This window comes from Zootoca vivipara, chromosome 3 (assembly GCF_965207765.1).
Source record: "Zootoca vivipara chromosome 3, rZooViv2.hap1.1, whole genome shotgun sequence".
Classification (NCBI taxonomy): domain Eukaryota; kingdom Metazoa; phylum Chordata; class Lepidosauria; order Squamata; family Lacertidae; genus Zootoca; species Zootoca vivipara.
The window spans coordinates 100,976,632-101,117,640 of record NC_142586.1 but is presented as its reverse complement, the minus strand read 5'-3'; the positions used below and the strand labels follow the sequence as shown (position 1 = coordinate 101,117,640).

At 46.0% G+C, this 141,009-nt stretch overlaps 4 protein-coding genes and 1 long non-coding RNA gene across 7 annotated transcripts; 2 read left to right on the top strand and 3 right to left on the bottom strand.

Annotated features, from left to right (window-relative positions):
* Window positions 1-32,573: 32,573 nt before the first annotated feature.
* Window positions 32,574-44,154, top strand: LOC118082678 (GTP cyclohydrolase 1). The gene is made up of 6 exons (XM_035110491.3): window positions 32,574-33,045; window positions 36,959-37,068; window positions 37,371-37,426; window positions 39,617-39,648; window positions 41,878-41,962; window positions 43,684-44,154. Exons 1-6 carry the CDS (start codon window positions 32,697-32,699, stop codon window positions 43,808-43,810), a joined length of 759 nt encoding a protein of 252 aa, XP_034966382.2. The 5' UTR covers window positions 32,574-32,696; the 3' UTR covers window positions 43,811-44,154.
* Window positions 44,155-47,169: 3,015 nt separating this feature from the next.
* CRIPT (CXXC repeat containing interactor of PDZ3 domain) lies at window positions 47,170-51,828 on the bottom strand. The gene is made up of 5 exons (XM_035111174.3): window positions 51,710-51,828; window positions 50,749-50,814; window positions 49,682-49,736; window positions 49,254-49,357; window positions 47,170-49,156 (listed from the first exon to the last, which is right to left on the bottom strand). Exons 1-5 carry the CDS (start codon window positions 51,723-51,725, stop codon window positions 49,092-49,094), a joined length of 306 nt encoding a protein of 101 aa, XP_034967065.1. The 5' UTR covers window positions 51,726-51,828; the 3' UTR covers window positions 47,170-49,091.
* Window positions 51,829-51,944: 116 nt separating this feature from the next.
* On the top strand, window positions 51,945-83,726 carry PIGF (phosphatidylinositol glycan anchor biosynthesis class F). 2 transcript variants are annotated; one of them, XM_035111176.3, is made up of 6 exons: window positions 51,945-52,074; window positions 53,480-53,737; window positions 55,791-55,882; window positions 57,142-57,258; window positions 69,967-70,075; window positions 83,355-83,726. In XM_035111176.3, exons 2-6 carry the CDS (start codon window positions 53,510-53,512, stop codon window positions 83,466-83,468), a joined length of 660 nt encoding a protein of 219 aa, XP_034967067.1. In that variant the 5' UTR covers window positions 51,945-52,074; window positions 53,480-53,509; the 3' UTR covers window positions 83,469-83,726. The 2 variants fall into 2 exon arrangements, with proteins under 2 accessions (XP_034967067.1, XP_034967066.1); XM_035111175.3 differs by having other exon boundaries at window positions 51,945-52,339.
* On the bottom strand, window positions 79,733-117,539 carry RHOQ (ras homolog family member Q). Of its 2 annotated transcripts, none has more exons than XM_035111177.3 (5): window positions 116,431-117,539; window positions 115,496-115,554; window positions 92,154-92,318; window positions 87,504-87,599; window positions 79,733-84,061 (listed from the first exon to the last, which is right to left on the bottom strand). In XM_035111177.3, exons 1-5 carry the CDS (start codon window positions 116,576-116,578, stop codon window positions 83,906-83,908), a joined length of 624 nt encoding a protein of 207 aa, XP_034967068.1. In that variant the 5' UTR covers window positions 116,579-117,539; the 3' UTR covers window positions 79,733-83,905. The 2 variants fall into 2 exon arrangements, with proteins under 2 accessions (XP_034967068.1, XP_034967069.1); XM_035111178.3 differs by having other exon boundaries at window positions 79,733-84,057.
* Window positions 117,540-119,451: 1,912 nt separating this feature from the next.
* Window positions 119,452-127,055, bottom strand: LOC148686380 (uncharacterized). Its single transcript, XR_015949158.1, has 2 exons — window positions 126,743-127,055; window positions 119,452-121,348 (listed from the first exon to the last, which is right to left on the bottom strand). It is a non-coding gene; the product is annotated as an uncharacterized LOC148686380 (long non-coding RNA).
* Between the last annotated feature and the right edge of the window lie 13,954 nt (window positions 127,056-141,009).

Here is a 141,009-nt window from a genome sequence, read left to right as displayed (position 1 = left end):
CCTCGTAAATGAATTGTTTAGGAAACCTGAATGCGAAATACTGCGCTCTTGTACTACCCGGAAAGTCTTGCAGAAATAGTTGGCATGTCCCATGATGCTTTGCGACGGGGAAAGTGAAATGAAACGATTCCGGCGATAGTTTTCTGCGTTCTTGCCAGCGGGAAGACCGCGTTTTGTGGGAACGGGGTCTTGCTTTATTAAGGGCACGACTACGTGGTAAACGAGCAGTTACCGTGGGAAACTGCCATAATGCAGTGTTTTCCAAACTTGGGTCTCCGGCAGTTTTCGGACTACAACTCCCATCATCCCTCGCTAGCAGGACTAGTGGTCACGGATGATGGGAATTGTAGTCCCCAAAAAATCTGGAGACCCAAGTTCGGGAAACCCTGCAGAAACGACCCTCATTTTTAGGAGACACCCGCAAAAATCTACTTGGATAGTTGGCAAATGGGATGGATGACATTTCTTTGTAGGATTTCCCCAATTTTTGGAAGCCAGAGCGTGAGCCATGCCTTGTTCTAACATGAAATAGAAGTTTATTAACATGTAGTAAGAAAGCGGTGGTATCAATCCGTGCTCCTGGAAACAATTTTTTTAACAAGGACACTAAGGAAGCTAAGCACTTTTAATGAGGGATCCCTGAAAGAATAAGCGCCCCCCCCCGGCTACGTAAGAAGTGCTTGCAATGGCCCGTCTAGTATCCCTCTCTCCTCCATGAATTAGACAAATCCTTAAAGCCATCCAAATTGGTGGCCATCGCGGGTTCTGCTGGCAAGAGGGCCGGTCCTCGAAGGCCCTTTCTGGCAGCGGACGAAGCGCAGCTTCGGTGGGTGAATAAACAAGTATTGTTGCAATATTAAAATATGCATTAGAAATACACCGGCTGTAGGTTACATAGTAATAATGACCTGCTAGGATTACGGGGAAGCGATCGACGTTTTAATTCGCACTTTTGCTCTAAAGCAAGCTCCTCTACATTCGGCGGGTCTAACATCCACCTATCTGCGGACCGGGCCCATTGCAGGGAGGTGTCTTTACTTCCCTCCCACAATCCCACCCACGCGTCTCCTCGGACCTGCGCAGAGGGTCGCAGAGGCTAATTTGCATCGCCCAGGATTCCTTGCGCCCCCGTGAAGGTGAAAAACAATAGCAATGTTTCTCTGGAGATTTCTTTCACGCTTGCGAACAGCTGGGTCGTATTCTGGTTCTGTAGCCATGTTCGCAAAAGGAAGGTTTTTGATGTATGAATGGGACGCTGTGTCCTGTTTGGATGGGCTTTTATCCTTAATTTTTGGAGGCCCAATGGCGGGCCACCAATGATTGTAGAGCAGAGCTTTCTAAATTCTGTGCTGTTACCAGTGTTCAAAAAGAATTCGTTTATTAAACTGAAGTACAGTAGTGTGAAATGATGCACATTTGAAACGAGTCATGTTTATGCTTAATAGATTCGGGTGTTGTTGCAGCCCTGATTACCTTCTTAAAAGTGCACAGCTCTTGAAAGTCTACGGGAATTTCATTCACCAAAAGTGCTGGTGGGGGCAGAGTTTACTCAGAAGTGCTTGCTTTTCGCTCAGGCGTTTCTCCTCTTGACTGCAGCTCTAAGGTCCTCCTCCCTCGCCAAGCCTCTTTTCCTCCTCCACTTCTGCTGTAGCTGCGGGGAGAGTCTCAGTGCTTATTTGCATAGCCCCATGATGCCGTGCACACGGGGAAGCAGGCTTCGAAGGTGCGAAAAATAGGAAAGACACCTATTTTTCTTCAAAAACGTTGTAAAGCATTTGTAAAAATTACGTAAAATAAAAATAAAAAATAAGTTGCATTACTGAAATAAATGCACTTTTCGACGATATTCTAATTTTCCGAGTTTCACCTGTATTTTGTTTTTGTTTTTTTATATTGTATTTTTATGTTGTGAACTGTATCTGAGTTCTGCAGATGAAGGGCACTATACAAATTTAATAAATAAAGTAAATAATTAGGTGGCTTGCTAAAGGCCGCCTCCCCCAAAAGGAATGCAGAAGTAAGTCTCACTCAGTTTTAATGGATTGGATAAAGGTAAAGGTAAAGGGACCCCTGACCATTAGGTCCAGTCGTGACCGACTCTGGGGTTGCGCGCTCATCTCGCATTATTGGCCGAGGGAGCCGGCGTATAGCTTCCAGGTCATGTGGCCAGCATGACAAAGCCGCTTCTGGCAAACCAGACCAGCACATGGAAACGCCGTTTACCTTCCCGCTGTAGCGGTTCCTATTTATCTACTTGCATTTTGACGTGCTTTCGAACTGCTAGCTTGGCAGGAGCTGGGACCAAGCAACGGGAGCTCACCCCGTCACAGGGGTTGGATACTCACTAACAAATGTGTTTGGATTGCAACCTTGCTCATTTCAAGATACAGTGGTACCTCGGTTTATGAACACAATTGGTTCCGGAAGTCTGTTCATAAACTGAAGCGTTCATAAACTGAAGCGAACTTTCCCATTGAAAGTAATTGGAAAGTGGATTAATCTGTTCCAGACGGTCCGCGGAGTACTTAAACTGAAGCGTTCATAAACTGAAGCAAACTTTCCCATTGAAAGTAATGGAAAGTGGATTAATCCGTTCCAGACGGGTCCGCAGAGTACTCAACCTGAAGCGTATTTAACCCAAAGCATGAGTGTAATTGGTTCCGGAAATCTGTTCATAAACTGAAGCGTTCATAAACTGAAGCGAACTTTCCCATTGAAAGTAATGGAAAGTGAATCAATCCGTTCCAGATGGGTCCGCGGCGTTCGTAAACCGAAAATTCGTAAACCGAGGTGTTCATAAACCGAGGTTCCACTGTACTAGCTCCCCTTGCCAGAGCCCTTCGGTTTTTTCTTTCTTCTTTTTTTGCTATGAAATACGAAGCAATAATAGCACACGGTTTTAAATTACATTGCTGCTTTCAAGTCATGCTGTCTGATAAGACCGGGCATTTCAAGCTAATAAAGGTATTGGTGTTGATGTACCAGACCTTTATCAGCTATCTGGCTTCCAGCCATGCGGAATTCTTATTAAGAAACTGATACACAATGTCAACATAAAACTCTTGAGGGGGCTATCGGCAGGTTTTATTTATTTATCTGTTTCTAAAACCTAATGCCTCGCCCTCAACAATAATATGATCAGGATGGCTTGCAAGTCACAACAGAGTTTAAAATCACAGGAGCAACAGCATTGGCAAGCCATAAAACAATAACATTGCAGTTAAGCAGCATAAAACACCAGCAGAAAATAGAATTAAACCAGATTTTTTAAAAAACACAAGAACAAAACAAAACAAAACCTGAAAGGATCAGAGATTTGCTCCACCTTGCAATGGAAGGATGTAAAAACTTAGAGCTGGGCAAACCGGGGTGCCACCACTGAGAAGGCGCTCTATCAGGGGGCTGGTCCATTAGGGCAAATGAGGCACTGCCCCACTGACCTCTGTCTTCATCTGATCTCCACCTTCTTACTTACAACAAGTCTGCCGGGGGTGGCTGTCGGCTTCCCCCTCCTCAGCCTCAGCTTTGCCCTTTTTAGAACTCAACATGGAAAAGGCCAGGGACAAAAATCTGAATTCTTTGGCTTCCCTGCCATTGGCTCTGGCGCCACCTGCTGTTGGGCTCCCTGCCTCCTGCCCTGTCAGTTCCAATAGACACCAGCCACCACTGCCTCTCTTCGATAACCTCCAGCCAGATTTGCAGAGCCCTGGTGTCAGTTTTCTCTGTTCAGAAAAAAAGCACTTTCGGTTCGGGCAATGGAGAGCCACTGTCTCCACCCCTGTCCCAAATTAAGGTGGCCTTAGGTCTTTCTTTCCAGTCCTCTGTTTGAAGTCATCCTCTGTTTCAGTCGTAGCCAGCCAGGTGCCCTGCAGAAATTGGGCTCCAACTCCCATCAGCCCTAGCCAATATGGTTATGGTGAGGGGTGATGGGGGTTGTAGTGATGGGACGGCGACAGGTTGCCTACCCATTTAAAGGGCCGTCCATTGGCGTCTGATTTAAAAATAAGAAACAGCAATAAGGGGGAGCAGGAGAGGCTTTGAAGTCGCCCTTCATTATACACCTTAAGGCACCAGGCAAACACGTTCCTTTTTGACCAGGCCTCTGGTTGATTTGATTGACACCTATGCCCTTTTAAAATGTTTTTTTTGGGGGGGGGCTATTGGGTTGTTGTTTTTATTTCTATTATGTCTTTTGTGGTTTTATATCTTGATTTTATTCTGTGAACCGCCCTGAGACCCCTCTGGTATAGGGCATACCTGCCAAGTTGCTGTCGGAGAAATAAGGGACCGGGCGTAAGTAGCAGACCGGAAGTAGCGCTGCCGCCATTTTGGAACTGGGCGGAGCATGCTCAGAAGTGACTTGATGCTGCTTTGCCCAGTTCCAAAATGGCCACCGCGCCAGAAGTCGCACTGCAGCCATCTTGGAACTGGGCGGAGCAGCATCAAAAGTCGCTTCTGAGCATGCTCCGCCCAGTTCCAAAATGGCCGCCGCGCCAGAATAAACCGGGGGGAAACAAAAAAATCAGTTTTTTCAGCTAGGAACAGCTGGAAAAATGGGGATTTCCCGGGGAATACGGGAGACTTGGCAGCTATGGTATAGGGTGGTATATAAATTCTAATAATAATAATAATAATAATAATAATAATGTTAAGCACATGGAGAGCATGTGAAATTTTGTGAAATTTAAACTGAGTTTAAAATGCATGCTGTGAGGGTAAAAGATCACCTGACCCCCCCATATGTGTCCACTCAATAGCTCTGATCTGCAGAACTGCTGCTGTGACGCATGATACTCGTTCCCCATTTGTAAGAAATCATTCAGCACTTGCACTTTTGGAACTCCCTGCCTATTGACACCAGGCAGGTGCCTTCACTGTACTCTTGTTGGCCCCTGCAAAAAAAAGTTTTTTTTCATTTAGGGAAGCCTATCGAACCCCTGGGATAGCTCGGTTGGTAGAGTATGAGACTCTTAATCTCAGGGTTGTGGGTTCCTACATTGGCAAAAAGATTCCTGCCTAGCCGGGGGTTGGACTAGATGAGCCTCGTGGTCCCTTCTAACTCTACAATTCTAGGATTCTGTGATCCAGATTTGTAGAATACGGATGAGTTTTTGTCTGGTTTTTAGCTTACTGTTGATTTTAATTCTTTTTGAAGGTTTTGAATAGTTGTTTTTAACTTATTCTTCTTCTTCTTTTTTTACAACAATCGTTTCCTTGTTCTATTGTTTTTGCAAACCTCCTCAAGCTTTTTACTTACAGTCAAGCTGTATATAAATATCAGTGGTTTTTTTATCTGGGGGAACGCAGGGGTACACATACCCCTAAACATTTTGTGAATCTAAGTTTGTCCTCATTGAGGGGCAGTATTTCAATCAGAGTAGGAAAATGAGAGTACTCCTAAACTTTTTTTTAGGGGGGGGGGGAAGCACTGATAAATGTTACGAAATGTAGTAAAACGATGAGAGATGCTTTGCTCTCTCCAATCTTCAGCTCAAGGTGGTGATACAGTCATATAAGTGGTTGTTTTCGGTGGGTTTCTTTTAAAAAAAATATTGTTATTGAGTTAATTGATAATCCTAAAATATGGCAGATGTCCTGAAGCACAACTCAGTTTGGAAATGTGGGCCTGAAGCTCTCCAACCCCCTTGTTCTCAGACAAGATCTAAAATTAGAGCTTGATCCTGAAATGAATACAGTCGCTCTTCAATCAGCAGGCTGCAAATTGAACAATAAATTCTTGCCTCCTGTATTTCATGCCGAGTTAGCCTGAGGAGAGAGGGTGATTTACATCTCGCCATGTCTAAGGTCACAGGCCGGAGCAAAAACAGAAGCTGTTTTGTTCAGCCACAGGGATAGCCAACATGGGGCTCTCTGGGTGGACTACAACTCCCATCGCCTCCAACCAGCGGTCCTGCTGCTGAGGCATAAAAGGTTCTTTATATGTGATGGCAATGTAAAATCATTAAAAAGGCCTGGGATAAGACATATAAAGATCTCAAAGCAATGTGGAAAATGATCGTATCTGAAGAAGTGTGCATGCACACGAAAGCTCATACCAAAATAAAAACTTAGTTGGTCTTTAAGGTGCTGCTGGAAGGATTTTTTAAATTTTGTTTTGGAAAATGATTGTTAAAAGTTATGACATTGAGATGTACAGGACTTGTTGGACTTATTGAACAAAAGACTTTGTTCCTGTACGTAAAAGTGGACGCCAGGCCAAGACCAGCCAGTCCCTACAGAAGGAAGACGCCTCCGTTAAAGAATACGAAGAAGATTGGCAAACTAAACTACAGTATTGAACTATACAGGATAAACTAGTTAACGCAGAACCCAAGACAGAAAGAGGACTTTGAATAATAAAAAAAAGGGGTAAAGGTTTAATGCTCATCCTTCAAGCTTTGTGCATAGAATATTACGGTAGTATAACTTTAAAAACTCACTTGTATTAAGATGAAAAAGGTCTAAAAATGGATTATTAAAATTATAAGGTTATAAGGACGTGTGTGAACGAGCATTAAACAATGAAATCAAGAGGGGGAGGTCAAGCAAAAGTTACGTTGATTATGATTATTTTATTTTTGTTTATATATATATATATATAGTATATATATATATTGTGTGTATGTATATATATATATATATATATATATATATATATATATATATTGTTGTTTATGTTTATTTTTTATGTTATCTTTTTGGAAAATTAATAAATTGTTATATTTTAAAAATGACCTGTGCAGCCTGTTTGCCAGTGATTTAAGCTTCCTGCCTCCAGCAGACTGAATGGGCAAGAAGGAGGAAAAGTAAAAACAGAACCAGTGCTGGATTTAGGGCTCCACTCTCTTGGGGCCCCCCCAAAAAATAAAGGAAAAAGAACCCTGTACATTTCAAAAATATAAGATAAAAAACAAATAAAATAAAGCCTCCATACCTTCAGTAACTGAGGCCCTCATCAAACCTCAATCCGGCCTTGAGGCAGTCCATGACAACTACCTACTTTCTGGTCTTTAAAGTAAAGATCCGCTAACACTATCAGCATGCTAGCTAAGGCTGCTGTGTAAAACCCACAACCTCTTCCGTCAGTTTGCATTTCTTAGTACAGAAAGTATTGATCTGATGTGTAGAGATCTTTCCTATTCTACTTAATCCAAGAGGGTTGTGGAAGCTTCTCTGTGTGAAAGAAACAGGCATAAGGTTTGTGATGTTTGGGTTATACCTTCAGAGAAGCTGAGTACAGCTGGCTTAAACTGGTTCTGCTATCTCTTCTATCATGGTCCTGCGGACTATAAAAGTAGAGGCCAGAAGGAGCCTGTCTCTTTCTATCTCTTTTCCTTCCGGTCTTGTGTTCTGTACATAGTATGCTTAGTGTTAAGGTTTAGACTTATTATAAGTTTAAGTTAAGTCTGCTGCAACTGGATTTCTTATGGACAGTGCCAATCCTGAATGTATTGGATCTGTGACCATTATGCTCATTTGCCTTCAGTAGCAGTAAAGCTCTACTGGATGAAATATAATTGCCTCTGGTCTATTTTTGGGGAATACTGCAACATGTTTAAGTTTTTACTCTGCTAACTATACATGCTCCTGCCAACCTAGCAGTTTGAAAGCACGTCAAAGTGCAAGTACAGTCGTACCTCAGGTTACGAACACCTCAGGTTACGAACAACTCGGGTTATGAACTGCGCAAACCCGGAAGTATTTTCGGCCGCATGCACGTTCTGCGCGTGCGCGGTTTGCGCATGCGCAAAGCGTGAAAATAGCACTTTGCACATGCGCAAAATGGCGGTTCGGGTTACGAACTTTTCAGGTTACGAACTGCGACCCGGAACGGATCGTGTTCGTAACCCGAGGTACTACTTTAGATAAATAGGTACCGCTATAGCGGGAAGGTAAACGGCATTTCCGTGTGCTGCTCTGGTTCGCCAGAAGCGGCTTTGTCATGCTGGCCACATGACCCAGAAGCTGTACGCTGGCTCCCTCGGCAATTAACGCGAGATGAGCGCCGCAACCCCAGAGTCGGTTACGACTGGACCTAATGGTCAGGGGTCCCTTTACCTTTTTAAGTATACATTGGAATCTACTCTGGATCAATATTGAGTAGAATATACACGACATCTTCCCCTGACTCAAACCCTGACAGCAAACAGGACATCATCAGGACAGGACATGGACGTAGAGCCAGAAGACCAGGGCATAATAAAAGCAATGCTCTAGAATGATTGACGCTATTATACCCTACTCTGCATGTATGCATATTTCCTGAACCAATGGGGGAGGGTGACTGATTCAGCAAGTCATATGCTCAACCTCGCTGGTGTTGCTATGGCAACCCAGTGCACCTGGCATCCTTATCTCAGAACATCCAGACGTGGTGGGTGTGCTCCTCAAGACGTGAGCCCAAGCACAGCGTGATTTAACCCATTGTTCACATTACGCCAGTAGTGGAAGCAGAGCATAGCCATCGTGCCTAGTGGTCACTGGTCACCTCCACGTATTTGTACAACCTTCATTTAAAGCCATCCAAGTTGGTGGTCACCACTGCATGTTGGTGGAGTGGAACACATCCCATAGCTCATTTACTCGCTGTGTTCTTTTGCCTGTCACGAATCTTCCAATGCTCCATTTCTCTGGATGGCCCCCGAGTTTTTGTTCTGAGGTCAAAAGTCCACATGCCTCCCTGCACTCATGTATTATGTTGCCACAGTCTGCCTTGCAACCTGCTAAAAGTTGTTGAAATGCAGGCTCTGTCAATGCAAGTGCTCCTGGTAATCCCCAGGGAATCAGAAGCAGGCTTCCCCCAGCTGGCCAGGACAGGTGTCCCAGAAGCTCAGAGCTACACAGGGAAACCTGAGCAGGGGCTCAGGCTGGAGGCTGACGGGGTCAGGGAGCATATTTTGGGGATGCTTTTGGTTAGGACCATGTTAAGTGCCAAAGCGAAGAGGGCTTCCGTACAGGCAGCAGAGCAGCTTGCGGTTCGACTTGATGGGGAAGGACAAGAGGCTGCCTTATACAGTATTGACCTCGTCCAGGTCAGTATTGTCTGCTCTGCAGTGGCTGAGAGTAGCTTTCCAGGGATTTAGACAGAAGACCCCACTCCTTGCATGAAGCTCACTTGGTGTCCCCGGGCCAGTCACTCACCCTCAGCCCAACCTACCTCACAGGGTTATTGTGGTAATAAAATGGGGGTGGGGTGGGGGAGAGCTATAGCAACATAGGAAAATGCCTTATACCGAGTCAGACCAGTGACATATGCCTGATGCTGGAGCAGGTGGCTGAATGTGGCTGGTTGGAGAGAGAGAGAGAGAGAGAGAGAGAGAGAGAAGGAACAGAAAATACCTCTTTGCTTCTTCCCTCCCAGGAGAGGAGAGGAAATGACATCACACAGAGCCTTCTCTACCAATTATAGTGGCACCTTGGTTCCCGAACGGCTTGGCTCCTGAACAAATCATCTCCCAGACGTAATAAACCCGGAAGTTAGTATTCTGGTTTGCAAATATTTTGGGGAAGCCCAAAGTCCGTTTCAGCTGTTGACATTGTTTCCAGGGCCAATCAGCTAATCAGAAGCCACGCCTTAGTTTGCGAACATTTTGGAAGTCGAATGGACTTCCAGAATGGATTGAGTTTGGGAACCAAGGTACCACTGTATGTTGCTGTGACCTGAGTCTGCCTATCGGCAATACAGCTCTAGGGTCTTAACCCCACCACATGCTAACTAGCAAGAATATGCTTTGAGGTGCCTCCTGCCTCCACTGTTGTCTGCCCAAGTGCTAATGGCAAGGTAGCTGTGTGCCTTACTATTCAGAGAGCAGACCTCTGTCTGGAGAGCTGTACAGTCCAAGTCTGCTTGAAAGACAAAAACAAACAAACAAAAAAACCCTAAAAAAGAAGAGCAGGAAGGGCCTTGAAGTTGCTCGCTGGATGATCAAGCATACAGGTCTTCAGGCCACAGTTTCCCCCAGATATGTGTTGCATTTCAGTTTTAGGAATAGTTTCTAAATTTGTACATATATTTAGGAATTAGCATAAGAAAGCTAGAGAGTTCCAGAAAAAGATCTACTTCTGCTTCATTGACTACGCAAAAGCATTTGACTGCGTTGACCACAGCAAACTATGGCAAGTTCTTAAAGAAATAGGAGTGCCTCATCTGTCTCCTGAGAAATCTCTATGTGGGACAAGAAGCTACAGTTAGAGCTGGATATGGAATAACTGATTGGTTCAAAATTGGGAAAGGAGTACGACATGGCCACTGGTCCCATCACCTCCTGGCAAGTAGAAGGGGAAGAAATTGAGGCAGTGAGAGATTTTACTTTCTTGGGTTCCATGATCACTGCAGATGGTGACAGCCGTCATGAAATTAAAAGACGCCTGCTTCTTGGGAGAAAAGCAATGACAAACTTAGACAGCATCTTAAAAAGCAGAGACATCACCTTGCCGACAAAGGTCCGTATAGTTTCCCAGTAGTGATGTATGGAAGTGAGAGCTGGACCATAAAGAAGGCTGGTCGCCGAAGAATTGATGCTTTTGAACTATGGTGCTGGAGGAGACTCTTGAGAGTCCCATGGACTGCAAGAAGATCAAACCTATCCATTCTGAAGGAAATCAGCCCTGAGTGCTCACTGGAAGGACAGATCGTGAAGCTGAGGCTCCAATACTTTGGCCACCTCATGAGAAGAGAAGACTCCCAGGAAAAGACCCTGATGCTGGGAAAGATTGAGGGCACAAGGAGAAGGGGACGACAGAGGGGGAGATGGTTGGACAGTGTTCTCGAAGCTACGAACATGAGTTTGACCAAACTGCGGGAGACAGTGGAAGACAGGAGTGCCTGGCGTGCTCTGGTCCATGGGTCACGAAGAGTCGGACACAACTAAACGACTAAACAACAAATGTGCAATTTCCATGCAAATCTCTGCCCTCTTTTCTGGTGATGCACAAGTAGCTATTGTAAGCACTAGAAAACGCAGTCTATTCTCGCTTAGTTGGCAATAAAGCTCATGATCTGTATCATGTTGCCAAGCATTCAGAGCACTTCAGATCAACCCCACGTGGCTGCACCCACCCAGACAGGCACATGAAAAGAATGCACACTCACTGGAAGAATTCCCTGCAAATTAGTTTGTTCGTTAGATTGCATGGTGGTTGATGGGGAACCACCTCATGGTGTTGTATATTGTTTTCCTCCTTCAGTCCCCACCTCAACCCTGTGAGGTAGGTTAGTCTGAGAGGCAGTGACTGACCACAGGTGAGCTTTATGTGAAATGGGGATTTGTACCCTGGTCTCCCAGGTCCTAGGTCTAACCACTAGGTAAAAGTAAAAAGGTAAAAGACCCCTGGATGCTTATGTCCAGTCAAAGGCGACTAGGGGGTTGCAGCTCTCATCTCGCTTTCAGGCCGAGGGAGCCAGTGTTTTTCCACAGGCAGCTTTCCGGGTCATGTGGCCAGCATGACTAAACTGCTTCTGGTGCAAAGGGACACTGTGACAAGTGCCAGAGCGCACAGAAATGCCGTTTACCTTTCCGTCGCAGTGGTACCTATTTATTTACTTGCACTGGTATGCTTTCAAACTGCTAGGTTGGCAGAAGCTGGGAGAGAGCAATGGGAGCTCACACCGTTGCGGGGATTCGAACGTTGACCTTCCGATCACCAAGCCCAAGAGGCTCAGTGGTTTAGACCACAGCACCACCCCGCTCCCACCCCACTGGCTCTCTATAACTCTGCACCAGGAGAGAAGGACGTCGGAACTAGCAGGATCTGAACTTGCCCCTTGGGAGACTAGGTCTAAACACAGGATCCAGGACCATTGGGGCATCCTGACAAGTGGTGGAACTGACAGGAGCTGGATTCAAACCCACAGCTCTGGACTGAGACTGCAATCTTGATGCAGTACCACTCAGTTATCCTTTTAATGCCAGCCGAGTTGCCTATGGGTCAACTTCATTTGCCTTTGCAGTGTTCCTCTCATTAAATCCCAGCAAGCTTTCCCAGCTAAGTGCTGTTCTGTTTTAGAAGTAGCAATTGGATTGTAAGAGTTTAGTCAGACAGCACCTCTGAGTGTTTTGGGTCATGGCACTCCTTTCTCAAGAAGTTTACTCAAATTAAATATGCTTGCTCATTTCCTCTTCCCTTTCCAAAGAAAACGTTGAGAAGTTTGCCTTCGTGTTCCTGCAAAGGAGCCAACTTGGTTTTGAGGGACTGCAACTCATTAGCAAAGTTGACTGCATTTCTTTGAAAAGGAATTCTAGGCAGTCTTCATTCTAGAAAACAATTGACCCCTTTGTTTCTGTCCTCTTGACTGGGCCTCAAAGGACCCAGGAGTGCAAGGAAGTTCAGAGCAACTCAGTTTTGTTGCCACCCAATTTACGCTGCTGCAGTTCTGTTGGATCCAAGATTCAAAGGGAGCCATGACGAGATGGCACTCCTTCTGCCTTTGACTGGATTTCAAAACAAGCAGCACGCTTAGGGCTTGACGTTGGCAAGGTACGTTCAAATGTTGCAGAACATCTTTCGGTATCTGGCCAAGGAATTCTATCAGGGATTCTGCCACGCGTAACCCTCCTGCAACGTGGTGGCAAGGCTTTTGCACAACACGGCTTTTGGCCTTGTCCATACCTCGGCTTACCGTGATTCCGAACCACTTGTGCCTGATTTAATTCCCCATCAACCATTGCAGCATTCTCTTCTGACTATTGTTGCCCAATACTTCCTCCTCCTTAAATCCAGAGAGTCCCTATGCTTTGGAAATCCAAATAGGAGAGTGTCAGGGGACGACCGGGGGTCAGCGGAGAGCCCAGAAGATCGGGACAAGGGCTCTCTGATGAAGCCGGAGCCCCAGAGCCTAGTGTCCTGCAGCTTCCTCTGGAAGGTGGTACAGGGGTTCAGGAGGAGGTGCAGACCCTTGGGGATGCTGAGAGGACTAGCTGTCCAGAGAGAGGGCTGCAGGGGGCGGACGGAGGCATGCTCAAAGGGGAGGTTCCAGAAGACACAGCACCAGTCCCTCAGCTGAGCAGCTCTAGGGGGGAGCTAGAGAATGGGGGGAAAGAGGAGGGAACAACGGAGGGTGCCCAGGGGGCTGTGTTGGCGAAAGTCACGACAGGAGGTGCTTCCGGATTCTGAATCAGAATAGTACAATCATGCCTTTTGATGCTCTGTCTTGTATATATGTATATAATAAAACCCTGTAAAAACCAAGCACAGAATTTGGAGCCGCTTACTCGTGAGGAAGCAACTAACACCATTACAGAGAGCCACATCAATTGCAAAGGGAATCTGGATTTAGGGAGGAGAAAGCATGCAACGAACATCGAGTTTGTGGCTAGCAGTCTTATCCTCCATTAATCTTTCCAATCTTCTTTTAAAGCTATTTAAGGGCTTACCCACACTTTGCTGCTTTCCCCTGGGGAAAACTGCTCTTTAGCACTCAATCAGAGCCAACGGTAATTTGGGTCCCATCCCCCCCAATGATTGCCATCTGTCCCGATCTATTGCAGGTTTTCCTTTGGAAAGGAGTGGAGCTAGGGGACAACCACTCGGACCCATGCTTGGAAAGTGAGGGTCAAGCAGAAACCCGCTCAGATCCATGCTTTCTAGGTGTGGCACCAGCAGAGAGGGGGAAGAGTGCTAAGTCAGTGGGCATACTTGCCTCCTGCGGGAGCGAGCTCCATAATTTGACTATGCACTGCATGAAGAAGCACTTTCTTTTATCCCTCCTGAATCTTCCAACATTCGGCTTTGTTTTATTTCCATGAGTTCTAATGTTACGAGAGAAGGAGGAAAAAACCCCGAACGTCTAGTCTACAAAAACATATAAACCCCTGGCAGCAGAAAGCATAGTTTGCAACCAGCTCATTCTCCCACCTCCATTTAAGGCAATACAGTACCATACAAACAGCAACATAATCCCCCTCTCAAGTTGTTAAGGGGCTTTATATACTAACACCGAAACTTTAGATGTGTCCCGGCAGCATATTAGCAGCCAGGGCAAATCCATCAACAAAGGTGTTACTTGTAGCAGCCTAGTTGCTGCATTCTCCTCTAGCCGCAGGGTCTACACAGAGCACATTCCGTTGTCTGACAAAGTTCTTTCTTTTCTCTGCCCTGGTATTTCACACACCCCTGGTGCCCCTGTTTTCCAGGGGCAGTCTCAGAATTATAGAAGCCATCCCAGTTTCTGATTTGATTCCGGAGTGCCCATTTTCCTTTATCCTTCCCCTCCTCCTCGTCTCGCAAAAGAACCTAAAGTGGTGCATGGGTGTGTGTAGGTGCAAAGAGTCCTGTTTATACTGAAAATAAAAGGGAAGGAAATGGTGAAGCCGGCACAGGAAGCCCTTCCTATAATTTTGAAGGAAAATGTCACCAACTCACTTTCAATTCCTTAATTGCAATGCTTCAGCAGCCAGCCATTTTTTAGAAAACACATGACGTGTAAATGGAGTCTTACGCTGTCTACTGAGAAGCAAGTCCCACTGTATTCAATGGAGCTTACTCCCGAGTAACTAAGTAAAGACTGTGGAGCCTTACACTGCAATCCTAAGCACTTCTACTCAGAACTAAGTCCCACTAAGTTCAATAGGATTTCCTCTCTGGTATGTTCCTGATCATTCTCACAGTTTCCATTTCCCTGGCAAGGTTCAATTCTGTTTATCTGTGGAAGGTGTTGTACACAACCCCTTCCCTCACACATTTTTTTTCTTTGTAACAAACCAGTGAGGTAGGTTAGGCTGAGAGGGTTGCAATTGGCTCAAGGTGACAGATGTATATGTATATATGACTTCTATTGGATTCTAATGGTTTCAAACTACAAGAAAGAAGATTCCACCTAAACATTAGGAAGAACTTCCTGACAGTAAGAGCTGTTGGCAGTGGAATTTGCTGCCAAGGAGTGTGGTGGAGTCTCCTTCTTTGGAGGTCTTTAAGCAGAGGCTTGACAGGCATATGTCAAGAATGCTTTGATGGTGTTTCCTGCTCGGCAGGGGGTTGGCCTGGATGGCCCTTGTGGTCTCTCCCAACTCTATAATTCTGTGATTCTATTCTATGATTCTATTGTGTGCAGCGAGATCAAACGCGGGAGAATCTTTCTGATGCAGAATAGAATTCCCCTATTTGCATCGGGGAAAATGTTGGAGGGTGTGGAATTTCATCCGGTCTGCTTCAAAAGTGTCCCTGTGGGATTTAACCTCTAGAAAGGCTGCGTCATTGTGTGAGTGTGTCAGATACGGCTTAATACCAAATTCTGTCATCCACCATCTCCGTGCAGGATCCAGCATCTTTTCAACGGCACACCGTTTTCATATGAGCAGCTGTGAGGAGATGAGCCATCAGAGAGTTCTACGCACTATAATTTTATTTCGCCCACAAAATGAAGATAATGCCAACCCAAGCTTTGCCTCAGTCCCCAAACGATGCAACATCAGAAACACTTGCAAAAATGCTTTGCAAAAATGCCTACATTTTTGGCCCCTCCAGTCCCACCAAGTGAGAGTTCCTGACATCTGACTCCTCAAGCATTCATTCAAGAATAATAATAATAATAATAATAATAATAATAAATCTCTTCTATTTGCCTAAGGAAACAGGCATTGTTTACTGGCACAAGCATCAGCAAACAGTCTTCTTTCAGGGTCACAAAGAGGTAACATCAAGAGATTCTATAACCAGCTCATTTTGAGATCTGGGCGAGCACTTTGTAGCCCTGCAACGCTCAAATAGTTCTCCAAAGGCAATTAAATCAGTCCTTTGGAAGAGCTCCCTGTTTTCAAGTGCTGGCCTATAATAAGTGTACATAGTTAATCAGCTTGCATAGTGCGAACTTGTAAATATTCCGGGGAGATCCAAGCTGTGAATAAAAATAACCCGTTGGGATTTAAGCGAGACGACAAACAATGATCTGTTTATTTAGGGGCCAGAGTTTTGGTCTTGAGTCACCCGCTAGGCGTATCATGCTTACAAAAAACACATGGTCGATTTTAATACAAAGAGAGAGAGACTTTAGCAGAAACAACAGCTGCCCCCTGCCTGCCCCCCAACAGCCCAAAAGGCCTGTTCCAGTGATGCTTGAATTTAGGTTTCGTACATTTGGCAGGACCGAGTAGTAAAAGTTTTTCCTGGCCTGCACTGCACCCCTTGAGGCTGCAAGATCGAAAATGGATTCCTTGCACATACAAGACCGTTGTGACAAGGAGAATGGTTGAGTCCAGCCCTTTTGTGTGTATGTGTGCATTTTATTGTGGGAAAGTTTTGATTTCTTTCCTCTCCCCTCCCTGTTCCTTTCCCCTTATATGCCGTATTTATTTAAAAAATATATTGTAAGCCTGTCTCATTTTAATTCATTGCATGTAAGCCACTCTGGATGAGGAGCCGAGTACAATTGCTTCAAATAAACAGACACATCACTTTGAACTGCATCTGTAACCAGGGTTCGAAATTAATTTCCGGAAGCAAATTGCTTTTTCTGTGCTGCCTGAGCAGGAGCAATTGCCAGTAAGAAAAATAGGCTGGAATAGGCCAGTACATATGTGGACTGTCCCAGGATCAAGTAACTTCTTAAAGATCTCAAAGCTCTCAACCTAACTCAAGGTAGCCATCTGAACTTGGCAGATGTTTCATTGAAGAATCAATCAGAGTCAGTCCATCGTTTGAAAAATAAGACTTTAGAGCAACTAGATGTTCCGTTTTGGCTGACTGCAACCTTGGTTTAAAGAGCCATTTGCTGGCTAGCTTATCTATCTGAGTTTCTAACACTGTCTGTGATGCTCGCAGTTAGCTTCTCGGTCAGCAGATGACACTCTCCAGCCGTGGAAGGGAGGAAGCAGGGAAGTGGAAGGTGAGCCCATTTTGCTATTATTATTCTCATGTGAAAGAGGCAGGAGAAGGAGCTGCAAGGCAGGCAGTTTCTGGGCAAGGTGCTCAAGTGTGGCAGGAACCTAGGTCCTTCTAGATCAGTGATGGGCAACCTTTTGAGCTTGGTGTGTCAAAATTCACCAAAAAACCGAGCATAACTCGGGTGGTGTGTCACTTTGAGAAAAAAACCCATAATTTCACGATATTTATAGTTTAAATAACAAAAATGTATAAGTGTAATATATAACTGTATTTAATAAACCAAAAACTAATGATTTAACCTAACCAAACCAAAAACCCCTTATTTATCACAAAGTGCCCAGAGTTGTTGAGCTTTTTGCGGGGAGCTGCTGACCAAAGTATTGAAGCTTTTTGGGGGGGGGTTGCAAATGTTGCTTTGCTTTTTGGGGGGTGCCCCAAAGCTGCTGCGCTTTTTTGGGGGGGGGAGAGAACAGAAATAAATGACGAATAATACCTTCGCTGGAACTAACACGCAGCACCGAAATAGTCTGCCAAAGTGCCAAAAAAACCCAGCACAGAACGGGTTAAAAAATGAACGCTGTTACACCCAATCACCGTCTGCCAAAGCGCCAGAAAAACAGCACAGAAAGGGTTAAAAAAACCAATCTCTGGCTACCAGCAACAACAACAAAAAGGGATCCGGGTTTTAACAGTGGAGACAAGCTGTAGCGTGAGGAGGAGTGGGAGAACAAATGGGTGGGGAAAAAACAACAGCATGAATGGGCCGATGGGGCGCGTGCCAGCAGTGAGGGCTCTGTGTGTCACGTCTGACACGCGTGTCATAGGTTCGCCATCACTGTTCTAGATGTTGTTGGGCTCCAAAACCTGTCGGCCCAGACAGGATGGGTAAGGAGAGTGGTAGTCCAGGCAACACTTAGGAGAATCGCAGGCTCCCTCCCTCTGCTGGAAAACAATTTGTCCCCATTTTGTTTTTCCTTCTAAGGAAAGCCCACATATTTTCCACTGGCAGGTTTGCTCACATTGAGACAACTGTGTGGCAAAAGAGGGAGAGGGCCTAATCCTGTTCCTAATCTTAAAGAAGTCAGAGTATAGTCATACCTTGGATCCTGAATGCCGTGGAACTCAGACGTTTTGGCTCCCGAACACCACAAACCTGGAAGTGATTGTTCCGGTTTGCGAACGTTCTTTTGGAACCCGAATGTCTGACGGGGCTTCTGCGGTTTCTGATAGGCTGCAGGAGATTCCCACAGCCAATCAGAAGCTGCAATTTGGTTTTCGAACATTTTGGAAGTTTGATTTCCAAGGTATGACTGTATTACGGGAAAGCAAGCTTTTATTTCACCAGCACGTATAATGGGGGAAAGGAATGCCATGTTTCAGGCGATAGCCGTAATGCAACTTAAAATGCCAGCTTATGAAAGGATTCGTACCTTAGGAACAAGCGACTAATACACCTAAATAGTAATGATGAATAAGAATAATGACCCAAGTACAAATCCACATCTTTATTAATATTCGGGTGGCAGTCAACTAAGTTTTATGCAGAGTAAACCCATTGAAATAAATGGGCTGGACTTAGGCCTCATCTGCATTGTGCATTTAAAACACTGTTATGCCACTTTAAACAGTTGTGGTTCACCCCAAAGAATCCTGGAAACCATGGTTTGTTAAGGGTGCTGAGATTTATCCCCCTCACAAAGCTTGAATTCCCAGAGTGGTTGAACAATCAATCCCTCTTCCCAGGAACTTTGGGAACTGTAGTTCTAGGGGGGGGGGGTAGGGGCCTCTCAATACTTCTCAGCACCCTTAACAAACTTCTTGAATAAAAATTCAGCAGCCATGAATACAAGAAAGAAAATGATTCAAGGAACTGCCAAGTCAAACCAATGACCCATTGCCTATTATTCAAATCCTGCTCTCAGTCTCATTTGGCTGCAGTTTTTCTTCCTCAGATAGTCTGAAAATAACCTCCACTCTTTGACAAAGTTCTCATCTTTTTGCTCTCTTATTTTCGCTGTCAACTTTGCCATGTCGGCATAGTCCAGGCATAGGCAAACCCGGCCCTCCAGATGTTTTGGGACTACAACTCCCATGATCCCTAGCTAGCAGGACTCCAGTGGTCAGGGATGATGGGAATTGTAGTCCCAAAACGTCTGGAGGGCCGACTTTCCCTATGCCTGGCATAGCCCGCTAACTTTAAAATCCATTCTTCCTGGATCTTGGGTTCCTGATATTCACTCGGTGGTTCTGCCTGGGAGGAGTGGCTAACTACCTGCCCAGGGGCCCAACCCAGCTCAACAGGCATTCCTTACCCCAGGCGCTGAGGGCTGAGCCGCTGCCTCCCAAAGAATCTGGAAGCCATTCCTGGGTGGTAAGGATTCAGCCAGCTGTTGTTCCTGGTTGCTGTCCAAGGTCCTGCACTCTCCTAAAGCGACAAATAGTTCTGTACCTGCTGCTTGCTGTATCTGTTTCCTGTTACAAATTGCCTTCAGGCATGTTCCCCAGATCCCAACCAGCGCCAGGAGTGCCAACTTGGCCCCGTGACCGGGGGTGCCTGGGGCTGTGGGTGCCATGCAGCATGCATGGCCTTGGCACCAAATGTTGTGGGTGCCCGGACCCTTCATGGGGAATTTTGTGGGTGCTTGGGCATCCAGGACCCCAGGGAGTTGGCACCTATATCCAGCACCCTGGCAGGAACAAGACTCCTAGGACTTCATATAGGTGTCAGGATGCTGTCAGCAGCTCCCGGCTGGTTGCCCAGGAATTATAGAGACAAGGGAAAGTTTCTTACAGTCCTTTTTTATTTCAATCTTTACAGAGAGAGGTTATAGAACCAAGACTCTTGGGTAATGGTGTTGTCCCAAGTGGAACTCTACACCCCATCTCTCCCACTTCCTCATTCATCATTCTCATCATCTCCTCTATGGGTGCTACTACATGCCCTCTATCCTTGAGCTCTTTGCTCTCCTACTTTTAAGGCTTGCCGGGTTCTGGGAGATGGAGGGTCTGGAATGCCTTCTAATGACATGTCAGCCAGGTGTTGCTCTGGCTCTCCCATGATTCCCCAACTTTCCCTTTCATCTGCCTCTGAGCTGTGACCTCCCGCAAACCCCTGTTGTAAATCTATACTGTCTTCCTCTTCCCTGGAAGGGTCAGGATGGGGAGGTGGTCTCCACCATTCCTCCTCTGACAATAGGCCAAGCATATATTGCAGAGCTTTACTTCTTCTGCCACTTGTGGTTCTGACATCTCATTTATTAACAAACGGATGAGTTCGGTTCTCATTCAAACACCTGGGAATTGATGGCGATGCAAGCCCTCTGTCCCACCTGCTAATCAGACCAGCTTTTGCCAACCTAAAAACCCTCTGCCAGCCTAGGCAGCCTTCCCAATCTGGTGTCTTCCACCTGTTGTGGGTTACAAGGCTCATCACCCCTGCTAGCTAGGGTTAATCCAAAACAAATGGGGAGGGCAGATCCAACCCTATGCTATTGGATTGCAGCCTAATAATAATAATAATAATAATAATAATAATAATAATAATAATAATAATTTATACCCCAAGACCAGGCTCAGGGCAGTTAACACTGAATATACCGTAAATACAGTAAAAACATTAAAAACAAAACAAACAAAACAGAAAAACAAAACAAATCAGTTGATTAAAATATAAGTTAGAATACAGTTTAAAATACATCTTAAAATGCAGCCTCATTTTAGTGGTAGCCTATAGATCAAAGCCATTATTATTATTATTATTATTATTATTAATTATTAATTATTAATTATTTATACTCCGCCCATCTGGCTCGGTTTCCCCAGCCACTCTGGGCGGCTTCCAACAGAAAAATAAAATACAATAATCTACTAAACATTAAAAAGCCTCCCTAAACAGGGCTGCCTTCAGATGTCCTCTAAAAATCTGGTAGTTGTTTTTCTCTTTGACATCTGATGGGAGAGCGTTCCACAGGGCGGGCGCCACTACTGAGAAGGCCCTCTGCCTAGTTCCCTGCAACTTGGCTTCTCGCAATGAGGGAATCACCAGAAGACCCTCAGCGCTGGACCTCAGTGTCCGGGTAGAACGATGGGGGTGGAGACGCTCCTTCAGGTATGCTGGACCGAGGCCATAAGGGGAGAAAACGTCAAATATTCACCGGGGCTAACTATCCATGCTGGTCCAATTTAAAACAGCATTCCAGTTTTCTGGCTTTTCCGTTTGTTACATTCCACTTCAATACCTTCTGGATGGAAACGGTACAGTTCACTGTAGTAATTTGCGTCCCATGTGACTTGCATTAAACGTGGCAGAGAAGTTCGGCCGAGAACATTTGACTCCATATGAGCAAGCTTTTCGTTGCTACCAAAGAGGCTCTTGCAACCATGCCACATAAATCACTCTGGATCCTAAGAGACTTTCCATCTGAGTATTTCCAAAGGGTTTAAAAATGAAAGAAGCGGAACTCTGTATGATAATCGGGGAATGTGTAGCCATCAGCTTATCAGAACAAGGAAAGTCTCGGGAGATTAAATGAATGGGCTTTGCTGGAGGGTTGAGAGAAAGAGTGTCATGGGAAGACCGCATGATTCCTGCCCCTTCCATGCTTTCACAAGTATAAAATGTTGTTATGCTTCTTGGCGAACATACAGTGAGGGGGGGGGAAGTATTTGATCCCCTGCTAAATTTGCCCGTTTGCCCTCTGGTGAAGAAATGACCAGTCCATAATTTTAATGGTAGGTTTATTGTAGCTGTGAGAGGCAGAATAACATCAGGAAAACACCCCAGAAACTCAGAAGACAAAAGTCAGAGGTTGATGTGCATTCTAATGAGTGAAATGAGTATTTGATCCCCTATCAACCAGCCAGATGTCAGGCTACCTGGTATCTTCACTGTATGAAACGAGCTGAGATTAGAAGCACCTGCTGTAAAGGAGAGGGTCTTACCTGTAATCCCAGCTCCTTACAGTACCTGTACAAAAGACACCTGTCAACAGAAGCAATCAATTCAACAGATTCCAAAGTACAGTTAGCCACCATGACCAAGACCAAAGAGTTGTCCAAGGTTGTCAGGGACAAGATTGTAGACCTGCTGGACTGGGCTACAAGGCTATTGCCAAGCAGCTTGGTGAGAAGGTGACAACAGTTGGTGCAATAATTCGCAAATGGAAGAAAGACAAAATAACTGTTGACCTCCCTCGGTCTCTCGGTCTGGGGCTCCATGCAAGATCTCATCTCATGGGGTTGCAATGATCAGGAGAACGGTGATGAAGCAGCCCAGAACAATCACGGGGAGAACTCGTCGATGATCTCCGGGCAGTTGGGACCACAGTCACCATGAAAACAGTTGGTAACACACTACGCCGTGAAGGACTGAGATCTTGCAGAGCCCGCAAGGTCCCCTTGCTCAAGACAGCACATATACAGGCCCATCTTCAGTTTGCCAATGCACATATGAATGACCCAGAGGAGAACTGGGTGAAAGTGTTGTGGTCATATGAGACCAAAATCAACTCAACTCGCCGTGTTTGGAGGAGGAGGAATGCTGCCTACGACCCCAAGAACACCATCCCCAGTCAAACATGGAGGGGGACATATTTTGCTTTGGGGGTGTTTTCAGCTAAGTGGACAGGACACCTACGACCCCAAGAACACCATCCCCAGTCAAACATGGAGGGGGACATATTTTGCTTTGGGGGTGTTTTCAGCTAAGGGGACAGGACACCTTCACTGCATCGAAGGGACGATGGACGGGACCATGTATCGTCAAATCTTGGGTGAGCACCTCCTTCCCTCAGCCAGGGCATTGAAAATGGGCCGAGGATGGGTATTCCAGCATGACAATGACCCAAAACACACGGCCAAGGCAACAAAGGAGTGGCTCAAGAAGAAGCACGTTAAGGTCCTGGAGTGGCCTAGCCAGTTTCCAGACCTTAATCCCATCGAAAATCTGTGGAGGGAGATGAAGGTTCGAGTAGCTAGCTACAAATCAGTCTCGCTCGAAATCTTACTGACTTGGGAGAGGATCTGCAAAGAGGAGTGGGACAGAATATCTCCTGAGATGTGTGCAAACCTGGTGGCCATGTACAAGAAACGTCTGCCCTCTGTAATTGCCAACAAGGGTTTTGCCACCAAGTACTAAGTCATCTTTTGCAAAGGGATCACTCATTATAATGCACATCAATCTCTGACTTTTGTCTTCTGGGTTTCTGGGGTTTCCCCCCCCCCCTGTTGCTATTCTGTCTCTCACAGCTACAATAAACCTACCATTAAAATTATGAACTGCTCATTTCTTTGTCAGGGGGCAAACGGGCAAATTGAGCAGGGGATCAAATACTTAATTCCCTCACTGTAAGTGCTATAAGAAAAGGGATTTCGAAAGGACTGAAAAGAGCCACATTAAATGGAACGACGCTTCTTGGATGCAACAGCATGTATCAGTGTATTTGCAACGGGGTTCCTGGAAATAGCTGTCACAAGATGCTCCCCTCTTCATCTTGGCATGTGGGACACCCGAACCTTTAACTGCTGTTGCTCAGTGAATTTGGCGTTAACAGATAAAATGTGTTGGCTATCCAAGAGCTGTGCACATTCCCCGCACCGCAGTTTTGCTGAGAGGGGACAGATACAACATTTTAGTAATGGTGGAGGTGATCTGATAATGCTGCCGCCGCCACCACCCTTTAAGCCAGGGTGTAGGATGTTTTTTTCAGCCTGATGCCATGGGCCGGCTGGATGCAGAGAAGTGGTAGGAGGCACCTGCTGGGGAACCCCCAAGGGGAGAAGGCTCAGAACCAGGAGATTGGTGGTGGGACGACAATGAGTGGTCAGAGGGAGAAGACTGGGGAGGAGGAGGAGATGTCAGAACCTGAAGAGGCAACAGGGTTTAGTGAGCAGGAAGAGAGGTTCAGACTCAGAGGCAAGAGAGGAGCGGAGCTAAGAGGCAGAGATGAGTAAGGATGCCACGGTAGCCACACCCCAGGACTTCCCCTGCATATCAAGACAGACTCTAGAGATCATCAGGGGGTTTGGGCTGGGTGTTCATCAGTATGCGGATGACACCCATCTCTCTTTTAAATCAGAACCAGTGAAGGCAGTGAATGTCCTGTGTGAGTGTCTGGAGGCGGTTGGAGGATGGATGGTGGCTAACAGATTGAGGTTGAATCCTGACAAGACAGAAGTACTGTTTTGGGGGGACAGGGGGCGGGCGGGTGTGGGGGACTCCGTGGTCCTGAATGGGATAACTGTAGCCTTGAAGGACCAGGTGCGCAGCCTGGGAGTCATTTTGGACTCACAGCTGTCCATGGAGGCACAGGTTAATTCTGTGTCCAGGGCGGCTGTCTACCAGCTCCATCTGGTACGCAGGCTGAGACCCTACCTGCCCGCAGACTGTCTCATCAGAGTGGTGCATGCTCTAGTTATCTCCCGCTTGGACTACTGCAATGCGCTCTATGTGGGGCTACCTTTGAAGGTGACCCGGAAACTGCAATTAATCCAGAATGCGGCAGCTAGACTGGTGACTGGGAGTGGCTGCCGAGACCACATAACACCGGTCCTAAGAGACCTACATTGGCTCTCAGTACGTTTCCGAGCACAATTCAAAGTGTTGGTGCTGACCTTTAAAGCCCTAAACGGCCTCGGTCCTATATACCCTTAAAGGAGCGTCTCCACCCCCATCGTTTAGCCCAGACACTGAGATCCAGCGCCGAGGGCCTTCTGGTGGTTCCCTCACTGCAAGAAGCAAAGCTACAGGGAACCAGGCAGAGGGCCTTCTTGGTAGTGGCTGTGGGATGGAACACTGGGGCAGACAAGTCACAACAGTTCCTAGAGTGTCCACTAACAGGAACTCACCTGGAGGGACACCTGACTACAGGTCAGTTCCTGTTCCTCCAGATATGCTGAAGAGATTAGGTGGGACAAAAGCCCTAGCCTGCAATCACTCGCTCTCTTAGCTACTTCCTCCTTCGATGAGGACACATCTCCAGAGAATCTCTAGTTAGCATGGTTCTCACTCTAGGCCTGCAGCCAAGAGTGAGACCAAATGGAGTCTTACTTTACTAAGTAGTCTCTAGATATATATATACTTGTAACTTTTCTAAGCAAGCCTGCCTTTCTGAGATTATGCTGTAACTCAGGATGAAACTGTAAGTAAACTCTATCTTATTTTATAAACACTGTGTTGTGTATTTCTTTTAAGAGGGACAAAGGGGACCTTTGCCAGGAAGTGTAATATTGAACTATAAAGTGTAATATTGTTATAGAGATTCTAGCGAATCTAACGCACATGCTTTGCTGCGCACAAAAGGGGAATGTCACTCTGCTGATATTGGAAGCTTGCTAACACAAGCTTGGATAGGATCTATCTAATAATATATCCTAATCCACATCCCTAACATTCCCATAGTGGCGCCCGCCCTGTGGAACACCCTTCCATTGGAGGTGAAGGAGATAAACAACTACCTGACATTTAGAAAACACCTAAAGGCAGCCCTGTTTAGGGAAGTTTTTAATCTGTGACATTTCAATGTATTTTAGTATTTGTTGGAAGCTGCCCAGAGTGGCGGGGAAAACCCAGCCAGATGGGCACGGTATAAATAATAATAAATAATAATAATGGCAGATGGAGTGGACGAGACCTATGGTGGGTCCAACGGTCAAGAAGACATTTTCTGCACATGCTATAGAGGGAAGTGAGGGGAAGATGGGGCTCGTCAACCTGGGAAGGTAGCCCATCTAGAGGAAGGAAAACTCTGATCCTAAACCTCCTAAATTCTGTCTTGCAGGATATCTTCAGGAGATATCTTCAGAAGAAGAAAAGGCTAAGGGGTAAACCCTACACAAATCTGGAGAGGAGTCCTATGACGGTTGGATGGTGCCTTGTACGCCTCCTTCTGGAAACTCCTGCAGCCAAACTGGCGCCAAATGTATTACTCTACTCTCCTTTGGACCACATCGGCAATGTATTGTTCTCTGGGCAGCCCAGAGCCTTCATACACACTGCCCAGGCTTGCACCCCAGAAAGGTCGTTTGGTTTGACTTCACCCCCTGAGGTGCGCTCCATTGTCTCTTGAGACAGATGGATGCCAACAACAGTTATTGTGTAAGAAGTATGTACAGTATACATAAATCTGATAATAACTTTTCTCCATCTATGTTCCTGGTTTATTCCGTGGATTCATTCTAGTTTTGCTGGAAGGCCCTCTCCAACTTTCCACCCATCAACATGCATTAAGGTTGATTCCAACTTAGTTTGGGCAGCTTGAGAATAGACCTCACGAGTGTGACATGGTCTGTTGGGTCTCTGAATGAAATCATTCATAAAACCATGACCATTTCATGCTTCTTTTCACCCCCATTTGCAATAAATGAGAGTGGCTTCAATGAGAAGGTTGCTTAAAGGCAACACGTTATTTGCCATTCTGTAACCAAGCCTTAAGTTCTCGTGAAAGTCTCTCTCATAGCTGCCAAGTTATCCCTTTTTAAAAGGGATTTTCCCTTATGCTGAATAGGCTTCCTCGCGAGAAAAGGGAAAACTTGGCAGCTATGGTCTCTCTCTATCTCTCTTTTTTTGGTAGAGGGTGTATGGTAGAGGAAATCTCAATTTCATAGCCTTTTCTCCATCAGTAGGAGTCTTTATGGGTAAAAATATCAGTAGGCTTGTGGTATGTCTTCTTGGTATTCTGTGGAAAGTTTTAGGACATGCCTACAGCAGGCCTACAGAACAAGAAATATAGCAAAGGCTACAAAAGTCTACAAAGTAGGGGCCAATGTTTAACTTATTCTGAATGACCAACTGAAACTCACTGGATTTGCTTGTTTGCCTCATTCCTGTTACCAGTATAGTTGAAGGGCACAGCTGAATCTGGGCACCAGAGCATGAATCTCCAAACTCTGGGTGTTTCCATACTAGGGAGTTTAATGTGGAATTGCCACTCTTCGTTCACTCACTTTTTAGAGAGCACCCACACAATGCCATCATCCAATCATTGTCAACCTGTATTTTAAGAAATTAGGTTTAAAAAAACAAAATAAAACACAAATAGTTGTGGAAATGTGGAGAACTGATTTGAAAGATGGTGAAAACAAGACGCAGATATAAACTGAAATCTGCTTAAAGACCTCCAAAGTCAGGAAGTTCTTCCTAATGTTTAGGTGGAATCTTCTTTCTTGTAGTTTGAGTCCATTGCTCCCTGTCCACTTCTCTGGAGCAGCAGAAAACAACCTTTCTCCCTCCTCTATATGACATCCTTTTATATATTTGAACATGGCTATCATATCACCCCTTAACCTTCTCTTCTCCAGGCTAAACATACCCAGCTCCCTAAGGCGTTCCTCATAAGACATCGTTTCCAGGCCTTTGGCAACCAAAATGGTCAAAGGCTTGGAAACGATGCTTTATGAGGAACGCCTTAGGGAGCTGGGTATGTTTAGCCTGGAGAAGAGAAGGTTAAGGGGTGATATGATATGAAGAACTTCCTGACAGTAAGAGCTGTTCGTCAGTGGAATTTGCTACCAAGGAGTGTGGTGGAGTCTCCTTCTTTGGAGGTCTTTAAGCCAGTGGTTCCCAACAGGTGGTCCACGGACCCCCAGGGGTCTGCGAGCTATGCCAGAGGGGTCCGCAAGATGCTATTAGAATAAAAAATATATTTAATATATTACGTATGATAACAGATTTTTTGTTTTGGCCGCTTCCTGCATGAGCAGAGTCTAGCGCAAAACTAGAATTAGATAGAGGCAGTAGTTCTGCTGTATGCTGTTAGGTGGCGCTTTACAAACACTACTGTTTTGCAAAGAGGCAGCGCACGCATTCTACTAACGCTCACCTCCCCAAGATGCTTTGCGCGCGTCGGCTTCATTTGTGCGCTACTGCGCAGGTACCCTGTCTTCTCCATTCCCCTCCCTCCTCCCTGGTGCGCGCTGCCTCTTTGCAAAACAGTAGTGTTTGTAAATAAAGCGTTGTTTTTCGCGGAAGCTACAGTTCGCGTAGTTAAAAATGGACCGTTGGTTAAAAATATAAAATGTAAAAAGACTCTTAATTTGGCTCTCACTTTTTAATTTTAGGATTAGGAATTAATGGGGGTCCTTGTCACAATAGCGGCTCAATGAGGGGTCCTCGAGAAAATTTTGTTGGGAACCCCTGCTTTAAGCAGAAGCTTGACAGGCATATGTCAAGAATGCTTTGATGGTGTTTCCTGCTCGGCAGGGGGTTGGACTGGATGGCTCTTGTGGTCTCTTCCAACTCTATGATTCTATGATTCTATGACAGATTTCCCCATCCCCAGTTTTCACTAAAACTATCCCAGAGGGATAGGGCCAGATGCACCTGTTGGGAGGGAGTTCCGCACATGAGGAGCCACCACCAAAAAGTCCGTTTCCTGGACACCCACATCATGTACCTCGTGCAGAGGAGGGACTAGCAATCGATGCCCTCAACTGAGCAGCCACATCTTGAGCAGCACTCTCATTATATACATGAACTATTGCTAGCTAAAACTAAGCAAGAATGCTTTTGATTTGGAGGCTGAAATGGCTCCCTTTCTGAAGTACCAAAGAGCTTTTTGTGCAATCCACTCACACAGACTATCACAGGGCAGGTGCTACATTATGAGGTATCATTGAAGAGCAGCAAAATGTCAATATAATAATAATAATAATAATAATAATAATAATAATAATAATAATAGTTTTATTACCACCACATATTGTGTGCCTCAGATACACACAAAGTGAAGCACATTTCAGTCTTACTGATTAAAAGAGAAATTCAAGAAAGTTGTGACCACTGTGCCTGAAGTCAATGGAAAGTGCTTATCTTTGGCATGCTATGCCAATAATCTGTTGCCAGGGCAGCAACTGAGTGACACACAATCTAATTTACGCACAGAAAGATGGGTTTAAGATGTGCTTTTCTGAGGCGTACATGTTACTAATTTTAAATATACACACAGTGTGCTGAAAAGCAAACTCAATTATGGTTCAGTTTCAGGCCACATCAGTCTGGGGAGATATGACAAGCCTCATCTTTTGATCAGCCTGCATCGTGCAATTTTGCAGAAGGCTCATGGATGTGGTCTAAGCAGGCCCGTGCTCACATGTTTAGTCAAAGGTAACACAAAGCAGTGTTTACCTCTTGAGAGTCCCATGGACTGCAAGAAGATCAAACCTATCCATTCTGAAGGAAATCAGCCCTGAGTGCTCACTGGAAGGACAGATCCTGAAGCTGAGGCTCCAATACTTTGGCCACCTCATGAGAAGAGAAGAATCCTTGGAAAAGACCCTGATGTTGGGAAAGATTGAAGGCACTAGGAGAAGGGGACGTCAGAGGACGAGATGGTTGGACAGTGTTCTCGAAGCCACCAACATGAGTCTGACCAAACTGCGGGAGGCAGTGGAAGACAGGAGTGCCTGGCGTGCTCGGTCCATGGGGTCACGAAGAGTCAGACACGACTAAACAACAACAACACAAAACAGAGCACCTCCACTGCATTTCAGGCCAAAAGGCATTCAACCTCCTGTGTCCCTTTGTTTGTGGATCATTGATGACACTTCATAGGATCATAGGAAGGTGTTGCGTTGGCAGAGTAGCTAAATCACAGCTAGGAAGCCAAATCTTCTGCAAAACTAACTCTTTTCTTGAAATTAAATCACTATTCAAACATTTGTTCAAAAGCTTTTACTTGAAGAACATATAGCTAAAGATGAAGCAAGTATTTACATTCACATGCTTGTCCAAGCATGGGCTTCTTTATTATTATTAATAATAATAATTGAAGATTATAGCTTCTTCCTTTGAACTGGAACTTAATTTGAATGTTCCCTTTTTAGGGAGTGGAGTGTCCTGCCATTTTAATGGATGTTCCGGTCAAGGATGCTTTTATGGGATTCCAGATTCCAGGATGTGCCACTGCAATTCGGAAAGCATGAAACACAGGGTGAATTCAGCATAGCTCAACACCAGGTTATTAAATCCTCTGGAGCACTTTTCATATAGTCTCAGACCACAAGAGTGTCAGCTGCTGCAATAGCTTTTTAAACGTATTGTTGTGAGTTTGCCTGTGTTTGCGGGGTAGGTCTGTAAGACACTTGGGTCCCTTCTAATTCCTAGGATCCTGGAAAATCCAATGGAGGATTCTCTTGGTGAGCTAGCTAGGCAACTCTTTGGTGAGTTAAAGGTCCTAAGTACCATAGCTGCCAAGTTTTCCCTTTTCTCGCGAGGAAGCCTATTCAGCATAAGGGAAAATCCCTTTAAAAAAGGGATAACTTGGCAGCTATGCTAAGTACTGTGGTTAGCATAACAAAAGAAGTTGCAAATGGGGGAGCCCCTCCCTCAACTAGCTGGTAGTTGTTGTTGTTTAGTCATGTCCGACTCTTCATGACCCCATGGACCATAGCACGCCAGGCACTCTTGTCTTCCACTGCCTCCCGCAGTTTGGTCAGACTCATGTTGGTAGCTTCGAGAACACTGTCCAACCATCTCGTCCTCTGTCGACCCCTTCTCCTTGTGCCCTCAATCTTTCCCAACACCAGGGTCTTTTCCAGGGAGTCTTCTCTTCCAGTATACCTGAAGGAGCGTCTCCACCCCCATCATTCTGCCCGGACACTGAGGTCCAGCGCCAAGGGCCTTCTGGCGGCTCCCTCGTTGCGAGAAGCCAAGTTACAGGGAACCAGGCAAAGGGCCTTCTCGATAGTGGCACCTGCTCTGTGGAATGCCCTCCCACCAGATGTCAAGGAGAAAAACAACTACCAGATTTTTAGAAGACATCTGAAGGCAGCCCTGTTTAGGGAACCTTTTAATGTTTAATAGATTATTATATTTTAATATTCTATTGGAAGCCGCCCAGAGTGGATGGGGAAACCCAGCCAGATGGGTGGGGTATAAATAATAAGTTGTTGTTGTTGTTGTTGTTGTTGTTGTTGTTGTTGTTGTTGTTGTTAGGTGGCCAAAGTATTGGAGCCTCAGCTTCAGGATCTGTCCTTCCAGTGAGCACTGAGGGCTGATTTCCTTCAGAATGGATTGGTTTGATCTTCTTGCAGTCCATGGGACTCTCTCCTCCAGCTGGTAGTTAGAAGGACAATAATTGAGGGCAGTGGTGTGTGAGAGCTGGAAGCAGGCTTCAGGCAGAAGCCAGAAAACAAGAGCCCTCCTCTGCACATAGAATCATAGAGTTGGAAGAGACAACAAGGGCCATCTAGTCCAACCCCCTGCCAAGCAGGAAACACCATCAAAGCATTCCTGGCATATGGCTGTCAAGCCTCTGCTTAAAGACCTCCAAAGAAGGAGACTCCACCACACTCCTTGGCAGCAAATTCCCCTGTCGAACAGCTCTTACTGTCAGGAAGCTCTTACTGTCTTACATGTTCCAGTGCTGCTTCAGGGCCATCTTAAGCGCCCCTGGCGCCGTGGAACGACGGATACCTCCGGTGCCCCCCCCACCCCATTTCCCAGCGCGGTGGGCGGGCGGGCGGGCGGGCGCAGCACAGCTGCCACAGGCGCTGCTGCGCGGCGCCGCGGCGGACGGGCAGGCACAGCGTGGTTGTGGAACCGGCGGACCGGGCAGGCGCAGCGGGGGTCTACCTAGAGCCGGCCCTGTCCAGCTTGTCAATATCCTTCTTAAATTGTGGTACCCAGAACTGGACACGGGGTTCCAGGTGTGTTCCAACCAAGGCAGAATAGAGCAGGAATGAGGAAGCGTGCATTCTCTGGCTGCTCTTTGGAATACAACTCCCAACATCCAATTACTAGGGGCTGATATCAACTTTGCTCCCCCAATAAAAGGTTTGAGTGTGTGTCCCCGCACTCCCGGCAGAGTTGATGGGCATTTCCATTCAAATAGTGTGTGTGCACCGCGTCTTGTGATCAATTATGTGGGGCTTACCTCCCCACCCACACATTTTATTCAAGTTGGCAACCCTGGCTGAGATTCCTGCATTGCAGGCGTTGGACTAGACGGCCCTTGGGGGGGGGGGACTTCCAGTTCTATGATTAGTGAGCTTTGGTCACGCTGGCTAGCACTGATGGGAGTTGGAGTCTAATAGAACTGGAGACCCGTAGGTTCGCAGTCTCTGCTTATGGGGCGAGGGAGTAGCTTAGTGATTGGGGAAGGTCCGTAGCTGAGCATCTGGAAAAGGCAGGACTGGGGGAAACGGAGGAAGGAATACTGTCATGGTGGCGGGGAGGGAAGCGGACCCGATTCCTGCATTGTAGGGGGCGAGGGTTGGACTAGATGAGCCTCGGTGCCCTTTCCAACTCTACCATTGTACGATCATATGCAAAGGCGGCGAGTTTGCTGTTGCTGTTGCGCGCATTAGCCGCGTGCAGCGTGCATAACACTCGTATCCCGAGCTTGTTTCCTGCGATTACAAGCGAGGAAGAGGAGGGACGGCAGGTGACAAAGGGCGCCTCAGTGCAGCTTGCCCAGCTGACAGTCCCAAGACGTCGCCTTCTGACAGAGAAGAGGAGGGCTGCCGTGGCAAAACGGCGCGATAAATACCAGATGGCCGGCGCGCAAGCAGCCCTGCACCAGGCGCAACCCTGAAGCCGCGGGCGAGCCGTCCATTCCACTTCTTTGTGCAAGGCGCGCCGCAGCTCAGCTCCGCAGCAAAGCAGCCCTCCTCTGGATCCCGCTGCCCTTCCATCTCTGCAAAAGGTGGGGACCCAAAGTCCCCTGCAGAAACCTCCGCTCCCAGCGTCGTCGGGGACCCTTAGAGCTCCCATTGGGCATGCACCAGTGCGCTGCCCTTGCAAACTCCGCCGCCGCCGCTTTGCCAGGCATTTTGGCGCAGCATTAGAAAATCTCCGTCGTAAATTCCCCCTCGAAGTCTCGACTGTGCCGTCGGTTGCGCCCCTGCGCTCCTCCTCCGAAGCGCGTCGCACTTGCTGCTCCATGGAGCGCCCGCGGCTGGAAGCTCAGTGCTACCGAAACGGGGACTGCCACCCCGGACGCCTCCTCGGGGGCTCGAGCGAGCTGGCGGCTGGAGGCGGCGGCAGCAACCCCTGCGAGATCCGGAGGCCGGCGGCAAAGCACCCGCGCCCGCCGTCGGACAAAGGCAGCCGGGCCCGGGAAGGCGAGGAGCGGGAAGAGAGGGATGGGCTGCCTGCCCTGGAGGTTGCGTACGCCACCATCCTGGAGAACCTGGGCGAGGACCCGGCCCGGGAAGGGCTGCTGCTCACGCCCCGTCGGGCCGCCAAGGCCATGCAGTTCCTCACCAAGGGCTACCGCGAAACCGTCGGAGGTGAGATGCCCACCCGCCTTTCTTTCTTTTCTCGTTTTGAAAAAAGCCGCCAATGGTCTGGTTGCACCTTAAAGGCTTCCTATAGTTATTAAGTCGTAAGGCTAAGCCTTCGTGGGCTAGATCAGCTGCGTAAAATAAGTACCTCTCCTCGTTTCATCTTTTGAAGACCTGCTAAAATCACTTCTGTTTCATAGGGGACTATTCAGAATACACCTTCCCACAATTTCTGATTTTAAAAATGCAGGCAATTAAAAATTCACCTTCCCATAATGTCTTTATTTTAAAGCTTTTTATGTTTTTACTGTATGGCTTTTGTTATTTTTTTATTTTGTTTACAATAAAATAATATTATTTTATTGTAAAAAAAATTGCACATTTTTATATTTTGTTTACAATAAAATAATATCATTTTATTGTAAAAAAATTGCACATTTTTATTATATAGCTTTGTTGTAAACCACTCTGGTGGTTGTTTTTTTAAAAAATTAATTGCGATATAAAAGACATTTTAATGAATGAAAAAATATTAATGTTAGATTTCTTACCCACCTTTTACCGTGAGGTGTTGGGGAAAATTACAGTCATTAAAAAAACAACAACACACACACAACAACAGTATTAAGATCAGTTAAAACAATTTAAAATCCAGGGAATAGGATGGGCCCTAAAAATATGCTGCTGGTATATTCATAAAATCATAGAATTGTAGCGTTGGAAGGGACCACGAGTGTCATCTAGTCCAACCCCCTGCAATGCAGGAATCTTTTGCTCAAAGTGTGGCTCGAACTCAAGACCCTGAAATTAAGAGTCTCACGCTCCGCCAACTGAGCTAAAGGCATTTTCTTTTCTATTGGCACTGAACAATCTGGTCATCACTTTATTAAGTATATCCAGTATTGTTCCTCCTCTTGGAAGACTGTGTCTGTGTGATCTCTTTCGCATGCCTTTCTTTCTATTAAAAAGTGGGTTTTCGCAATTAGTCAGCAGCAATTCTCATCCTGCCTCACCGTTGATTGTGCTTGGAGCTGTAGTGATATATATCTATATCTATATCCACATCTATATCTAATCTATCTATCGATCTTAGATTTTATACGTATATGAGAATAGGTAACCGTAAATTGTATAATAATTGTATAAATTGTATAAATTGTATAACCGTAAATTGTATAATAATAGGCCTGACCTGGAAATATTGAAATATCAGCAAGGCTGCAATGCTATACTGAACTGCTTGGGATGGATTTTACATATATACTGCTTGTCCTCAGCAAACTTGTGCCCAAATTGACTTAAAGCAAACATTCAGAGACATCGGAATAGAGAACACTTGGAAATACAAATATACAAAATACGGAACGTGTCAGTGAATTCACAAATAACAAAAATCCGCAATAAAAAAATTATAAACATGCACATTTTCTCCGCTGTAGCTGACACACTTTATATCTCTTTTTTCTTTACTGCCAACCCTTGAGGGACATAGCAAATACACATACTTTTGCCGTTTTCATTTCAGGGCCACATTAATCTCTGGCTATAACAATCAGCTCCTTGGTTCTTGCTGCCTGGAAGCAAGTTGATTAGCAATCCTCTTAGAGACTTCCGGTCTGCCGCGCCGGCTAAAGAAGACGCAGGGACTGCGAGCTCCGCAGTCCCCGGCATCGCGGAGGGGAGGGGGGAATTCCTCTTAAACCTTGTTCCAGGGTTACTGGATTATTCCTATAATGTAGCCATTCAGCACTATCTGGGAATTGAGGGTGTGTGTGTGTGTGTGTGTGTGTGTGTATGAATGAATAAGGTTTATAATCAGTAAGCGTTGGAAGTTTACTTGCATTTGTTTTACAGCCATGTGCAACTTTGAACACACAGACACGATTCTCATTTCAAGGGATAAGACTTGTTGTAGAATGTGGCTGAGGAACCTGAAGCGGGAGCCCTGATCCTACATGAGCATTGCTCACGCCCCATACTAGTAGTTCAGTGGGATTTGGGGTACTACTTTGACTAAAATAGCTCCCATCCCCAAAGCAGGACCCCAGAATCTGAAGTCAACATGCCAACTCCCAACTAAAAATGTGACACTGGCACTTAGCAGGTTACTTTAGGGACCATCTTTACCCATCCAAACCTGCCTGGGCACTAAAGGAGGCCTTCATTCTCACTGGAAATGTGATTGGCAGGTACTAGGAACAGGGCCTTTTCAGTGGTGGTGCCGCTGGACTAATGGAAGCCATTTCCTGGAGAAATCATCTTCTCCCACTTATTGACAGGTTTTCTTTGGGTGTCTTAAACTGTTTAATGCTCTTTCTAGTGCCGCTGATAGCTTTTAAATGCATTTTTAGATTCATTTGTACTGTTTTTAATATGTTGGTTTTCATTGTTTTGATGTTTGGGCCGCATTTGTGGAAATGTGGGATGAAAAGAAATCAAAAGAAGTGTTGACATATTTTTCTAGGGCCGCCTATCTAGTTTGACCTAAACATTCTTGGTCTGTTACTTGTGGGGTATTTAAAATGCAGTCAAACAAACAATTCATGTTCTGCTGCTAGATAGGCAGATAATAGGAGCTGAAGCTCACAGAATTTGCCCGTACGTTTGCTAGAAAGAACTCTGTGAGAGACACTCCCACTGTGCCCTGACAGAGGAAGAGCATAGATAGGTTTCCTCAACCTTGGCCCTCCAGATGTTTTTGGTCTACAACTCCCATGATCCCTAGCTAGCAGGAACAGTGGTCAGGGATGATGGGAATTGTAGTCTCAAAATATCTGGAGGGCTGAGGTTGAGGAAGCCTGATCTATGCCCTTCCTCTGTCGGACTGTGTGATTATTGTTTTAAGGGGGGGAAATGGGGAAAATACCAGAAGAATCCAGTCTGCCTTAAAGCATGCTGGATTCCTTAAACAAAAAGGCTAAAACTGGCCTATCTAAGTGTTAGGAAAACATTCTTTAAGAAACAGATAAAAGTTCCTGGAAACTTTAAAGAGTGTTCCAGAATTTATCTTTAGTGTGTAGGAGTGGCACTCTAGGCTTGATTGGTGTCAGCTGGAGGTGCAAATAAAGGGAGGAAGTTGCAGGCTGCAATTTCCGTACAAGGAAAACACACACACACACACACACACGCACCTCCCGGAGGGGCGGGACACACGTTCCAGGGCCGTGGCGCGCTTCTCGGAGAGCCGCGGCACGCCTCCCGGGGGCATGGCGCGCCTCCGGGAGGGGTGGAGCATGGCGTGCCTCCCGGAGGGGCAAAGCACGCGTTCCAGGGGCGTGGTGCGCATTTTGGGGGCAGGGCGGGCGCCCGCGATGGCGCCCCTTGGACCCCACCGCTTGGGCCGGCCCGCCCCTACCGCCCCTACCTTCCTACGCCCCTGCACACACTGTCAGCACACGCTGACAACAAGGTTGGAAGTAAGACAATGTGTGCTGCTGATAACTGTGAGTTTTGCTGTGTCAGGATTGTTAATTACTGGACTGAGATTATACTGTGCTGGAGAGATAAAGAAAGAATGTAAATAGCTTGTATATAATAGTAACAGAAATGCTTGTGCAACCAGTCAAGCAATAAAGAAGCTCTTGTCTGTGAATTTGAGCATGACTCCTGTTCTTGTCCTCCGCCTCAGTAAGAAGTGGTTTTACCGAGGTGCCACCACACAAGCAGAAAAGCGCAGCGGAAGTGTGTGGGCGGTAACCTCTAATACTAAGCTCCCCCTTTTAAGCTGGCAAATGGTTGGCACCCTGCTGAACTCACAAACATGAGGAAAGAAGGATAATATCTAATAAATATATCCTCTCCTAGCATCTATCCACATCCCAACATTACTAATTATTCTTTATTCACGGCCGGAACTGGTAGATGGAACAAAGTGCACTTGCCTGCTGTTCCGTGAAAAGCTTCTGTTTTGTCTTTTCAGACATACTCAACGATGCAGTTTTCGATGAGGACCACGACGAGATGGTGATCGTGAAGGACATTGATATGTTTTCCCTCTGTGAACATCACTTGGTACCTTTCTTTGGCAAGGTACTGGTTACCCGACATGCTTTGAATAGAATATATTAGAATAGAATAATTTATTGGCCAAGTACCAAACATACTTGGAATTTTGCTTTGACTACATTTGTGGTCTCAACCAGTGTTGGCCCCCTGCTGGAGTGGCTGGGGAAACCCAGCCAGATGGGCGGGGTATAAATAATAAAAACCTTTGCCACTCTGCTGCGAATCAGAGACTGACCAACTTGTCCTGATCTGCACATTCCTGTCTTGGAAGATTCCAGTTGTGAATCCAGTATTAATCATTCTTCCCTCTCCGTTTGAATCTGCAGGTGCACATTGGATATTTACCGAGGAAGAAAGTGGTTGGCTTAAGCAAACTTGCAAGGTTCTTATTATTCAGCGTGCTTGTCCATTTTACGGAATTCACCGGTGCAATGCTGCTGTTGTAAGATGGCTTTGAAAGGGAATTAAGAGAAATTTGTGAAGGAGAGGTTGTGCCTGTGGCTCTTAGCCAGCATGGCCATACAGAACCTCCAGGTTCAGTAGCAGTGTGTCACTGAATAACACTTGCTGGAGAGCGATAATAAGAAATCATTGTCTTCAGACCATGCCTGCCCACTGTGGGGAAATGGGGTGTTGTACCCGATGGACCAATCTGCTATCTCTGTGGTGCAATGGGCCAGTGCGTCCAGCTGTTAACTGGCTGGTTGGTGGTTCGAGCCCACCCAGGGATGGCTGTGGGCAGGATCATAGCTGCCAAGTCTCCCGTTTTCCCCGGGAAACCCCCGTTTTTACTTACCTTTTCCCGGTGGCCCCCCGTATCACTTCGTCTCCCGTTTTTCTCCGTTATTTTCTCCTGCCGGCGGCCATTTTTTTTCTTTCTGATTTGCCCTTCTATGGGCACAAAATATGGCCCCCGGGGGCTTCAAAAGTCGCATCTACGCATGACTGGAAGTGCATAGATGTGACTTCCTGTGTCGGCGGCGGCCATTTTGGTGCCCATAGGTGGGTGGGGCGACACCGGAAGTTGTGTTGACGCACTTCCGGTCATGCGCAGAAGCTACTTTTGAAGCCGGCGGTGGCCATTTTTGGTGCCCATAGAAGGGCAAAGCGACACCGGAAGTTACGTCGACGCAACTTCCGGTGTCACACAGCTGCTGGTCCCGGATTCTGCAGTCCGGGACTTGGAAGGTAAGGGCAGGATTCCTGCAATGCAGGGGGTTGGACTACATGACCCTTGGGATACCTTCCAGCTCTGTGACCTTTTGTCTGATCCATCATGGCTCTTAGGTTTTGAAGCATGCTTCAGTGGGCATTTACGTGCATTTTGTGTGTGCGCACAAAATTAGAAGTTACATGCGATCTGGTATGTTAACACTGATAAGTGAAACGAAATTTAAAAAAAATTTCCTTTCAGTAGCACCTTAGAGACCAACTTAAGTTTGTCATTGGTATGAGCTTTCATGTGCATGCACATTTCTTCAGATACACTGAAACAGAAGTCACCAGGCCCTTATCTATAGTGAGAGGGTGGGGAGGGGTATTACTTAGAAGGGTGGCGGGAATGGGTGATTGACTGATAGGTGTGAAAACCCGTTGATGACTGTTAGCGACTGCAGTTGGTCTTACAGGAAAAAGCAAAGGGTGAGATGGCTAAAGATAGCTTTATCATGTATAATGAGATAAGAATCCAATGTCTTTATTCAGACCAGGTCTCTCCATGGTTTTAAGTTAGGTGATAAGTTGCAGTTCAGCAACTTCTCTTTCCAGTCTATTTCTGAAATTCTTTTGTAATAAGACAGCTACTTTGAGATCTTGTATAGAATGTCCTGGGAGATTGAAGTGTTCTCCTACTGGTTTCTCTGTCTTGTGATTCCTGATGTCAGATTTATGTCCATTTATCCTTTGGCGTAGGGTTATCACTGATAAGTGAGATAATTGGTTTATTGGCCATGTGTGTCTCCTAAACTGCTGAGCTCAGGACCAGACTTCCCAGAGGTATCTGAGAGCTGAACTTGACTTGATCAAGCAGAGCTTTCCTTAAGTTCCTATATTATTGTTCTGCATAATTCTGAGAACCCCAAATGTCAGTCTCCAGTTGGGAGAAGCTGTTGGTGGAAGGGTGCTGATGTGTTCTGACCCTTCCCCACTCCCAAGAAAAGGACAAGTCTTTATTTGAAAGCATGAGTACAGTCGTACCTTGGAAGTCGAATGGAATCCATTCCAGAAGTCCGTTCAACTCGTCCAAAACGTTTGAAAACTAAATTGCGGCTTCTGATTGGCTGCAGGAAGCTCCTGCAGCCAATCAGAAGCCCCCTTGGATGATCAGGTTCCAAAAGAACATTTGCAAACCGGAACAATCGCTTCCAGGTTTGCGGTGTTCCGGAGCCAAAATGTCCAAGTTCTAGGGCGTTCGTGATTCAAGGCAAGGTACTACTGTACTCCAAAGGTAAAACCTTGACCTCTGTAGCCTGAGAGTGAGTCTCTCTTCTTCCCGTTTTGCATTCCATTTGCTTGTCTGTTTTTTGACACCATGCCATTTATTTTCTCTCACCATTATCTTTTCTCCCTCCAGAATCGTTGAAATATTCAGCCGAAGGCTTCAAGGTTTGTATCCTTTCTGTAATATGGTGCAACTCTGCCTTCTTGCTAACGCCCCTATGTTCCTCCAATGCCACCCCTAGGATTCACTCTAGGGCAAGAGTGGCTAACCTGTGGCCATCTTGACCAGGGGTTCCCAAACTTGGGTCTTCAGCTGCTTTGGACTACACTTCCCATCATCCCTGACCACTGGTCCTGCTAGCCAGGGACAATGGGAGTTGCAGTCCAATAACAGCAGAAGACCCAAGTTTGGGAAACCCTGATCTAGACCTTCCTGAACTACAACTCCCAGACTGTTGGCCATACTAGCTGGGGCTTCTGGGAGTTGGTGTCTGACACCACCTGGAGGGGCAGAAGCTAGGCACCCCTCTTAGGGGCATGAATTCCCCCGAGTGTGCTGTGAGAAACAAAATTGCTTTAAGAATCCTGCGGGCCTCTGGATATTGTGGAATTCCAAATCCCATCAGCCTTATTATCCAGTATAACCAGTGGTAAGGGAGTTGTAACCCTACAACATCTGGAGGGCCACAGGTTCCCCATCCCCAATAACTGCCAGCAGGGCTGCTTTGCTCTCTGTTCCTCCAAGTGCCCCCCTCCATATCCGCTTCATACGGAGAGCTGGAGGGGAAAGGCAGTGGGAGGTCAGCACGGTGCACTGGTAGGAGCAGCAGAATGGGAAGATGGCAGCCCTGCAAGTCAAATCTTCCAAGACAGGAATGTACCGATCAGGACAAGTTGGTCAGTCTCTGATTCGCAGCAGAGCGGGCAAAGGTTTTTTATCTTCAAACTAGCTGGCCCGGCCACGCGTTGCTGTGGCTCATCCCTGTGCTTTCCCCCCACCCTGTCCTGACCCATGACCTATTCTGTCGCCTTCTCCCCCCAACACCCAGCCATGCGAGTCCCCACCTCCATTCAGCCTAGTTTGTAAAGGCAAGCTGAGGTGCTGTGGAGAAGAGGGAAGGTTTTCTAGCTGCAGTACCAGTGTAGCTGCCACTAGAGGGTGCTGTTTTGCAACCTCTTCTGACTTCTTTTCCCCAGCATGCACTTTTGGGTGAGTTGTGTGTTCTGAAACACGGGGTTTGGGTTTTTTTTTTTTTACCTTGCGCAGGTGTGACATCTGTCTACGGCAACGGTATATGCTTCCTCTCACAATAGTATGGGACGTTGTGTGCAAATTTGAACGCTATCGGTCAAGCGGCTTCAGAGAAAAGTGGAAACACACCCACATGCCCTTTTTACATTTTTATAGATATAGATGGGGGGGAGAGATAGCTAGAAAAGGTCTGTCACTGGGAACTCATGTTGAGTGCTGAAAGCAAATTCCGGGGCTGAGCAGCTACTCCTTAATTCTCCTTAATTGTTCTCCTTAATTCTAAGTCAGAGGGGAGCACTCAGGGGTGGAGGAAGGGGGTGGGGTGGGGGTGGTCTTCCCTGGGTGTCATCACTGGGGGGGGGGTGACATTCGGCGCGGTGTCTGCTTGCGACTCCCAAGCTGTGCCGCCTTGCTGATGGCCTTCCCCCTTTCCTCCTTCATTTTGACAGCTCAGGGGAGGCTTGGGAGTTGCGGGCAGGTGGCGCGCCATTGCCTCCCTCTCCCGGGAAGCTTCCTGGGGGGGTGGGAGCATCCCCAAGCTGTCAAAAGGAAGAGGAAAGGGAGGAAGTCTACTGGGAAAGCGGCGTGGCTCCCCCCTCGCCCAGGAAGCAGCCCGTTATGGGCAGTTCGCTCCACCTCCCTGGGCGGCTCACCCCCTGGGACACTCGCCATGGCCGCCGCTCCCCTGGGATGCTCACCCCGCCCCCATGGTCCTGCCCCGGGGTGCACAGCATGTGCACCGCTCCGGGTGGCGGAGCGGCTAGCTCCGCCTCTGGGAGCGCTAGTGAGTTTTGTCCTTTTCGCTCAATATTTCACACACACACACACATATACACACACAGACCCCGAATGTGAGGAGGGAGACAGTCTTTCCCCCCCCTTTGCCTGTGAAAGCCCCCTTCCCCCCACTTTAGCTGGAAATTCTCTTTTGAGAACCATTGGCTCGGACCAAATTGATTCAGAAGTCAGTAAGTTAATTTATTCCAAAGTTAGCAATTTATTAAGGAAAAGAATGTATCCAAAAGTTAACCAAAGCATATATCCGTAAAATAACAGTGAGCATGTACAGTATTTGAAGTTGCCAACCGATTAAAGAGCATAGCCTTTTCTTTCTTTCTCACAAAGCACCATTATTTTTCTAGTCCAGGAGCGACTTACCAAGCAGATTGCCCTGGCAATTACTGAAGCCCTGAAGCCTGTTGGAGTGGCTGTGGTCATTGAAGCATCGTAAGTTCAGTGTGCCCTGTCCAACTTGGAACTGTCGCATCACATACACCCTCATTGCATTTTCCCCATTTCCCTCTTTTGCTGGGGGCGGGTGAGTTTGCATATCATCACTATTAAAAAACCACACTATAAACAATTTAAGAAACCCAGCACGATCCTATACAGGTCAACTCAGGAAGTGCCATTGATCTCAGTACGGCTCACTCAAAGGTGAGCAATAGGATTACAATCTTGCTTAGTTTCACATTACTGTATACAAAACAGGTTGAATGACCACATATCATGGATGCTTTTCTTTCTTTTTCTTTTTCAATTTTTCTTTTTTTTCTTTTCTAATTTTACATTTGAAATCAAACATCTATTAAACCATACATTCATTTACTTTTCTCCCTTCCCTTCCAAGGTACATTTAATATAGCCATCATTCCTGTGTATTTTAAGTTGTTGTTGTTGTTGTTGTTGTTTAGTCGTTTAGTCGTGTCCGACTCTTTGTGACCCCATGGACCATAGCACGCCAGGCACTCCTGTCTTCCACTGCCTCCCGCAGTTTGGTCAAACTCATGTTGGTGGCTTTGAGAACACTGTCCAACCATCTCGTCCTCTGTCGTCCCCTTCTCCTAGTGCCCTCCATCTTTCCCAACATCAGGGTCTTTTCCAGGGAGTCTTCTCTTCTCATGAGGTGGCCAAAGTATTGGAGCCTCAGCTTCAGGATCTGTCCTTCCAGTGAGCACTCAGGGCTGATTTCCTTAAGGAACCCTCCAGATGTTTTGGACTACAACTCCCATCTTCCCTGACCACTGGTCCTGTTAGCTAGGGATCATGGGAGTTGTAGGCCAAAACATCTGGAGGGCCGCAGTTTGGGGGTGCCTGGACTAGATGAATCTTGGGATCCCTTCCAACTCTATGATTCTACACCAGAGAGGGGGCAAGGATCACCCAACCTGTTCATCTCCCCACTCCTGCATCCCCGCCTGAACTGCTATTGGTGAAGGGACCACTTGAGCATGTGCAGCAGCTGTCCCAATGGCACACACCTCAGCATAACTGCAAAGGGGAAGTGGTTTTTATTTTCAAATCGGGCGGAAGCTGCTTTGGGGGGAGGAAACACATCAAGCAGCTGTGTTTCTCGAGAAACTACAGGATAGGTAGGGATTGTGGCTGACGTCAGGTCTTAGCTGCCAAGTATCCCGTTTTTCGCGGGAAACTCACGGATTTTTGAATTCATTTCCCGCTGTTCTCCCGAATGGAGGAAAATCCTGGAAATCCCCAGGATTTCCTACCTGCAAGGGAGCCTCTAAAGCAAGTGTAAACAGTGTAAAATCTAAAGTGTGAAACAGTGTAAAATGTGTACATAGCCTTAACTGGACTGATTTCTGAGTAGATATTTATGGGATTGCATTGTAAAGTAGCTTGGGAGCCACTGTACGTCTGTGGGCAACATTTAAAAATTCATACACACCCCTGGATTGGTATAGCACCATGTGATTTTGCAGCTTATGTAACTCAGCATTTATTTATTTATTTTTACAAAAATATGTAGCAAGCTCTGAATTATTCTTTGCAATCTGACTGTTATTTTATTATGCGGTTCTTGACCTTCTGAGGTTGTCAGCTGCCTTGGACATCGTTCACCATGGAAAATAAACAACAATGGCATGCGTGTTAGCGATTCCTGCTGCCAATTTGATACTAAAAATGCCTCTTTGAATGTCCCCCGGCAGGCACATGTGCATGATCATGAGGGGAGTTCAGAAGATGAGCAGCAAAACCGTCACCAGCGCCATGCTTGGAGTCCTGCGGGAAGATCCCAAAACCAGGGAGGAATTTCTCGCCTTGATCAAGACTTAAACGACAGCAGCTTGCGGCTCTCTGTGGGTTTGGATCCCACACTCGAAACCGGTTGCCAAGACGTAATTGCCTTCTGTGAGCCAGAATCTGTGCCATAAAAGAAGAAGAATAAGAAGAAAAGGTGAAAGCAAAAAAAAAAAAAGAGAGAGAGAAGAAAATAAATAACTGCATCACAGCTTTGTTCTCGCTTCTGGGTAACACCTTAGAGTGTTGTTAAACATTAGCTAGGCAGCACAAGCACCGAGCTCCCATTTCGCAGCAAAGAAATCGGGTACCCCTGATATGGCAGCACCTTGTGCCAAGGGCCTCTTTGCACCTTGCATCTTCTGCCCCTTTGAGAACAAAGCAAGAGATCCATCCTCTCTCGTGAGTTTTCATGCATCACAAGAGCCGCTCATCTAAGCACATAAAATGTGAATGCAAGACATGCTTATTTGCAAAGGTGTGTTGTGTAGGTGCACTTAGGATTGGCTGCAGATCCCTTTGTCAGCTGTACGCTCAGTGGAAGGTCCAGGTGGAGCCTGTTATTCTAGTGCAGGTTAGGGGAGCCTCAGGGCTAAATGTGGGCCCCTAGGTCTCATATTTCTGGTTCTAGAAAGCCTGCCAGGCCCCTTCCCCCAGGCCCCACTCCTTACTGGTCCGGCTTTGGGTCTTCCTTAGGTACTTTTGCCTTTGTGGCATGAGAGCCTCTCTCTCTCTCTCTCTCTCTCTCTCTCTCTCTCTCTCTCTCTCTCTCTCTCTCTCTCTCTCTCTCTCACACACACACACACACACACACACACACACACATTAAAAAAGCACAAGTACCAGTCCAAAAAAATAAATAAAATTGTTGGGACGCGGGTGGCGCTGTGGGTTAAACCACAGAGCCTAGGGCTTGCCAATTAGAAGGTTGGCGGTTCGAATCCCAGCGACGGGGTGAGCTCCCGTTGTTTGGTCCCAGCTCCTGCCAACCTAGCAGTTCGAAAGCACGTCAAAGTGCAAGTAGATAAATAAATAGATACAGCGGGAGGGTAAACGGCGTTTCCATGTGCTGCTCTGGTTTGCCAGAAGCGGCTTTGTCATGCTGGCCACATGACCTGGAAGCTTGTATGCCGGCTCCCTTGGCCAATAATGCGAGATGAGCGCCGCAACCCCTGAGTCGGACACGACTGGACCTAAGGGTCAGGGGTCCCTTTACATTTACAAGTCAAAATACACCTGCCTTACAAACTTTTACAGTATTGGTTTAATATTGACTGACTCATTTTGGCTTACTCTCAGGCAGGCATAGGCAAACTCGGCCCTCCAGATGTTTTGGGACTACAACTCCCATCATCCCTGACCACCGGTCCTGTTAGCTAGGGATGATGGGAGTTGTAGTCCCAAAACATCTGGAGAGCCGAGTTTGCCTATGCCTGCTCTAAGGGTTTCTGGGAATGATAGTTTGGTTAGGGTGCTGAGAATTATGTTAAAAGATAATGTGTCATTCCCCCCTGGGATTATCCGGGGAACATAAATTGCTGGTTAACTAGTTCAAGGTGGCAAACCTTTGCATGCTTGCTTCGGAGCCAGGGTTGTATCCTGCTAAGTCGTTGCATGGCTGGAATGATTTTTAGAAGCACAACAGATCCACCCTCCCTCTCTTCCCCTTGCAGCAGCCAAATCTGGCCTGGGGTTTCTGGGGGGGGGGGGACATTCTATTGCACTTGTGAAAGCCAAAGTTGTTCCTCTTGCACAATGACTTGGCTGAGTGTATTAGATTGCACTGCACGGGGGGGAAGAGGGGCAGCTGGCCCCTCCCCAATTAAGTAAAACAATAGAAATACTTAACTAATTGACCAATTACGTTGGTTCTGTTCCCCTCTAACAAGAGTCCTGCCCCCTGCCCACAGAAATACTGGCTATGCCCATGTTTGCACATGTGCAATGCAGATATGTCTGCAAAAGGCTATCCAGTGGGTGATACCATGTCAATTACTGTTGCCAATTTTCTAACTGGGATTTGTGCCTTGGCACACAAAAAAGGGGGATGAGGAATCTTGACTCTCACTAGACACAGCAGGATATTGGTTCTCTGGGCCACACTTTCAGAATAAAAATTTGCTTGTGACACACTAAATTATTTATATTGAATACATTGGAAAACAAAAAGAAACAGCTGCTAGCAGTGCTTGATTTATAACATAGAACACATTTTTTTTTAAAAAAAATGGTTCTATATTCTACTACGCTGAAATGTTTAAATGTTTGATTGTCCTTGAGACTTCCTACCAGGCTTGCCATTCTCTGCAGCCACACCGTTTGAGAACCGCTGTGGCAGGACTTCCTTCTGAGTAAAACATAAGGCATTGCACTGTTCTTGAAAGCTTGTTTTAAGTGGGGATTCTTTCCATCAGTTCTATTTAGCTAGATTTTTTGCTAAGTGTTTCCTGGCCCATTATGACCGTATTTGGGGGCTGTGGCTCTTTATATTATAAAAAGTATTGTCAACACAATCAAATCATCTTCAAAGTACTGTACAACAAAACTTGAGATGTGCCCTGTGATCTAGAGACTTGAGACAACACAGAAAGTGCTGGCATTTCCTGAAGAATATTCCTTTGTTATGTCATACATACTGTGTACTGTATACACACAGGAGTTTGCTTAAATCAGGCGTTCAAGAGGAAAACTGGGTTGCACTGATCTGTATGTTGCCCGTGGCTCTTTGTATAGGAACACATTGGGAACCTGCCCATTCACACGCCAGCAGCAGAAACTTTGAACTCTCTCGCAGTGTTAGGCTATCTCCTTTTCCTCTTAACTAACGGTTTGATTTTTATACTTAGTAAGAGAAAATAGCTGCGTAAAAGTGGTGCTAAAATGTACACTAACTGAAAAAGTTGTGTTACTACTAGATTTATTAAATGCTTTATAATGCAGTTATAGTTCGGCATTCCAACTCTGTTATTGTACTGAAAAGATTGAAGTTTTATTGTACCAAAAATATTAAAAATAGCCATATTACATGCTTCATATTTAGGCCTGCATATTGTACTGTATTTCCTTGTATTTTAGGATCTGCATTACCCTTAATGCCATGCAACAAAAGAATGAATGAATCTTAATAGTCGTGTTTTGTCCAAGTAATGTATGCTTTGGAGTCAGCTCTGGGCACAAATTAACCTAATCAGTGAAAAAATCCTTGAATCACCTTTGTAAGGAAGGGCAAAGTAACCGTGCGAAGAGCAAAGGAAAGGATGGCAAGCATCTCTGCACAATTTGGACAGAAAACCTACTAGCATTGCATGGGTACAAGCAGAGAGCCTGTGGCAGCCATTCTGTTTGGACCACTGGATGGAGCTACGGACTCACACAATTCACGAACTGCTTTACAATCACATTTAGCTTTCTTGGCCAGCATTTATTATTTTTTACAAACACATCATTTAAACTCCGGAACACTTCAATCCAGTGTTTAGGAATGTTGCCTTGCAGTTAATAAATTTTTAAAAATGTACAAACTGCTTCATCAATAAAATAACATAATGGAATAACCAGTGAAATCAGTAGACAGCAAGAACCAAAATTCAACCACCAAAAGCATAAGAAAATAAAGATAAATAAAGTCTTCAAAAGTAATAGGGAAGGGGGGGACATAGGAATCTCTGGTCATAAACCCCCACCACATAGTCTTGCCCAGATCAGCAGGGACAGGGATGATTTTATTGAGGGGCCCCAATGACTTTCTGAGACCACTAGCATGAATCCTGCTACAAAAAGTGCACTGACTATCATGCCCACCAGGCCTGCCAATTTCTCCTGCTAGGTGTTACAAGCCAGGAAGGGCAAAATTTGAGATAGCAAGTTGTTCAGATTGCACTTAGGCACCTTGTCCATGAAATAACTGATATTCATCCAAGTAACAGTTTTGATTCCAGGTTCCCTAATCAACATGGCATTCAGGTCAAAGTGCTTATTTTAAAAACATTTTACAAATAAGTTGCTGTTCCAGCTCCACAGAATAACTTTCACATGAGCTCTGAACCATGTTTGCATGGATCTGCTCCAAGTCTTCTGCCATCTGAGTTCTGTTGTTCCAGCCATTTCATCTCAAGCAGAAATTAAACCAGGAATTGAAATTCCAAGGATTATAAAAGCAGAAAGATAAAATAAATATATATGCAGGAGGTGTTAAGAACCTTGGAAAATAAAATATACTTGCCTGGCACAGAAAGTAGGCGCTAGGCAAGCTTTCCTGGTGACCGTATACCAGAGTTGGACTACTGAAAAGGCCCTCTCTTCAGCCACCACCTCTCTAACCTCAGAAGGTGGATGGCTCCCAGAGAATAGCCTCTGAAGCGAACTCCAAAGTATGGGCAGACAAGAGGGCAAGTGGTATGCCCTACTGCCACATCTAGCCAGACCAAGGTGTGTTTCCTCCTTCAGAATCAAATCATGGATCATTATTGCTTCTATTCTCTACAGCATGGCAACACCAATATGCAAGGGGTGTACTATTGAACAGATCAAAGAATAACACACTAAGAAACAAAAATAGCATACAAGAACACCCTAATTATACCACCTTCAACCAAGATTATATAGTAGCCACCTCTTTTTTTTAAGCACAACAATATGGAATCACTTTATATACCATTTTCCACCCATGCACGAGTAATGCCCCAACGCCAATTTTGAATCATGAAGTTAAAGGCTAATTTATGCTGGGTTTCTTCATTCGACTTCAAGCTTCACCCCAACAAAACCAGATTAAAGGAAATATACCAGGTTCTAAGAATGTTGGAGTCACCTAGCTGAATGAAGCCCACCAACCATGTATTTTAACCTATCAGCTTCTTGAGAACATTTTGTTTTTTCAGTTATAGGCAGGCAACAAAACTGGGAAGCTTACAGAGCTCCTGGTGGTTGGCTTGGTGGGTTCCATGTTGTGCAGCGTTTTATACATTTGCAAGCAAACCTACATTAAAAAAAATCATTTTATGCCAGTTTTATTTCATCAGTCCCTCTGCTGATAGACTTTCAATCTACAAATTCTTGTTATAGCAGTGGGGTGAAGAAAAAAGTTGATCTGCTGGCTTTTTAGAGTTTTTCCTCAAAACACATCAGTTTTCTTATTATAAATTTATACAGGTATGAATTGGACCATTTATCCAGGTTTACAATCAGCGCTAACAAAGTGCAACTAAAGGTCCATGCAAATTCTGACGGTGTCTGTCATCTTTTACATTTCCCCCCCCCCAACGTTGATAACTGTTTTGAAAGTAAAGCTGGTCAAGAAAAAGTTCGTAGTATATAATTAAACGGATGTTTGCTTGTAGTTTTTTGTATCCAACACTTTCTTTCCACACATTGCGCAGATGCCTATTAACGAGAAGAACAGCGAGAATGAAACATTTTCTTATAGTCCAAAAGTACAAAAACAACTGAACAAGAGAAGAATTGATGCCAAATGTCTCACCCTTTTTGTATGCACATCCCTGGCAGTAGTGGGAGCCTGGCTGATGAACTGAACTTTTGCAAATTCGGCATATTGCAAATTTGTTTTTACCATAAGGATCAAACCTAGGAAGAAGAAAAAAGTAACTGAATTGCCTATTCAGAGAAAGTTTTCCTACATACTTTCATACAGTTGGGAGCAGATAAGGATGGGGGAAGGAAGACAAGAGAGAAGACAGAATTGGCTGATAACAAAATCTTCAAAAGCAGCTTCCTCTTTATTCTGGCCTTTGGACACCTGAGATGTGTCTTTTCTGGGCCCACTCTATTTCTGTGACCCTAATTTGTTTTAACTGTTTTCATTCTGAATTTTAATTTCTGCAAGCTGCCCTAGGAACTGCATGTGAAGAGTGGGTAATGATGATGATGATAATTTAATACTTCAGTTACCTTGCCTTCTTTGATGTCAATGCCTTGTTTTCATTTAGTTTTCTCCCACCACTTTCTAAAAAGAACAAATAAGTTTATTGCTTTAAATACATAATTTGCAAAACTATTATAAATTAAAACCCGTGCTCACACAACCCTTATTTTCCAAGAATACAAAAAAGGGGGGTACAAGTGTGCAAGGTGCCCAGTTTTTCTATATTATGTACAATGTTCACAGAAATATGCTGCATTTATACAGATGATTCAAACAGAACATTTCACAAATTTTGTTCTGATTAGTACTTCAGTGTTCTTTGAATAACTGAACTAATTACATCAATTAAAGTTTCACAGATAGATTTTTTTAAAACTCCCAGGTCACTGGTACCAAACCCAGGATTCCTGTTGAGGTTTTCCAGGCAAACAAGGAGTTTTCCTACCCTTCTTTTGAGCCTGGAGATGGGATCTCTGCCACTGGAGTTGATAAATTAAAATGAGTGAATGGTTAATACCCAATGAATGAGAAAATTGATGGAAGTTCTAAAAAGAACTTTAAAGCATCATCCAAATTCTGTGCTACTGTAAAAAACTTTCAAGTCATAAGTAGGTCCCACTTGGCCACTTTTCTCCATTTCCTACTGCCTATACTGTGTAACTGCATTTCTCACCATCCCCTTCTCTCTCTTTCCTAAGCCTCACCACAAAACCAGTTGTCTCTCCCAAGCCCTACTGCTTATCTCAGTTGTAAGCACACTCTTGCACTGCTCTTGGCAGCCGTATGTGCCATCTCTCCTGGCCTAAAGAGCCAAAACAAGCAGTATATATTGAAAAGGAGTCTGCAGTGCTCACAGAGGTGTGGGGTGTGTGAGTGCACGAGGGTTAGGGTTGCCTCAAAATAACGGCTCTGTAGCAAGTTGCATATCTGGACTATAACATAAATGAGACAAACACTTGCATATAAGCATCTGAAATAAGATTGCAAAAAAGAATGCACCTTGAAGGCAATCTACCCACATTTCCAGGTTTGCCTACTAATAAATGTTGGAAAAAAATATCTACTGCAGTGATAAGACAGTATTTAGAAATACCTGTGGTGTTTCTTGCACCATCTTTCCATGTATCAGGCGTAATTACAGTACCAAGTTTTCTCTCACCTATGGAAAACAGAAATGCAAAGGCTGTGATATTCCAATCTATGTTTTGGAAGTCTTTTGAGAACACACCACATATTTCATTAGGCCCACCTTCAAATCAGTTCAACTATTTGAACATGGGTAATACAGTGTACAGTACTTCATTCTACTGTATTAATCCACCACTATTACAATTCCCTTTGAAAAGTAGACATCCATAGCTGATAAAACTCATGCAGGCCTACCAGGCTGAGTGGTCATCAACAACGAACATACAAAGGACCCTGCCAGATCCAACCAAAGGCATGCTTTTACTGAATAGAAGTTGGAGGTATATCTCACTATTTAGCCCCAAAATGTTTTGCTTCAGTGTGTGAATTGGCCCATCAACAGCCAATCCACTTGTGGTTCTGAAGCAGAGGGCCAAGCACAGACCCTTGCAGAGGGCCAAGCACAGACCCTTGCAGAGACATTATGGAGCCCTCCTACACGGAGAGGTAGGAGGCTGCTTGGAACAAGTTAAGTCTGGAAAAGTGATGCATACAGAGATGCAACAGTCACTCCCCTTCCCAGGGGCTACTTGAAGATGTATGTAATCTGAAGGTAGAAGGGGAGCTCCCAGGTCAGGGAACCCATGCTGTCAGGAGCCAGAGAGAAACCCCAATGCTCTATACCAGGCATCCCCAAACTTCGGCCCTCCAGATGTTTTGGACTACAATTCCCATCATCCCCAACCACTGGTCTTGTTAGCTAGGGATCATGGGAGTTTTAGGCCAAAACATCTGGAGGGCCGCAGTTTGGGGATGCCTGCTCTATACTATGTGACATTTCTGATTAAACGTCGCCCCCGTGACGTCACAGTCTCCGTTAACCGCCGCCCAACCGTTCCTTTAGCCCCCTCCCCGAACAAACTCACACTTCTCGCACACCATGGCGAACCACCCGCGACGAAGCCTGCGGAACAGAAGCGCCGTCCCCGTCAGCTGCCACCAAAACAAACCGAGTCGGGTCCTTTCAACTTCCGGCGGCCGCCTCAGCGTCGGCACTTCCTCTTCCGGGTTCAAGCGCCGCTCTCCCATTTCCTCCCTCCCGCTCGCACGCCTATTGGCTGAGATGGCTGAAAAGGGGGGCGGGCCGCTTGTTGTGACGCCACAGAGAACACGACGTGAGGCGCTTGGCGCTGCAGGTTGCGTCTTAAGAAGAGGATGGAGCCAGTTTCCTGGTGACGGAGGGCCGTCTTTGCGAAGCCCCGCCCATTGGCTCCTGGGGACGGACGGACAGGTAAGGTGGAGGCAGGTGACGACCCCCCACCCCAGCTCCTCTCCTCCGAAACCCAGTTCCCTGTCTCCGGGATTGTGGACGGCGACGAGCCCCCTTAGCCTCATCTACGCAGTCAGAGTTCCCTCCCTAGAGAACAGACGTGGGCGAGCTCAAGGCATGCAGGACCGGCTTTGCTTGCCTATCTGCTAGAATCGCAAGGGCTGCCAATGGGAAACACGGGATTTGGGAGCCGTGTCATGGGATGAAGCTGCATGCACAAGTACAGGTATGTCATGCACCCTGAGCCGCCACAGGTGCAGGATTCCGATTCTAAAAACCAGCCAGAGATGCAAAGCCAGCCAAGTAGGAGAGTCGTGTTTTGTTTTCTACGGACAACTTTTCTACGGCCATCAAAATTCAATTGTACGACTTGCCGATCTAACTGCAAATCACCCAGGGATCCGCCAGTAGGTTGCCATTAAGGTCGGCCCAGGCTTGCCCAAGAACACACCCAGTTATTTCCCTTTGGTTGTATGTGCAGGGAAGGGTGGAGTGAAGGAAGGAACTGCCAGGAAGGCTTGCTTGCGTCTCCTTGTTTGTTCCTCTGCCTTGTTGGAAAAACCTTGATAAGTGTCCAAAAGGAACCCCTGTTAGTGCAGGTGAGTCCTTGTAAGGGAAGTATTATGATTATGATTTATTGAATTTATATATTGCCCTAAACTCAGAGTTCTCTGGGCAGTTCACAGAACAAATTCAAAATATAAAGTCACAAAATTTATAATCAAAATAACAACAACCCCACTCCCCATTAGCACACTCAAAACACTCAATGCAAAGCCAGGGCATAATGATGCTTAACCCGTGCATACACATAGTGACTTGCATCCTCCTAAGAGCAAGCTCTGTGACTCTGCATCACAGACAAGTGGTTGTCTGCTCCGATCCTGCCCAACGCAAAGGCGCGTTGGAATTATTCCACCCCAAAGCATAGGGTGGTCAGAGATGGATTGAGTCACTGTTCTGACAGCTACTCTTTAGCAGGTGGATGTTTAGGGTCTGAGAAGCAGTAGTGACCAATCATTTCGAACCATTGTGATCTTTTTCATGTGAATCAGCTTAACTGGGACCACAGAGCCAATTTTCCTTTGTGGAGCCCGTAGCCCTCTGTGATTATTATTCTTCCTCATCCTGCATGTAGTTTCTCTTATTCTACCTAGCCCTTCCTTCACCTTGTATGGTTCTCATCTACTGTCGCTGCTACTGTCGCTATCTCCAGGACTCTTGTGTGAACCTAAATCTGAGCTAAAGGTGCCTTTAGGGGCAACCTTGATGAGATGCAAGATTTTCAGTGCCGTGTTTTATTGCAAAAAGAGAATTTCCGTTTGTTTGTACAAGAATAAAACTACCTTAATTTGCTTCTCAACAGGTGGAAATTGAAGACAGGACTAAAGGCACCATGAAAGAAACTGAAATAAAAAGACTCCTGTCTGCCAATGTTATATGTATATTCTCCATTATTGTAGCAACTGTCATTCCTTCTCTGTTTTTGGAAAACTTCTCAATCTTGGGAACACACCTGACCTGGTTATCCATCTGTTCAGCAAGTGTTGGCACTGTAAATATAGTCTTGTATTTCATTCTTAAACCAAATCCATCTAATAGAAGAACTTCACTTGCCCATAAGGTAAGTTTTAATCGTGGTAAAACGTAGTGTTTGGGGTGTCAGATAATAGTAACATTTGTACCTTTCACATCTTTTAAATATGCATCTCATACATTTTTTGTTGCAGTCCTTCAGACAGTCCTTAAGGTATGCCAGATGGGAGAATAGAGCTTTATTCCAGCTACCTGATAAGTTCATGGCTGAGATCAGATTTTGAACTGAGTACTTCTGGGGAATCTTTTTGGCTTTGCAGGCCTAAACACATGGGCCAAATTTGACAGATGGACAGACATCAGGTGATTGGGCACTTTGAAGTCCCAAAGTTAGGACTCTGACAAGGTTAGACAACACAAGGCTCTTTCCTTCGTGGTCCTTATCTCAGGTCTAGGACTGCAGTGATAATATTTGAGATTCTTTACTTTATAATGTCCCATGTTGAGTTCTTTGACTTTTCACTTATCAAAAAGGTTATAGATCAGGGGTTCCCAAACTACGGCCTGCAGGCCAGATGTGGCCCAAATGGCCTCCCAATCCGGCCCGCGACGCCCCCCGCCGCCCGCTGCCGCCGCCCGCTCTTACAGCACGCAGCGCGGCGGCGGCGCTTCCAGATCGAAAAAAACGCCGAAAATCGTTTGTGCGCATGCGTATGGGCCTCTCCCGACCCAGAAGAGGTCATTTCCGGTGCACTTCCGGGTCGGGGGGAGGCCCATACGCATGCGCACAAATGATTTTCGGCGATTTTTACGACCTGGAAGCGCGCCACCGCGCCAGTAAGTGTGTGTGCGCACGGGCGCGCACTCCCTCCGGCCCGCCGTGCGATCGGCATGGCGGGCACCGGCCCAAAGCCGGGTAAGTCTGGGGACCCCTGTTATAGATCTAAGGCAGACATAGGCAAACTCAGCCCTCCAGATGTTTTATGACTACAACTCCCATCATCCCTAGCTAACAGGACCAGTGGTCAGGGATGATGGGAATTGTAGTCCCAAAACAGCTGGAGGGCCGAGTTTGCCTATGTCTGATCTTAAGGCTAGGACCAATCTCAATCATTTTCATTCTCTCCTGTGTGGTTTTTGCTGATGTGTTTTCCATTTGACTTCACTGGCACATGCCTGTTTGCAAAACGAACAAAAGTAGTTGCTGTGCATCTTCATAGAATTCATAGAATCATACAGTTGGAACAGATCCCAAAGGGTCATCTAGTTCATAGAATCATAGAGTTGGAAGAGACCACAAGGGCCATCCAGTCCAACAATGCAGGAATCTTAACTAAAGCATCCATGGCAGATGGTTATCCAACCTCTGCTTAAAAAACCTCCAAGGAAGGAGAGTCCACAACCTCCCGAGGGAATCTGTAACACTGTTGAACAGCTTTTGCTGTTAGAAAGTTCTTCTTGGTGTTGAGTCGGCATCTCGTTTCATGTAGCTTGAATCCATTGGTTTGTGTCCTACCTTCCAGAGCAGGAGAACACAAGCTTGCCCCATCTTTCATGTGGCAGCCCTTTAGATATCTGAAGGTGACTCTCATGTCTCCTCTCAGTCTCCTCTTTTCCAGGTGAAACATGCCCAACTCTCTCAACTGTTCCTCATGAGGCTTGGTTTCCAGACCCTTGATAATCTTGGTCGCTCTCCTCTGAACATGTTTCAGCTTGTCGGTATCATTCTTAAATTGTGGTGCCCAGAAAGGGTTCTAATCTAACTAAGTTCTATTCAGGCAAGACCCACTGAAATTAATGGGCATGACTAACAGGACCTGTTGGGAGTTATTGAACCTAAGTTAGTCACACCCATTAATTTCAGTGGATCTAACCTAAGCAGAACTTGGCTGACTGCAGCCCGATGTCAATAACACTACAAGGCTTTTTTTTCTAACTATTTTAATCAGGCTTAAACACATGCAGCTGAAACAGCTGGATATTTTTTTACCTCTGCTTCTCCCTCCTCTTTTGTTGTGCCCTGTGTCAAATTTTAGATTGTAAGCTTCTTGAGGCAGGGACCTGTCCTCCCCTGCTTGTATAAAGTGCCATGTGTGCCATTGGCACTATATAAATAAAGTTTTTCTTTCTTACTCTCAAAGGTGGCAAGGTTTCTAAGATGCTGTGTATACTTCTTCATGTCTTGCATCCTATTTCATGGAATAATTGTTCTTTATGGAGCACCGCTGATAGAGTAAGTTGCTTTATATAAAGCACACACATCATAAATTACAACGCCAAATGTCCTGTACTGAGTCATTTGGACCCAGGTCTTCCCAAGTTTGCATGCTTTGTAGTAGACCCAGGCGTTTGCTTGGACTTTTGGAGTATTGTGTACAGGTCTGGTCACCTCTCCTTAAAAAGGATATTGTAGAGTTGGAAAGGTTCAGAAAAAGGCCAACAAAATGATTGAGGGGATGGAGCAGCTCCCCTAGGTGGAAAGGCTGCAGCATTTGGGACTTCTTAGTTTTGGAAATAGGCGAGTAAAAGGCGACGTTATATAGGTGTTCAAAATTATGCCTGGAGAGAGTGGATAAGAGGAAAGGTTCCCCGCCCCCCCTTTTTTTCATAACACTAAATCTTGTGGACACCCAGTGAAACGGAATGTTGGAAAATTCAGGACAGACGAGCAGAGGTACTTCAGACAGCACATAATTAAAGTATGGAATTTGGCCACCAGCTTGGAAGGCTTTAAAAAAGGATTAGACAAATGCATGGAGGACGAGGCCACCAGTGGCAACTAACCATAATGGCTATGTTCCATCTCCATTGGCAGAAGCAATATGCTTCTGAATACAGTGGTACCTCTACATACGAATAACTCTATTTACGAATGTTTCTACTTACGAATGGAGCTCCGTCCGCCAGCTTGGATGCGGTTTAGATAGGATTTTTTCTACTTACAAATTTTTAGATAGGATTGCTTCGACTTACAAATTTTTTCTCCCAATGCATTCCTATGGGATTCGACTTACAATTTTTTTCTACTTACGAATGTGCGTTCGGAACACATTAAATTAGTAAGTAGAGGTACCACTGTACCAGTTTCTGGAAACTGAAGGAGAGCAGAATACTCTTGTGCTGTGAGCCTCTCATTGACCACTTTGGGAACAGGATGCTGGACTAGGTGGATCCTTGGCCTGATCCAGCACGACTGTTCTTATGAGTGGGCGATGATGCCTCTTGCTTGTATGGATTAATGTGTGTGTGTGTTTGTGTATAAGTCTCCTGTGTAAAGGTAAGAGAAACATTTGTTACTCTATGTCTGCTTTTGGCTCTGGACCCACTCACTACTCACATATGGTCCCTGGAAGGTGGCCCATGATGGAATGTGATCCTCTGTCTATTATAGAACTTAGGGAAATTGAAATCCACATTGAAGTATCCTTTCTGTTGAGAGACCTTGGAAGAGAGCTTCACTGACCCATATGCTGTTGCCTCCCTTTTTTCCAGGTCAGTACTGGAGACCTTCCTATTTGCAGTTCTTCTGTCCACATTTACTACATTGCACTGCTTGTGTTTGCTGGGGCCAAACATTCACATGTGGCTCAGAGTGTTCAGTAAAAACGGGTAAGTTGCATGCAGTATCCTAATTTTACTACTTCCCTCCAATAGAGTTTATTAAAGCTTAAAAGAAGATATACAAAGATTAATATTAAATACAACATACCTTTTGTAACACATAAAGATTAAAAAAGCCAACCTAAGTAAAGAGAAAGGGGGGAAATAGGGCTTCTGATTCTTTGACTGTCAGCCATATAAAAAAGTATTCAAAACATTCACTCCAAGGTAACCCCCAACTTTTCTACTTTCTATAAAACAGTGTTTTCTTCAATCCTCAAACCCAGATATCGCAAGTTCACTTTCTTTTTCATGCAAAAATTCCATAATGGGTTTCCAGTTATTAATAAATATCAACAATGATTTTTCTCTAATTAAACATGCCAACTTCTCCATGTCAGCCAAGTCCATTAATTTCAGCAACCATTCCCCCATAGTAGGTAATGATAAATCTTTCCATCTTTGTACATATAAACATCTCACCACTGTAGTCATTTAATGAAATAATCTTCCATAATCCTTTTCTAATTGTATAACCATTGGTCCTGAAAGGAAAACTTCTGGCTTCAGTTGAAATCTTTTTAAAATATTCTGTATGATTTGTATACAATATTTCTTAGCTTTTTTTTATGTGTCCACCAAGTATGTTAAAATCTCTCTTCATATTCTTCACATTTCCAGCAAACATTTGGAATGCCTTTATATGTTCTGAAAATTTTTGCAGGACTTAAATACAGTACCAATGAGCAGTTTCCTAATTTTGCATTACCACGAGTGTACTTCTCTTATTTTTAGGAAACTCTACTAAATCCAATTAACTACTAAGATTAAAACAAGCTGAGTGTAGCTAACATCTCTTAAACACCCAATCATTATCCTCAAAGCAATTTCGTATGATTATAACCTTCTGAAGAAAGGACCACATGTGAACGGGTGGAAAAGGCACAGGAGATTATTCACCAAGGGTGGTCAGTTTAGTAAAAACAGTGTCTAAATTTATTAAAACGTCCATTGTTGGGTTTTTTTGTTTGGAAAACTGGAGAAATGTACATGTTAGTTTGAAAACTCATTGTGAGCAGGGATGGGGGCTGTCACAGTGGCCTGGGTGGGCTACTTCAGAGAAATGACTCCACACAGCTCTGCATTTTATTGTTTTATTGGTGCTGTGTATTTACAGTGCTAAAAGCAGTGCTATTTACAGAGATTAACACATCTTATCGGTCTTCTTCAGAACCTCCGAATGGAGGTTGGCGCGTTCTTCTCCAGCATAAAAGCTTGGGGAGACCCAGCCTCTTCCCCCGACGTTTCTTGCGCAATTCCGGAGTCGGTGGGATTGGCCTTCCCCCCTTGCTCCCCCCTTCCTGTCCCACCTTGGGCAGTGGCTCCGCTACCTTGCCTGAGCCTTGGACACCACTTCCTGCTTCTCCACTTGAGTCGGAACTCTCCCTGCTTTCCCCAGCGCTGGGAGATGGGCTGGATCTCAAGATGGGAGGGACCTCCCGATATCCCCTGTCCCTCACAGGGAGCTTGAAACATTTAAATAGAAATTCAAGGATTGGAATCAAACCAAAAAGTGTGATCAAGCTTGCTTTTTTCACAGTTTGCCTTGTTTCCTTTACATTCTTCAGTGTGTGTATTGACGTGGATAAAAGGAGTACTTGCGTCCCTGAAGGCTGAAATACGAAAGGGCTGTAATTCTTGCTAAAATTATTGCATCGTTTTGGAAAGCTAGACTTACTATTGAGCTGAATCAGGCAGAACGTCGCAGTCAGTGATCAGTGATATTTCTGATAGGAACCTGCCATATACCAAGTCAGACCAGTGATTCATCTAGCTCAGTACTGCCTTCACTGGCTGGCAGCAGCTCTCTGGGGTTTCAGACAAAAGTTTCTCCCAGCCCTGCCTTGAGATCCCAGGGATTGAACCTGGGACCATCTGCATACAAATTAGATGCTCTACCACTGAGCTACAGGCTTTCGTCCTTAGATGTGATCCACCGAGTCTGCTTCATTTTGTACCTGTGCTTATTCTATTGTTAATAGGGAGACGCACACATAGACATACCCTGTATAACTTTAGCATGGGATTTCAGTCTCTCTCTCTTATTTTTAAAGTGGCAAACAGCAACAAGAAAGCAGTTCTCACCCCTACCCCTAATGGCTTGACACTTTTGGTGAATGATTAGCTTTATTTTCTGGATGCTGTGTGCTCTTTAAGGTGTGTGGGGGGAAGTAAATTGATGCAGTCTGAAAAGTCTGTTGGGTCTGGTTATTGCCTGAATGGGCGGCTGCCTGGGAACCACATCTGTGCCACCTTGGGGTTCAAGATGGAAGTAATGCAGGCTACAAATGCAAGGAAATAACAGGTTATTATTTTGCTGAAGGATTCCATCTATTACATTTGAATAGGGTTTCAATATTGGCATGGAAAAGAGACTGGAAGAAATGTTTTTAGGAAAGATTGCAGACTGCTTTGGTCGCATGACTGATCAGGTGGAAAGAGGGGCTGAACACGAGCGTGCCGGGTTTTGCTGTTGATGTTCTTGTTGTTTTAAATTACACCCTGCTTAAATCCGCCCCATCAGACTTTCCAGTAGCTTAGGACAAAAAACACAATAAAAACCTGTCCTCAGACAATTTGAAATCCTATCTTGCAAACCTCTTTTATCTCTCCTCCCTGAGTTCTGAAGGCCTTTGCAAAACGGGGAAGTTTTCATGCTAAGGTGGAGGTATGTGTGTGTGTGGGGGGGATGCCTCCAGTGGGCCGGATCCTTATGTCCCCACACTGTGCGTGAGTCACATTTGACAGGTGAGCGGAGCCACCCACTTGCCAATTGCCTGATACCACAATGACATCAGGTGGCCGGCTTTGCAGGCAAAGGCACAACCCACAGGATGCTGACAATCAACTCACTGTTAGGCCTTACCAAGCCCTGGGGTGTAGCACTCTGCAAAATCTGATGAGAGGATGGAAGCCCAGGAGATTCCTTGGAATCTTGTTTTTATTATTTATGTTTGATATATGATTGTAAAAATTTTATCTGAAAAACCAAATAAATAATTTTTTTGAAAAAAGAAAAAGAAGGAAAGAAAATTTGCCCTAAGCAAATTTACATGGCATAATTTTCCAGAAAATGTTCCACTTCAGAATTTTTCAGGAAACTCCCATCACTGGCTGCTTAACCCACCCCCACCCCCTTGAAGTGCTTGCTTTGGATTGGAGGAAGGAATCATCTTTGTCTGCTCATACAGCTGCTGTGATAAAATCTGGAGGTTCCCTCCCTCCTTGCCCTGCCTGGCAGCTGCATTAGAGTGGTGGAAAAGTGTTGAGATATTCCCCTTGTCTCCCACCTCACACGTGGTTTGGTCCTGTCAAAATCACTGTTAATAAGTGCTTTTGTTAACAAGTCATCTGTCATCTCAAGAAACACTAGCAGAAGGCTCTTCTGTGACAGAAGGAGTGCAACAAATACTTTCTGATTTCTCATTCCCCCCCCCCCCCCAACCCCAGCGTTGCTATGGCTCAGCTCTAACATTAGGCACCGCTTATGGAAAAAGAGTAGGGAGAACCGAAGATAATGGCAAATGGTGTCATTGTGTACTGTCGGTTTGGATTGAGTATATATGTTCAGTGACATATTATTCCACTTGAATCATCTCTACAGAATACATTTGCTAAAGTCCTCCTATAGAGGCAACAAATAGTTGTCCTTTTTATTTCACGCATCTTCAAGTAGTGACAATTAACATGTCTCCTGCTAAACAGGCGCTTGCTTTGTTCTGTTGGGGTCAGTGTCTACAGTAGTTTTAGAAGGCAGATGCAGAAATTGTGCTGTTGACCACAGTCTGGGTGTGTGTGTGTGTGTTGATGTTCTCGCACATGAAAAATTGTGGCTTGCTTCCAAGTATCGAGAGCAAAACACTGACATTCATGGACTTAAGATAGCCGTGTCTATTAAATTCAATGGGTCTGTAATCCAAGTATGATTTTAGTTGGATACAAGCACACGGTTTTTATCTGATTTAGCGTGGCTGGCGCTGTGGGTTAAACCACAGAGCCTAGAGCTTGCCGATCAGAAGGTCACTGTTCGAATCCCCACGACGGGGTGAGTACCTGCTCCTGCCAACCTAGCAGTTCAAAAGCACGTCAAAGTGCAAGTACAGTAGATAAATAGGTACCGCTCCAGCGGGAAGGTAAACGGCGTTTCCGTGCGCTGCTCTGGTTTGCCAGAAGCGACTTAGTCATGCTGGCCACATGACCTGGAAGCTGTACGCCGGCTCCCTTGGCCAATAGAGCAAGATGAGCGCCGCAATCCCAGAGTCGGTCACGACTGGACCTAATGGTCAGGGGTCCCTTTACCTTTACCGGTGATAAGCTTGGGCAGCATGGAGTGAGGAAAGGGTGGTGGTGGTGGAAGTAGATGGGCTGATTAGTCAATGACCCAAGTTTCTGTATCTGAGTACCTTTTGTCTCCTTACACTGATTTTTTTATATGTAGAATTCAGGTGCTACTGGGATAAGTCTTAAGGAAAGATAACACAAATGGTTGATGGAGAGAAACTGAGGTTTTTCTCATAGGAAGCTGCCTTATGCCATATGCCAAGTCATCTTTGGCCAGTCTAGCTTACTCTGCATACTCTGACTGGCAGTGGTTCTCCAGGGTTTCAGCAAGGAGTCTTTCCTAGCACTATCTAGAGATGCCAAAGATTGACCCTGCGATCTTCTGCTGTGCTCCGCAGCTGAGTTCTAACTCTTCAAATTCTTACTCTTTTGTGGGATGAGAAAGCAGAGGGGAAAACAACGGTGGTTGGGTATGTACTGGGTACCTGTGTTGTGGACTCAGACCCTACTGTTGTCTTAGGTGAGTTCCTTCCTTCCATCTGGTCCAGCTTTCTGCTTCCAACGTTAGCTATTCAAGCACTGACCAAAGGCGATCTCACTTCCCCTGTGGTTTGCCCAAGAGCACCTCCTGTTGAGAGGTACACTGCCTCTAAATCTGGAGCTTTCACTTCGCTATCATGGGGAACGTCCAGTCGGAAGGGACCCCTGAGGGTCCTCCCGTCCAACCCCCTGCAGTGCAGGATTGGCAGCCAAGAATGGGCAGAGCAGGTAGGAAGAGCTGCCTGCTATCGGGTTGGAGCTGAGAGAAGGTATTATGACAGGGATCCCCAAAGAAGATGTTGGATTACTGACTCCATCATTTGCCATGCTGGCTGATGGATGTTGCAGTCCAGTAGTGTCTGCAGGGCACCACATTGGCACAAGTATTATGGGGGGGGGGGTTTAGTAGTGTGGAAGGGACATTTTGCACACATACTCCATGTCATCGAAGTCGCCAGCTGTCCCAGGGAACTCAAACGTTTAAAAATAAACCCCCACCCTTTTTTTTTGCTGGGGGTGCATGGAGTGTGCGCAGAGAATGCTAAGAGTTTTCATTGTTTGGTGCAGTCATTCTAAGTGTATGTGCACACACACAAAGAGAATTATATATAAATAAGCCACATCCTGTGCTTTAAATAATTGCTCCTCACGGCTCCTGTCTCCTGTAGTTCTGTCTGCGAGGAGCAAGACGCCTTCAGCTCGCCACTCCTGGACTTTGCTTTGTGCTCTGACATCTCTGTATTGTAACCGGTGTCACTAAGCTAATGGCCAGCTGTCACAAGCCCAGAGCAGGGAAGAAATGCTGTGAATAGATTGTCAGGGCTAATGGAGGCAGGAGAGGAAACCTCTTTGGAAAACTGCTCAAGCATTGTTGGTGAAAATAGCAGCCTGCACGAAAAGCCCTTGCTTGTCTTACAGACAATTGGCAATTTTGTTACTGCTGCTATTTAAATCCTTCTTTGCCTTTCTCACCTCTTACCTACCTCCAACCCTAGCTGCTCGCTTTTTTTTGTTTTATAATTTTTGTTTTTTATTTTTATTTTTTAAAAGGAATACAGCAAAGAAAAAGCGCCGCTGCTCCAACCCCATTTAAAGAAATCCCCCCTTTCCCCACGGTGACCCAGGCGGCATGACTCAAAGCAATAAACGCTTACCTAGCAGGCAGTCTTATGGCAGGATCCACTAGGATGAGCGGTTTAGGAGGCAGTGGATCTCTGGCTCCACCTGCTGATTCCCAACTCATCCGGTGTTAAGTCCCCAACCCCGTCTTGGTCAAAGATAAGGCTGCAAAACTTGCTCATCCCGACTCAGCTGTGACTCAGCCGGCTTAGCTGAAGCTAGCTGAACCAAAGTTGACCATTGTTGATCATCAAATTCCCAACCCTTCGTCTCCCTCCCGTGCCTTTTAAAATCCCAGTAAGTCTCCCCTGTCCCAATTCAGCAATATTGTGTGAGAGGCTGTGCTAGGTGCTTGCCTTGCGTTTCCAAAGGGGCATTTAGTTGCATCGTTGATGCCAGGAGTGCTTGTGCAAACTAGACTGGGATCCTAAATCTGTAATATCTCTTGCTTCTCTTTGAGATGTATTTCTTTTTACATTTCTTCCTTTCTCTTTTTTTGTCCTTAGGGTCTTTTGTAGTATTCCTTTGCCTCCTTGTAAATTATGGTCTAGTTTGCAGTGAAGTGGTAAATCTGTGTCTGGGCTCTATCCCTCCAGACTGCAGGGGAGGACTTGCATGACTGGCTGCTCCTTGAGCCAGAGAGAGAGAGAGAGAGAGAGAGAGAGAGAGAGAGGAGTAGAGTGCTTGCCCTTGCTTCTCCTTGGCTTGGGGAATGGGCACAGCTCAGTAGCCGTGTCTGCTTTGCATGTAGATGGTCTTGGGTTCAATCCCTGGCATCTCCAGATAAGACTGGGAATGTCTGCACTCTGAAACCTTGGAGAGTTGTTCCCTCTCAGCCCAGACAGTACAGATCAGGGGTCTGACTCTGTATATGACAGCTTCCTAGGGCCAGCTCTTCTTCAACACGACTTTTTGGTTCCTGAAATTCATTCTGATTGTGCAGATAAAATATAACAGATAGAATTCTACAGGATGTGTTGCTGGTGTGTGAAAAAAGCTCAGATCCAACGATCTCCAGGTGGTGGGACGTCAGGCGCCACCCTGGCTCTTGGGCATCTTCACTTGGTCGCAAGCGACCGACAGACAGGTGCAAAATGCGCCTGGCAAATTTTGAATGCTGTTCCCAGGGAACTGGTGAGTTGCAGCTCTGTGAGGGGAATAGTTGTCTCCAAACAACCCTCGGCACCCTTAACAAGCTGCAACTTCCATAATTCTTTGGGAACAAAGCCACAGCTGTCTAAAGTGGCATCTTAGTGCTTTAAATGTATGGCGTAAATGTGGCCTTAGATGTGGTAGTTAGAATTTGGATGCATTACTGATTTCTACGGAGTCACATTTTGTGGTGTCTTTGCCGTTAAATCCTAAATGCCGTTAAATTCTCCCTCTTTGCTGCAGCCGACTTTCCCTAGTGTGCCAGGTGATTCACAATGACTTCAGGATTTCTTTCCTGAGTGGCAATTGCTAATTCAGAGGCTAAAACTTGGGGTGGGGAAATCTGTATATTTATTTTGTGTGTCTCCCCCCCCCCCCCGCACTCCTACATTACCACCTGGAGTATCATCTGCTGTTTCTTTGCCCACACTCTGTGTTATGAAAGCTTTTTGCAGCTCCTCACAATCTGTTGCGGTTTTTTTAACCGTTGTGATTTGTTTCTGTGTCATCTGCACATTTAGCTGCCTTGACACTTTTTTGCAGCTCGGATCCTCAGACTGGTGTTGCTAGTTCTCTCCATTATAGAAACTGACCATATGTAACACACACACACACAGAGAGAGAGAGAGAGAGAGAGAGAGAGAGAGAGAGAGAGAGAGAGAGAGAGGAGAGAGACAGAATGAACGAGAACGTGCTTTGGCCAGTTGTCTAGTCATGAAAAAAAGTGCATAAACCTAAGCAAGCAATAAGTATTTCGGGACCTGAGCTATAAATGCTGCAAGGCTTTTGCAGTGTACGTCTGACGTATAAAAAAATAACAATGGGGCATTTTGCTTAGGTTGCTTCTCTTTCTCTCTTCCTTGGCCAAAGTTGGTTGTTAGCTACCATGTCTAAGCAAAGCCTCTAATGGGATAAATTCAGCTGCAGACTAAGCAGGAGATATTCTCTTGCCGTCTGCGCAGAAGTGTTTGTTTATGCTGGAACTGATTTTGCAGGCGCCGCTGTACTCAAGGAATTTGAAATGTTATTCCAGCCTGGTGATTTGGGCTTATATTGTGTCTGCCGCGAATGCTTTTGAGCTAGGAGGAAAGTTGGATGTTCCCTCTTTCTGTGCATACAGCCTTGGTAATAATGTTGCAACCAGATGGCAAAGTGTCTGTAAACACTGAGCGCTGAAGGCTCCCATTCTGTGACAGCTAAGAGTCATTGTGGTTACTTTTATTTACTACTTTAAAATTGGTACAAGCTGGATTAAAGAGCCTCCTAAGGATATCTATCCCCCTGTGTTTTCAGACATAGGAACCTAGGAAGTTGCCTTATACCTAGTCAGACTATTGATCCATCTATCTCAATATCGTCTTCACTGGCTGTCAGAAGGTCTCCAGGGTTTTGGACATTTTCATCCCCAACCCGGAGATGCTCAGGATTGAGCCAGGCGACTTGTGCGTGCAGAGCTGATGCTCTGCTTCTGAGCTATGGCCCTCTCCCAAATTGGTATCTGCAGTCCACGGTTTATGGTGTTCCTAAGAGATGTGTCCAAAACATTGGCTGTCTAAAGTGGAGCTCATTCCCTATGTTACATTTCTGTATGCATACACATGTGCACTCATCTGTGAGTTATGTGCTTAAAAATAAAATGTCATTTCCTTCCCCTTTCTTGCAAAATGCCCATAGTTGGAAACAGCTATATTATTATTATTATTTTTAAAAAAACATGATTGAAAACAATATTATACCAAAATGGACAGGAGCAGTAAATAAAACCTCTGGAGCTGCAGTCAAGTGTCGGTCAGCAATCAAAGAAAAACTTAGTTGGTCTCTAAGGTGCTACTTTTTTTTGGTAAAGAAAAACAAATTAACTCTTTATTCCAGGAACCAAAACAGTGCAGGCCTAGTGATCCCATCAACTCTTCCCAGTAGGTCTTGCTCCAACAAGGCAGTTGCGAGGACTGAAGTTCCCCATCTTCCCACTACTTCCTAAGACTCCTCCTCTCCAGGGTCTTTCCCAAGCAATCGCAAACTGCGCCTGCACACAACTGCCCTCTGCTCTGCCCTCTTCATTTCTCTGCGTGTTCTAGGAGACCAGGAAAGAAGGGAACTGGTCGCAGCAGCAGGGGGAGACTTCATGGCTTTTTCAGCAACCGGTCTCTCTGTCTTCTGGCCCTCCTCCTCTTCTGCCTCAGAGTCTGAACTGCCCTCTGCCACCGTCTCTTCCTGCTCACCAAACCCTGTTCCCTTTTCTGCTTCCGACACCTCCTCCTCCCAGTCCGCTCCTCCTCTCCCTCTGGCCACTCACGGTCATCCCACCACCAGTCTCCTGGCTCCGAGGCATCTTTCCCTGGGGGTTCCCTTGGGGGGGGGGGTTCCCCCGGCTGGTGCCTCCCACCATTCCTCTGCATCCAAGCAAATCCATGACAGGAAGTGAGGGAGCTGGGGGGGGGGAATGATGAAGAACTGCAGAAACCATAGGCCAGCCAGAACCCAAAAGTTTTTAACCAGCAGGGAGGGGTCCAAACGGGGGCACGCAGTTCGATGGCTTGAGGGCCGCGACAGAGAAAGCTGTTTCATGGGTTCCCACCGTCCACACTTCAATGTGCAACGTGCAAAAGAGCCAACTGATTGAAGATAATCGTCAGGATGTTTCCGGGGGTGTGTGTGTGTGCTGGTCCATTTTTGCAAATGATCTGGCTTCAGGGTGCAAGGATAGAAGAGTGCGTTGCATTTCCATATGTTAGGCAGGGATGGAGAAACCTGTGGCTGTTGTTGGACTCTTAACTCCCATTGGCTCTGCTGGCTGAGCCTGATGGGAGGTGGAGTCCGCCAACATGTGGATGGTCACAGGTTCCTGCTGTCAAGCAAAGAGGCTGTCAGTTTAGAATGGGATGCCATTGCACGAGACACTATGCACCTTTCTCAGTTGTCTAGATAGCTGACAACTTGCAAACTTTCTCTCATCCCCCCCTCCCAATCCTGTGGTTACGTAAGCAGCTATTTTCTCAGTGGAGGTGGAAAGAAACCAAACCAATTTTAAGTAAAATCCAATTCCCGATGTAAGTAAACGTAAATCTCATCAGACATCAGTGTGGATAGACATCTGGGTCTAGCTCCAGGAAGTGGCAGTCCCTTGTGGTTCTTGCGCATAAGTCTCTATCAGGACTTGGGCTTCAACAATGCAAGGATCTTGATTTACATCTAATTAAATGTCAACCATTTGAATTAGATTTCCAGAATTCCTAAGCCAGGAGCCTTTGATACCCCGCTGAACTTAATTAAAAAGCTTGCACAGTGGGAGGAATGGCAGCATGTGAACAGTGAATCGCGAGGGTTCGGAAAAGCCCCTGGTGCCACACGGAGTCCCAGAAGGGTACCAATGCTGGTGAAATTTTATTATTACTTTGCTGAAAGGGGTGAGGCTTTGCCCCCTTTGCTTTGATCTGCAGTTTGCTTAGCCCACATCCCACGATGCAGAGTTGCCCCTGGGCTGTTTCAGCTGTGGGGCTTTCTGGACTCTAACCACCTGATGAGCTTTCTGTACTGGTTTGCAGGTGAGGCAGAGGCAAATGTGCTCAGCCAATATTTATGTATTTTAAAAACCTATATCCCGCTTTTCACCACCTGGGTCTCAAAGCGTACAACAGACCCTTCAAGCGTCCCTGTTTTCCAGGGACAGTTGCAGATTTACAGAAGCCGTCCCGGTTTCTGATTTGATTCCAGAATATCCCAGTTTTCCTTAGGACTTCCCTATTTTCATCAGGGAAATGTTGGAGGGTATGGAATTATGTGACCCCCTGAGCCAAGGAGATCAGTAACTATGCAACCTTTAGAAAACATCCGAAGGCAGCCCTTCCTATAGGAAGTTTTAAAAATGTTTTATTATGTTTTTATATGTGTTGGAAGCTGTTCAGAGCGACTGGGGCAACCCAGTCTGATGGGTGGCGTATAAATAATAAAATTACTTTTTATTATGGAATTGGACGTCCCTGTTTTCATCGGAGGAATGTTGGAGGGTATGCTTAACATTAGGCATATACAGTACAGTAGAGCCATACCTTGGAAGTCGAATGGAATCCGTACCAGAAGTACATTCGAGTTCTAAAACATTCGGAAACCAAAATGCAGCTTCTGATTGGCTGCAGGCAGCTCCTGCAGCCAATCGGAAGCCATGGAAGCCCCATCGGACGTTCAGCTTCCAAAATAATGTTTGAAAACTGGAATACTCAATTCCGGTTTTTGATCGTTCGGGAGCTGGAACGTTCGACTCCCAAGGCGTTCGGGAGCCGAGGTACAATTGCATACAAACTATTTTAAGCAGAAATTAAACATCAGATATTTAAACAAAGAACTTCAGTGGTAATATTAAAGCCACTGATCTCTGTAGGTATTAGCAATGTTGCAGTTACAACCCTCAGTAGCTATATAAATTAACATTAACCAAGTAAAATTGTAGGCAAAGCATATGTTCCAAATGCCTGTCAAAATGGCAGTGTTTTCATAAGCTGCTTTTAACGCAGTGAAGATGCAGCCTGATGGGCCTTGAGAAAGAGAGTGAAATCCAGTGTTGAGAGCACTGCTGAGAAGATAATCACTAAATGATTCCCCCCCTTGGGCAAAGGATCCTTTAAGAAGTTCTACTGTTGTTACTTTTATAATCAGGAAGACACAGTATTCTTAAGTTATGTAGGTTCCAGATGATCTCTGGCTTTAAAAGGAATTCACTTTAAACCCCATGGCTTGACATATGAGAGGGACCACTGGTAGTGTGTAAATCGATTGCATCTGTTATTATTATTTTTTAGTACGTACACCTGCAGTTTTGCAGCTTGACCCTGTGCATTGCACTTAGCTGGTGGCACCTGCTTCCTAGTAAACATGTACTAGGATAGCACGCTCTGATAGCTCAGCTGGTACAGCATAAGACTCTTTATCTCTGGGTCATATGTTCGCGCCCCACGTTGGGCAAACAGATTCCTGCATAGCGGGGGGTTGGACTACATCAGGGGTAGGCAACCTAAGGCCTGGGAGCCAGATCCGGCCCAACCGCCTTCTCAATCCGCCCTGCGGACAGTCCGGGAATCAGCATGTTTCTACATGAGTAGAATGTGTCCTTTTATTTAAAATGTATCTCTGGGGTGTTTGTGGGGCATAGGCATTCGTTCACTCCCCCCCCCCAAATATAGTCCACATGGTCTGAGGGATGGTGGACAGCTGAAAAAGGCTGCTGACCACTGGACTAGATGACCCATGGGACCCCTTCCATCTCTACAATTCTGCGATCCTATGTTTGGAATTGCAGCCTTGGTTAGACAGGTCCAGTGCTGCGAATCATAGGATTGAAGAGTTGGAAGGGACCCCATGGGTCATCTAGCCCAACCCCTTGCAATGCAGGAATCTCAACATGACGACGTTGGTTTGGGTCCTACCCTCCGGAGCAGAAGAAACCAGCAACAGGCCTTTAGATGTTTGAAGATGGCTCTCATATCTTCTCTCAGTTTCCTCTTCCCCAGGCTAATGCATGCATTCCCCCCCCCCAAAGTTACTGAGCTTTTTTTTTCATTTCTCCCCCAGGGCAATGTCCATCTGGGATAGCAGTCTACAGATTACCGCGATGTGCAGTGTGGTGGGGGCGTGGCTTGGAGCATTTCCTATTCCACTGGATTGGGATCGGCCGTGGCAGGTTGGTTTCTTCATCTTATATATGTGAATGAACGTTGGCCGATCAGACCAAGGTTCCTCTTAAGTCTTCTGTGCCGTTTCCAAGAGCGGCCGTACCCCTTTGAGAAACTTGGAAGCAGGGCATGAAGGTGGCAGCCTCCCCTGTTGCTATTCCTCAGGCCCCTGGTGTATTCTGTCCCTGAACCTGGAGATTTACCTATTTTGGAAAAATGGCCATTGATAGACTTATCCCCCAGGTTGCTTTGTTAATGGTCCAGGAATGTCATTGTTGGAGTTCAGTCCACGTCGCCTCTCAGCGCTGCTCCCTTGATGTCTCCGGGGGGGGGGGGGGAAGAGACACGTGCTTTTTCTGCCAGCTGAGAACGTGGCCTGCACTGCTGCAGCTTCCTCCCATTAAAAGCACTTAACAAGATGCATCTGGAGCGGGCTATTGGCGCCAAATTGATCTTCTGCATATGTGTGTGGTGTGGCCAAGCCCTGTGCCCGAAAAAAATACTTTGCAGTTTTTGAAAAAGCAGAGCCCTGGCAAGCTTTGCTGCTGGTGAGGAAAATGTGATGCTTGCAGGAAAGCTGTAAATGCAGCTGGCTGAGTGGCTACTGGCAATTGATGCCATTTCCAGAGTTGCATAACCCCTGCAGGTCAGTTCAAGAGCTTTCTGACTTTAAAACCAATCTAAAGCAGTTTAGATTTAGGGGGAATAGTCTGCGAAAATGGATGAACCTGTTCTCCCAACTCCAACCACAGGGAAGTAATTTCTCCTAGCCATATTGCAACTTAGATCTCTTAGTGGCATTAACACAGACTTTAAAATAAACCTGAGCTGATTCTAATTTCTCCCTTTCTATGAATACACAAATACAGTGTGCAAACAAAAATGTGCAGACACACCCACCCACCCACCCTTCCAAGTGTAAAGGGCACACACAAGTATCTTTAGAAAATTCCACAGTAGCTAGTAGAGAAGGATTGGGTTACTGCTTTCAAGTCTTTTAAAGAGGCCCAGGTCTAATTCTACACCCCAACACTCTTCACCCTTACTAGGATGGGGCCGTGTGCATCTAAATACAAAGCAAATTGGGAATCAGCTGATGGGCAGGAAGCAGGACCTGGAATGGACACTAAGCCTGGTCTGCAAGCAGAAGGGGTGGCAATCGGGTGGCACAGTCTGCACAGCGTTGGGGCTGAACTATGAGAAGCTTTTCCACTGCTGATGGACAGCTTCAAAGAGAAGTAGATGGGAGACTCCCTTAGGGATCTCGGAAATAGTCTCCAGAGAGCTAGTCCTGTTAGTCCATTGGAGCAAGGACAATTGCGATGGCTGCGTTCATCCTCCTCCCTACGTCTCCAAATACCAGCTGCTGACAGTCGCAAGTGGAGAAAGTGTTCTTGCACCCTGGTCCTGCTCGCAGGCTTCCCGCAAGCATGTGGTTCATCACTGAACTCAATTGGCCTTTGGTCTGATCCAGAAGGGCTCTTAGGAGTCTTGCGGCACTTGAAAGGCTTAGCAGTTTGGTGGCATAATCCTTTGGGCAGAATTGTAGAGTTGGAAGGGACCCCAAGGGCCATCTAGTCCAACCCCTTGCAATGCAGGGATCTCAACTAAAGCATCCATGGCAGATGGCTACCCAACCTCTGATTAAAAGCCTCCAAGGAAGAAGTCCACAACCTCCCGAGGGAGACGGTTCCACTGTCACAAACAGCTCTTACTGTCAGAAAGTTTTTCCTGGTGTTTAGTCGGAATCTCCCTTTCTCGTAACTTGAAGTCGTTGGTTTAAGACCACTGTGTGTACCTGACAAAGTGGGGTTTATTCCATGAAAGATTATGTCTCAATAAATAGGTTAGTCTTTGAGGTCCTGCAAAACTCTTTGCTGTTTTAGGAAATTGCATGGCACTTACATTTTCCTATAAGACCAGTTCTCTCTACCCCACCCCACCCAAGCTTTTGGAAGGGGCTGCGCTGGCTCCCAACATGTTTAATCGCCCCATATTCATCACTACCAAAACCAATTCTGGTTTCTTCCCCATGTGCAGTTGTGAAGTGGGCTCTGTCCACAAAATCATATTCCATAATAGCATTTCTTAGTCTTGAAGGCGCCACATCACTCTCTGCTGGTTTTGCTTCAGCAGACCCAACACGGCTCCCCCTTTGAGAGTTATTGCTTTGTTTTCTTTATTATCCTCTTTTACAGGGGAAATAGAAAGAATGTCTTCTTCTTTTTTACGATGCAAAAGCAGCTTGTAAATGGGCATTCATCTTGATATTGTGCTAGACCAGGGCGATGCAATAGATGGGGAGCCACTGGAGCGGAAATATTTTATTAGGAAAAGACATACTTGTATCAATGATGGACTTTCAGAACTCAAAAGAAAGCGGAAGTTTGCCTTCTTGGGAGATCTGAGGCTTCCCAAAAATATGTTGCCTGTGAATCAAGAGAGAAGAGTGAGGACATTTGGAGATGCCCCTAAATGGCTTGATTTGAGATGTAAGCAGTGCGAAACACAACAAGTGTTGTCATTCTGTGCCCAAATAACATAGGTCTGGAGGGCTTCCTTGTGAACTTGTGGCACTTCATGTTCCGGTTACAGGAAAAGGTTTAGGTTTGAATGGATTCATGCATTGTTTCCCTCTGCAACACGCCCCCAGGGGTTTTGCTCAATACAATGGCAAAGAGGGCACCAGGCGGTCCTCTCTGGGGAGACCATTCCAAGAGATGGGACGTTAGAAATTAACTGTGGTAGCTCACTGCTGTTCTCTGTTCTTCTTCCTTGCAAAATGTCATTTGCTTTCTGCTACGGTAATGTGGCCCTTGGCCCTTGGCCACCCATCCCAGTCAAAAGGATCTCACAAAGATGCTTGTCCAGCTTCATTTTTGAAATGCTTCCTTCCCAACAGTTGATGTCAGACTCCTCCTAACGACAAAGGGACACAGCAAAGGGATGGTATCTGCAATATATAAAATACTACTCCAAAATCCCACAAATCCCCTAGACACAATCAAAAGACAATGGGAAGACGACATAGGCTATGAGATTAACCCCACTCAATGGACCAGAATGCGGTCTAAACCCCTCTTTAAATCCATATCAGCAAAAAGGAAAGCACTCACTCTGAAAATCATCTACAGGTGGTACCTAACACCAAGAAAACTAGCGCTAATACGCCCAGGAACTTCACCAAAATGCTGGAGAGGGTGCACCTCAACAGGCACATATTTCCACATGTGGTGGGAGTGCCCCAAAATCCAACTATTCTGGACAACAACCATAAGAGAAATATGTAAAATAACCCAGCAAACATTAGAAATAACCCCAGAATTGGCCTTGCTAAACATCTTCCAAGACAATAATGCCCACCTGCATCACAAAGAACTCATAACCCACCTACTCTCAGCAACCAGAAACACCATAACCAGACACTGGAGAGACCTGTGAGAAGTAAGCACGGACCAATGGTACCAAACAGTATGGGAAACAGCCTTACTAGAAACATTAACCAATAAGTTGAAACTGACACGGGGACAAATAGAAGAAGACGGCTTCACCCCGGTATGGTTCCCCTTTGTCACATACACAGCCCAGCAAGACAATGACAAAAATCCACCAACAGCATACAAATCAATATGGCTAACCTGATCCAAAACACCCACCCACCCCCACTCACACACGAAACAAAGACCACCACAGCCAACCCACAAATGAACAACCATATCCTAGGCCAACCCCAACATCTCTCACCACCAAAGGAACACAAGCGAACAGCAGAGAACCTACACAAGCGACGCTGACAAAATCCCCCACACATACTAAGCAAAATAGAAACATCGTCTCCCGACCCCACCCTCCCCCCATCTACAGTGGTACCTCTACTTACGAATTTAATGCGTTCCGAACACACATTTGTAAGTTGAAAAAAATTGTAAGTCGAATCCCACAGGAATGCATTGGGAGAAAAAATTCGTAAGTAGAAGCAACCCTATCTAAAAATTCGTAAGTAGAAAAAATCCTATCTAACCCGCATCCAAGATGGCGGACGGAGCTCCATTCGTAAGTAGAAACATTCGTAAAGTAGAGTTATTCGTAAGTAGAGGTACCACTGTACCTCTCTTCCCCTTTTCTTTCCAAAGTCTCAACAAATGAAACTGATTTGTAAAAATGATATGAGAGACATTGCACATATCTTTGTAAACCAATAAAACCTTTAATTAAAAAAAAAAGTGGGGGGCAATAAAAGAGTTTGCCTGAAAGGCTACTGAAATCTCACATTATCCTCACCATTCCATCTCTGCAAGCATTGCAACTTGCCAGGTGGAATGATCCCCCCTCTACTCCCCCCCCCCCGCACACTGTTCTGGGTGTGTGTGTGTGTCTCCCACCAACACCCCAATTTCAGGGGGAGGTGCAAAAGCCCCATTGGACAAACAGAAGTCCTTATGCAAGACTCCCACTGATGTGACTGGTGAGTTGAATCCACCCTTACTTTTCACTTCCCCCTTTAGTGATTTGCTTGGGGGGTTTTCCTCAACACTTTTGAGGATTTTTTTTTCTTTTCCTTTCTTGCAACCAAGCAGTAAATTTCATGAAACAAAGAAAGATTTGTGTTAGTCAGGTAACTTCCCCGCGCCCACAAATCTGCACAAAACAGCCTGTTTCCTCAAACGTGGACATAGAAACTGCTGCCTTCAGCAAAATTTGGTTCCTGCAGAGGGGAGTATTTATAACACAATATGAGCTATGAAATTAAAGTGGGAATAAAATTAAATGGGGTGAAAATAGAAATAGTTAGGCCTCATAAATATGTGTCATGCTAAGTATCACTTAATGTGTTTTCCAAAAATAGATTGCTGTCTCGAATCCCTCCTTTATCTCCTGAAATAATGTTTGCGGTCTTTTAAAAAGACGTTGCTCTTTTAACTATATGAAATTTCTGTAAGGCCCGTGATTACAACTCAAAACCAAAACCTATCTACATCATCAGTGGCATTCCGCCCCCCCCCCCCGCCCCTAAAATTACTTTCTTGGTAAACTCTTTTCCTCCTGTAATGAAGGCAGCTGTGGTTGACAGAGAATAGTTTGCTTGAGGCTACTTAGCAAGTTCATGGCAGATGCAAGATCTGAGCCCCAGACTTTTAGCCACTGTGCTACATCAACTCTTATTTCACAGACTTTCTAAGGCTTTCGTTTCAGAGCTGCCTCAAATGCAATTTTTTTGCTCACAAACAAATTGAGTACAAAATACATACATTGCACCGCCCAGAAATCCATGGCCAAAGGCTAGTTTTTTAAACCTACAAGATGCATGTGAACGGAAACCACTATTAAACACACTAAAAAGAGGTGGCCCTCTGTCAGGGATTCTTTAGCTGGGATTCCTGCATTGCAGGGGGTTGGACTAGATGACCCTTGAGGTTCCTTCTACAATTCTATGCTTCTGTGATTCGTATTTGCTGCTTGGACGAGTGAAACCAACCACCTGTTTCCTTGATCCTTGCCCACCCTGGATATTAAAAACGAGCCGGGAAGGGCTGGGCTCTGTGGGGTGGTGAATGGACCCAGCCAATATGGCCAACTATCACCCAGTCTCAAATCTTCCATTCTTGGGCAAGGTGATTGAGCAAGTGGTTGCTGAACAACTCCAGGCATGCCTGGAGGATGCAGACCATTTGAATTCCTTCCAATCGGGATTCAGGCCTCCTCATGTGACTGAAACTGCCTTGGTCGCGCTGGTCGATGATCTCTGGCGAGCTAGGGACAAAGGTGAAAGCTCTTTCCTAGTTCTGATGGATCTCTCAGCGGCCTTTGATACCATTGACCATGACATCCTTCTGGACCATCTATAGGGACTGGGAGCTTGGGGCACTGTTATACAGAGGCTCCGCTCCTTCCTCCTGGGCTGTGTCCAGAAAGTGGTGGTGGGGGGGGATGAGTGTTCAGACCCCATGGCTCTCACTTGTGGGGCGCCTCAGGGTTCCATCCTCTCCCCTATGCTTTTTAATGACTATATGAAGCCGCTGGGAGAGATAATCGGGAGGTTTGGACTGGGTATCCAACAGTATGCAGATGATACCCAGCTCTAGTAAAGGTAAAGGGACCCCTGACCATTTGGTCCAGTCGTGACCGACTCTGGGGTTGCGGCGCTCATCTCGCGTTATTGGCCGAGGGAGCCAGCGTACAGCTTCCAGGTCATGTGGCCAGCATGACAAAGCTGCTTCTGGCGAACCAGAGAAGCACACAGAAACGCCGTTTACCTTCCCGCTGTAGTGGTACCTATTTATCTACTTGCACTTTGACGTGCTTTCGAACTGCTAGGTTGGCAGGAGCAATGGGAGCTCACCCCATCGCGGGGATTTGAACTGCCAACCTTCTGATCGGCAAGCCCTAGGCTCTGTGGTTTAACCCACAGCGCCACCCGCGTCCCAGCTCTACCTCTCATTTAATTCAGAACCAGTGAAGGCCCTGTGTGAGTGTCTGGAGGCGGTTGGCAGATGGATGGCGGCTTACAGATTTAGGTTGAATCATGACAAGACAGAAGTACTGTTCTTGGGGGACCGGGGGGCGAGTGGGTGTGGGGGACTCCCTGGTCCTGAATGGGATAACTGTGTCTCTGAAGGACCAGGTGCACAGCCTGGGAGTCATTTTGGACTCTCAGCTGTCCATGGAGGTGCAGGTCAATTCTCTGTCCAGGGCAGCTGTCTACCAGCTCCATCTGGTACGCAGGCTGAAACCCTACCTGCCCATGGACTGTCTCACCAGAGTGGTGCATGCTCTAGTTATCTCCCACTTGGACTACTGCAATGCGCTATACGTGGGGCTACCTTTGGAGGTGACTCGGAAACTGCAATTAATCCAGAATGCGGCAGCTAGACTGGTGACTGACCATATAACACCAGTTGTAAAGGATCTTCACTAGCTCTCAGTACATTTCCAAGCACAATTCAAAGTGTTGGTGCTGACCTTTAAAGCCCTAAACAGCCTCAGCCCAGTATACCTGAAGGAGCGTCTCCACCCCCATCGCTCAGCCCGGACACTGAGGTCCTCCTCTGAGGGTCTTCTGCTGGTTCCCTCGCTGTGGGAAGTGAAGTTACAGTGAACCAGGCAGAGGGCCTTCTTGGTAGCGGTGTCCGCTGCTTCCATCAGATGTCAAAGAGATAAACAATTATCTGACTTTTAGAAGACATCTGAAGGCAGCCCTGTATAGGGAAGTTTTTAATGTTTAGGGAAGTTTTAAAGGATTGATGTTTTTATTACGTTTTTAGATATGTTGTAAGCCACCCAGAGTGGCTTGGGAAACCCAGCCAGATGGCCGGGGTATAAATAATAAAATATTATTATTATTATTATTATTATTATTATTATTAAAAATTTATTTCCACTGCGTCAGACCAACACAGCTATCTACCTGAATCTTTAAAAAACAGTGATAGCTCATGGTTGTATACCGGTCCATGTAAGCTTTTCTGGTTTAACGTTGCTTGGTGGTAAAGAAGAAGAGTCTCCTGTAGCAGGGAGCATGGGTCAATCTCGCAACCTGATACGGATGGGGCCAGATGTGTGGGGTTTTCCCACCTAAGCAGTGGTGGCACAATTGGTCGGAAAACTTCCTGTGGTTCTGATACTCATATGTGCTCAACACACCACAGGGAATCCGTGTATGAGCATGGATGAGACTGCAGTCCCAACCACATCATACACTTTAAAGCACTTTAACAGTCATGGCTTCCCCCAAAGAATCCTGGGAACTACAGTGGTGCCTCGCTAGACGAATGCCCTGTAAGACGAATTTTTCGCTTAACAAAGAGATTTTTCAAGCGGAGGGTGCCTCACAAGACGAATTTGTTTTGTGAAAAATTTGTCTAGCGAATTGCGGTTTCCCATAGGAATGCATTGAAATTCAATTAATGCGCTCCTATGGGCAAAAAATAAAATAAAATAATTCAATGCATTCCTATGGGATTCGCTAGACAAATTTTTCATTCTACGAATTGACTCGTGGAACGAATTAAATTCGTCAAGCGAGGCACCACTGTATGGGTTGTTAAAGGTGCTGAGAGTTGTTAGGAGAGCCTCTTGTAGAGCTACAATTCCCAGCAGCTTTAACAAACTACATATCCCAATATTTTTTGGGAGCGGGGTGCTGTGATTGTTTAAAGGGTATAAGCATGTTTTGAATGTACGGGGTGGCTGTAGCCAGAGAGAGGAATGGAGCCAAAGTTTGGGATTCATGGGTGAATGTTATAGGCATAGTTTGTGATAATTGAAACGGACAGAGCAATCCTGAGAAAATTTCTAATGGTACCACTTAGCTGGTGCCCGGGATCCGAAAAGCTACTTATAGGCAAACCCATGTTTGTGCCCCAACTGGGTTTAAATATATTTACGGTAGTTTTATCATTTAATTGTCTTCTCCCTATGCCACCTCTGAAGCTCGTATGGGAAATCCTGCTTCAAATCCATGTTGGGCATGCACACAGAATTTGTGTAGGTCTGTGGCTCCTGGCCATCCCATCACCCCCTGCTCAAAATAGTGCAAAACAAAAGAAAGCGGTAGTTTATGCCAAGGTTTATTTACTGAACAAGCTATGCCACTTTTTGTTTTGTTTTGTTTTTGGAACTGGTTTGTCAAAGAACATTCCTAAGCTTATCGCCCAAAGACCCGGCTCTGTTCCTATTACAATGCCTCTGGCATTTATAACTGAGCGAGATGTGGGTGAATGTAAAAATGATGACTGTAGCATATGAAAAGATGGGGGAGTTATTTTTATTTTTCTGGTTCGGAAAGCACTTTTTCCAGCAAGAGGGGCAAAAAAGAAAAAAAGCTATACCCTCTAGAAATCACCGCGGTAGCACTTGGCAGCTCCAGTTTTTGTTTTGAAGCGCACACAGATGAAATAGCAAGTATGCCCCAAGACAATTGATTCATAAAAGAGAAGCCATATAGACTCCAATTTTCCGAAAACCATCCTACACATTGCTAGTCTTCTGCTGCAGTCTTCACCATTCTGGTGGCCTCAAGAGGCTTTGGCCTACAACTCCCAGCAGCCTCAGCCAGTTCGTGCTTGCTGGGGCTGCTGGGAGTTGTAGGCCAAAAACTTCTAGAGGGCACTGGATTGGCGACAGCTGTTCCAGTGTATCGCTAAGCTCTTTGGACTAATGCACAGGTACAGGATTCCATCTATTAAGTCACGACCAAGAGAAGGCTGCAGGATCTAAAAACTGCTGCCTCTTCTTCCTTCAGCAAATTCCCTTTCCTTGCCTAATTGAGCATTAAACAAACTTAGCCAAGTGGGTTACGAATCCTAGTCAAGCAGGGGACTAGACCAGCCTTAGCCAATGTGCCAACATCTATCCCTTAAGCATAGATAGCAGATGGTGGAGAGGTAATGTATGAGCCCATGGCCTTAATCTGCCCTCTGAGTTGTGCTTATGAGATCAAAGCTGTTCTGTTTGTCCTGGCCTTTCCTGGTGGACAGATAGGAGTGATGATAACTACGAATGCACCAAACCAGCGCTCATATTAAAAGAAGGACACATGGTTAGGTTCAAATATACAGTCTCCCCCCACCTTGACCATTGCCCGATAAATGGCACTGGAAGATAACTCAATATTTCATAAAAACCAGCATATCAGTGCCCCGATTATCCTAATCACGATTAGTCAATTCCTGATTAAATTAAGTTTTATTTTGAATGAAAATGTCCAGTGGAGTTACAGCCTTTGTTACGCCACAGAACACAACATACTAGCGTTGAATATGCATTTGGCTTACGTAGAAGTCTCTTGCAAAAAAATATGCGGCACCATTGTTAACGCATGGGAGCAAACACATCTTTGGTTTGAAAAGCAATTGTGAGATAACCCATGAGCTTTTTCTGAAACCAGGGCTAGAAAAACGGAAGCAAGGTCAATAAAGAGTACCTAAGGCACCTCATGAAAAGATGATTGCTGTCATCTTCGCTACACTCCTAAAGACCTCCAAATAATGCTCCATTATACTAAACACGCAAGCCGAGGAATGTGATGCTTAAGTGCAGGAAGACCGCATTGCCGTCAATTCCGGGTAGCAAAAATAAAAGTTTTATTAACATGTCGCAAGGAAAATATTAATGGCTAGCAGAAGAAAAAATGCAGAAGTGGAAGCCACCAGCTCTTTCCTCTGCCTCCTCACCTCAAATACTTCCATCCTGGAGTTTGTGCAATGCAAGCTTGGGACAGAAGCGAAAAGCTAGAGAACGAAAGCCCATTTTCTCACATGCCTGGGTTGCACTTTGTTTGCTGTCCAGGAGATGGGAGAACGGAAAAAGCGAGGAGAACAAATCGTGCCTGTTGTAAAGATGAATGAAATGTAGCATATACTCATCTCAGAAAAACAGAATGCACAGTGAGGATGGTCTGTACCCAGAGTGCGCAATAAAACGGCAGAACCTGGACTGCAGCACAATATTTTGCTCCCTCGCCTCTCAACAAGTTGCGGCTTTTAAGTTAATAGAAGTTGGCCTTTTATGTTGTGATGGAGGCAATCAGGTTTCAAAAGTGGGGGAGTCTGTTATTTACTTCTTTCGCTCACTGCTGAAAATCAGCTTTCTGTTTTGCCGGAATATTCAAGTCAAGGTCAGAATGAATCATTGGCAGCAAGAACATTTTCTAACCTATTACTTAGAATAATTGCTCATTGCCCAGCTAGCTGCCTGTATGTTGGTGCTTGCAGCATTCCCTTGCAAGGCACCACTTTCCCACCACTCCAGAGTTCTTAAATGTTCATTCGAACGCCGTCCCTATGCATGGATTGGGATAGCCTCGCCCTGTGTCCCATTCCTGGGGTATCTGCTTAGGCATTGCTTGATACTAACACACAGTAGAGCCCGGCACATGAAGATGCTTTCTGTGTGGTCGCTGTATGCGCAGACACACTTGTGAGGAGCACGAGTCGTGCAGATCAGAGTGATGCCCACTGGGCTCTTCATGCAACGGCCCTGAATTGAATGTGACTCCAAGCACCTGACTGTCAGGGCAGGGAGCCAAGACAGTGCGCTTGTTTAGAATATTTGCATAGGGCTTCAGCATCATAGAACAAATGTTGGCCACTGTTGAACCACTGGGACAGTATCAGCATTTGGCATCAGTTCGCCATCAGCGCACACAACGATGCCATTATGTTTTAATCTACAGCGATGACTGCCCCGGCATAATAACTGCAAGGTTGGGGGGACACTGTTCACTACTGCATACAATTGTTCCTTTGATGCTTGCTTGGTCAGGGAATACATCAGTCTCGCACCCGGGATTATTTGTATTCCACACTTTTGCAGTGTGCGAGTGCAAATTTGGTTCCCTGGCAGAGATGTCATGATCTCGGGAGACTTTAGAAGTAGAAAGTTTGTAGTTTTCATGGTTGTGGAAGACTGCTGTGGTGACACAACCAAGTAGTGTGTCACTAGTTTGCAATCACAGGTGAAGAGCCTTTTTGCTAGGAGCTACAAAGAGTTTAAATGCATGGGGACATTTCAATGAGCCTATTTTTTTTCCAGTTTTGCTCCTCTATATCTGTGCAGATATTTAAATCTTTGATTAGTTTGATCCTTTAAGAAGTCAAATTTTGAGCAGGGTTAGTTTACGCCAACCACTTTGGGGTTCTTAAACATTTGCACATACATTTATCTATTTTATTTACTTTGGGTTGGGTTCAGAGTTAGTTGATACGTAGAATGTGGGACTTAAGTCAGCCATGGCTTCACTTGAAATGCATCCATTTTTAAAGATGTTTTTTATTTTATTTTAAAAACCTCACTATTTAACTTGGCAACTAGCTGGCTTTTATGTTAATCTAATTTTTATGTAAGGCATTATAAAAACTGAAGCAGCAGGTAAAATATTAGAAGGGGGCCTCTCTCCTCTCACACCGGAGGGAATCCCTCATCTAAAATGCTGACTGCTGTGACTTGTAACATCACAGGACAGTAGCTACTTGTGAGTAAAAACTAGGACTACTTTGTAGTGCAGTTTGTCAATTTCTAACTAGTGGCATCTTCTTGGCCACTAGTTAGGATGCTGGGATTAGAATGGAACCTTGTCTGATTAATCAGACAGTTCCTATTTTGTTTTCAAAACCTGAATAACTTTGTTGGGCCCCATTCACCAACTTTCAGGTGCTTGCAGCCTTTTCAATCGAGAAAAGCACTTGTGGGGTGCAGGGGGGAGGGGGGAGTTAGCAAACCCCAAAGATGCCGGGAAGACAATGGTCTTCCTGGCAGGGAGGCAGAGGCCGGTTTTGCAGAGACTTCCTCCCCCAACTTTTAGCAACCTCTCAAGCAGAGCATGACAATTTGTCCTCAACCGAATCTTGCTTTCCTTGTGGTGTATGGCAGAGATGGTGTTAATTCAAGCTTGCAGATCTACTTTGGGGTCTTTCCCCTCTCCCTCTACTTCTAGAATCCCCAGGTGTCCACCAGCAAGCACCAAGTGAAGAAGCGTAGCTCAGAAATAGAGGTGAACAAAGAATTAAGGGCTCTATCTCAGCTTACGAATTTATTTCAAGGCCAGAACTTATCTCACAGCCCTTTCACAGTTATCCATTCCTAGGCTTTTCCCCATACCCTTCAGCAACCTAATTTGGCTGCAGAGTTGTTGCCCTTGTTAAACAATTGGGAGTCAGAAATCCTTGGTGATCTACTGGAAGCCACCCAGAGGTCTGCCAGTAGATCCCAATCTACTTTAAGTCTACTCCTGGTCTATGGTCTTCCTTGGTAATGCTTCGTTCAAATTGTGCTTTGTGGCTAAACGCTTTGTCACAGCTTTTCAGCAATGAAAATATGCCATGACTTTGGAGGGGGGGGAGCAGAAAGGAAGCAGTACAGGCTATATTAACAATCCACTATTACAGAAATAATAATAATAATAATAATAATAATAATAATAATAATAATAATAGCAAAGCAGGAGCACATCAGCAGCCCAGCCCCCAAAACTGGTGGGTTAAAATGTTCCATGTTAGTTCTGGGAATTATCAAGTGTCATCATCTGCAATAGCCAGAAAGCCTAGTTACATTTTAATGCACACATGTTTAAAAACTGTACAACATTTAGTGTTCACGTAATAGATGCGTGATGAACCGCTAACACTTTTGGCATTCTCTGAGAAAGCAGGTCAAGCTCTGCAATGGATCCTGTACCGCATTTTGGTTTCGTTGTTCGATTGCACGGGAAACTTGTGCTCCTAAAAGTACGTCGAGGGTCTGACCTCTTCCTTTCTCTCCTCTCTCCACGTGGCAATTCTTTCCCTTCAGGTGTGGCCCATTTCCTGTTCGCTCGGAGCGACCTTTGGCTACGTGGCCGGTCTCCTTATTGCACCTTTGTGGATATACTGGAACAGGAAGCAGCTTACGTACAAAAGCAGGTAGCTGGCGCAAAGAGAGAAGGCGTTTTTTGTTGCTGTGCTGATTCCTGGCGTCGTGACTGCGCGAAGACCACAGTCAAAGCAGAAGGCAATTGAAACACTTTTGGGGCATCGTCAGGCCTTCCTCCTCCTCCTCCTCCTCCTCACAGCACGTTTTGCTTGCTGTGGCAACATGATGATACGTCTGTCACTTGTCCTAAATTATGTTACCCCTGAGAGATTGTACTTTTCCTTCCAGCCTGAATAAAGTGTTTGTAACAGATGCTGCTTGCTCCTTCACTGAGTTGGGATTCCCCTCCCACACATTCTGGATTTTGCCCAATCAACTTCCCAATTGATCTCGGATCTGTGGATAGAGCGTTGTTGTTGTTGTTGTTTTAAGTGTATGTTTGCACGGTATTGGATATTTCACAGCATGTGCGGCCATCGCCCCGGCGGGTCTCACGTGATCAGGCAGCAATTAATGCACCTCGAGCCTATTCTTTTTTTCACCGTGTGTTTCTTTGGAGTTAAAATGGCTATGATAGCTTCATCGAAAACCGTCTTCAGTCCTTTCTGGGTTAAAGCCGAGCACTCCACGTAGCAGTAGGCTCCTATCTGTCAAGAAAACAAATGTCTTTAATAGCTGCACAGGCACGCAAAGACACATACCTCCCCCCCCCCCAAAAAAAACCCAACTCCATTTGCCAGCTTGTGGGCGCCTTCGTTTTTATGGAACACATCAAGGTTTGTTTTGTCTTTGCCCTGTGAAAAACATCCTACTGTTTTTACCCTCCAGGAAAAGAGGTTACTCCTTCGCTTTGTCTTTTGGTGACAGATTTAGAATCCTTTTCATTAGGTGCAGTTTCTGAAGAAAACACATTAAGGCTGAACTCCTAAAGGGGGCAGGAGGAGGGGGAGGAAACAAAAGGAGGCCAGATCGCCACATCCAACACCCTGCTGGACTTGCATGGACAAAACAGGAAAAAGGGCAGAGCAGCACTTATAACGCCCCTTCGTCATTTTCTGGGATTTTTCTCCCTCTTCAACAATTTCCCTCCCATTGGAAAGCTCCACGGTTGGCATAGTCCCCCCCCCCCCGGTTTGTCAGTGTGCCAGGGGGGCCTGGGAAGGGTTTGGATCATGTTCTGATACACTTCCCCACACCCCTAATTCAACCGCCGGCATGCCTCCAATTGGTCTCTATCAACATTGGAGCTCTGATGTAAGTAGCCTCAGCCTTGTATACCTGAAGGAGCGTCTCCACCCCCATCATTCAGCCTGGACGCTGAGCTCCAGCTCTGAGGGTCTTCTGGCAATTCCCTCACGGTGAGAACTGAGGTTACAGGGAAACAGGCAGAGGGCCTTCTCGGTAGTGGCGCCCGCCCTGTGGAACACCCTCCCGTCAGATGTCAAAGAGATAAGTAACTACTGTACCTTGGTTCCTGAACGGCTTAGTTGTCGAACAAATCGGCTCCCGGACGCCGCAAACCCGGAAGTAAGTGTTCTGGTTTGCGAACGTTTTTCGGAAGCCGACCGTCCAACGCGGCTTCCGCTTGAGCGCAGGAAGCTCCTGCAGCCAATCAGAAGCCGCGCCTTGGTTTTCAAACCGTTTTGGGAGTCGAATGGACTCTGGGAACGGATTAAGTTCGAGAACCAAGGTACCACTGTATACAACTTTTAGAAGACATCTGAAGGCAGCCCTGTAGAGAGAGGTTTTCAATGTTTTGGTATTTTATTATAGTTCTGTATTTGCTGGAAGCCGTCTAGAGTCAGTCAGATCAGTGGGTTATTATTATTATTATTATTATTATTATTATTATTATTATTATTATTTAGGACAAGGGCCATGGTGTTTTTCACAGCAGCTCTTCCACTCAGATCTTCTCCATGCTCAGAGAGGGACTTCCCCTGTCCCCTGGGATGGGACCTTAGGACTGTAAGACCCACGCAGTGATGTTTCTCTTAGTGTGTTTTATGGTGGCAATGTGATCTTGAAGCATTTTAGGAAGGCAGAGCAGGCAAAAGAAATCACAGAGGCAATTTTGTAGAGATTAAACTCTCCAGCAAAAATAAGCCGATAGACAAAAGTAGCCGTGGTAACCCGGCATCACCTTGACCAATATTTTAAGTAATATTCATTTTGGAATGCCCTAAAGGTAAGGCTAAACATTTTAAGTCTCAGTGGCTCGCTTCGTTAATGTGTTTTATTGCTTTCCGTTGTGAAGAGTTGTTTTCTAATTATTAGAAAAGTATTAAATGGGCCACCCTCATCAGGAATATTAAGGCTATGTTTTATTCATGAGCAAACCGGCTTCATTAACAGCTAATATTATGCTGTGCTCACTAATTCAGCTATCCCCGTATGCACCAAATACGGCAACCTCCGGTCACTGCTGTTTTCTGCAAAAAGGTTTTCCACTAAATAAGTCTGAAAAAAGGAATCGCACCATTTGACATTTTTGTTGATTTGAGAATTCACGCTCCATCCAGAATGAAGTTGAGCACTGGGGTCATCATGAAAATGCACTCTCTGCATTTTCATGCCCAAACCATTTGCTCTCCAGGATCAGGCTCTGCAAAAACAGAAAGCTTACAGCAGAAACTGACATGCTACAGCGCTGATTGGCTGGTGCCTGTGCTGTCAGGAACTCACCTCCCATTCTCAGATGCAATTTTTAAAATTGTTTCAGAAACAAGGCAACTTTTTTTAAAAAACAAAACAAAAAACAGGCACAATAATTTTCCTAGTTTTTCAATCATTGCCACATGACAAATGGAAATAATTGGTTGACAGGGCATCTATCTATCTGTCACTCGACTGGCAAAGGACAACTATCTGCAAGGGCTTTGGATAAGGCTACTGTATGACATTCCCCTATGGCATTGCGCTGAGAGGTTTGTTTCTGTACCCCATCTCAAAGTAAAATGCAAATTCCAAGTGTTATCAGTATTGACCAATGCTGTCATCTAATGCTATCTGGGTATGCACATTGCATTTGCAGAACTACAGTGGTACTGTACACAATTGGTTCCGGAAGTCTGTACTTAACCTGAAGCGAACTTTCCCATTGACGGCTTCACGGAGTACTCAACCTGAAGTGTACTTAACCCAAAGTATGAGTAATTGGTTCTGGAAGTCTGTACTTAACCTGAAGCGTACTTAACCTGAAGCGAACTTTCCCACTGAAAGTAATGGAAAGTGGATTAATCCGTTCCAGACAGGTCCGCAGAGTACTTAAACTGAAAGTACTCAAACCGAAGCGTACTTAAACCGAGGCATGACTGTACAGGGCCTTCTCAGTGATGGCACTTCCTAAATGAGGGCTGCCAGCCTCCCTCACAAATGGGGTTAAGAGAGCCGTGTCAGTTTGGAGGGCATTTGGGGAAAACAGAAAACAAGTTGTCTTCATGTCCTTATTCAGCTCTGTTTTGCTGCTGACGGTGTTGCTGTTTCCTTATGCTTTTATACGTGTTGTTTTTACATCGATGTTAAGCCACCTTGCAGATCCTTTTGGATGCAACAGCAATAATAAAATAAATGTTAAAGACTGATATATGACTGATTATATATATATATATATAGGGACCCAGGTGGCGCTGTGGTTAAACCACTGAGCCTAGGGCTTGCTGATCAGAAGGTTGGCGGTTCGAATCCCTATGACGGGGTGAGCTCCCGTTGCTTGGTCCCAGCTCCTGCCCACCTAGCAGTTCGAAAGCACGTCAAAATGCAAGTAGATAAATAGGAACCGCTACAGCGGGAAGGTAAACGGCGTTTCCATGTGCTGCTCTGGTTCTCCAGAAGCGGCTTTGTCATGCTGGCCACATGACCTGGAAGCTATACGCCGGCTCCCTCGGCCAATAATGCGAGATGAGCGCGCAACCCCAGAGTCGGTCACGACTGGACCTAATGGTCAGGGGTCCCTTTACCTTATATATATATATATATATATATGTGAGAGAGAAAGGGTGAAGAGAAGAGGGAAGGGGAGAATCCAGCACACAACAGAGGAGGAAGCTCCGGGCCAGATGCCTCCAAATCTCTAAATGGCCAGCTTACCTCTTTTGCCAATTTCTGTCCCTGCTCCATACAAATTGGTTTCTCCTTCATGTCATTCAGCCTCGCTAAAGTTTTGGGGTCATCACGGAGATCAATCTGTTAGGAAATAAATGCGCACACTTTCTTGCGTTCACTTCAGAATCCACTTCAGATATTTAAAAACAAAACAAACAAAAACCAGGCACATAGGATTGAATCCCAGGGAAACTAATGGAACTTTGAGTCAGTCATTACTAACTTCGCATTAATTTCTAGGTGTCCGAAGTGCAACTAACTTAAGGTTGGATCCAACCCATATTCTGAGAGTTCAATTGGCAAGATCTGAGAGCAAATCAGGGTTTTCTCTTCGTTGCGACAGCTATGCTATGTACTGAGTGGAAACGGGTGGAGAACATACCTTTTTGCAGGTGGAACTAGAAGTTGTAGTAATAATAATAATAGTGATATTTTTACATCCCACCCATCTGGCTGGGTTGCCCCAGCCACTCTGGGCAGCTTCCAACACATATGAAAACATAAGGGTTTCCTAAGCTCAGGACAGGGTCTGCTGCAGAGTGAAGACACCTAAGAAGGTCTGGATCTAAACATCTCTTTGATGGGACAATACCTGGGAACCCTATGCATTCAGATGGCAGAATTGGTGGGAGGAGAAGTGGGGGGTTAACTCCTTGGCTGTGTGTGTGTGTTTATACACGTGTGTGTGTGTGTGTGTGTGTGTGTGTGTGTGAAAGAGATCCCAGCCAGCTCCAAGTTCAGAAATAAGGAAGGAAAACACCTAGAGGTAGGGCCCTTAGCCATTTCTTCCCTGCATTGCTACTATTAAGAAAACATATTTTGGAAACGTGCATTTTCCATCCTATTGTGTCATTCCATCCTGACTCTAAAAGCAGTTTCACACTTCCCTTTTCAACACGGAAAATAATAAAAACAGTAAGACCTGCAATTCAGTTTCTTTTTCCAATCCTCTGCCGAAAAGAACTTTGTAAGGGCTGGAACATGCAGTGCTGCAGCGACCACTCAAGTACAGTGGTACCTCGGTTTATGAACACAATTGGTTCCGGAAGTCTGTTCATACACTGAAGCGTTCATAAACTGAAGCGAACTTTCCCATTGAAAGTAATGGAAAGTGGATTAATCCGTTCCAGATGGGTCTGCGGAGTACTTAAACTGAAGCGTTCATAAACTGAAGCATGGGTGTAATTGGTTCCGGAAGTCTGTTCATAAACTGAAGCGTTCATAAACTGAAGCGAACTTTCCCATTGAAAGTAATGGAAAATGAATTAATCCGTTCCAGATGGGTCCGCGGTGTTCATAAACCGAAAATTCATAAACCGAGTTGTTCATAAACCGAGGTTCCACTGTATATATATTGTAAATGCAAAGTGTCTCAGAAGAAGATAGATCTCTCCCCTCCCCCCAAAGGCAGGTCTTCCTTCCGTCTGATAGGCCAGCAGCCCAGAACTTATTCTGTCCACCTCACACAAGAGGCTTGGATTTCCCCCCTCCCCCAGCAACAACAAAGATTGGCCGATGACCACGAGGATCTTATTTCCATCTCTCGCAGGATGTGATACAGAGCCTTGCCTGAGTCACCCGCCTGCATCCCACAACTGCTGCTTTTATCACCCAGTGTTCAATACGCAGAGCACATCAAAGATGCGGATCTTTGCTTTCATCCTAAATTTTGGCATCGGTCTTAAGATTAGTTGGGGGCGTGGGAGGGTCTCATGTACAAAGGACGTTCATCAAGAGCATGGCTTGAAACACAATTTTGAATTCCTCCTCAGGGCTGTTTCTCCATTCCCTGGTTTCACTGTTGTGTACTCACACAAGGAATAGAGGACTATCTCTGTTTATATATACACACACCCCTCTAAAATGTGATTATTCTTGAATAACTCCCTGCTCTATTTGTTGCAGACTACCAATATACAGCAAAGAAAGTCCGTATACATGGCAGAAGCAATGAACTATGGTAATAGGTTTGTGTGTGTGTGCGCGCACACACATGCTATAAGTTGCTTGGAGACCTTTGGGCGACAAGCGGCTAATTAAGTGAAATCAAGGAATGAAATGGAACAAAGGGGCTGGGTCAAAGGGGGAGTGGCTTGAGCCAGGAGGTGGGAGGAGCCAGGCTGGAACAAAGGAATCCGCCTTTCTACTGAGTCAGACCATTGGTCCAGCCAGCTCAGAACTGTCCACGTTGCCTAGCAACTGCTCCCCAAGATTTCAGATGAGGATCTCTCTGGGTCCTACCTGGAGATGCCCAGGATTGAACCCAGGACCTTCTGCACTGTATGGGCAACCTATCCGGAAGATAAATTGTATTTCACGTTAGTCTCTCCATCCGAACTACTAAAATTAGATCTAGCCTCAGCCAAGAGAGTTGTTATCCAAAAGTTAGAGGAGATTGATCTCCAATATAATATTATAACGGGCAGTGGCACCTGCTCGCCGATAAATACTGGCTTAACACCACATCTGAAATTTCCATCATACTTGACCACCTTAAATGTCGCGGTGCATAGATGTGCCTTCATAAAGGCCAGATTCAATGCTTTTCCTGTGACAAAAGCTCTATAGAATCCTTGCATCATATAGTTTTTCATTGCCCACTACATTTAGCTGCCCGGTCCAGATTTCTGTCGCCCTTTATGGTGAATTATGGTTTGGATGATTTGGATTTTATTGAATTTGGTTGTTTTAATTGAATTAATTTTAATCTCAATTTTAATTTGTTTGCTCTTGAGAGACTCTTGAGAGTCCCATGCTCTTGAGAGACTCTTGAGAGTCCCATGGACTGCAAGAAGATCAAACCTATCCATTCTTAAGGAAATCAGCCCTGAGTGCTCCCTGGAAGGACAGATCGTGAAGCTGAGGCTCCAATACTTTGGCCACCTCATGAGAAGAGAAGAATCCTTGGAAAAGACCCTGATGTTGGGAAAGATTGAGGGCACTAGGAGAAGGGGACGACAGAGGACAAGATGGTTGGACAGTGTTCTCGAAGCTACGAACATGAGTTTGACCAAACTGCGGGAGGCAGTGCAAGACAGGAGTGCCTGGCGTGCTATGGTCCATGGGGTCACGAAGAGTCGGACACGACTAAACGACTAAACAACAACAACAATTTGTTTGCTGCTTTAAATTCATCATCAAATTGTTTTGTTAGTTGTATGATGAATGCTGTATTGTTACGTAGATATGGGCCTATGGCTGTAATAAACTTGAACTATGGAGTTAGTGAGGGACCCAGGTGGCGCTGTGGGCTAAACCACTGAGCCTAGGGCTTGCCGATCAGAAGGTCGGCGGTTCGAATCCCTGTGACGGGGTGAGCTCCTGTTGCTTGGTCCCAGCTCCTGCCAACCTAGCAGTTTGAAAGCACATCAAAATGCAAGTAGATAAAGAGGAACCGCTATAGCGGGAAGGTAAACGGTGTTTCCATGTGCTGCTCTGGTTTTCCAGAAGCGGCTTTGTCATGCTGGCCACATGACCTGGAAGCTATACGCCGGCTCCCTCGGCCAATAATGCGAGATGAGCGCGCAACCCCAGAGTCGGTCACGACTGGACCTAATGGTCAGGGGTCCCTTTATCTTTATCTTTTTATGGAGTTAGTGATCTGACATGGTTACCTGCCTGTTCCTTCCCCCTCCCTGTCTCTTGTTAAGTTCTTTGATGGCATGAATGATCAGCTGGGAGGAAGTGATAGTGCTAGGTACCTTCTTTGATGTTGGACATTGTTTTGAGAAAATGAGGCATTAGGAGGGGGTGGCTAATGAATGATCTGCATGTAGCCAGTCAGGCAAGCCACACAGGCTAGCCATCTATAAACCGGATGGTTGTGGGCAGAGTTTTTGAGAAGCTCGTGCACGGACTGATCAGCCGCAGGGCCGTGCAAACTGAGGCTACCTGGGAGAGGCACTTCGCCGCTTCTTGAGGGCTTCCAAGTGGCAGATTGAAGTGCCTGCTTGGTATGTTTAGAATAAAATCTTTCATCTTCTCACTCACTTGTGTTTTGTATTACTTCTGAATCTCATTTTAAAAGAAGCACCTTGCAAGACATTTGGCAAGACATGCACTCAAAGCAGATTGCTCTACCGCTGAGCCACAGCTGAACTGCGGAGGAGAAGGGATGCTATGAAGAAACATGGCGGAGGAGGGAATGTGAGCCAGGCTGACGGAGAAGCAGTGGAGAAGGGAAAGGGCCTTCTGGCACGAGCCTAGGGGTGTCAGTTCAGCCTAGGGAAGTGTGGGAACCACCACCCTGGACCAAACACTCTCCCAAGCTAAACCTGTTACCAGCCCTGCTTTGCCCTCTTCTTGAGTGTTTTTGCCTGGCTGGAACATGCCTGCAAACTCTGGTAATGCTCTGGTTTGCCTGGATGGACAATGGAGATGGGGGGCTGGTTCAGTGTGTGCAGAAGCGAGTCTTATGTACAAAGGCAACAGTCACAATCAGTGCTCTGCCCCACGTTTGCCTCTGGCCCTGCCCATCACACTGGCATGCGGCCCTTGAAAGGTTGCCCCCAAGGGAATGTGGGCCCTGGTCTGGAAAAGATTCAAGAGAGAGGGGTTTGGGCTGAGTATAGTAGAACAGGATGGGGGCGTTTTTCTGCATTCGTTTACATAAAACACAAAACATCCAGACCTTACCTGGGTTCCGACTAACAAATAGGGCACATTCGGCGCATATTCCTTCAATTCCGGCACCCACTCCTCCTTCACATTCTGAAAGGAAGCTGGATTCACCACCGAGAAGCAGATGAGGAAGACGTCAGTCATGGGGTACGACAGCGGCCTCAGGCGATCATAGTCTTCCTGATGACAGAAGGATGTTTTTAGAAATTTGCCATTTCTCCAACAGTACCTTATGTTTGGGCCTCAATAAACTAAACACACAAAATTTTACATGTTTCCTCCAAGCAGCTCAAGGCACTGTGTGTGTGTGTGTGGTGTGTGGTGTGTGTGGTGTGTGTGAACATATAGCAGGCATCCCCAAACTTCGGCCCTCCAGATGTTTTGGACTACAATTCCCATCATCCCTGACCACTGGTCCTGTTAGCTAGGGATCATGGGAGTTGTAGTCCCAAAACATCTGGAGGGACGCAGTTTGGGGATGCCTGACATATAGTAAGATGCTTTCTACTGAGTCAGACCACTGGCCCCTTTAGCTCAATACTGTCTACACTGACTGGCAGCTGCTCTTCAGGTTTTCAGCCAAGAGATCTCTCCCAGCCCTACCTGGAGTTGCCTGGGATTGAACCTGATGGGTTTATTACGCAGCTACAGCCATTTCACAAGGCTATGGAATTCTTTCCCCATTTTATCCCCCATTAAAGATTGAGCAGGCTGAAATACAGCAGTTCATTTAAGCGAGCTTTATGGCCCAGTGTGGGTCTTTAAACCTGTGCTTACCCAGCCCCACGCTGACACTTTTAACCATTATACCACACTGCCTCTCAGGCAGGTTTCTGGCTTTAACCTGTTCTACAGCTTTGCACTTGCTGCGTGTAGACAGAAGGGCTGCGATGGACCTGGCTATTTTGACACAAGACCTCCACCTTTTGCCGTCTTTATGTCTGGTAGAGAACAAAGCTGAGGAAGAACATGGTTCATGTTTCTTCCAAAATACAGTACTTTTTGAGGTCATCTACTAAATTACCTCAGTTTTACGGGATATTGTGATGGCCGATGATGGCTTAAAAAAATTAGTAGTGTTGGTTCATGAAGGTCACTGGCAATTAACAACTAGAGATGCAAACTTCATGTACAAGAGGCAGTAAACTTAACTTGTGACACACAGCACATGGTAATCCCTATTTCTGCATTCCTTAGTTCTTTCTACCCCCAGTCATTATACTGGCAAAAGCCAGAATAATGGGTGGAGAGCACGGGAAAATCTAAAAGTAACCACCCAACTACAAATTAGGTTTCTTAACAAAACACACAATCTTTAGATTGTTGTAAGACCGAAGACATTGGCTTATGAGAGAGCTAAGAGTGATTTGAGAGGGGCAGCGCCACCCGGGTATACAGATATCGTTCTTTTGTCCCTCTTTCACCTCTGAGCAAATAGGTTTGGCAGATTTTTTGTAAGAATACAAGAGCAAAACCTGTTTTATCAGGCCAGGCCCTCTCAGAGAGGCCTGCTCTGGCTCCAGCATTTGAAGCTCTTCACCAGAATACATAATAAAAACATGGCAATACACAAAAATGAAATAAATAAAATAAGTATGCAGCAGCAAAATCCATGCTAGGGATCATTAGGAGAGGAACTGAAAACACATCTGCCCAAATCATAATGTCATTGATACAAATCTGCAGTGCGAACGCATTTCGAGTACCATATACATTTCTGGTGGCAAGTAAGAGTTGACATGATAGAAGATTACAACATTATAGTGTAGATCCGGCTTCCTCAAACTCGGCCCTCCAGATGTTTTTGGCCTACAACTCCCATGATCCCTAGCTAGCAGGACCAGTGGTCAGGGATGATGGGAATTATAATCTCAAAACATCTGGAGGGCCGAGTTTGAGGAAGCCTGGTGTAGAGAAAGTGGATGGAGAGAAAAATTATCACTCTTTCCTAACACTGGAACTTTGGGGCATAATAATAATAATAATAATAATAATAATAATAATAATAATTTATTATTTATACCCTGCCCATCTGGCCGGGTCTTCCCAGCCACTCCGGGCGGCTTCCAACAGAAGAATAAAACACAATAATCTACTTAACATTAAAAGCCTCCCTGAATTAAAAGCCTTCAGATGTCTCCTAAAAGTCTGGTAGTTGTTTTTCTCTTTGACATCTGATGGGAGGGCGTTCCACAGGGCAGGCGCCACCACCGAGAAGGCCTTCTGCCTAGTTCCCTGCAACTTGGCTTCTCACAACGAGGGAACCGCCAGAAGGCCCTCGGTGCTGGACCTCAGAAGAAGCTGAATGTTGGCAGATTCAGGACAGATTTCTTAAAAAGTACTTCTTCATGCAACACATAGCCAAACTGTGGAACTCACTGATGCAGGATGCAGGGACAACTTAAGAAGAGGGTTAGACAAATTCATGGAGGAGAGGTCTATGGAGGGCTGCTAGCCACGATGGCTTTGCTCTGCCTCCACAATTGCAGGCAGCAATGTTTCTGAACACCAGTTGCTGGAAACAACAGGAGGGCAGAGTGGTCTTGTGCTCATGTTCTGCTCCCTGGTTTCCCACAGGCATCTCTGATCAGCCACTGTGAGAACAGGATGCTGGACTAGATGGGCCAGTAGGGCGAGCAGAATTTGTCAACGTTCAAATTCCCCAAATGAGGTGTTATGTATTAGTGTATATAGTTTTCCCTCAGGTCCTTGGCAGTTGTTTTAGGAGGGAACCTTGAATTATGTTTGATACATTGTTTGAGCCAGCCTCTATAAAAGCAGGCCAGCTCGGCAGTGCAGTTCAGTTCTGTTCTGGCTTCCGAATAAGGAGCTTCTTGAAGAATCGCTGTGTCGTCTACCCACTATTTAATATTGGCGACGAGGATGGGATGGATGGACATCAGAGCACAGCGAGATTCGGACGCTCACTGAGCGAAATCACTGAGCTGAAACACTGAGCAGCACCAATTCAGAGTTGACCATTCTGGCTAGAGCACTGTGTTCTGTCCATCACCCTCCACGTCGGCATCGGAATCATGGCTTCATTCGTGCCTCTACCGCCGTTTGCCCAGACCCACTATTTAATATGAGTGCTAAAAACTTGGAACATGACTTGGGAACTGAGAATATATTTTGGTCAAATTAATATAATTTAATATTGCTTGGTAAAATGTGTGTAACATTGCATGGAAATTGTTAAAAATGATTCCCAAGTGCTTGCAGCTATCTATTATTTAACACGACCCGACCTTTTCCAGAAGGTAAAATTAAAAATATTTGGTTTTCTGAATGCCGTTTATGTGCTTCCTCATCAAACATGATCTTACCAAGCTAAATGTTGTCTTGTTTTAAGGCCACTCACTGAACTTTTTTCTCTCTTTTTATATATACTTTATTCTCTCTCTCGAAACAATTTTGCATCATTTATCTCGATGCTGCTAATCAGAGAGAGGGGCAAGGGGTTATCTGAAGCCCGCACCCCCACCCCAAATCACTGAAAATCTTATCCCAATGCCCTTCTGACTTTTGAGATTTCAGCAAGGGCTGCCCACACCCTTTCTAGCAGATCAAGCAGATTAGGGAAGCTTTTAATGTTTAACAGACCATTGTATTTTAATATTTTGCTGGAAGCTGCACAGAGTGGCTGGGGTATAAATAAATAAATAAATAAATAAATAATAGAAACGTAGAATCGTAGAGTTGGAAGAGACCACAAGGGCCATCCAGTCCAACCCCCTGCTGAGCAGGAAACACCATCAAAGCATTCTTGACATATGCCTGTCAAGCCTCTGCTTAAAGACCTCCAAAGAAGGAGACTCCACCACACTCCTTGGTAGCAAATTCCACTGCCGAACAGCTCTTACTGTCAGGAAGTTCTTCCTAATGTTTAGGTGGAATCTTCTTTCTTGTAGTTTGAATCCATCGCTCCGTGTCCGCTTCTCTGGAGCAGCAGAAAACAACCTTTCTCCCTCTTCTATATGACATCCGTTTATATATTTGAACATGGCTATCATATCACCCCTTAACCTTCTCTTCTCCAGGCTAAACATACCCAGCTTCCTCATAAGGCATCGTTTCCAGGCCTTTGACCATTTTGGTTGCCCTCTTCTGGACACGTTCCAGCTTGTCAGTATCCTTCTTGAACTGTGGTGCCCAGAACTGGACACAGTACTCCAGGTGAGGTCTGACCAGAGCAGAATACAGTGGTACTATTACTTCCCTTGGTCTAGATGCTATACTCCTATTGATGCAGCCCAGAATTGTAATAATTACTACTACTACTACAAACACGGCAGTCTTTTTTTAAACCGGAAAGCCAATCTATTGAGAACACTGGATTTTGGAGCCGTCAGTTAATACCAGATTTCCTTGCATTGTCCGACCTCCTTCATAACCATAGTGTTCATGTTGCCTGGGGTGGAACACAAGTCAGGCTACACCAGGAATGGCCAACATGGTGTCCTCCATATGTTCACAGAATCATAGAGTTGGAAGGGACCCTGAGGTGTCATCTAGCCCAACCGCCTGCAATGCAGGAGTCTTCGGCCCAACGTGGAGCTCGAACCCACCACCCTGAGATTAAGAGTCTCATGCTCTACCGACTATTGGACTACAAATCCCATAATCCCTGACCATGCTGGCTGGGCTGTGGGGACTTGCAGTTCAGTAATATCTGGAGGTTAACCACGGGCTACCCTCCAACAGATAAATGCGCACAACTCCTCCGACACATTCAGGTTCTCAGGAGTTCAAACCAGGGCCTGATCCAGGAAGCAATCCCCAATAAAACCCCAACTGCATTTGCTCAGGCAGGCACGTGTACACACAGAGAGATCCATTCGACTGACTTTCTAGCTCGGAGGAGGAGGGAGTGGGCTTCTTGAGGCATGAAAAATATTCGAAGAACTTGAGTGGAATATGTTGAGCACACGGGGCGGAAGCAAAGGGGATGAAGTCATGTTTAAATCACCCACCCACGTAATCCTTTGGCTGGGAAACGGAGGGGTCCTGCTAGAGCAGGAGCCTTAGAAATAGGAGCGACAGCAAAAGCTCTCAAAAACAAGACACAGAAACAGCTTCAAACTCTGCCTTTCTGCACTGGCTGGAAAGGATGCAGGAGAGAGTGAGTGAGTGAGTGAGAGAGAGAGAGAGAGAGAGAGAAGCAGTTTGCACATGGCTTCACATCAGGTTGCAATTTCTGAAATATACGCACAAGGAATCACAGCCAGGAACAGCTACCAACCTGCTGCTCTCCAAATAATAATAATAATAATAATAATAATAATAATAATAATAATAATTTATTTATTAGACCTCGCCCATCTGGCTGGGTTTCCCCAGCCACTCTGGGCGGCTTCCAATGGAAAAATAAAACACAGTGATCTATTACAGCGTTTCTCAACCGCTGTTCCGCGGCACAGTACTGTGCCGCGGGACGCTGGTTGGTGTGCCGGGAGACGCTGGCGACGAGAAGGGCGATTTGCTGCCCTGTCACGTGACTGGCGGCCGCCATTAGGAGCGCTGACCCGCCGGAAAGGAAGCTGGCCGGGTCACGACGGGGGCGGGGCGAGCGCAGCTCTCAACAGCCACCACCGCGGCTGTTTGTCTCGCTCTCGCTCCTCTTGCTGGCGGCGCCCGGGAGTTTTTGGGTCGGCGCGGGAGTGAGCGGCCTCTTCGGCAAGGAGTTCTGCAGAAGGTGAGGTGCTCTTCTTGCTAGCCCAGGGGTCGGCAACCCGCGGCTCCGGAGCCGCATGTGGGAGCCTCAAAAGGGAGCCTCACCAAGAAGCCCCAGCCCACACAGACAGGGACCGATCGGAGGTCGGTCCGTCGTTTGTTCCCTTCCGCTGCAGAAACTCCGCCGCCGGGGCTGCGCGCACGGGGAGAAGGCGGCGAGTGGCTCCGCCAACGACATAATGCAGAACAGACCCACAAAGGAACCCCTCAACAGTCTTTTGCCATTAAACTCCAACTTTTACACCATGCACTTTTTGCACCCGTGTGTGTAATGATTACGTCTCCCCTCCAAACTAAACTAAATATAGGGCGGCACAGAGTTGGTGTGCCGCGGGATTTTTTTTCATAGAACAAGTGTGCCGTGGCCCAAAAAAGGTTGAGAAACACTGATCTATTAAACATTAAAAGCCTCCCTAAGCAGGGCTGCCTTCAGATGTCTTCTAAAAGTCTGGTAGTTGTTTTTCTCTTTGACATCTGGTGGGAGGGCGTTCCACAGGGCGGGCGCCACTACCGAGAAGGCCCTCTGTCTAGTTCCCTGCAACTTGGCTTCTCGCAATGAGGGAACCGCCAGAAGGCCCTCGGTGCTGGACCTCAGTATCCGGGCAGAACGATGGAGGTGGAGACGCTGCTTCAGGTATACTGGACCGAGGCCATTTAGGGCTTTAAAGGTCAGCACCAACACTTTGAACTGTGCTCGGAAACGTACTGGGAGCCAATGTAGATCTTTCAAGACCGGTGTTATGTGGTCTCGGCGGCCGCTCCCAGTCACCAGTCTAGCTGCCGCATTCTGGATTAGTTGTAGTTTCCGAGTCACCTTCAAAGGTAGCCCCACGTAGAGCGCATTGCAGTAGTCCAAGCGAGAGATAACTAGAGCATTGGACTACAACTCCCAGCAGCACAGCCGAGAGCTGTAGTCCCAAACAGGTGGGAACTACAGCATATCGGCGCCCTTCTGCTGTATAAACCTGACCCTCAGGTAAACACAATATAGCGTCATCTCTGGAGCTGTTCACGTTGATGCAAAGCTTGGATCCAGGCCATCGGAAGGCAAGAGCTAGCTGACTAGAAATTTTGTGACAAGCTTGTAACTGTGTGAAGAGTCTTTTAAAAATAAAATAAAAATGTCCAACCAGTGGGTTAGGCTCTGTGTCACTATGTGCCCTTCTGCAACCCTCCAGCAGCTGCAAAGTGTGTGTCAATAATGCTGGCTGAGAGATTGGAGGCTACAGACTGCTACCTTCCTCTACCTAGGCAAGACAAGAGCAGACTCTAGGCCAGTCTGCTGCAACCTGGTGCTTTGCTGGACTCAAGTCCCATCAGCCCCATCCGGGATGGTCAGGGATGATGGGAGTTGTAGTCCGGCAACATCAGTAAGGCCACAGAGTCCTCATCCGCGAGCTCCACTTCCCTCCGCTTGACCCTACTAAACAGAGCTGGAGCAAAGAACAAAGCAACCCTATGATTCTAGGATGCACAGTGACGACTTCCGCTTCGTTTTGCAAACAGGCGGGTGCCAGTGAAGTCAAATGGGACACACGCCAAAAGCCACACAGGAGAGAAAGGAGATTGTTGAGCTCTGCAGTGGCAACCTGAGAGGAGCTGAGGCTGGGAATTTGAGCCTCAGGGCTTAGAAGCGGGTCAGCTAGCTGTTTGGCACTTACGTAATGAACTTCTGTACCTATGTGAACTATCAAACAACAGGGAAACCAGGACGATTGCAGAGTTAAGAATGGACATTTTGCATCCTGCAAGGGATCCTCAGACAACCAGCCAGAGGAGCTCTTTCCGGTGGTCGACAGGCTAATGACTCCCACTAGGCGAAGCACCCCTAGAGCTCTCAAAAACCTGCTGTGACCAGCTGGGCTGCCCCTTTCCAGGACGACGTTGCTCAACTTCAGATAAACTTCAGTTCTGCGCCTGTTGCAGTTCCAACTGCAGTCTATTGTGAATCACGTTCAGTTTATGCAGCCTGGCAATGTGCACAAGGTGCTTGCAGCTTCCTACCCGACCGGGCTGAATTGATCCCTTCCCCTCTTCGCTTATGAAAATCTAAAAGAGGAGGGTTGACGGACCAGAGGGTGGTGAATGATGCTTCACTGCCGGAAGGGGTGGTCCCTGCAACCTTAAAGGAGATGGTTATATGGCTATTCCAAAAAAAGCAGACTCTGATCCCATTGGTTTGGACTATCTACCAGCCAGTAACAACACTCCTTTTTTAGGGAATGGCGTGGAAAAAATTCTGGTGTGCCAACAGCAGACCTAATACAGAAGACTCATTCCGGCCTGGGTTTAGGCCTGGTCATGGGTCTGATTCAGCCTTGGTTTTGTCAAGGGAAATTCCCAGCCAAAGGAATGCACATGGCAGAGTTCAACAACAACAACAACAACAACAACAACAACAACAACAACAACAACAACAACTTATTTAACAACAACAACAACAACAACAACAACAACAACAACAACAACTTATTTATACCCCGCCCATCTGGCTGGGTTTCCCCAGACACTCTGGGCGGCTTCCAACAAAGATTAAAAATACATTAAAACACCAGTCATTAAAAACTTCCCTAAACAGGGCTGCCTTCAGATGTCTTCTAAACATCAGATAGTTGTTTATCTCTTTTGACGTCTGATGGGAGGGCATTCCACAGGGCGGGCGCCACTACCGAGAAGGCCCTTTATTGTCAACAATAACACAGTTGCTTCTACAGCTGTAGATGCCTAGCATCTGGCAAGCTATTCCCAGGTCCGTGCCCTATGGAGCAACAGGGGACCCCTCCCCCTACACCAGTTGATGTACCTTCCCCTGAAAGGCTGCGCACATGAAACTGGAGACTAGGCCTCTCCTCATCCCTTTTCAATCCTCTCCTGGTTCTGGGAGACAGTGGTGCAAGAGAGGATGGGGAAGCAAGCAACCCTTCACTTGCCTGGTCCCCCTCTTCCTCCAGCTCTGAACCGTCCCCTGCCTCTGACTCTTGCCTCTTGGCTGGTGCAGGACCCCACAAACCCCTGTGACCCTCTCCTGAGCCAGACTCCAGCCCCACTCCCCCAGTGCACTCTCGTCCTGCCAGTCCCTGCCAGTTGCCTCAATGGAGGGCCTTTATTGAGAATGGGTCCGAGGGAGCGCAACCTTGCTTCTTCTTCTCGATCTCTCTGAGGGTTTTGAGACTGTTGTCCATGGGATCCTGCTGGACAGGCTCCATCAAATGGGTATCTTGGGGTGGCGCTGTGGTCTAAACCACTGAGCCGCTTGGGCTCGCCGATCAAAAGGTCAGCGGTTCGAATCCCTATGAGAGGTGAGCTCCCGTTGCTCTGTCCCAGCTCCTGCCAACCTAGCAGTTCGACAGCATGCCAGTGCAAGTAGATAGATAGGTACCTCTGCAGCGGGAAAGGAAACGGTGTTTCCATGCACTCTGGTTTCCGTCACGGTGTTCTGTTGCACCAGAAGCGGTTTAGTCCTGCTAGCCACATGGCTCGGAAAGCTGTCGGTTGCAGTCTTACCTACAGGACAAAGTCCCATGTTTTCAGCCCCCTGGTAGTGATAACAGGGCACTACTGTACCCTCAGTGCTATTTGACCTCTATATGAAGCCACTGGGAGTGGCCATGAGATTCGGGGCAAGTTACCATGAGCATGCTGATGACGCCCAGCTCTATTTCTTCACAGTATCTAAATCGGGAGGGACTGTGCTGGTCTTGGACCAGTGCCTGGTTGCAGTGATGGGCTGGGTGAAAAAATAAATAAATGGGCTCTGTTGGAGAATGGTTCTCATGCCTGAGAAACTGGCCTACTGAATCCAGCTTTTGTTTCTGGACGCCCAGATGGCTTCTGTCGCTAGGAGCACTTTTTTATCAGCTTCAGCTGGTACGGCAGCTGTGGCCATGGATGCACTAGTACAGCTTGACCACAGTACTCCAGATGGACGGGGTAGAAATATTATTATTACTAGTATCATGAAGCCCGTTAAAATAACGGGTGCTAGAGGAGACCTGTTGCTCTAGCAACCTCGGGGACACGCGCAGAGCTGATGAAGCGGTGGGTCTGCGCTCCAAGTCCCAACGGATAGAACTGATCCGATGGGGTGGGAGTTAGGAGAAGGCCTTGCTTTCTTTCCTCCTCCACCGAGGCCAGCAAGCGGCCCTACGAATTCCCTTCCCAGACCTCCTACTTCAGCCCGGCTCGAGCGCTGCAGCGGCCTGCCCGCCTCATTCTCTCTCCTGCCGGTGTCGCCTCTCCCGTCAGGGCCTACAAAGAAGCAGCAGCAGTGCCTGGCGAAGGGGAACAGGCGGTCCTCGTGCCCGCCTCGCCGCCTCAGTCTGGCTTGTCTCCCTGCCGGGCCGAATGAGCACCAAGCTCCCCTCTCCGAAGTGTCTGTGCGCTCCAAGTCCCAACGGCTGTCTATGGGGCACATGCGCAGTAGCGCAATCCCACGGACACACGGACTGGACACAGAGAAACTTGCATATTATTATATAGGATTATTATTAACTTCACTTCTGGATTGCTGCAATGCACTCTGTGTGGGGCTTCCCTTGCAGTTGGTCCGGAGTTCCCTGCAGTGACTAGAGAACGTTGCAGCACGGCTGCAGACAGGAGAGAGCTGGTTTCAGGAAATTGCACCCGTGTTCAAAGATCTGAACTGTCTTCCTATTTGCTGCTGGGTCAAATTTAAGGTTCTACTGTTGGTATAAAAGGTAAAGGACCCCTGACAGTTAAGTCCAGCTGCAGACGACTCTGGGGTTGCGGCACTCATCTCGCTTTACAGGCCGAGGGAGTCACCATTTGTCCGCAGTTTTTCCGGACCATGTGGCCGGCATGACTAAGCCGCTTCTGGCGCAACAAAACACCGAAACCAGAGCAGCGCACAGAAACGCCATTTACCTTCCTGCCGGAGCGATACCTATTTATCTACTTCCACTTTTTTGGGGGGGGGGTGCTTTTGAAATTCTAGCTTAGCAGGAGCTGGGACAGAGCAACGGGAGCTCACCCCGTCGCGGGGATTCAAACCGCCAACCTTCTGATCGGCAAGCCCAAGAGGCTCAGTGGTTTAGACCACAGCGCCACCCGCATGCCTAACTGTTGGTATAGAAAATTCTTAAATGCTTGGAACTAGCTTACCTGAGATGCCATTTTGCCCTATATGTATGTGCCTTTTTGACTGCTTTGTTCTGCAGAACTTGGACGCCCCCCCCCCAATTATATTTTAATAAGTTTCAACATTTTCAACATATACAATCAATACGCAACTACATGCTCTTATTTTTGTCAGCTTCCCACCCTGTTTTCTAGGGAGTTGCTGTTTCTCCCCTATTGCTGCACCCTAACTTCTATCTGTTAAATCAGGCACCCCCAAACTACAGATCAGACATCCCCAAACTGCAGCCCTCCAGATGTTTTGGCCTACAATTCCCATGGTCCCTAGCTAACAGAACCAGTGGTCAGGGAAGATGGGAATTGTAGTCCAAAACATCTGGAGGGCCAAAGTTTGGGGGTGCCTGCTCCAGATGCTTTGGGACTACAATTCCCACCATCCCTGACCACTGGTCCTGTTAGCTAGGGATGATGGGAGTTGTAGTCCCAAAACATCTGGAGGGCCGAGTTTGGGGCTGCCTGTGTTAAATCATACCCACAGTATTATAATCTAATTACTTCTGTTGTTCACAGCTCAAATCCTGTTCCCGAGTCCATCATACTGTAATATTTCTTTAAGTGGTCTGAAAAAGGCATCCATAGAACTTACACTTTTACAGGTGCCAAATACTGTAATGTATCTTCCAGATTTGCAAGCTGCGAATCTCTTTGTGTGGCAGCAAGTAAGCTGTGGAACTCCATGCCTATTGGCATTAGAGAAACATCTTCACTACATTGTTTTAGATGTCAGCTGAAGCCTTTATTTATTTATTATTAATAATAATAATAATAAATTATTTATACCCCACCCATCTGGCTAGGCTTCCCCAGCCACTCTGGGCAGCTCCCAACAGAATATTAAAAGCCCAATTAAACGTCAAACATTAAAAACTTCCCTAAACAGGGCGGCCTTCAGATGTCTTCTAAAAGTCAGATACATAGTTGTTTATTTCCTTGACATCTGATGGGAGGGCGTTCCACAGGGTGGGTGCCACCACCAAGAAGGCCCTACTCAGATATATAATTTACTTATGTATATTTGTGTTTTTCTTTCCAGTTGACTTCAAGTGTGTTTTATTTATAATTATTTCATGTACACTTTTAAAAAGCTTTGCTGAGCCTACCTGTGTTTTACTGATAATATAATGATCAATAAAACACAGATGAAATATTATGTACACTGCCTGGAGAGTTTTCTTATTAAGTGATCTGCAGACTTTTTTAAATAAAGTGCCTTTAATAGCATCCAAACGGGGATGGCAGATTGTCTTATTAGTATACTGGTCGGTTTCTTTCGTCCACATTTGCCTTTTAATTACGGGAGATCCATCCAGAAGTGTTTTATGTGCCTACTTTTAAAGGCTGCCTCCCAACTTCAAATGTCAGCTTGGAGAAAATACACATGGCGCTACAGGGGTTCAGCCAAGCTTGTGGCCATTCAACACACTGTGCAAATACCATTTAAACACACACACACACACACACACCCTACCGTGATTTTCTCAGATTATTCCTATGAGAAAAGGGCAACATCTCCCATTGAGAGCTGAGAAATGAGGTTCGTCCAACTATTCAGTGACTCATTTCATTTGGCTAAGGAAGATACTACAGATCCCCCCCCCCACGCTTCAGCATCTGTTGAAACTGGGAGTAAAACGGCAAAACTTACACCCATCTCACACTTCAGTGTCTGCCGATAAAGCTGTAGAAACTAGAATCTTGAGTTTAATTCCTGATGTAATTGGATGGCCATCTGTCATGGATGATTTAGTTGAGATTCCTGCATTGCAGGGGGTTGGACTAGATGGCCTTTGGAGGTAACCACCCAACTCTAGGATTCTATTATTCTATGTGCATACTGAAAATTCAGGTTTGTGCAATTAAAGTACAGGGAAGCCTCGGTTTTCGAACGTAATCCGTTCCGGAAGTCAATTTGACTTCCGAAACGTTCGAAAACCGAGGATCAAAGGGCTCTCAGCAAGTTCCATTGAGAAAAATGGAGGAACGCGCCTCGGAAGCTGTTTGACTTTCAAGGCGTGTTCGAAAACAGAAGCATTCACTTCCGGGTTTTTGACGTCCGGCTTCTGAAACATCCGGCAGTTGAGATGTTTGAAAACCGAGAGGGGTTTTTTTGGGGGGGGTGTACATCATTTTTATTAAAATCCAATGACAACCGCATTTTATCAATATCAAACTACAAACCGAGGTTTGACTGTAATGTAAAGCACACCGTTGCCTGGAGCAACAAATGCACTTTAAAATAAAAATAAAATGATGGTGAAGAAATGCACCGAAATGTGCGGGATAAACAAACAGTTAACAGGAAGCCATACAAACACTCTGCAAGCAAATCAGGATGAATGCTCCTTGTCATATAACTTCACTGCGAACAAATCCAATATCAATTAAGACCGGACACAGTCTAACAGGCTCTGTGCAAGCAAATCGGGACGAATGCTCAGCAAACAGTTTGTCTGGAGGAGCCCCGGGGAGCTAAAAGTTGGGGCAAGGAAATGCAATTGAGATCACCAGAGATCAAACGCTCTGGAAGACCCACTCTGGGTTCTGTAATCGCCACATTGCGAACCATCTGTTGCTCTTTGCAGCTTATGGGCAGGAGTCCTAAGAGAAGGCTCTCAATCAGAACCATCTGTTTTTAGAAGAGGAACCAAAAATAGATATCGGTCAGAGCTGCCGAAGGAAGTCAACCTTCATGTTGCGAAGGGTAGCCATTAGCGCTGCTAAAAAGGGTATCTGGGTAGAGTTCATGTGAATTCGAGGTTGGCTGCTGGAGAAGGCTAGACTCCCAGTTACAGATCTACTTTATAATCTCTTTCCACAACAGCACTCGCTAATGAGAGCCTGCAAAACCCCCAGGCAAGACAAATTGCCCGCTGTAATCTCCACCCCCACCCTGAGTTGGAGTTTCAAAGTTATCTTTCAAGGTGCTGAGGAAAGATCCTGCCGTGGAGAGAGAGTGCGTATAATCTTCTGCATTTGAAAACCAAAATAGCACAGTGCTTCCAAGGCTGCTACATAAATAAAGGAAAAGTCAGAGGCTAAGGAAACCCTAAAAAAGGGAGCAAGACACACACGAGGCAGAGCTCTGGGAGCTAAAATAATAATAATGATGCCAACATTAAACAGATTCTAGGACAAGGGAAGCTGAATCCTGCTGCCATTATAAGTCACGCAAATTACCACCAATTCATTCTGCTTTTTAGCAAGGTGGGGGGGGGGGGGAGAAAGCAGTTTGCAAAATGTATTCTGCTTCTAAGGGGCAAGGAGTTGAGTCCAAGACTGAAAAAAGGGGTTTCCTAAACTTGGATCTCCAGCTGTTTCTGGACTATAGTTCCCATTATCCCTGACCACTGATCCTGCTAGACAAAAACAGCTGGAGCGAGTGGTGCCCATGCTGGAGAAACTGGAATTGCTGAACTGTTTACAACAGGGGCCAGCAAACCTTTTCAGCAGGGGGCCGGTCCACTGTCCCTCAGACCTTGTGGGGGCCGGACTATATTTTTTTGGGGAAATAATGTACGAATTCCTATGAGATAACCCAGAGATGCATTTTAAATAAAAGGACACATTCTACTCATGTAAAAACACGCTGATTCCCGGACTGTCCGCGGGCTGGATTGAGAAGGCGATTGGGCTGCATCTGGCCTTAGTTTATCTACCCATGGTTTACGAGATGGCATGGCTGTGTGTGCTGTGGCATGAAAGTACGGCAGGAATAAGTCCAGCCTACATGCCACTAAGGTACAGGAGAAGGCAATTTGGGCAGCAGTGGTAGTGAGTACATCTCCAAATGCGAAGCCACGTGTGGGACAAGGCCCTAGTGGAGACACATAAGGCAACGAACCTGTGGCTAGAAGACAGGAGCCACCAGCATAACCTGGTTTGGGAACGCTGTTATAGATTCTCTGATCCTCCATGAGGAGAGTCTGTATGTATGACAAAATACACCTTTAAAGCTCCATATGGCTGCCTGGAGAAGGAAGGGACTCTTGAGAATAAAGCAGCTGGCCTCCCCTGCTTTACGGCTTTCTCAGACACATGGCAGAAATCAAATGGACGGAGAGAATATTAATTCTATCTCTGAGTCAACGAACGCTGAGATGCTCTTTCCTAAGGCTGAAATTAGAGGGTGAGTGTGTGGATTTTCAGAGAGATTTTGACCAACGTACAGCCCCCCTTTTCTTTGGGGCTGCTGCAAGTGTGTCCACCTACTCAAGAAGTGTCGTTCTGACAAGATTTCGCTTGTCCTTGATGGCGTCATTATGTCAACTATGGGAACCTCACTGTTCGTTAACTTTGTTCGCCATTAGTGAGATGAGCACAGAAGGTAAAAGGTGAAAAAGGACCCCTGGACGGTTAAGTCCAGTCCAAGGCGACTATGGGGTTGCGGCGCTCATCTAGCTTTTCAGGTCGAGGGAGCCAGCATATGTCCACAGACAGCTTTCCAGGTCATGTGGCCAGCAGCTGACTCAACCGCTTCTGGCACAATGGGACACCATGACGAGTGCCTGAGCACATCTAGTTGGCGACACAGCATCCCTGCACCATCACATTGGGCTTTCAGCGGCACCTTTTGCAATGCCAAAATTTGGCGCCCGTCCCCACCTCTCCCCTTCTGTTCTAAGCCACTGTTGTGGCAGCCCCCGCAGCGCCCTTTCGGCTCGACGCCTAGTCCGGACGAACCGGTTGTGCTCCCTTAAATCCACCTCTGACATTCAGTCCATGGTCTTTGGTTGGCTGGGATCTCTCTAGTGAGGAAAAAGGTGTTCAAGCCTGGGACAGGGGGAGAGGAAATGGTAGAGCCACGGCAACTGTAGGGGAAACAACAGTCCCCAACAACTTAAAGACAAAACAAAAGGGAAATGGCATTTAAGGAAGTTTGGGAGGAAAATGTTACAGTAGTGCCTCGCAAGACGAATTTAATTCGTTCCGCGAGTCAATTTGTTTTGCGAAAAATTCATCTTGTGAATCGCGGTTTCCCATAGGAATGCATTGAAATTTCTTTTTTTGCCCTTAGGAACGCATTAATTAAATTTCAATGCATTCCTATGGGAAACCACAATTCGCAAGATGAATTTTTCGCAAAACGAATTCGTCTTGCGAGTCACCATCAGATCGCGAGGCACATTCGTCTTGCGAAAAATTCGTCTTGCAGGGCATTCGTCTTGCGAGGTACCGCTGTACTTGGAAGCGCTGTTTTTCAGTTTGAAAATCCCAAGCATATGCACATGCAATACTTAAAGTGCAAACTCAAAACGCCATCGGCAAGGCCAGACATACTTTAGCTCAAAGACTGCAGCAGAATTACTTTGACTTAATCAGAGAAGTACAAACACCTGCCCAATGGACAAAGAAGTGTCAGCAGCCCGTCTTCCCACACGAACTCATGTGGTGTAGGCCAGCTTTAGCAGAAGGCCTGGCAAGTGACTTCCCTTCAGGGAAGAGCTACTTCCCCAAGGCATGTGATTAACTGCAGATGCAGACTTCATGCCAACCGCCAAACGCGGGCTTGTCTGGAAAAATCCCTGGGTCTCACAGCTCAGACTCAGAATATGGGTAGAAGAAGCGGGAGAAAGTCCCCTGCCTCGGCTTGGCTTCAAGCCAGTGGAACCTTATGACGGAACAGCGGCTGAGAAGCAATCTAAAAATGTACAGGAAGCCTGCCCTGATGGTCAAAAGACAGGATTTCAACTTGCCTTGTGACCTTACAGATCACTTAACCTCAGAGGTTTGGATTTCCTTTCCGTTGCAGGACAAGCCATTTAAAGGCCTTGCACGTGAAATATGCTTTTAAAAACAGTATTATTATCAACAGCAACAGCAGCAGCAACCACCACCACCTCCAGATTTCTTCAAGTAAAGCTTCACAACGTCACATTATCTGCTCTTGTCTGTTATTTTTCATTATCTGTTAGGAGCATGGAGCTTCTAACACCTCAGGACATACTGCCTTTGCCCATCTGGTGCCCTGTAGATGTTGCTGGACTACAACTCCCATCAGCTCCCATGATGGGAGTCCTAGTCCAACACTATCTACAGGGCACCGGAATTGGCCAAGGCTGCTATAATAGACCTATCACTTTCTCTTCCCCATTATTAAAAACGGAAATATCAGTTTGTCCCTTGCTACTCATTGTGTACCGGTAAGACTTTAAAGGAAGAATGAAGTAAGGCTGGATATGACCCCAGAGAGCTGGCCCTGATCCATGCCCTCCTAAAGTGCTTCTGCCTGGCTGAGATGCAGCCTTGACTTGCGATGACGTCTCTTGCTTGCAGAGGTAGAAGACAGAGTGAGGTGTGCGTTTGTGAAATCTGACTTTTGTGTGGCTGGAATGTAGCCTGCTATAGAAAGCTAAGAGTCTCATCAATTACTCTGCCTACTTTTGGTTCTGTCTCCACCCACCTTTGCCTCTGGTCCCACCCACCGATCGTATGTGGCTCCCCAAAGGGGAATGAGACCCTGGGTCTACAATGCTAGCTCCAGCCCAGGCATCCCCAAACTTCGGCCCTCCAGATGTTTTGGACTACAATTTCCATCTTCCCCGACCACTGGTCCTGTTAGCTAGGGATCATGGGAGTTGTAGGCCAAAACATCTAGAGGGCCGCAGTTTGGGGATGCCTGCTCCAGCCCATTTCATTCTTGTCTGCAGGTCTACTCTACAAATGCCACAAAACCTCTTTTTTACTAAGGAAAGAACTGTGATGATAATAATAATAATAATAATAATAATAATAATAATAATAATAATAATTTATTGCTTATACCCCACCCATCTAACAGGGCTGCTGCAGCTACTCTGTGCAGCTTCCAACAAAATATTTTTTAAAATAACAAAACATCAAACATTAAAAACTTCCTGATACAGGGCTGCCTTCAAGTGTCTTCTAAAAGTCAGATGGTTGTTTAGCTCTATGACATCTGATGGGATGGTGTTCCACAGGGCGGGCGCCACTACTAAGAAGGCCCTCTGCCTGGTTCCCTGTAACCTCACTTCTTGCAGTGAGGGAACCACCAGAAGGCCCTCAGCGCTGGACCTCAGTGTCCGGGCTGAATGATAGGGGTGGAGACGCTCTTTCAGGTATACTGGTCCGAGGCCATTTAGGGCTTTAAAAGTCAGCACTGACACTTTGGATTGTGCTTGGAAATGTACTGGGAGCCAGTGAATATCCTTTAGGTGCGGTGTTATATGGTCCTGACAGCCACTTCCTGTCACCTGTCTAGCTGCCGCATTCTGGATTAGTTGTAGTTTCTGAGTCACCTCCAAAGGTAGCCACACAAAGAGCACACTGCAGCAGTCCAAGCGGGAGATAACCAGAGCATGTACCACTCTGGCGAGACAGTCCGCAGACAGGTAGGGTCTCAGCCTTCATACCTGGTAGACTCCTGCCCTGGATTGACCTGGGCCTCCATGCACAGCTGTGAGTCCAAAATGACCCCCAGGCTGTGAACCTGGTCCTTCAGGGGCACAGTTGCCCCATTCAGGACCAGGGAGACCCCCACCCCTGCCCCCCAGAAACAGCACTTCGGTTTTGTCAGCATTCAACCTCAATCCATTGTCTTCCATCCATCCTCCAACCGCCTCCAGACACTCACACAGGACATTCACCGCCTTCACAGGCTCAGATTTAACGGATAGGTAGAGCTGGGTATCATTTGCATATTGTTGAACACCCAGCCCAACACCACTGATGATCTCTCCCGGCGATGAACATCTCATGCTAAATCAGACCTATGGCTCATCTAAGCCCTGTACAGTGGTACCTTGGTTTATGAACACAATTGGTTCCAGAAGTCTGTTCATAAACTGAAGCGTTCATAAACTGAAGCGAACTTTCCCATTGAAAGTAATGGAAAGTGAATTAATCCGTTCCAGACGGTCCGCGGAGTAAGCGTTCATAAACTGAAGCAAACTTTCCCATTGAAAGTAATGGAAAGTGGATTAATCCGTTCCAGACGGGTCCGTGGAGTACTTAAACTGAAGCGTTCATAAACTGAAGCATGGGTGTAATTTGTTCTGGAAGTCTGTTCATAAACTGAAGCGTTCATAAACTGAAGCAAACTTTCCCATTGAAAGTAATGGAAAATGAATTAATCCGTTCCAGATGGGTCCGCGGCGTTCATAAACCGAAAATTCATAAACCGAGGTGTTCATAAACCGAGGTTCCACTGTATTATTCTCACTAGCAGCACATCTTGAAGGGTCTCGGACTTTTCTGTCTCCACCATCCGACTTCCTTTTTAACTGGAGATTCTGAAACTGGGAACCTGTGCCTCCAAAACATGAGTGGGGACCCTGTGGCCCTCCAGATGTTGTTGGACTCCAGTACCCAGGGGCGTAGGAAGATAGGGGCGGTGGGGGCGGGCCGCCCCGAGCGGCTTGATCCCAGGGGCACCATCACGGCTGCCCACCCCACCCCAAAACACGCGCCCCGCCCCATCAGACGGCACGAGGTGGCGTCACACTTGTGGGTAGCATGACAACCCTCGCTGGCCCGCCCCTCGCCTCTGGGAGAGCGTGCACCGCAGGGAGAGCGTGCACCGCAGCAGGAAGGGAGAGAGCACATCAGCCAAGGGAGCAAACCGGTCCCGGCAGCCGCCCGGCAAAAACCTCGCTAGGCACTGCAGGGCTTGCTCAGCCAACACGCTCTCTCCCTGGACGGAGGCGAGGGGTGTGCCAGCGAGGGACATCACGATGCTGCGGAGCGGCGCCCCACCCCGGGGGGTGCCTCCGCTTTGACACCCCGGGTGCCAAAGCGGCTAGCAACGCCCCTGCCAGTACCCATCAACCCCAACCATCATGGCCAATGGCCAGGAATGATCGGAGCTGTAGTTCAATACCTGAAGGACCGCAGGATCCCCATTAATGCTCTAAATACCACAGAGTATAACCCCCTGGAAGCTAAATAAAAAAATTCCTTCAGTAGCACCTTAAAGACCAACTAAGTTTTTATTTTGGTATGAGCTTTCATGTGCATGCACACTTAGTTGGTCTTTAAGGTGCTACTGAAGGAATTTTTTTATTTTGCTTCGACTCAGACCAACACAGCTACCCCCTGAAGCTGTCTGCGGACAAACACCGGCTCCCTCGGCCTATAGAGCAAGATGAGCGCGCAACCCCACCTTACGGTCAGGGGTACCTTTACCTTTTATAACCCCTCTCATAAGCACTCAATATGGTATCCCACTGGGTTTTGTATTTTTCCACAGAAGTCATATGTATCTCAGGTGGGCTTCCTGCTGTTGAGCTGCTGTTGTTTTGTTTCGTTTTTTTATAATTCTATGTTTGTTTATGCCACCACTCTCCAGAACAACATTTCCAAGACACACCAATGCCAGTTTTGTCCGACTTCTCCTCCTCTCTCTCTTTTTTAAAAAATGAGCTTGTGAGGGTCTGCCATCCCATATTGCTCCCCTGGAGTTCCTAATTAAGAACGCAGCCTCTTGCAATTTTACAGAAGGTCCTCCGTTCTTTTTCAGACATTTACATAATGTTCCAGCTGCTGAAACTGTGAAAGTTTTATAGCAAGCATGGCTCTAGAGAAAAGTTGTTGATGGCAAAACTGCAGTGTGTGCCATTAAAATCTAGACGGCTTAAAACCAACGCCATCATTGTTTTACTGCTTTTGAGTTTCTAGCCAAATGCCTCGTTCCACGTACATTAATTCTTTAAGCCATGTTCAAATATATGAAAGGATGTCATATGGAGGAGGGAGAAAGATTGTTTTCTGCGGCTCCAGAGAAGCGGACACGGAGCAATGGATTCAAACTTCAAGAAAGAAGATTCCACCTAAACATTAGGAAGAACTTCCTGACAGTAAGAGCTGTTCGGCAGTGGAATTTGCTACCAAGGAGTGTGGTGGAGTCTCCTTCTTTGGGGGTCTTTAAGCAGAGGCTTGACAGCCTTCTGTCAGGAATGCTTTGATGGTGTTTCCTGCTTGGCAGGGGGTTGGACTGGATGGCCCTTGTGGTCTCTTCCAACTCTATGATTCTATGATTTACTTTTTAAAAGATAAAACCTTATCAATCCAAATCATACCTTGTGACAGTTCAAGTCCACCTCTTTGCATGATAGAAGCTCCTATAGAGCAATTCTAATGATGCAAATTTCTGGTTACCCACACATTTTGGATAACCCTTCCTTCTCACCCCCAAGATATTCAGAAAAACTAGGTAGAACTTTTATATGGTGTAGATCGGTAGTAGAACATCTGTTTTGCATGGAGACGGTCTAGAATGAACCAGTCATCTGACTCGGTATAAGGCAGCTTCCACAGTTAAATCATTTAATTTGAGTAATTGACCCAATATGTGGCCGTGGCTACTCGCTTAGGCAACTTTAAAATGGAATCAAGGCAAATTTGTGGCAGAAACATTTATCTCTGGCTACTAGTGATGGTGGCAGGAGAGACAGATTTAGGGGAGCGCAACTAGTTTTCCCATACTGGGAGCCGAGATGAGAGAGGGTGCTGCAACAATCACTTCGAACGGGAGACGCCAAATTTTGGCATCACGCAAGGCGCCGCTGAAACTTGAAGGCCCAAAATCGGCCACTGGGGGCAAGTTCAGAGGCAGCCTGCCTCTGAATGCCAGCTGCTGGAGAAGACAGCCTGTGAGCTATTGCTCTCGTGTCCTGCTTATGGGCTTCCACAAGGCATCTGCTTGGCCGCTGTGGGAAATGGGATCTTTTCCACCTAGCGCATAGTTACAACTGTGGAACTCACCCCTGCAGGAGGCAGCAATAGCCACCAACCTGGATGGCTTTGAATAAGGATTGGATAAATTTATGGAAGTGGCTACCAGCCACGGTGGAAGTTATGCTCTACCCTCACTGTTAGAGGCTTCTGTATGCCAGTTACTGGAAACCGCAAGAACCGAGAATGATCTTGTGCTTGGTTTCTGCTTGTGGGTTTCCACCAGACATCTGGCTGGCCACTGGGAGAAATGATGCTGGACCACATGAGCCACTGGCCCGATCCAGCAGCCTCTTCTTATGTTATCCTCAGCGACCTGATCCAGCAGTGTTTCCTTTCATTTTCTTATGAATTGTATATGGTGCCACACAGTGATGTGGATATACAGAAATGATGTACAGAAATACGAAAGAGGGTCATCACAGACTGCATACCCGATTCCTAAATATATTTTGGCCAGACTCTTTTGGGGCCTAGAGACATTTTCGATCAGAACATCTGCATTCAAAGCGTGAAGGCACAATATCAAGTTACTTTACTGGTTCGATACCACAGAAGATGAGTATCTATGGGCGGGATTAAGGAGGCTCTTATCTTAACCACGTCTACTAAGAAGTTCCACGGAACACCCAGGTAAATGGGTTAGGACTGCAGCCTTAGTCATGCTGGGAATGGAGTAGGGTTGGGTGATATCTGGTTTTCAACATCGCGATATATCACCAGCTTAAACATCGCGATATACTGATATTTCAGGATCTATGAAATAAGGATGGACTGTAGAGTCATTGACCGGCTTCACGGTTTCTCCTGCATCATGATTCTTTGCATAGCACACACACATATGATTCACAATATATTGCCAGGTCAAAAATTATGAAACCAGTATCACAATATGGACTTCAAACCAGTTTGGGATGATATATCGCCCAGCCCCAGAATGGAGAGCTGAAATGAATAAGACTTGACCTTAAGTCCCATGAGGATGTCTACTTTTAAGTAGAGGAAAGTCTGCATCCAGCCCACTAAGGCTAAAAGAATGCAAACCAACAAGCAAACTGGCAACAGTACTACTCCTCATGTTAGATCTGGATGCAAAAGCTGTAGTTTGGGATTTCTTCTTGTTGTTTTCATTCTCCTCTGCAGACAAATTTGAAACAGAAACCTCCTCTTCTGCCTGCTGTGCTCCAGAACTATTCAGTCATTCCTTGCAAATGTTTTGACTCAAAGGAATGATTTCAGGATGGGAAGCCATGTGTCCCTGGGGCCATAATAAACACAATCAGACAAAATGCCTTCCCATAACATTAGATGATGCCATTATTCTCCAATCAGAGCCAGAGGCTCATGTTGCCCATTCACCAATGAGAAGCAAGGCAGAACTCAAAAGAGGACCCAGCCATTTGGAACTAAAAATAAAGTATCTCACAAGGCTGGTTGTTTTTCACCGGGTGATAGGAGTTGGGATCACGAAATCGACTGCTTGCAATTATTGATTTTTAAAATAATAGTACCTAATAATAAACTGGGGGCAAGCGGGTGGGAAGGGCGATCCATTCTCCAAAGGTCTGTGACAAAGGCAGTAAATGAGGCAGTTATTACAAGCTGCTGTATTGAGACACCTCAACATAAACGGCAGTCCTTGAATAATTCAGCGTGTGCAAGTAAGCATGAACAAAGCTCAAGCTTTGAAAAACACCATATGCCGATAACTTTTTATTTCCCCCTTTTTAAAAAGCAACCCACCCTGTTGCTTTGAAGCTGCTGGATCAGGCCCTTACCTGTCCTGCAGTGTCATATAGCCCAAGCAGATACTGCTTGCCACCGACTGTCACACTGACTGCAAAGAGAGAAAGAGAATATTAAGCAGGGGCCCCAGAGCAACACACACAAACACACACACACTCTCAAGCTCTCTCTTTCCTCTCTAGACCAAGGAGCAAACAAGTGGATTCAATTACTCTCCCAAACTTTTTTTTTTTTAAAAAAGCAGAGACATCTTAAATGGATAGGCAACTTTTTAAAATAGCAATGATCCCTTTTCTCTGTCCAAATATACACTTTCGAAGCACTTTTGTGATGGAGCAAAACAGAACTAGACTCCCCGTTAAAATGCTACTGCCCACAAAAAGGTGCCCTTGTTTGGGTGTGGGTGTGTGTATCTCAATACACACACAGGACTTCAAAGGCTAGTGAAAGGGTATTGGTCTCCCCCCCCCCCCATTTAACCTCTGTCCCATTTGCTCCCCAACTTTCAGTTGCAGTCTATCAAGGTCCTATCGGGCATGGATTAAATCCTTGCTCTCGTCATAACGGCATTTCGTCCTCCCCCAACCCTTCCACTCGTTCCATAACCAGACTCCTCCAATTGAGGGGGCGGGGAGAGGAGTGCGCTTTAGAGGAGTCGTTTTGGGCTGCTCTCCTTTTACAAAAAAGGGGAGCGTCAGGAATCCCCGGGATTGCAAACACGAGTCGTTCCCCCGCCGCCAAAGAAATAAAAATAAACGCAGCCTCTGCTTTAACTAGAAGGCAGGGGGAAAAGGAATGGAGGGGGGATGGGAGAGCAGAATTAGGGAAAGGGAAAAGTTTTTGCTGAAGTTGCTAGGCTCTGTTGCCGCTGCTTCTGGGGTGCTGGAAGCTGGGGGCGAGGGCGGAGAAGAGGGTGGCGGGGACGGAGCGCCCTTACTCAGCACTTCCCGGCGAGACGCGCGTTTACCTGCGTAATGGTCAAAGACGGTGGGCACGTATTCCTCCGGGAAGGCGTCGTTGGCGTAGCTCATCAGCAGGCAAGTTTTGCCCACCGCCCCGTCGCCGACCACCACGCATTTCAGCATGACCGCCGCCGCCCCCGTCCCGTTGGCCATGATGATGAAGAGAAGGAGCTTCCCAAACCGATCGTCATTTTAGGAAGGAGGGGGAACACCCAGCGAGGGGGAAAAGAGACTCCCCCTTTCCAATAATAATAATAATAATGATAACGATAAAAGTGCGTTGAGCGGGGCGAAGAACGACGCCGTCGGTGGGGGTGGTGGAGCGCCGGAGAGATCACACGGCGCCGCGCAGCGAAGGGCGCCCGAGACGACCCTCGGGGTGGCGCATCGGTGCCAGACGAGGGGAGCGAGCAGTGGGCAAAGCGGGCGGGTTGGCTGGCAGCCGGGGAGCTTTCGCCGGGGAGCAGCTCAGCCACAAATCACGGGCGCTGGCATTTCTTCTCGGCTCGCCCTCCCTCCCCTGCGCCGCCTCGCCGTCGCCCTCCCCGCCGGTGCCAAACTTGGCTCGCAGGGTTTTTCCTCCTCCGGCGGGCACGATGATGACCGAGTGTCTCCGGCGGCGGCTGCCCGGCGGAAAGAGGAACTAGTTGGGCGCCGAGCGCGCACAATCCGCACCGCGGCGCTGCGCCCCGATGGCGGGAGCGAGGGGGGCTTCCTTCGCGCCGCGTAAAACAAAACGCGCAACGGCGAAACAGCAGCCGAGCCGCCCGCCTCGTTCGGCGGAGGGAAGGCCCGCTCTCCCCTTTCCCGGAGAGAGCAACTGCGAGCCCACTTTGACTTTCCGGAGCGGTCGGCTCTCTGCGCACACACCCCTCCCCCCCCCGGCTGCAAACGCCACTTCTCCGAAAAATAAATAAATAAAGGGGAAATGAACAAGCCAGCCAGTCCGCCCGCCCGCCCGCCGTCCTATTGCTGCTGCTGTTGCTGCTGCTGCTGCCGCCACCTCCGACTAGCTGGAGCGGAGAAAGGAGGAGCGATGCCGAATCGCTGCCGGAGAGCAGCTGAGGGTTCCTCTCCAAAGAGCCGACAGCGCCGAGAAGCGTCCACTGTCCCCCCCCCCTCTCTTTGCAACGCGCTTTCCCCGGTTTGGAAGGCGACGGCGATGATGTAATCGAGAAATCCTCGGAACTTCCACGCAGCCTCCCCCAACCGGGCGCCCTCCTCCAGCTGCTGGGCACTTCAACTGCCAGCAGCCTCGGCCAGCTGTGCGAAGCAGCTGGAGGACAGCAAGTTAAGGCTGCCGCAATCTGTTCCGCTTTTGGCTGTGTTGTGTCTTCCACTTATTTTTATTTTTTTATTTTGCGCTGGCCGTTACAGAAACTGCTGGTGCCCCCCCCCCCAAAAAAATCTGGGCAGGTGTAGTATAAAAAAGGAATATATTTGGAAACATTATTATTATTATTATTATTATTATTATTTTATTAAAAACTCTCTTAAAGGTAAGTGGGAGAAGGCTGTCAGCTGTAGTGTAGGACTAGAAAAATCAAAATTTTAAACTGCCCCTCAATTTTCTTAAATTAAGATGACATACTGTAATGATAAATGAAAACAATAACCCTTATTTGTAATACTAGAATTAATAACTACACGCACACACGCACACACACACACACAAGCAACACACCTTGGCTGGTCTGACAAGTCAGTACAAATTGGTTAAGGAAGTTCTGGGCAAAACAATGAGGGATTCTCGTAAGAATCCATTAGATGAATGCGTGGAAAATGTAATCACATGCAGGTTGGAGTACAAGAGTCTGCTCAAAAACAAGAAAGCTAAATATACGAAAACCCAGTGGCAGGAATTGGGACTAGCAGTCATGGAGCAGAGGGATGACAAATTCTGGGAACTGGTGGCCTGGGGTTTAAATGAAGTGAGCTCATTGCAAGAAGCCTCAAATCCTGCCTCTGATTGGGTTAACGCCAGGCATAGCCAAACTTGACCCTCCAGCTGCTTTGGGACTACAACTCCCATCATCCCTAGCTAACAGGACCAGTGGTCAGGGACGATGGGAATTGTAGTCCCAAAACAGCTGGAGGGCAAAGTTTGGCCATGCCTGGGTTAAACATTTCTCCAATGTATTTTGTGGTCAGTTGGGGCAATCAAAATTAGAATCATAGAGTTGGAAGAGACCACAAGGGCCATCCAGTCCAACCCCCTGCCAAGCAGGAAACACCATCAAAGCATTCTTGACATATGGCTGTCAAGCCTCTGCTTAAAGACCTCCAAAGAAGGAGACTCCACCACACTTCTTGGCAGCAAATTCCACTGTCAAACAGCTCTTACTGTCAGGAAGTTCTTCCTAATGTTTAGGTGGAATCTTCTTTCTTGTAGTTTGAATCCATTGCTCCGTGTCCACTTCTCTGGAGCAGCAGAAAACAATCTTTCTCCCTCCTCCATATGACATCCTTTCATATATTTGAACATGGCTATCATATCACCCCTTAACCTTCTCTTCTCCAGGCTAAACGTACCCAGCTCCCTAAGCCATTCCTCATAAGGCATCATTTCCAGGCCTTTGACCATTTTGGTTGCCCTCTTCTGGACACGTTCCAGCTTGTCAGTATCCTTCTTGAACTGTGGTGCCCAGAACTGGACACAGTACTCTAGGTGAGGTCTGACCAAAGCAGAATACAGTGGTACTATTACTTCCCTTGATCTAGATGCTATACTCCTATTGATGCAGCCCAGGATTGCATTGGCTTTTTTAGCAGCTGCATCACACTGTTGACTCATGTCAAGTCTGTGGTCTACCAGGACTCCTAGATCCTTTTCACATGTACTGCTCTACTTCACTACTACACTACTTGCAGTGTGTAAGGATTTCTCAAATGGCATCTAGGAGAATGGCAACCTGTCTCCTGTAATGAAAGAAAAGTCCTTTATTTCTTGTATGGGGGGTGGGGGGGGGGACTTCTGGGCAATATGTGCTTCCACCTGAGCTCTATAAGGAATGCATAGAATGGTGAGTGCCTATCCTGGCTGGTTTATTTACCACCATAAACAACACAGGCCAAATTCCCTCTGGATGGAAAATGAGTATTATTTTCCCAATTTGTAAGACAGGGTAGAATGGATCCACAAGCCTATTGGCCAATTAGCTTGTTCGACATCTCCTCAAAGCTATATGCACAGTATCTCCTTCAAAAAATATCAGACTGGTTGCAAAGTAATAACCTTATTCATGAAGAACGATGTTATAATGTTCATATTTTAACCTTTCTCCATCTTCACCTTCCCAACAACCTTGCGAGGTAGGTTAGGCTGAAAGGCAGGTCACCTAGCTGAGCAGAGATTCAAACCCAAGTCTTTACCATCTGGTTCTAGCATTCTTTCCACTATGCCTCTCCGATCCTTTTCTGTCATGTTTATATCCCAGCCATATTAACACATATTTGAAGCTTCTTTATATTGAGTCAAACCAGTATCTGCAACTAGGTCAGTATTATCTACACTGACTGGCAGCAGCTCTCCAGGGTTTCAAACAGAATTCCGTCCCAGCCCTACCGGGAAATTTGACACAGGATCTTTTGCAGGTAATGCAAAGCCCTAGTGGGCCTATCCCATGCCGAAATCCAGCATCGCTTGAGCTCTGTGAGTGCGGCTTTCTCCCGATTGAAGTGCAGAGTGTCTGAGGACCGGGAAATTCGCAGGGAAACCAAAATGCTTGTTTACAAAGCTATTGTATTACCAACCTTACTGTATGCTTGTGAAATGTGGACCACTTATGAACGCCATCTCCAACTCCTCGGAAGATTCCCTCAACGGTGTCTCTGAAAATTTTTACACGTCACCTGGGAAGACAGGTAAACTAATCCCAGTGTACTGGAAGAAGCAGAGATAACCAGTGTTGAAGCAATGATTCTTCAACATCAACTTCGTTGGACTGGTCATGTTGTGTGGATGTCTAATTATCGTCTTCCAAAGCAACTACTCTATTCCGAACTTAAAATTGGAAAGCGTAATGCTGGTGGTCAACAAAAGTGGTTTAAAGACTCTCTCAAGGCAAAACTAAAAAAAAATGTAGTATAAACACCAACAACTGGGAAACACTGGTCTGTGAGTGCTCCAGTTGGAGAACAGCCTTTACCAAAGGTGTCATGGGTTTTGAAGATGCTCAAACGCGGGACGAAAGGGAGAAATGCACTAAGAGGAAGGCACATTTGGCAAACTCTCACCATGATCAACTCCCGCCTGGAAATCTATGTCCCCACTGTGGAAGGACGTGTGGATCCAGAATTGGCCTCCACAGTCACTTACAGACTCACTTTTAAAACCATGTTTATGGAAGACAATCTTACTTGGCTACTAGTGATCGCTAAGGAAGAAGAAGAAGAATCCCATTTTATCTTCACAACGGCCCTAGAAGGTAGATTGGGCTGAAAAATTGTCACTGGGGCTGTGCCAAGGTCGCTCAGTTGGCTTCACAGCTGAGTAGGAGGATACGAAGCCAGGTCTCTCCAGTCCATGCGCAGCTCTGTCCACTGTGCTACTGTGATTCTCTGCAGCTATCCTGCATTAGCAGCATTCACAGGTGATGCATTCCAGGCTAAAAGACATTGGTGCGTCCGCCAATAGAGCTCCACCCTCAAAACATTTCTTTAGCATTTAAGTTCTAGTCCAATCCACATGTTTCATCACAGAAGTATTGGGAACAACCTTAGTCTAAGTGCTAAAATGGCTCCGGCGGTGCATCCAATACGATCTCATCGCAAATGTTTCCCAGATCACTTTTAAACCAAACTGCAGTTTCCCTTCCCAAGGAATGGGAGCTGGCAGATTAGAGACCACCATCAATCTCTCTGCTAATTGTGTGTTTGACTTGCTCCTGGAACTTTTCTTCCTTAGTCTGCAAGTTCTTCTCCCTATGGATTGCACGAAAACAAAACAATCCGTCATGGGAACAAAACACACCAGTTTGCTAATTTTAAATTTAAGGAGATGCTTCAAATGAAACTTTCCTCCCCTGCACCTCTACGCGCGCGCACCCCCCCCCACAATTTCTTGCATTTGGACTGGCAATTTCTATGTAGCTATTGAGCCCTTCCTACCACAAAGGTTGGTAGTCAACGCTAGTCCTACCGTTTCAGCTAATTAATGGATATGACTAAGTTTGTTGTTGTTTAGTCGTGTCCGACGCTTCGTGACCCCATGGACCAGAGCACACCAGGCACTCCTGTGTTCCACTGCCTCCCGCAGTTTGGTCAAACTCATGTTCGTAGCTTCAAGAACACTGTCCAACCATCTCGTCCTCTGTCGTCCCCTTCTCCTTGTACCCTCTATCTTTCCCAACATCAGGGTCTTTTCCAGGGAGTCTTCTCTTCTCATGAGGTGGCCAAAGTATTGGAGCCTCAGCTTCACGATCTGTCCTTCCAGTGAGCACTCAGGGCTGATTTCCTTCAGAATGGATAGGTTTGATCTTCTTGCAGTCCATGGGACTCTCAAGAGTCTCCTCCAGCACCATAATTCAAAAGTATCAATTCTTCCACGAGCAGCTTTCTTTATGGTCCAGCTCTCACTTCCATACATCACTACTGGGAAAAGACTAAGTTAGGTTGATTTATTTCATTAGTTCTATTCTGAGTAGGACTTGGCTGAATACAACCCAGACTTCAATTGTTTTCTGTTACCATTTTGGTTTGTTCTATTCAGTGGCCTTTGCCATTTTGCTGCCTTGTAATCTTGCTGTCTTCTCCACATCCTTCTCTTCCTTCGTTTCTGAGGTGGCAGCTTACTCATCACCAAAAATATGGAAAACCCATCACTAAAAATAATGATAAGAAGACACAAGAGCTGCATTAAATGTACAAATTCTAATGCATAGATTATGGTGCATGGGCTTGATCTGTGATCAAACAACTTCAGTAAGATTCTCTTAAACAGTGCTGATCGCCACCTCTTCCAAAGTGAATCTGGAATTAGGTATGGGGAGCTCAACCCAGCCATTAGCATCTATCTTCTTTACCCAAAAGCAGACGATCCATGTAACGGAGATAGCTGGACACAATCCCAGCTCTGAGATCTGATTCCCCCCAACCCACCCTATGGAAAACTCGTGTGCAGCATCCATTTGCACCCAACTCCCTTTCCTTGGGACGCCACACAAGCTAATCTTCTTCTTCTTCTTCTTCTTCTTCTTCTTCTTCTTCTTCTTCTTCTTCTTCTTCTTCTTCTTCTTCTTCTTCTTCTTCTTCTTCTTCTTCTTCTACTACTACTAGATTTTATTGGTTTACAAAAGTATGAGCAATGTCTCTCTCTTTCTCTCTTTTTTCCAAGTAACATTTTTACAGATCAGTTTCATTTTGTTGAGAGACATTAGTGTTATATTAGGAAGAAAAGGGGGAAAGAGGTGGAGGGGGAAAAGATGAGTGGGAGTGGGGTCAGGTGGCAATGTTTCTGTTTTATTTAATATATGTGTGTGGGGGGGGGTTGTGTCAGCGTCACTTGTGCAGGTTCTCTGCTATTCACTTGTGTTCCTTTGGTGGTGAGAGAAGTTGGGGTTGGCAACAAATGGTTGTTCATTTGTGATTGGCTGTGCTGAGCTTTCACACATGAAAACAAGCAAATCTTTGAAAGAAAACTAGTACTGGTACTATTGCACTTAGTATGCTTCTGAGATTATTGTTTACCTCTTTCCTTTCCCTTTTCTGCTTTTTGGCTATAATCGGTTTGGGTTGTAATTGTTGCTGCTGCTACTATTACACAAAGTCTCTATCCAGGTAATCTTTTTTATTTTATTTTAAGGTTAACCAATGAAGATATTCTTTTGAGCTATCATGTATCATTTTGGGGTAGGAAGGCATCGCCTTAGCAGCATGGAATTAAAAGCTTTGAAACTCCCAAATAAAGAGACTGTTTGCAGAAAACTCATCAGCACTGTGTATCCGTTCCAAAGCCAAACAGCCCTGATTAAAGCCTGTTCACAAATCACTTTAATATCCATGATTACTAACCATAAAATTGTACCAATGAATTAATCAGTGCTTTCAGTTATATTTATTAACTAGCAAAATGCCCCAAAGGCAGCAACAGAGGATCTTGGCACCAGTATTATGCAAGAAGCAATGACAGTCGAAACAGAGGTTGGTTATGGTGTGTGTGTGACAGATTGAAGCACTATAAAGTCATGGTGGTGGGAGCAGCATTAATTTGTGGAAGCGCCATAGCTCAGTGGTAGAGAATCTGCCTTGTGTACAAAGGGTTCTAGGTTCAATCCCCAGCATCTCTTGCTTTGGCTGGGAGAAGGGATAGTCGAGCAATTCGATTCAGTTCGCATTTAAAAGCAAACCTACCAAATCCACAATTTATTTAACAATGTACAAACCTAACACCTCCATCTTACAAATTTGCATTTTTTTGAATTTTGCAATGTGTTTCTCTTGCCGAGCAATATGTACTAATACACACACACACACACACACACACACAGTGGGACCTTGGCTTATGAATTTAATCCATTTCGAATGCACACTCGTAGGTCGAAAACTTCGTAAGTCAAGTTTCCCATAGGAAATGCGGTTTCCCACAGGAATGCATTGGAAAAGGAAAAATTCGTAAGTCAAGGAAACGCATCTAAAAACTTGTAAGTTGAGGAAACCGCATCTAGCCGCGAACGGGTTTTCCGTTTGGATGTCGGAAAAATTGTATGCCCGCGGCTACTTTTTCCACTCGTAAGTCGAGGTCCCACTGTATCGGGGTTTGGAAGTGTGCATGTGAATGCACCTATGTGAAAATAACGAACACAGTTGCATTAAATCAGTGGAAAGTGCTTGCAAAAAATGGGTATATTTGCCAAAACTGCGTATAAAAATGTGTCTTGCTAAAAGGCTGATGAATTTTCATAAGGGTTTTTTTAAAAAGAAAAGCCTGCAAACTGCTGCCGAAATGAACACCATCTTGAGATCCTTGGAAGAAAGGTGGGATAGAAATGCAATAAATACATAAATAATCATGTATATCATTGTTACGAATATGTGCATTTCTATGCACACTTTACCCTATAAAATGCACACATTACTTGGCTGGAAAGCCGCAGCTCAAAATCCAGAGAAATGCAAATTTCGAAGGATGGCTGTGCTTCAGTTCATGTATCATTTCAGAAAGTGTGAATTGGGTAGATTTGCCTTTTAATGCAGTCTGAACCAAATTGCTCCCCTATCCCTCCTGTAGTGGAACAGGGATGGGCATCACCACTTCTTTCACAGTAGTGACTATGATGTCATCTCCTGGGGCACAATCTGCCAATCCTCTACATGCCAAATGGCTTTTCTCAGAGGGAAAAACCCTCCCAATAAGCTAAGCAGAGGAATACCAATTGCTAGGTGTTAAAACTATTACATTTGTTTTGAGGGTGGGGGAATCCAAAATCCCTTTATTGTGATCCACCAAATTGTCACCAAATAGTGAGCAAGCTTTTGAGTTCGCCAGAACTCTCCAGCAGACTGGATGGTAAAGCAGGGAGGGGAGTCAGAACAGTCTCTTACCGCTTCTCCCATTGAAATCACTCCACTTGATCAAAAGCTTTCTGTAGACGGAATGATTCTTCGAGTTCACGGAAGGCAAAGTTTCTAGATTCAACCCTATTGTTTAATTAAATGCTAGGTTCACTAAACTTTATTCAATGAACCGAGCAATTGTCCTTAAAAACTGAACTTGAAATCAATAAGCTTAGGTGCAATTAAAGGTAAAGGTACCCCTCATTGTTAGGTCCAGTCGCAGACGACTCTGGGATTGCGCACTCATCTCGCTCTATAGGCTGAGGGAGCCGGCAATTGTCCGCAGACAACTTCCGGGTCATGTGGCCAGCAGGACTACCGGTAAGCTGCTTCTGGCGAAGCAGAGCAGCACACAGAAACGCCGTTTACCTTCCCGCCGGAGCAGTACCTATTTATCTACTTGCACTATAACGTGCTTTTGAACTGCTAGGTGGGCAGGAGGTGGGACCGAACAACGGGAGCTCACCCCGTCGCGGGGATTCGAACCACCGACCTTCTGATCGGCAAGCCCTAGGCTCTGTGGTTTAGACTACAGCGCCACCCGCATCCCTTAGGTGCATCCCTTTGTGCAAAATAGTGGCCTTTCACTAGGTCATTGTGGAAATACTTTCTACAGAGTTTACAAGATTACTGAACTGTGGTAGCAGACTCTCAACATGTGCCACAAAGGAACCTAGAAATCAGTGCCTTGCATTTAAAATTCATTTTAAGAAGTGTATCTGCACCGGCCAGAACCTCCTATTAGCCTGGCATGAGCAAAAGATAATAAGAGATGATTGCATTGAGGATTATGAGCCTATTTTTAAGTTAAACTTTCTTGAGGTGACAAAAATTCACTGAGGGTGGAAAATTCTGGTTTCAAGGCTATAAGTCTCCAAAAATTAACATCTACGTCAAATAAAACTCAGTGGGATTAGTTTCTGAGTAAACTCACATAGGAGTAGCCTTTCATTTACTTCCCCCCTGTTTATATTCATTTGAAATATTTCATGCTGCTTTCCTGCAGCTCTGAAGCCTACAAGAATGAAACGATAATATTACTTGGGACATCTTACAACTTTCACTATATTTCCACTGGCCCTTGCTACCTTCATGCAAACTGGGAGGCAGAGAGAAGAGTACAAAGCATATATTGAGAATGAACTATATTCCAGAGGTAGCCAAAATGGTTCCATTCTATAAAAGGAGCTTGAGTGTTAAATCAATAAAGGAGAGTGATGCATGACAGAGAGTCAGGAAATGCCCAGTGTTTTCAAAAGGTGCATTGAAGAGAAGACAAGAACATTATTGAGGAAGGTGTCTTAGGTGAATTCAATGAGCGCAGGACTGCAATTGAATTAATAATAGCCCAAACACACAGGCAAAGCAAATGTGAGTTATTTAATTTGGAATTACTGTGTATTTAATGCCGGGATGTGTTTTTTAAAAAACTGCATCATTCTCAGGCCTCTTTCTTTAGGATTTTTGTGAGTGCAGAGTTACGAGGGGGGGCAAGGGGGGCCAAGGCACGGGAGGGGAGGGGCCACAAAGTTGGGAAGAGCGGCCAACTCAACTAAGAGCCACTGCTGTCGGCTAACCTTTTTTAATTTTTCAGAGGTACCAGAGGAGAGTGCAGGACTCCCTGCCTGCGCCATGGAGGTCCTAACCAAGCACAGGGTCCCCGCGGCGCTTTCCTGCCAAGAGCCCCAACCCAACCCACCCCACCCAAACTAAGCGCAGCCGATCACCTCATTTTGGCGTGCGTGCGAGGCGAGGCCAGCCCACCTGAAAAAAAGAAGCTCCCTCCGTGCCGTGTCTCCTCCTTCCAGGACTGAGGCGGTGAGGGAGTCCCGACGCTGAGCCAAAGTGCTGCCCGGCGGGAACTTGATCTGCTTGCCCGCCCCAGCCCCCTCCCTCCTCCTTCTCGCCACTCCGTGCGTCCAGCGTCACCGCAGTACCTTCGGCCCCACTCCGCTGCCCTTAGTGTCGCCTCCCTGAGTGGTTAAAGGTGAGGCTGCCTCCCCGCGGGCGCACGGCCAGATGGCTGAGCCCTGGCGCCGGAGCAGAGGCGCGCCTGGGGCCGCCTCCGCTGCGCCTCTCAGCGGGCGCAGCGGTGCCCCTGGTGGCCTGGCGCCCCGCGCCACCGGACCCGGGCTTAGAGATGGCCCTGCCCTCCTCTCGCGCTGCGCGGTGGCTGACTGCAAGTTGCGCAGCCACTCCGCCACTGGGCTCCGCTACCGGGCTCTCCCATGCACAGCGGAGAGGTCTGGGCTGGCTTCTAGGGGGCAGCGCCCCCTGCCCTGCGGTGGGTACGCCTATGCCAGGAAACATTTACCCAACACTCTGCAGCCTCCCCGGCTGCCCACAATTCCTCATCTGGGTGGGAACTAATAGGAGGAGTCACCCAACAATGCTTCTTTGAACTACAGGCACCTAGGAAGGCTGCAGAGTGCAGACCACCAGCGTGATGATTTGCAGAGTGAAAGAAAGGAAAGGCACCCCTTGCCTCAAAAGTAAGGTAAGCGTGATAACAGGACTGCACTCCCTGCACCTCGAGGTTTTTCTCTCCCATTTCACAGTTTTAAAAGGCAATTTCTTTTCTCATTTATGGAGAATGGTGAGAGTGGGGGTGGGTGGGGATATGCAGGAGAAAAATTCAGCACAACACTAGATTCTATCAAATGTGGTGTACTCCAGTACTGTACAATGAAAACATGAAATACCTCGATCAATTTTTGTTGAGACTGAAGTTCCTTCAGATATCCGAGTCGTACGTTATTGTTTGGGACCCTTTACATCCATGCTAACTTCTTGACTTGGGCTCGATAGCATACAGCAGGTGCAGGCTCTTCAGAACAGGTGCTATGTGGTTCCACTTGGTAGAGACAGTCCAAGTTTCCGATTTCAAGGAAATGCACAGCCATGGGCAAGGTGACCCCAGGAGAGGCCCCTCCTTTGTCAGGAGTCCCTGGCGGACTCCGCAGGCTGCAGTGGCATCAATCAAAGCAGGACTGGGTGCCTGGATTTACCCACCCTTGAATTTCCCACGGTGCCCCACAGCAACAGTTGGCCAGGGGCATTGTGGGAAATCCAGCCTCCTCCTGGCACTGCTCAAAATGTTGAGCAAGAAAAAAAAATGGGGCAGGGAAAGTATCCCTGCACTGGGGTGGCTATGTCAAATAATCTGGGTCCCCAAAAGTGGCAAGTATTTCTAGCCGCTCCTTTTGGGGTGAAATGGAAGATGACTGGAAAGATCAGGACAAAAGGATAAGAGATTTTCTGGCAGGGGTGATGATTACTGGGCATGAGCTAATGTATCTCATCATCTCTGTCTTGGGTTGTTTTTAATTTGGTTTGTCACATGGTTTCACGGCGGCTGCTGCACTATGATATCAAAATATACTCTGAGGTCATGCTTGGTGGGATAAGCAAGCCCAGTGTGGAAGGCATTCTGCTGCAAGAGGAGAAGGGATGCGAAGGGCAGGGGAGCGTTGCCAGGATCTTACTTAACGGAATAAATGTTGGAGATAAAGTGGGGCTCTGTAGCCAGACAGTTTGCTTGGTTTAATGTCTGGTGTGCCATTCCTCTCTGCTATATGGAGCTGTAAATTATAATCATATTCTGCATTACATAATCCTACACAAAAGAGCAAAGGAGAAATTACATTTTATTATAAATGGAAACAACAGAAGCAGCACTTAACCACACCGTGTAGTGTTTTCAGTAGCACAGAACATAGGAACTTTGGAAACTGCCTTACAGTTCAATCCCTGGCATCTCCTGGTAGGTCTGGGAGTGTCTCCTGTCTGAAACCCCAGAAAGCTGCTGCCAGTCAGTGTAGACAGTACTGAGCTAGATGGACCAATGGTCTGACTGAGTATAAGCCAGCTACAAGTCCCAGGATTCAGAGAGAGAGAGAGAGGGGGGTGATTAAGTCGTGACATTATCCAGAGACGTCTCATGCCTGGCCCTCCCCATGGCATGTGGTGTGTTTTGTCCTTTTGCAAATCACAGCTGTGGGAGCCTGCACAGCCAGATCAGGACTGCAGCCCTGGGGGAGAGGGGTTTAAATCACGGGTCCCCAAACTAAGGCCCGGGGGCCAGATGCGGCCCAATAGCCTTCTAAATCCGGCCCACGTACGGTTCGGGAATCAGCGTGTTTTACATGAGTAGAATGTGTCCTTGTATTTAAAATGCATCTCTGGGTTATTTGTGGGGCATAGGAATTTGTTCATATTTTTTCCAAAATATAGTCCGGCCCCCCACAAGATCTGAGGGACAGTGGACCGGCTGAAAAAGTTTGCTGACCCCTAGTTTAAATCCCCCCCCATGACATCTTCCTGCTGAAAATCACCTGATAAATCTGGCCCCAATGAAGCAGCAGTTTTCAAGAAGTGGGCAGCACAATTGGGAAGAAGTCTCACTGTATTCAACCCCAGCTCAGCACTAAGAAAAAGGAGCTTGAAATTATTATGCAATATGGGAAGATAACCATGTGGGAAGGTTCAGCTGCCCACATCCTGTCAGGCCTGGCCCATGAGCAGCAGTCAGGGGACTGAGGAGTGACAGTGCAATTCTAGCCATGTCTACTCAGAAGGAAGTCCATTTGAGTTCAGCGGGGCTTAAAGGTAAGGTAAAGGGCCCCCTGACCATTAGGTCCAGTCGCGGACGAATCTGGGGTTGCGGCGCTCATCTCGCTTTAGTAAGTGGGTTTAGATTTTCAACCTGCATCAGTATAAGTGGACAAGCCAGCATGGAAGAATAACATACCCTCTAACATTTCTCCAATGAAAATAGGGGCGTCCTTAATAATAATAATAATAATAATAATAATAATAATAATAATAATAATACCACCCCATCCATCTGACTGGGTTGTGCCAGCTACTCTGAGTGGCTTCCAACATATATAATGGTCCTGAATGGGGTAACTGTGCCCCTGAAGGACCAGATCCGCAGCCTGGTAGTAATTTTGGACTCATAGACGTCCACGGAGGTTGCAGGTCAATTCTGTGTCCAGGGCAGCTGTTTACCAGCTCCATCTGGTACGTAGGCTGAGACCCTACCTTCCTGGTACATGCTCTAGTTATCTCTCGCTTGGACTACTGCAATGCGCTCTATGTGGGGCTACCTTTGAAGGTGACCTGGAAACTACAACTAATCCAGAATGCGGCAGCTAGACTGGTGACTGTGAGCGGCCGCTGAGACCACATAACACCGGTCTTTAAAGATCTACATTGGCTTCCAGTATGTTTCCGAGCCTTCTGGTGGTTCCCTCGTTGCGAGAAGCCAAGACAGAGCGCCTTCTTGGTAGTGGCGCCCACCCTGTGGAACGCCCTCCCACCAGATGTCAAAGATAAAAACATCTACCAGACTTTTAGAAGACATCTGAAGGCAGCCCTCTTCAGGGAAGCTTTTAATGTTTAACAGACTTTTGTATTTTATTATTTTGTTGGAAGCCACCTAGAGTGGCTGGGGAAACCCAGCAAGATGGGTGGGGTATTAGGGTGATGACTTTTTCATTTTCCCCCCTCAAAAATTATTTCCTGTAGCACAAATGGATGAACTTTTGCACAAATGGATGACTAAAATGAGGTATATTCCATTGAAATATTAAAAAGGGTTACGCATAAACCGTTTTTAAATTTTTTTGTATGCCGTTTTACCATTTCATAAAATTGTATTAACAATTCTATATATATTTCGTATCAAATTTGGACAAAACACCACGTTCCACAATGGGGAGTGTTCTTAGCAACATAGGGTATACAAATGTCACACCTGCGCAAGGTAAAAGCCCCTTTTTGGGACCTCAAAACTCAGCCAGCAGACCCTGCTGGACATGCTGGGAAAAGAACCTACAGGAGAGGTAGCAAAACATTGTCCTCTAGTGGCGTCTATACTGTTACTGCAGCTAAAAAAAGCTTCCTTGTGCGTTTGATGACCCTATATAATATTGTATATATGTGACTCTAAAGCTTGGGTTCAATTTTATATCTGCTTACAGTGACTTCAAAAATGGTCAAAAAACTGATAAATAAAATTTTTAAAATCATTTTGTGCGTGAGGGTTTTTTTTTAAATCAAATCTCTTTGAAAGTAAGATTTTATCTAATCTTTAATGAAAGCTCATCAAATTATGATACAGGGAAATGAGGTTGTAAAAAAGTCATCACTCTAGTGGGGTATAAATAATAAATTACCTCCTTGGTTTGAGGGTCACAGAACTCCGTACCCTCCGACATTTCTCCGATGAAAATAGGGACGTCCTTAAGTGGGACATTCCAGGGTCAAATCAGAAACCAGGACAGCTTCTGTAAATCCTGGAAAATAAGGACACCTGGAGGGCCTGGAAGAATCACACAAACATGACACAGCTCAGGAGCCCCATGTCACTCAAGTTCATAGCTCAGCCTCCTTATACTTCTTCCTGGAGTTTCCAATGGCCAGCCTAGGTGGGCAGAGTCAGTCCACAGTCTGAAAGTCCTTCACTTGCCACCTGTCATTCAGTTGCTCGACGTATGCAGAAGCTTCACATAAATACAGCAGCTCTTGGCATACCGCCCCCCTGCTTTTATGAAATAATGTGATAGACACATGAACAATAAATACAGCTGCTCCCATCAAATCCAGTTTGGCTCTGTGTCTGGTAAGTTAGCTATTCCACCCCTGGGGCAATGACAGTTTGACTCATCATGAGTTAAACACGTATCTGTGTGTCCAGTTGTATTTCACTCCAGACTGCATTGAGTTTAAGCAAATTCCATTGGGTGTCTTTTCAGCTCCTTTTCAGTTCAACCTGAAATTTGGAATTGGGTTAGCTGACATAACAGTTATAATAATAATAATCAACCTTTATTGGCATCAAACAAACACGCAAACAAAACAATATCAGATTAATACTATCACTGTGGCAGACGCTGTGCTAAGAGAGAGAAGGGAGTATTCCGCTATCCGCTTTCACGACACTGGGGCTTCTAATAATTCAGACGACTGCAGAATATAACGACGAGAAAATAGCAAATGAAGATAATGAGCCACTGTTCTGGTGAGCACCTGGTCCTTCCCCAACAATAGGAATTGTAAGATTTCCCGCTCTGGTCCCCTACTGGGGATGCAGAGCAGGTCCAGGAATTGTTGACGAAGGTCGTCGTAAAGTTTGCAATGAAGAACCATATGTAGAAGGCTTTCCTCCTGGGGGTCATGACACGGACAGTTATGCCTGTTCCTGGACTGAAATAGTCTGACCTTGGCTGTCCATAGAGCATGGATACCCTCCTGTCTAGACTACTGCAAGGCACTATTGGTGGAGCTACCCTGGGAGCTGCAGTTGGTGCTTCTTCTTCTTTGGTGATCACTCGTAGCCGAGTAAGATTGTCTTCCATAAACACGATTTTAACAATGGGTCCGTAAGTGACTGTGGAGGCCAATTCTGGATCCACACGTCCTTCCACAGTGGGGACATTGGTTTCCAGGCAGGAGTTGATCAGGGGAAACCCAGCCAGATGGGCGGGGTATAACTAATAAATTATTATTATTATTATTATTATTGGGTGTGGATTTGCCAAGCGTGCCTTCCTCTTAGTACGTTTCTCCCTTGCATCCTGAGATCGAGTTACTTCAAAGCCCGTGACACCTTTGGTAAAGGCTGTTCTCCAACTGGAGCGCTCGCAGGCCAGTGTTTCCCAGTTGTCAGTGTTTATGTTGTTGTTTAGTCGTTTAGTCGTGTCCGACTCTTCGTGACCCCATGGACCATAGCACGCCAGGCACTCCTGTCTTCCACTGCCTCCCGTAGTTTGGTCAAACTCATGTTCGTAGCTTCGAGAACACTGTCCAACCATCTTGTCCTCTGTCGTCCCCTTCTCCTAGTGCCCTCAATCTTTCCCAACATCAGGGTCTTTTCCAAGGATTCTTCTCTTCTCATGAGGTGGCCAAAGTATTGGAGCCTCAGCTTCACGATCTGTCCTTCCAGGGAGCACTCAGGGCTGATTTCCTTAAGAATGGATAGGTTTGATCTTCTAGCAGTCCATGGGACTCTCAAGAGTCTCCTCCAGCACCATAATTCAAAAGCATCAATTCTTCGGCGATCAGCCTTCTTTATGGTCCAGCTCTCACTTCCATACATCACTACTGGGAAAACCATAGCTTTAACTATACGGACCTTTGTCGGCAAGGTGATGTCTCTGCTTTTTAAGATGCTGTCTAGGTTTGTCATTGCTTTTCTCCCAAGAAGCAGGCGTCTTTTAATTTCGTGACTGCTGTCACCATCTGCAGTGATCAAGGAGCCCAAGAAAGTAAAATCTCTCACTGCCTCCATTTCTTCCCCTTCTATTTGCCAGGAGGTGATGGGACCAGTGGCCATGATCTTGGTTTTTTTGATGTTGAGCTTCAGACCATATTTTGCGCTCTCCTCTTTCACCCTCATTAAAAGGTTCTTTAATTCCTCCTCACTTTCTGCCATCAAGGTTGTGTCATCTGCATATCTGAGGTTGTTGATATTTCTTCCGGCAATCTTAATTCCTGCTTGGGATTCATCTAGTCCAGCCTTTCGCATGATGAATTCTGCATATAAGTTAAATAAGCAGGGAGACAATATACAACCTTGTCGTACTCCTTTCCCAATTTTGAACCAATCAGTTGTTCCATATCCAGTTCTAACTGTAGCTTCTTGTCCCACGTAGAGATTTCTAAGGAGACAGATGAGGTGATCAGGCACTCCCATTTCTTTAAGAACTTGCCATAGTTTGCTGTGGTCGACACAGTCAAAGGCTTTTGCATAGTCAATGAAGCAGAAGTAGACGTTTTTCTGGAGTCAGTGTTTATACTACATTTTAAAAGATTTGCCTTGAGACCAGGGGCGTAGCGAGGCGGCGCGACACCTGGAGCGGCAAATTGCCAGGTGGGCGTGGCGTAACATGCGTCATTACGTGGCGGGGTATTGCCGGCCCCCCACACCTTCAAAGCTGCGTGCCTCGCTCCAGCTTTAAAAAAAAATACAAAAGAAAGCTGCAGACGCACTGGCCAAGTGGGCCGGCGCACCTACAGCTTTCTTTTGTATTTATTTATTTATTTATTTATTTATTTATTTATTTATTTATTTATTTATTTATTTATTTGCTGGAGCGAGGCGCGCAGCTTTGGAGGCTCTGGGGGCAGCGATACCCCGTTACGTAACACACATGCACAGCTGGGGCTGATGGGGATTGTAGTCCCCAACACCTGGAGGCCATCACGTAGGCTACCCCTGGCTTCTTAGCTCTATTCGAAGATTGCAACGTTGATAGAAGCATTAGCCCCTGCTTGCAACTGCAGATCAAGTGGCTATTATAAAAGGGATAGGAATATGGAGAGAAATGAGTCTCTAATGCAGGAGCAAAACCTTGAAACTCCTGATGCAGTTTTCTGAGGGTTGTGCTGGTGGTAATCTTGCTGTGAAATACGTCTTCACCACCAACCGACAACGAAAAGAGGGGGTTGGGGAAACCCTCTGTAACTATAACCATTGTAGGCTTTCCTGCCCTCCTATAATTTTGCAGTGTTCCTTACAGTCTTAGAATTTCCTGCATTAATTTGCACTTTGTTAGAAGGCGCGGAGGAAAGTGTTACGAGAGAAAAGGCTTTTTTTTTGTCACCCACTGCAGTGCCTGCTTGTCACTTTGCTGCATGACTGCTGTTCTGAATTTTTTTTAAAAAAAAAGTTAAGAAAGCACAGCACACAGAATGTTCTACATCCCCTTGTTTGTAACACAGACCTGCTTCTTCTTTTGATGCAAGCCACAATGATAATGAAGATTTGGTGGAACTGAAACCTCACAGGACCATCCTAAACATGTTTACTCAGAAGCAGGAATGGGCTAATATGTCCATTTTGGTTTCTTGTTTTCCAGTCCAGTTTTCCAGCTGAGTTCTTCACATTTCAACATCAGCTTGTGATTTTGTTTAAATTAAAAAAAAAAACCTCATGCAAATTAATCAGCATCTTAGTGTCAGATTCTCCTAATATAGACATCCTTGTCTGCAATTTCCCCTAATATAAAGCATAAAAGGTAAAGGTAAAGGGACCCCTGACCATTGTGTGCTATTTTTAATAAAAGATGCATTAATGTGCATGCTTTACCCTAGGATAGCATTCTTGTACACGTACCTCGGCTGGAGAATTGCATTGCAATATTTGGAGAAATGCAATTTTTGCAGGCTAGCAATGCTTTAGTTCATGTATTGTTTCATCAAGAAAGGAGGGAGGGAGGGAGGGAGGGAGGGAGGGAGGGAGGGAGGGAGAGAGGGAGGGAGGGAGAGAGAGAGAGAGAGAGAGAGAGAGAGAGAGAGAGAGAGAGAGAGAGAGAGATCCTCTATCATTTCCATTTCAGTGGAAACCATGTTTGCTAAGAGAACACTTTTGGAAATTATTTAACATTTACAAAGTGGAATTTAGTGTTAAGGAATTGCTTAAGTATTTTTTATGATGATCCCTAAGTCCAGAAAAGGCTCACAGGCTGAAGTGGGGGGTGGGGGGGTGGGGTGGGGAGAGACTTCTTTTTGCATGCTTGAATGTCATAAATGCACAGTTGTGCCCTAGTAATTGTAGCTCTGTTGGTGGGTTCTGCAGCTGCCATATGACCAGTATATGACCTCATAGTTCTGTTTTCTCTCTCCAAGTCCCATGCAAGGGAGGAGTGCCGGGAAGGGAGGATTTAAGTGAGCAGAAAGAGGAATGATACAAGTTTGGAGACTTTGTGACCAGAGGGAAGAGTCGGTGGAAGAAGATTGGAAGAAATTTAAAGCTTATTTAAAAATAAATAAATGTAAGATTGGAAATAATTACTATAAGATCTGGAAGTATATGGAGGTTGTAGAGGAGGATTGGTCGAGAATTTACAGATATTAAAATTCTAATATGTGTTATAATTATATTGTTGAGTTAGCATTAGATATAAATGTCAAGGTAAAATTGATTGCTATGTTAAGGAAGTAATAAGAGATCTTATTTGACAGTGAAGTTAAGAGGAGAAGGATATGTTTATATAACCTATAATTAAGATTGAAAACAAGATGTAGAAAGTACTAAAGATGATATACATTGTAACGCAGTTGGGAAGTACTGGAGGAAGTCAACAATGTAAGAATATATGATAGATAATTAGAGTCTTTTCCCTTTTTCTTCTTCTCTTTTTTATTGTTATTGTTTTGGTTTTCTATATTCTTTTTTGTATGCTTGTATTGTATTCATTTTCAGGTGTGGGTTTTTGGTGTTTTTTTCCTTTTTGTATTTTTAAGCTTATAAAATAAATTAAAAATTCACACACAAAAAAGTTTGGATGTTGCTACAAGTGGAAATGAAACCTTGGAAGGTGCCATAGCCTCCAACATTTCTCTGATGAAAATAAGGATGTCCCATTCCATAATGATAATTTTACTATTTATACCCTACACTTCTTATTGGGTTGCTCAAGAACTCTGGGCAGATTCCAACATATATAGAAACATAATAAAACATAAAACATGAAAAAAAACTTTCCTATACAGGAAAGTATTTTTTTCATGTTTCTCTTGTAGGCCTACAATATATATATATATACACACGTCTCTCTTGTAGGCCCACAAGAGAGAGATTGTGGGGCTAGAAACCATGGAGAGCTTCTGCCAGCCACTGTTGAAAATACTGACCTAGATGGGGACCAATGGTCTGATTCAGTATAAGGCAAATTCCTAAGCTCCTTAGCAAACACTCTTCTCCCTCGCCACAACTGTCTCTAGTAATTCTGCAAACCTATTTTTCAAGGCTTTTTTTTTTAATGACTTAAAAAGGAGAAGTGGAACTCCACCTGTCTGCACTCACAGTCCTTTAAAACAGGCCACACAGAGAGACAGAGCCTCTCCCTTCCAGCATTCCCTGTTCAATAACATTTTCTCATTCATTCTTTGGTGAGACATGTGCGGCTTAATTGGGGCAGATAAATACAAATAAATAGTTCGCCGAAGTTGCAGCGAGGGAAGGAAAAGTTGCTCACTCACAACTTGGAGACAAAGCATCACATTGTTTAACTCGAGGAGGAGGAGAAGGAGGAGGAGGAGGAGGAGGAGGAGGAGGAGGAGGAGGAGGAGGAGGAGGAGGAGAGGAGACCAGATAAATATGAAGTCAGTGGAGACGGTCAGCATGCCTCTGGCTACATCTCCTGACAAAGGGGCTTGTTGTCCTCCTAGCCGCCTGGTCTGTTGTGAATGAATAAGGCAACAACTCAATTTAAGACACAGACTGTCCGTTACACATACAGCTGGATGCTTTGTGCCCGCAGATCACAATGGCAATGAGGGGAGGAGACTGGGATCAGAAAGAGGAAGCGCTGGTCATTGTTCCAAAAGGTATATGGAGTGGTGGCCAACTTTTTCAATGAGGAGGAGGAAACACATAGCCTGACAGCCAGTTGCGCTCAGCTTTCAGACCACAGGAAAACCACCATACCCAATTTGAGGAACCATCATCAGATGTTCTTTTATCAGTGGCACCTTCCTGTGCTATCAAGCATACTCGTGTATGAGTTAAAGATAGTGGTGTGGCAAAACTAGGGAAGGGCTGGGGCTCAGTGACGGAGCATCTGTTTCCCATGTGGAAGGTCCCACATTCAATCCCTGACATCTCCACATAGGACTGGCAGAGAACTTTGCCTAGAAGCCTGGAGTGCCTCAACGGGCAGACAATACAGAACTGAATGGACCAATTGTGCTGACCTTTAAACCCCTAAACAGCCTCGGTCCAGTATACCAGAAGGAGCGTCTCCACCCCCCTCGTTCTGCCCAGACACAGAGGTCCAGCGCCGAGGGCCTTCTGGCGGTTCCCTCACTGCGGGAAGAGAAGTTACAGGGAACCAGGTAGAGGGCCTTCTCAGTAGTGGCGCCCGCCCTGTGGAACACTCTCCCACCAGATGTCACTATTGTTTTTATTCATATACAATTAAAACTTACGCAGTTAATCGAAAAAGATTCCTTTAATCAAGTAACAGATTTTTTTTTTTGAAATGGTGAAAAGTTATAGTTTATGGTGGCAATCCAATAGGCCTGCTCATTTTTATCACTGGGATGATAGGTTGGGATGATAGAAAAGAGGGATAAGACAGAACACAAAACCTCCGCCACATAAATATTACGGTATTTTGCAGAGAAAGCCTACATGTTTGTATACCAACCTGGGACTCAGCTACATTAGTAAAAAAAGAAAACCCAAAGTTATAAATGTGTTAGAACACTGTGACACCAGATGGCGCTGTAGAGCTGAAATGGGAACTTTATGAAATTTTACATTGTGAGCTTTAAAAAGTTTTTTTAAAGCAATTTCAGAACATTTTTTTATAGCTGTGTAGATCCAGCCCAGCATTACAATGAGCACTATAAATGAGGCTTTTAAGCTAAAACCACTTTCTTTTGCCATTTGCTCAGCATTCAGAGTATGGAAATTAGGTTCTCTACTACTGAGCGATGAGCCAGTCGTAGCAACAGGCGGGCTGTGATGTCACAGTGAGGCATCTATGACATGTGGCAGGTTACAGAAGTGCATCATGGGACAGTGAGAGCCTAGTGAAACGAAAGGCTGCCTAGTGTGGTGTGCAGCCTTGTTATTCACACGCCTACTGCCTTGAGCTTCAATCGTTTATGGTAAGAATGGTTATTCCTCCATTATCCTCTGTCTGCTCTTGCTCTTCCTTCAGGAAGCTCAGAGCTGTTTGGACAGGGCTCCGAAGGAGCCTTCTACCCAAGCACTGACCGCAATGAGAACTACTCACCTTTAATAAGAGGCCCGTCCACACTGGTGTTTTATTGTGGGTGGATTCTGCAACACGTTCTGGGCACAACACTAGTGGACTAGTGATGGATTTATCCTGCTTTAGTTTGTTCTACAATGCTTCCTCTGTGCCACCACATTATTGCTGTCTGCAAGTGCTCCAGTGCAATAAAAATGGGACAAAAATAAACCAGAGCTCTTTCGGGTGTTTAAAAAAGAAAGCTATGATATTTCAGCAGGAAATTGTGGCATATGCACTGATTGGAAAATAAGTTGTGTCACCATTTGGACAGACACCCTCACTGAAGGTGAGCGCTAGGTAGTGTGACCAATATTATAGGACTGTTAATAGTTAAAGCCGCCACCAGCAGCCCATATTCACACAATAGAAGTCTATAATTAACTATTTTATGGTAGCGTCTGTGTTTACCAACAGCATTATAGTTCTGTGAAGCTTCCCAGTGTCCACTCACATCCCACCTTAGAGTTTCACAGTGTGAGGAGGCACCTCGGGAACAAAACTGTATGCCTGTGTAATACTTGATGGTTTCCCATGTGAGGCACAAAACTTAAAGACACACACTCTTTATAAAGAAAATTTTAAACAGCACTCTTTATCAAACCAAGTCTCTGGTAGATCTAGTATGGCGGTCACTGTTCTAACCAGCAACAGGCCCTTCTAGGATTTTTGTCTCTGCTGATTGACTATTGGTCCCAGAGCCCAAAGCGCCATTAAGCCCAACAGGAAAGACGGCTCTGACTCAACGAGTGGGTTCAGCTCAGAAACTGTGAATCAGAATATAATGCAAGCTACGTTGAACATAAACCCCAATTCTGCAGTCATAGAGAGGACGTTCTGCTACTGGGATAAATTCTGCAAGTCAGGCGGCTGGCTGAAGCAGCGCAGGAGGAAGATTTCACTATGGAAGTGTAATGCGGGAATTACTGGTGCTTGCTTGCAAAGGAGAATGTTCAGCGAGCCTTTTGGTGACCTGCAGCAACATGACTGGAACTTCACATCTTTTCCTTTTGCTCTCTCCACAGCCTTCTGGGGGAAACAATCATTTCCTGTTACCTCACGACCAGTTCACCTTGTTCCTGTATTGCTTCGTCTTCATACACGTCATCTACATAGTGAAGGAACTGGTGTTCTTCTTCATTAAGAAGCACAAGATGTTTGCCATCGGTGTCATCCTCATCTGTGCCACTCTGGGCAGCTTCCAACAAATTAAAACACAGCAAGACATCAAACATTAAAAACTTCCCTATACAGGGCTGCCTTCAGATGTCTTCCAAAAGTCAGACAGCTGTTTATTTCCTTGACATCTGATGGTGCTCTAGGGCTTTGCGAATTAGCACAGGAACCTTGAAGCTTTCCTGCTAGCAAATTGGCAACCAGCACAGCTCTCTCTCTCTGCAGCAGAAATCACATTGCCAATAATCTGCTCCCATGAGGATTGTGACCACTGCATTCTGTACTAGGTGCAGCTTCCAGACGAAATAAAAGGGCAGCGCTTCGCAGAGTGTGTTCCAGTAATCAAGTGTTCTAAGAAGGGACCATACGTGAGTCCTGATGAACAGATACTTCTCTATGCAAAGAAAAGGACCCTGAATGGCCCAGGAACCCCAACTGCAGGGAGAAACATCTCTTCTCTTCCCTTCTCTTCTCACACTTGCTGAATGTGCAGCTGGGTCAAGGCCGTTTCCCCCACATGCCTCACAGACCTCCAGCCCTCATTGGTTGCAGATGTAGTGTCATGAGAAAAGGTGACTGCTGGATCTGTGTAATCATCAGCTCCCATCAAGAGGATGGGAGTTCAACTGGATTCCCAGAGCCAAGGAATCCTTGCCCCACATCCGTTGCCACTTACCATCCTTTTCCAATGCTTTTTCAAATCTTTAATTGGGGTTATCTGCACAGCAAACTCAATCTCAGTTTGCATCTCCTTGAACCCTACACTGCCTCCTTGGTAAGAATATTCAAACCCTTCCACATTGCTGGTGTGATCCAGATCTGCTTGAATCTCCTTGTCTGTTTGGTGCACAGATTCCGTCTCAAAGTTGGAGAAATCTGATGAGCAATGGGGTTCTCTGGATACTTCCTGTCAGTGGTGTAGCAAGGGGGGGCGTAGGGGGTGGGCCGCCCTGGGTGCCACTCTGGAGGGGGTGACACTTTCTGTCTGTGCTCCCGCGACTCCCAAGCCGAGTGGTGCTGCTCTAGTGCCATGTGGGGATGGTGCCGAGGTCCTGTGCTCGCAGTTTGCATCTCCTTGAACCC

Bases quoted from the DNA above. Each gene is read 5' to 3' on its own strand.
- LOC118082678 (XM_035110491.3), top strand. From the start codon at position 32,697: ATGGAGCGCCCGCGGCTGGAAGCTCAGTGCTACCGAAACGGGGACTGC. The intron at 33,046-36,958 runs GTGAGATGCCCA...TTGTCTTTTCAG, and splicing joins CTACCGCGAAACCGTCGGAG to ACATACTCAACGATGCAGTT. The intron at 37,069-37,370 runs GTACTGGTTACC...TTGAATCTGCAG, and splicing joins TGGTACCTTTCTTTGGCAAG to GTGCACATTGGATATTTACC.
- CRIPT (XM_035111174.3), bottom strand. The intron at 49,358-49,681 runs GTAACTGAAGTA...TCTTCTTCCTAG, and splicing joins TTGACATCAAAGAAGGCAAG to GTTTGATCCTTATGGTAAAA. The intron at 49,157-49,253 runs GTGAGACATTTG...TCTCGTTAATAG, and splicing joins GGGATGTGCATACAAAAAGG to GCATCTGCGCAATGTGTGGA.
- PIGF (XM_035111175.3), top strand. From the start codon at position 52,316: ATGAAGCTGCATGCACAAGTACAG. The intron at 55,883-57,141 runs GTAAGTTGCTTT...CCTTTTTTCCAG, and splicing joins TATGGAGCACCGCTGATAGA to GTCAGTACTGGAGACCTTCC. The intron at 70,076-83,354 runs GTTGGTTTCTTC...CTTTCCCTTCAG, and splicing joins ATTGGGATCGGCCGTGGCAG to GTGTGGCCCATTTCCTGTTC.
- RHOQ (XM_035111177.3), bottom strand. From the start codon at position 116,578: ATGGCCAACGGGACGGGGGCGGCGGCGGTCATGCTGAAATGCGTGGTG. The intron at 115,555-116,430 runs GTAAACGCGCGT...CTCTCTTTGCAG, and splicing joins CGTCTTTGACCATTACGCAG to TCAGTGTGACAGTCGGTGGC. The intron at 84,062-87,503 runs GTAAGCTGGCCA...TTTTCTTGACAG, and splicing joins GACAGAAATTGGCAAAAGAG to ATAGGAGCCTACTGCTACGT.